At 43.8% G+C, this 144,179-nt stretch overlaps 3 protein-coding genes across 5 annotated transcripts in view; 1 reads left to right on the forward strand and 2 right to left on the reverse strand.

Annotated features, from left to right (window-relative positions):
- The window catches only part of DNAH1 (dynein axonemal heavy chain 1), a 118,921-nt gene extending 112,420 nt beyond the window's left edge, over positions 1–6,501 (forward strand). Inside the window, exons 71-79 of the mRNA XM_083429266.1 lie at positions 154–324; positions 614–793; positions 1,807–1,983; positions 2,409–2,579; positions 3,308–3,438; positions 4,263–4,407; positions 4,733–4,939; positions 5,341–5,575; positions 6,196–6,501. Coding sequence (XP_083285392.1) covers positions 154–324; positions 614–793; positions 1,807–1,983; positions 2,409–2,579; positions 3,308–3,438; positions 4,263–4,407; positions 4,733–4,939; positions 5,341–5,575; positions 6,196–6,317 — 1,539 coding nt within the window. The 3' untranslated portion in view covers positions 6,318–6,501. The remainder of the gene's footprint in view (positions 1–153; positions 325–613; positions 794–1,806; positions 1,984–2,408; positions 2,580–3,307; positions 3,439–4,262; positions 4,408–4,732; positions 4,940–5,340; positions 5,576–6,195) is intronic.
- Positions 6,502–6,662: 161 nt separating this feature from the next.
- On the reverse strand, positions 6,663–23,822 carry BAP1 (BRCA1 associated deubiquitinase 1). Its single transcript, XM_083429416.1, has 17 exons — positions 23,518–23,822; positions 21,612–21,641; positions 21,361–21,415; positions 20,444–20,576; positions 19,088–19,207; positions 18,286–18,347; positions 18,060–18,202; positions 16,873–16,951; positions 16,228–16,351; positions 15,221–15,368; positions 14,406–14,590; positions 13,553–13,689; positions 12,480–12,952; positions 10,969–11,129; positions 10,284–10,376; positions 9,744–9,816; positions 6,663–9,237 (listed from the first exon to the last, which is right to left on the reverse strand). The coding sequence occupies exons 1-17, from the start codon at positions 23,552–23,554 to the stop codon at positions 9,104–9,106; spliced, it is 2,187 nt and encodes a 728-aa protein (XP_083285542.1). The 5' UTR covers positions 23,555–23,822; the 3' UTR covers positions 6,663–9,103.
- A 19,746-nt stretch (positions 23,823–43,568) lies between these two features.
- Positions 43,569–115,475, reverse strand: SEMA3G (semaphorin 3G). 3 transcript variants are annotated; one of them, XR_014508533.1, is made up of 16 exons: positions 114,959–115,461; positions 85,917–86,077; positions 79,612–79,674; positions 70,384–70,503; positions 66,337–66,427; positions 64,523–64,639; positions 63,972–64,114; positions 56,412–56,526; positions 55,484–55,553; positions 54,344–54,488; positions 52,834–53,065; positions 51,819–51,910; positions 51,122–51,163; positions 49,564–49,789; positions 47,649–48,366; positions 43,569–47,576 (listed from the first exon to the last, which is right to left on the reverse strand). XR_014508533.1 is itself a non-coding variant. In XM_083429412.1 (16 exons), the coding sequence occupies exons 1-16, from the start codon at positions 115,074–115,076 to the stop codon at positions 45,051–45,053; spliced, it is 2,331 nt and encodes a 776-aa protein (XP_083285538.1). In that variant the 5' UTR covers positions 115,077–115,475; the 3' UTR covers positions 43,569–45,050. The 3 variants fall into 3 exon arrangements, 2 of the variants coding, with proteins under 2 accessions (XP_083285538.1, XP_083285539.1); XM_083429412.1 differs by having other exon boundaries at positions 43,569–45,506; positions 48,227–48,366; positions 114,959–115,475; XM_083429413.1 differs by having other exon boundaries at positions 43,569–45,506; positions 48,227–48,366; positions 70,384–70,499; positions 114,959–115,457.
- Positions 115,476–144,179: the final 28,704 nt, after the last annotated feature.

Here is a 144,179-nt window from a genome sequence, read left to right on the forward strand (position 1 = left end):
TCCCTCCTATGAGAAATATATTTGCTGGTCTCTTTGTGATGGAGGAACCCTTCTCTAATGGGAGTGAGAAAAGACTCTTCCGTAGAAAGGTGTTTCTAAAAAGTAGAACGGAACTCTTTCAGATTATACATGGCTCATATTTCAATTGCCCAGGTGCACCGGGACTTCAGACTTTGGCTCACCAGTTTGCCTAGTAACAAGTTTCCAGTGTCCATCCTCCAGAACGGATCTAAGATGACCATTGAGCCACCACGGGGAGTAAAGGCTAATCTGCTGAAATCTTACTTAAGCCTGAACAATGACTTCCTGAACTCCTGTACCAAGGTAAGAGGTCCCATTTTCCAAGTTCTCAGACAGCACTTCCTCATTCCTAGCTTTCTCCCGCCAAGGGATTGGTTACCATAAGCTTCTGAATCAGTCCCTGTTCCTCTCCACTGCTACTGTGCCTCTTTGCACAAAGGGTACCACATTACAGTGGTGTGCAGGCAGATTTGGGAGGGGGGCATGCCTTTCTTGCTCATTAGAAGCAACTGTTAATGGAAATGTTGTAGCAGCATCTTATCCTGTGACACTTAGGACCCTTTTCTCAATACATGTCCTCATTATCTTGCAGCTTACGGAGTTCAAATCCTTGCTCCTCTCGCTTTGCCTCTTCCATGGGAATGCACTGGAAAGGAGGAAGTTTGGGCCACTGGGGTTCAACATTCCTTATGAGTTCACAGACGGAGATCTGCGCATCTGCATCAGCCAGCTGAAGATGTTTCTGGATGAATATGAAAACATCCCTTACAAGGTAGGAGAGTGGTGCATGCCAAGGGTGAAATCAGGGGTGTGAGAAAATGTCTGTGAAGGAATAAAATCCTCCAAGGAAGACGGATTATGTAGGTGACCTAATACTTTGGGAGTGGGTCAGATAGTGCTTCTAGCCTCATGGGAAATACAGCTAAACAGCCTGAAGTTCCACGTTTGGCGGAACATATTCACCATTTCTCCTCAGTTCTCTGGAGAAGCAGTAGAATAGCGCTGCAACACAGCAGCTGCAGCAAAATATACTTAAGGCCCCTCTTGCCACATGCTCTGATGCGACAGGATTATCTGTCTCCAAGGAGTGGGCCTGAATATTGTGTACAGTTTCAATTACTCAAAATATTTAAACTGGGTTCATTTGGACTAGTCCAAATAATCTGCCTTTGCACAGCCTTCATCACTACTCAGTGTTTGTCAACAACAACAATAATAATAATATTAAACCGTGCCCATCTAGCCGTGCCTTCCCAGCCACTGTCAAACCTTCCGCACCTTCTTATCCATTGCTACCACGCTTGTTAACTGTAAATCCATTTCTTGCATTCAGCATGGTATACCCTTATTTCCCTGTCTAATATTAACAACAACGATGATGATGTCTTATTTGTATGTCACCCATCTGACTGGGTTGCTCCAGCCACTCTGGGCGGCTTCCAACAAATTAAAACATCAGACACCATGTGTTTGGAGTAGTTGAGGGAAGCCAATCCAAGCTTGTGCTTGTTTTAATGCTGTAGCTGAACCAGCCAGAGAAAAAAGTTCTTGACCTGTGTAAGTAGATGGTGGAGACTTGGATCCCTGTGCATGACAGAAGGCACTTGCACTCATGCACAGCCAGGTGATCTCTTGCATGGGTGCTCTTTCCCTGGAGAGTGTTTCAGTTCTTCAAGGTGGCTTCTGGCATGGAAAAAGAGGGCTGGCAAAGTACCCCAAATTGTTCTCCTCTTGTACCCAAGCCACAGCCTCCTTTGCCATTTCTATGTCCTTGTCCTTTTGTAGGTTTTGAAGTACACAGCAGGTGAGATTAACTATGGAGGCCGGGTGACTGATGACTGGGACAGGCGCTGCATCATGAATATTTTGGAAGATTTCTACAACCCAGATGTTCTCAATCCAGAGTTTTCTTACTCAGAATCTGGTGTCTACAAACAGATTAGTACCACTTATGACCTTAATGTAAGTTGCGTAAACTAGTAGGCAAACACACTGCACTATAGAAAGAATTAAGCCTATACTAGTCTGAGCGTGTTGTTCTGTATGTGCCTGGTTGATTCAAAAGTGAACCACTTTTCTAAGAGTCTGTATCAGATTTGGGAAGATCTCTCACAGATGAGTCTGTTCCTGAAACAAAATGCACGATGCCGTCGCAGGGGTTGTAACAGTTCTTCCAAAATACAAATTTTGGTTGAAACCCTGAGTGACAGGTTAACCAGGCAAACACATAATAATTCATAAGCACAACTTGGTAGGTGAACAATCTTATTAGAATGTGTTCTTTTATACCTGTTGGAACCATTTCTCCCTTTCTTTCAGTAGTTTACTTTTGGTCTGTCTTAAAAAAATTCCTCCTCATTGTTCTGCGTGTTGATTTCCCCCCATAGGGATACATCCAGTACATCAAGAGCCTTCCCCTCAATGACATGCCCGAGATATTTGGATTGCATGACAATGCTAACATCACCTTTGCTCAGAATGAGACTTTTGCACTCCTTGGGGCCATTATTCAACTTCAGCCAAAGACATCAACAGCAGGAGGGCGGAGCAGGGAAGAGGTCTGTAAACCTGCTACCCTAATGGAATATGAACTTAGTGCATACCCCCACCCAGAAATACTCTTTAATAGAAAGAGCTGCCCGTATACCAAGAGGCAGAACAGAAATGGCTCAGAATGCCACAATGGGCACAGTTCAGCTTCCTGGGAATCTTCCCTTTCATTTTAAAACAAAAACATTTCTAAGTCCTTATGGCTGAGAAGATAACCTGGAAAATGTTTGGGCAATGTCTCCTGAAATCTCAGAAAGGAAGCAGAATAAGAGTTCTAGGAGGCAATGACAGCTCTTGGCCATGACTAAAAATCATGCAGAATGTTATGCAAAATAAAGAATATTCAGCAGCACTTAATGTGCACAATTTCTACAGATCACAGAATTCAGCACTTTTGTGTATAGAATTTGAATTGCGAAGGGTCAGAATATTAAAAAAAAAAAAATGAATAGCATTGTCCTCATTACAGAACTACTTTGCTATGTGAAGATCTCTACCTGTCTTACAGTAAACATCTCAAGGGAGCAAAGGCACCTACCTTAAAGGTTAGGTGACCTTATAGCCTGACTGCAGTATAAATTGCATATGTAATGTGAGAGCAGAAACAAATTGCAGAGTAGAAACAATTTCATTTTCATCTTAGACACAAGTCTTCTCTCACCCAGTTTAAATAAGCTACTCTGAAGTTCTCCACCCACAAACTGTTCCTTCCACGTCTTTTCCATCCATTTTCTAGATTGTGGAGGAGACCTCAAAAGATATATTGGAGAAAGTGCCTCAGCCCATTGACTTGCAGAGAGTAATGTTGAGATATCCTGTACTGTATGAGGAGTCCATGAACACTGTTTTGGCACAGGAAGTGATCAGGTACAAGTCTTACTTTAACCCAGCTCTTTGCAGGACTCCTCTGCAGGTGCCTCTCAGAGTTTACAGTTTAGTAAACTGAAACTAGTAGAGGAGCAACTGCTAGGGAGAGCAAGTGGGTACAATAGATCTGCAGGCAGGTAAATGAGGCAGGTGCTGCCTTTCTCCACCTATTTGGGCATTTGAGGACAAAGCCCATTTACATTACCCTCACAGCACATAAATTTGTGTTTCAGCTTAAGGTTGTGAAAACTGAACTACAGTGGTGCCTCGCAAGACGAAATTCATTCGTTCTGCGAGTTTTTTCGTCTTGTGAATTTTTTCGTCTTGCAAAGCACCACTGTGTATTGACGGTTTCCCATAGGAATGCATTGGCGGTTTTTAAAAAAAGGCACAATACGTTTTCGTCTTGCGAATCAAGCCCATAGGGAAATCTGTCTTGCGAAGCAACTCAGAAAATGAAAAACTCTTTCGTCTTGCGAGTTTTTCGTCTTGAGAGGCATTCGTCTTGCGAGGTACCACTGTATTTATAACTTTTCCGACATTGAAATGTGGAAAGAAACCAATACCCCCCTCCCCTGCCCACAATTCTTATTGCAGACATATTAATACCTAGTTACACTGCAAATGAATGTAAACAGCCTTTACAGAGCTGCATATGATATAATGTTGAGAATTTTGTTGAAAACCAGCATGTAAATTAAACATGATATCCCCAAGTTTACACAATAGTACAGTCATATATGCTCACAGAAGTTATTAAAATCACAGCATTGAATTAGTTTGCTTTTTTTTTAAACAAGAATACCTGCTTTGATTTTGCACAGATACAATCGTCTGCTGGAAGTCATTGCAGCGAGTTTAAAAGATCTGCTGAAAGCTCTCAAAGGCCTGGTGGTGATGTCATCCCAGCTGGAACTGATGTCCATCAGTTTATACAACAATATTGTCCCGGAGATGTGGAATAGTAAGGTACTTCTGAGTGCTATGCATAGTTATTGGTAGTTGCAGCAGTGCAGCAGGTTGTTTTGCAAAATGGGAGAATCACCTCTGCACTACTTAGCTGCTATGACTGGTCAGTTTTTTCATAAGGAACGCCAAGCCAGACTGAAACCTCACAGATGTACAGATGAAGCCAAACCTTAAAAAACACTTTTTCTTGCTTACATTATAGAAATTTAGCACCATAGATTACTGGCTGACCAAGTAGAGTTAAATGTTTGCCTCATAGCAGTTCAAAGGACGGGGACTTACAGAAGCTTAACAGCCCCTTCTTCCAACGCCATTCTTCCCACAGGCCTATCCCTCCTTGAAGCCCTTGGCCTCCTGGGTGAACGACCTGCTGCTGCGCATTGACTTCTTGCAGAGGTGGATTGAAAAAGGGATCCCACCTGTGTTCTGGATAAGCGGCTTCTTCTTCCCACAGGCTTTTCTAACAGGGACACTGCAGAACTTTGCCAGAAAGTCTATCATATCCATAGACACCATCTCTTTTGACTTCAAGGTCAGTGGATCATGTATCAAAAGCTCAGCAAGTGATTTTTTTTTACCCTTTTACCTACTGAAAACCCAAGTGTCAGCTTTGCAAGTGAAAGGTACCTGTGGTTCCTAGTCCCCCATTACATTTAAACCACTACAGTAGTGGTTCCCAATTACCACAGAGCACCCCTACTTTTTAAAATTCGGTAGTTTGTTATGTAAATGGTGCTACAGGTATCCCCAACTAGTCACAATCATTCTGCTCAGATACAGACAAACTCCTTTGATATAATCCCACAGGCAGGCTTCTTTTTCTGTTGTTTCAAACTGGCACATTTCTTTTACCTGATTGATTGATTGATTGATTGATTTGATTGATTGATTGATTGATTGATGAAAACTTGCTTTCCCACCCTCTCAATTTAGGTGATGAGTCAGCCTGTGCAGGCACTAACTGAGCGTCCTACTGAAGGATGTTACATCCATGGCTTGTTTCTGGAAGGGGCTCGCTGGGACCCCATGTTCTTTCAGCTTGCAGAGTCACGGCCAAAGGAGCTGTACACAGAAATGGCAGTCCTGTGGCTAGTTCCTGTGCCTAACCGCAAGCCTCCAACCAAAGGCATCTATCTGTGTCCCATCTACAAGACGTTAACTCGTGCAGGTAAGCCTTTCAGGGAAGGTTGGGTGAAGGATGCCAAAACTTGGAAAGGAACAGTATTAGAAATTCTTCTCATGAATCTAGCCTTTCTCAACTTTAGGTCCGCAGATGGTGTAGGACTACAACTCCCATCATCCCTAGCTTAGTAGCGGTCAGGGATGATGGGAGTTGTAGTTCAACAACATATTAAGAAAGGCTACAGTAATCTATCGATAGGGGAGACAGGTGCTTTCTCATGCTGAAAATCAGGTTAGAATTTTAGATATGTCCCTTTGCATCTTTGACTACTTTTAGCAAGATAAAAAGCTTCCCCCATCTCTCAAACAATCTGGGGATTACAAACAACCCCTTGTTACATGGTGTTTGCATAAACCTTTGATAGGGAAGGGGAAGGAGAACAAACAAGGAAGAAAGAGCTCTGCCCTCCAGCCATGATAATTTTTTCCAGCTACTTTTCCATCTCCAGAGATTTCTTTTGCAGAAATCATGCCAGTTTGAAAGACCAAAAAAAAACTACTGTAGCAAATGTCATTTCAGCCATAGGAGAATCAGCCTGTAAGTGGTACAACGATAATATCTTCTTCAGTATACTACAGTCTAACACTGTTCATTTTCTTTGCTAGGGACACTGTCCACAACGGGCCATTCTACTAACTACGTGATTGCTGTAGAGATTCCAAGCAGTAAGCCTCAGAGGCACTGGATTAAACGGGGTGTTGCCTTGATCTGTGCCTTAGATTTCTAAACACTGAAGGAATAGACTTGAGCAGCTTCCTGAAGCTTAGAGGAGAATGAAGGTATGCAGGTGCTCTATGCAACTAGACTTGTTTGATGAAGCCTCCTCTGCTGAAACACAGCTGATCATAAGATTGTGATAATGCTATCATTTCATTAATTTAATCCTATAACATTAATAAAATATCAACTTTGGTTTCGCAGACAACTGTGGCACTCCTAACTGGGATTTCCCTCATCCTGTAGACAAAGAGGACACAAGGGTGCAGTTGCTAAGATGTATAGTGACAAAAGCATTTCTGTTTTTGCAAGTAGAGAGACAAAATTTAAGTTTTAAGGTCTGATCAGAGAAATCTTCCGATGGGTATACATTTTATTTTCTGACCCAGAACTGGTATTTACAGCACTTGAAACTGACAAAACAAAAGACAGTTGATTCTGTCAACATATAAAAAATAATGATTCTACAGTCAGCATCTGTACATATTTTCAGAGAAAGCAAATGCAGTTCTGCTCTCAGCTGCACTACCATCTCAGGAATCACTGGGTGTCCTTTCACTCCTCAGCCTGTGGTCTTCCTTTGCTTTCCACTAATCATTTCTGGTAGTACAAAAGAAGACTCAACTATACATGTTCATGGAATGAGTTTCAGCAAAAGAGAAATTCTTCCAGAAATCCTATGATAGCCTATGACTACCAGCAAGCATAACCTACAGCAAACTTGCAGGTGGGTCCTGGTCTCTCTCCTCAATACGAACGCTGCTGCATTTACCATGTACACTCAAACCTTGTTTGTCGAAAGTAATCCATTCTGGAAGCCTGTTCGGCTTCTGAAATGTTCAACAACCAAGGCATGGCTTCCGATCGATTGCAGGAGCTTCCTGCACTCAAGCAGAAGCCGCGTTCGGCTTCCGAAAAATTTTCGAAAACCAGAGCATTTACTTCCGGGTTTTTGGCGTTCAGGAGCCAAATCATTCAAAAATGAAGCCATTCAGGAACCGAGGTTTGTACTCGATTTTCACAGGACACAAGGGTAAAGCAATGTACATAAGGAGAAGTAGACAAGAAGGTCTCAAGTCGGCTGTGGTGGCAGTAGAGCTGCCATGCTGATTATCCAGCTTGCCAATCTTTTACCGCTAAGCCTGTTGCTGCAGCAGAAGACTGGCAATGAGGTAGAACTGGGGGGGGGGGGGGGGGATTGTACACCCTTGCTGGCAAGTAGCAGTAACAGGGTGACTGAGTATGCAGGTGTAGGGCTGCTGAGCAGTGTCCACAATCCCAGGTACACCTGTGCACTGATGATCCAGCTGTCTCTGCCTTGGCCATCACCCACGCTAAAGGCATAACTCCTCCCTCATTGATCACTGCCACCACTGCTGAGAAAACTACTACTTCTTGCCCTGTCTCACTTTTCACTATAAAAGCATACAAGGAAAACCAATTATCCAACGGTAGCCCTTTCATCAACAGTCTGCTTCCTGTCTGTGCCTCAGAAGTGTTAACAACCCAAAAAAAGGGCCACTTCACATTCACTGGCAGCAGTGAAGGAGCTGCTTTCCTGGGGCTTCTTCCTTTATTTCACCTGCCACATGCATGGAGGAATCACACAGAGAGACCACTGTCATGATTCCTACCCACCTGATTTTTTTGGGTGGTCTAACAGTTCCAGAGAGCAGAGAGAACAGAACAAATACCTATGTTACTTCTAGCATATCATGACACTAATCCACCCATTTCAACTGTTTGTCTCAGCATTGTTTTAACTTCATAAAGGGTGGTTTTATGAAGCTTAATCTGAGCAAAAGCCAAGGGACTTTCAAGGGGCACCTGAGGCTACAGTTTATGAACCCCCAAGATCAGGAAGGGGGAAATAATCTCGTATGATTGATCATTCTGATCCTTTTCTGTGCATGGCTAACAAACAGAAAAATATAACAGAAAGCAGCACACACACTTCAAGGGTATACACCCCTATAAATTGTGAGTCACACTGTGTCCGTACTTTGGGCACCCACCGCCCGTTTCAGAAATTCCTCTCCCTGTTCCTGCAACAACTGAAGAAACCACCCAGAGAAACATTAACAGGACTGATACTGAACTGAAAGACCTTCTGCAAAGGAGGAGCAAAGAAGCCTGACCTTCAAGTGGACAGCATCCCTTCCAATGCACATAATAGATTCCTGGGAAAAGGGTAGATGGCCACCTGTAGTCGACTACAATGATAATATGGCTCAGAAAATATATATATACATTTTAATACAGAAAATAGATAATAGCCTCCCAGGAGAACACAGAGCCATCGGCACTGGCCAGAAACAGTACATAGCCAATTCCTTTTTTGCTGGGAAAACTGAACCCAACGCCACACCAACTCTTGCTGCAATGCCCTTCTAGAAGGTGGCAGGAATTTGGTTTCTCCTTTTCCAATAATCTCCCTACAGAGCTTCTGAAGGATGCCATTGGCTACTGCAAGATATACTGCAGACGGATTTAGGACACTGAGTAGCAAATTCAAGTGCTGTGTTAAGTAGGACCCTCAAGTGGTCCTGGTCCTTGGGGTTTGGAGAAAAGTTACACTGGAATGCCCACATAGTCACCACCATTAGAGGAACATCTACAGCCCATTTGAATGCAGGTGGATTTGCATGTAACATTACACTAACACTGATTATTTGAACAGAGATGTTCAGTGCAAAGCCAGTCTCCTGGGCACTGCCCAGCTGGTAGAGCCTGAAATGTGCACCAGATGACCAAAGTGACAAGCAGTGAACACAACGTACTGTCCAAAGGCCGGTGCTACTGACGCTTGGCTTTATACGGCCGGGAACGTTTCCGCCGGTCAGGCTTCCGCTGCTTGTGGAGACGCCCAATGCTGACCCCTTGCCGCCTACGCACAGAGATGTTCTGTTCAACAAGGCTAGCCAACATTCCTGCAGGAAGAGAGTTTGAAAGGTTAGCTAAAGAGAAACAATTGTTATGCAGTTAGGAATGTTCTTTCCTTTTTTGCCACTTCAAAACACAAATTCTAGGGAAATAGCTTTACTTGCCAAACAAAAGTCTTGGGACCTTAAACCAAAGATTTATTGTAGCATAAAGGTTGTGTGAACTAAAACTTCCATAGCCAGTCCTCTAAAGATTACAATATTCATCTTTAAGGTGAATTTAAGACATACTGTCCTTCAAAGTAAACTACACAAGTCTTCAATTCTGTACCAGAGGGCAGGTTAGATAGTCAGGAGCATTATATGCATCACAGGTTCATGATCAGGATTTATTTAAAAAAGCATGCCCAAACATGGAAACTCTTCAAAGGTCTTCTTTTGTGGATACTGCCTTCAAAGGGAGGAGATTTAGAATCAAAGCTGCAGTTTCCAAAATGCAAGTGAAGACCAAAAGAACAGTCCCTGATGCCAAGACTGCTCAACAGGCATCTTACCTTCTTGTGCCAGCATAGAGATAAAGGTGCATATGAATTCATCATAATTGTGAGTTCTTCTCTGGTCATCAATCTAAAGGGAAGAGTCAGTAAGGTGGAAGAGAATTATCAGTTCAACAGTTATAGTTGAAGCAGTCAAGAGAAAATGTTTGCCAATGTTAACTTTCATGTGGCTGACTGGCAATATATAAGTGAATTAAATCTACTGTATCTTATCCAAAATAAGCTTGGGAAATTATATCCAGTGGCACACCAGTGCCCACAAATGAAGAACGATGGCAAAGCCCCATTTTCTCCAGTTTTTAGTAGATGTATAATAAGTAATAGACAATGAGATTTCCAGCTTCAGGCAAGAGGCACTGTGCAAATATTACTAACCCAGCCAAAAAAGCAGGAGCTTAGCATCATGAATGGACTCCTGGTATGATGTCTTCTGATTTTGCTAGTCTGAAGACTTCTTTTCATATCAGAAACTGTGGTCATGGTGAAGGAAAGTCATCTCATGATTACCCCCCAAGATGAAACACCCTGCTAGAATACCTTGAACTTCTTCCTTTTCTCTACCTCCTCCTTTAAACAGGCTTCATAGTTAGCTATTTCGGCTTCCACGCATTTCAGCAGTGCCAGCAGCTCCTGCCAGAGCCAAAACAGGGACAGTATGAACACACCCCATCCCCAACAGTGTTTCATTGACTTGCAAAGTCAGCAGAAAAAACAACGCACCATCTAGAACAATCTCACATGAAGCACAAAGAACATATCATAGCTTCAGTGCTAGGCCAGGCCATTTTGTAACTCATAGAGTACCCCCCCAGGGGGGGTACTCAGTCCAGAAACCGTATTAAGAGAGGCTGCAACGGGGGGAAGTTGTTCTACCTAACCAGCAGCAAGGAAGAAGGGGAAAAAACCACCAGCAGTAATGTAGGAAATTAACAAGCTGCAAGGTTTAGTGTTACACAGTCTCATAGACCTTGGACTGTCTGAAGCAAGCATCCCCAATTCTTCGGCCCTCCAGATGTTTTGGACTACAATTCCCATCATCCCTGACCACTGGTCCTGTTAGCTAGGGATCATGGGAATTGTAGGCCAAAACATCTGGAGAGCCGCAGGTTGGGGGTGCCTGGTCCGAAGCATAACTGTGAGGAATCGCAGCATCTAAAACTCATACTACCAACGAGCATCAGCTGTCTTGGGGAGGGAGGGAAGCAGGGGTAGAAATGCTTACTTTAGGAGAATACTTTTCCCCACAAGGGATATCACCAGACCGACCAAGTCCAGCCTTCTCCTTGCTGTCATTTGCTTCACTTGAGTCTCTCTCTTCTAGTTTGACAGTGGACTGAAGCTCTTCACTGGATTTGCTAGAAGATGAGGAGTTTTTCCCACCATCTGGTATCAGTGGAGAAGAGAGCAAAAAGGAGGAATGCTGCAGGAGAGTTGGACTAGGTGACCCTTGGTGTCCCTTCCAACGCTACAGTTCTAACACACAGGGTGGATTCATCTTATTAAAACCATTGTATACCACTTTTCATTTCAAAGAAATACCAAAGTAGTTTACAAAATAAAACATAGCTGCATATAAGCACAACATAACAATAAAACATCAGCATCAAACAAAGTAGCCAGAAATGCCAGGAAGTGATATTAACATTCAGGAAAATGCACAAATTGTTTAAGTACTTCTGTAGTGTTTAAATACATGTTTTGAGCACAGGTCATACTCGTATTCCTCCTTCCATAACTATCCCATCCATAGTCCTAGGCCAGACTCCTACTTTTAGTAGTCCAAGGCTGTAGTCACATCAAGTCAACACTGGGTCCTTCTATAGGGATTACTCATAAGCATATGCCTTGCTTCGACACAGTTCACACATGCTTTGGGAGGAGAGAAGTTGTGAAGATTATCTGATAGTATTTTGGCTCTACTTCCAGAATCAGCAATGAGCCAGACTCTTAGTGATGGAAAAAGGAACTCTGGAAAAAGGAAGAGCAGACCTTTGCTGTAATGCTCTCACCAACAAACTGCAGAAGTTAGGGGAACCTCCACAATATATGCCATATTCATAATCATTGCCCACCAAACCGCAGGTTCATCCCTGCACACAAAAAACCTTTTAAAGACACCTAGGGAAAAAAACACAAAAAACCCCCCACCACACCTGGGCCTTTTTCTCTGTAACCTGGCAGGTTTCGAACCTAAGAGTACCTTTATATGCTGTTTTCATAAACATCATCCCTTTAAAAAACAGGAAAAATTAAGTGAGCCTTTTAACTTTTCTAAACAAAACCTGTCCTTGCAGTTTCTCCTTCTGAAGTTTGGCAGGATTCATCTCCTTAGAAGAGTCTATCATGCCTGCAAATTTCATCCAATTCTGCCCAAAATTAACACATACATAGATGGTTCCTCTTGGGGCGGGGGGTGGGTGGGTTTAAACTTTAAATGTGCCTAGCATGAAAATTCATTGTCCTATGTTTCTATAAGATGGAAAACTTCCAAACCAGGATTTGAACCCAGAACTGAAATGGATAGCCTCCAAATCACTCTCGACTGAACTGGTTTCTGAACTGAATCTGGATCAGCACACCCCTACTAAACAGCTTTTTGTTCTATTTTTATGGCTTCGGTATCTAACTGGAAACCACTGGTCATTCTCTCACTGCTCATCATAGAGTCAGAACCGTCTGCTCCAGGAGTAGTTACAGGAGTACAGGGGCTACAGCTCTTCCCCTGAACCTTACCTGTTATAGTAAGTGGGCAGAAAACCCCATCCTCTGTGAGATGCAGTAAGCCTGTGCTGATAATAGGCCCCAAATCCCTCACAGCTCGATTGTAGCGTATACAGTCCACACGTAGAAGGCTATCCTCCTCCCCAAACAGCACCTTGGAGATGTGAGAGGTGACAGGGCTGGAGGGACGAGTGGGGTTGGCTGAGCGGATGGGGGAGCGGAGTGGGGAATTGAAGGCACTCCCAATCTCTGAGGCAGTGTCCGTACTCTCATTGCTGGGTGTAGGAGATGGTTGGGAATGGGCAACAGCAGCAACAGCAGTGCCTCCACTGCTGGTCTTGATTGACAGGGGGATGGAGAGATCCTTCTGTGTTTCCTTGAGCTTCTCAGTTAGGACATTAATAGTGTTGGGCTGCAGCATGGAGAGCTGGCCATCTGCACTCCCCACCAGGGGCTCCTGCTTCACTGGGCCCTTCCGCTTGAATCTGTTCAAGATTGGGGAACAAGAGAGGAAGATCAATTAAAGATCAATTGAGAATGATCGAAGGGCAATAGCAGCACATTTCAGCCATAACAGTTTCTGGTGGAAACAATCAAAACATCACAGTATTCCATACTCACATTCAGTAATATACAATAAAAAAATGCAGAACACCAATACTGTAAAGGATTTGTCTGTTTGTTTGTTTAAACCAGTGTTTCCCAAACTTGTGTCTCCAGCTGTTTTTGGACTACAATTCCTGTCATCCTTGCTCACTGGTCCTACTAGCTAGAGATGATGGGAGTTGTAGTCCAAAAACAGCTAGAGACCCAAGTTTGGGAAACCCTAGTTTATACAGTTTGTATCCCACTTTTCACCAGGTAGGTCTCAAATCAGCTTACATACAACAATAGAATATGCAAAATTTAAAACAAACCTCTGAAATTTAAAATCTCCTTTCACAAGGGAGTAAGGCTTCAAATCAAAGTCAAATATAGCAACTGAAAATGCTGGTTTTGAAAAATAATCACTGACTTGCATTGAAAAGCTCCCACCCTCTGTTCTATGCCTATAGAGGAGCAAAGGGAGAATGAATCACCATTACCTCATGGCAGGATTGGCATTGCAAACTTCCTCCTCCTCCTCCTCCTCATCGTAGTCATCCTCCTCGTCCGAGTACTGCTGGTGCTGCCGTACTGGGACCCGGCTCCGGCCCACTCCTGCTGCAAGGTCCTCTTCCTCCTGCATTGCGTATCAGAACACACCTAAGGAATGCAATCTGAGAGATCTACTGCCCTCAAAAGCCCCTCATTTAAACAACAGTCCTTCGCAAAGAAATATCCCAGGCATCATCCGACCCCTGAGAAACCAGCTTTCTAAGCCTATGTCTTTAGTGCCAAATTTCTCATTAAAATAGCTCAAAAATGGCAAAAAAGAAATGTGATCTTGCCAAAAAAGCTGAACAACAGAAAAAGCTTAACAACCTTTCTGTCTGGGTTTTCACTGTTTGAAATATGGGAACCCTAGATCAGGTCAATGGCCCATCCTGTTCTCACAGTGACCAACTAGATGCTCATGGAAAGCAGGATATGAGCTATCGTGTCCCACTTGCACTTCCCAGCAACTGATATTCAGAGACAGAGACGGCTATTCCGACAGAACACAGTCACGGTGCTTTGTAGCCACTGATCAACATAGGAATGTCCCTACTTCATACCCACTAATGGACAAGCTAAGAACATCAATGGAACTTCAGTGGAACAACCTACAAAGCAACGGCAGCCACCTATGTAGGAAAGCTTTAAAAAACGAAAAAACAAAGGCAAATTCTCATGTTAAAGATTTGTTTCTATTTGGCATGTGAAAGAAAGCTTGACAACAGTCACTGTCGACTGGAGATTCGTAAATCAGAAACTTGAATGAGATACTTGTGTTCAGCATAGCTCCCCTATACTTACTTGCATGGGTGACTTGGCATAGTTGTGGTTATCCAGGAAAGCTGGCAGTCTCTGCACGATAGGGCTAGGGTTGGCCAGTGCCCCATTGATGCTGCTCACAGGTAGCTTATTGCCCAGTTTGGATTTGCTTGGAGGGCTCTGGGTTGATGAAGGCTGATCCTGGCCTCCAGGCTCCTCAGTGCTCTCTGGAAAGAACACCTCTCTTTTATTTTCCCATTTGAGGGCATTTACACTTGCTTACTGAGTAAATGCATACACCTCCAACGAGACATTTTCAGATGCACTGAGCAAGCACTCCTTTCCAGAACACCACACGCTTACCCCAAATCCAACAAAGGCAAACAGAGACACTTAAATCTGATAACAAATGCCTACAATTTGCAACCCTGCTTTTGCACTAAGGGACGGGCTAAAGCAGGCACGGCCAAACTTGGTCCTCCAGATGTTTTGGGACTACAACTCCCATCACCCCTAGCTAACAGGACCAGTGGTCAGGGATGATGGGAATTGTAGTCCCAAAACAGTTGGACGGCCAGGTTTGCCCATCACTGGGCGAAAGTATTATTTATTTATTTTGTTTAAGTAGTAAAATCAGGCTCTCAGTGGCTTTCACTTAGTAAAGGGATTCTTAATAAGCCAAGTTTATTGTATTACATTTCTACCCCACCCTTCCTCCCAAAGGAGCCCAGGGTGGCAAACATCAGAATGATAAAACACACACACACACACAGTTAAAAATATCTAAAACATATCCCACTCTGAGCATGGTTCTTTGTTCTCCGCACTCCACAGCCCCCTTCTACATTTCCCCATACCTGCTTGTGAGCTCTCGGGGACCAGCTGCGCTCGCCCCAGTGGCAAGGCGGTGGGGGGTTTGCTGTTTGCTGACTTTGGCTCTTCAGAAGCCTGGGCATCCAGGAATTTCTGGGTGTGGACCAGCTCTGGTTGCGTCACACGGATTAGCTGGTGAGGAAAAAATATAGATAGAACAAAGCAGTTCACAAAAAGGAAAAACCCACAGACATAGAAGGAAAGCAATGAAGTTCCCACCAACATGTCAGTTCCTAATTAACATGCTTCCTTAATGAAAAGGCCAGCCAGGAGTGGGGAGGAGGAGGATAACCATGTAACCTCTTGCACTATTTATTTCTGCTATTACTGAATTATATGGGGCTGCTGCCACTGCTCGCTCTGATCACCAACCCCTCAACCACCACCCTTTCTCCCCCACCTGACGAAACACCCCACTCCCTCTCCACAGCCCCCCTTCCCTCACAGCTCAATAAACGTTTAATGGAGGGAAGGGCGCTTCAGAAAGTGATTTGCCAAACCACTCTCTGAAGTGCTTCCCAACCTCCTTTAAACACCACTTTGGCAAAGGGGGAGGGAAACAGTGAGAGAAACAGCTCTCTGAGCCTTCCCCACATTAAACATTACTCCTTCCTTAGCAGCTCACCTGGGCTGTGTAGCAACTTACTTGCTCAGCTGCCTGCTGCACTCTTGTACATAATACAAGCCATAATACAGTGTGACACTTACAAACACATAGTACAGAAAGACTTTGGTTCAAGCAATGATTTAGAAACGATTCATTTTGGTTCCCATGCCAGGCTCAGAGGCCAGCCCACAGAGGGCCTTCCCTGAATTCTATACATACAGAAGTCATCTTCCAGTGTTTCTAAATTGAGGGAAAGTGGGTGAAAAATGTATACAATCTGCAGCCCAGCAATGGTTCAAAGACACCAGTCTTGTACACAGACATACAGATAGCCAGATGCAGTCAAGAGAAGAGATTCAATTACTAGGCTCATCCCAAACTTACCTGCTGCAAAGCCTCTAATACAGTTTGCCGGTTCATCTTCAAGATATGCAGCTTGGATTCATACTTCATCCTTCTGTCAGGCACAACTGCCATCAAGTTAAAGCGGATGTCATGATATGGCTCCCTGCAGGAAGACAGCATCAAGTGCTAAGCGCCCCAATTCAAAGTACAGGGTGAGTCTTTTAAAAGAGGCCACGTGGAACATGTGTATTCTCTATCCACAGGGCCTCTTTTAAAGGACTCGCCCTGTATTTGCAGCAGTATATTTCCCTCTGTCACCACAATGCTAACATCACAGTGTATGGCACTGAACGGACAAAACTATTGGAGTGCAGGTGCAACATGTCTTAGGACCAGAAGACAGCCTTCTGGAAAAAGCTGAACCAAAGCAGGATCTACAGAACATGAGATCCCAGGAGAAAGACTTGTCTCTTCTGAAGCACACCCTCCTAAGTTATCACAGGATCCTAACTAAACATGACAGCTATGCAACATCCCAAGTAAGACAGGCACTATGCCTCTGAGTGACTGTCACTTAGACTCATGAGCAGGAGACTGCTAATGCACACATGTCATGCTCGTGGGCTTCTCATAGGCCACCATAAGAACAAGGTCTTCCTTTGCTATGGCAATTTGATCATTTACCCTGCTGTGGCAAGTCCAATTCTCTCCATGATCACTCTTCGAGCTTTGTCTGTCCATTCCTCCTCTTCTGCCCATGGCCCTGAAAAAGCAATAAAAAGGTAAATGTAGAAACAAAGAAAGAAAAGTCCCTGCTAACAGATTAAATGAGCTTGAACTGCATATGCAACAGGGAGTGTAAAGGTGGTTCAGTTAAGGTAAAAAAAATCCACCACAAGACCTATCACGTACAACAACCCTTGGGAACGAGCTCACCTGAGCTTCCCATGTGGCTGGCTAGATTCTGATCCATCCATGCTACCTGCAAAGTCAACTTATAAAATAAATGTAAACTGCCCCCCTTTAAGATGTTTATTTCAGCCTAACCCTGAGACCCAGAACAGGTTATCAAATCTAAAGAAAATAAAAACCCAGAAACACATTCAGATTAAAAAACAAACCGCTCCTTCCCATTGTATCCAGGTGCTTTTTAATGCTGTTCTCTTACTCAACCATTTGCAGAGGTTACCAGAATAAGGCATTTCTGCCCATTCTCTCTCCTCACACCCACAAGATGTAACCCAGAAATCCTTAGATATGATGTTGCTTCCAGTCATGATTCAGTCCCACTCTTTAATGAGTTCCTCAAGGTACATCTATTTCCTAGACCTTTGCTAATTCATAGATTTTACTTTTCCTCCGACCTCTTCCCTTGCCCACTTTCTTTTCTTTTTCCACATGTGCCCGTCTACGTAGATAAGTTTGCAGACAGTTCTGCTATCGTTTATTTTACTTACTGCAACAATTTTATGTATTTCTTTCCTGCCTCACCAGAAGAATTTGCAGAAGAATACAACAAATACAAAATATACCAAAAACATCTGAAAAGAGCAACTGCAAGCAAATGAACAGTAGGACTAAAACTGCAAACACAGCCTCCCTCCTGCAATTCCTGCAGCCAAGCTGGTGCCGAATGTATTGCTCTGTTTTCCTTTGGACCACATCAGCAAGGCCGAGAGGGGTGTTCTTGTCCTCTGGGCAGCCCAGGGCTTCCATATACACACTTCCCAGGCATACAGCTCAGAGATGCACCCTATTGTCTCTCGAGATAGATGGGTGCCAACAACATTTTTGATGGCTCCAAATATCTTGCAGCCAGAACATTTTTAGTTTTTCAGATAAGCTAAGGCACAGTAGTTGGAGTCCCTTACCATGGTCAATGGGATAAACCTTCAGGCCATCCAGCTCAAAGAGCCTCCCCTTAATGGGAACGTAGCTGACAAAGTGAAAAGCCTCCATGGTTCGCACTGCACTGATCCCATTCTGTTTCTCTGGCAAATGCCGGGGCTCTGGCCTACCAAAAAACCAACAGACAAGAAGTCAGAATAGATGTGGTCTATTTTGCAGCAAGCACTTTTGCGTTGTGACCCCACTTACCTAGCATGACTGTTGTGGGCCTTGGCCAGTTCTGGGGCATTTCCAATGGCATAGCCTTTGCTCTGTGGGGAGGAAACAGAGCAAAAAGATAAGATAGCTTTATTTTCACTAGGGCCCTTTAACAGGCAAGGAAGGCCCCTGAAATGCCAATAACCACCGCCCTTCCTGATTGAATTCAGAATGGCATAGCTTGGGCACCACTCCAGCTAGCCAGGAGGACTACTCTCTAAGTAAAATTTACTTAGAAATAATCTGCATGAGTTTTGCAAGACGACTACAACCACTGTTTGATCAGACAATATGGAGATAAGTCATACTGGCTGGGAAAGACGACACTACAAAGAAAGGATGTTTTATAAAAGCACTTGGGGAGATGAGAAGCTTACAGTGATTTCAGATTTTAAAAGGTAGAGGACCCCTGACAGTTAAGTCCAGTCGCAAACGACTCTGGGTTTGCGGCGCTCATCTCGCTTTACTGGCCGAGGGAGCTAACATTTGTCCGCAGACAGTTTTTCCAGGTCACGAGGCCAGCATGACTAAGCAGCTTCTGGCGAAACCAGAGCAGCGCACAGAAACGCCGTTTACCTTCCCGCCGGAGCGGTACCTACTTGCACTTTGACGTGCTTTCAAACTGCTAGCTTGGCAGGTGCTGGGACTGAGCAACGAGAGCTCACCCCATTGCAGGGATTTGAACAGCCGACCTTCCGATTGGCAAGCCCTAGGCTCAGTGGTTTAGACCACAGCACCACCCACATCCCAATTTCAGATTATCCCACCCTAAATGCACCCTGCTGCATCATACCTCTGGACTAAACCCTTTTGTGAACTCCTTCATTCGGCTCAGAGTTGGCCCCAAGTCTACACTGCTGCAGTTCAGGAGGACACTCAACAACGCGTGTGTGGCACAAGAATTGGGGATCAGCTATAAAACATAATAGTTACAAACATTTTGAAAACCAAAGCAATGAAACAGTCATCAACACTATGCATAAATCTACCACTGTAGCTACTGATGCTTACAAGCTAAACATATGGTTTTTAATGAATGGTAATGGTTAAAGGTTGCAGTCAAAACTGGAAGGAATCAAAACGCCATAGAATTCAACTCCCTGATGCAAGGCCCACACACCTCAAAAGATCAACCTACACAAATCAGACCACATTAGTTACAATGACACCCTTATTCAAGAGAAGTTTTGACAGAGAAAGTTACTGAAGTAAGCACACCAAGGTGCTACCAGATAACACCAACTGTATTGACTTGTTTGTCCCCAGTTGTGTTAGATGGTGAGTGAGGAGTGTGCAAGACAGCTAAATCAGAAAGCTGCAATACCTTTGGAATAGTTCAACCCACCAGAAAATAGGAGCCTAGTAAAAGATGTTTCATTTTCAGTATATTCTTCTGAATCATTTCCATCTTCAGCATAAATCATGCTGAAAGTATATATTACAAGCAAATCTGAACATGCTAAGCAGAGAAAGAATGTGAGCTTTATAAAGGAAAACTTGAAGAAGTTATAGAAATTTGACTTACGCTATCAATTCAATTATACGATTTGGTGTGTGTTTTTGTCTGCAAGTTTCGGATTTCAGTGAATACTTTAGGTATCTAGCTAAGAAACCAGCAGATACACAAGGAGGGAAACCTACTGGCCTGGTTCTGTTATCACAACCTTAGTTGATAAACCATGGGGATGTATTGTCTGAACCAGGCCACAGTGAAGGGCAGTTTTATGGAAATGGACAGACTAAATAAAGTAATAAGTTAAGTAACTGAAGGTAAGTAAGAAATTGTGATTATGGCAGGCTCTGGGAATTAATGAATGAATACCAACACAAGGGCTGGAAGGTGAAATTCCCTACTCTGAATATGAGGATGCTCTATTCTGTAACCAAGTTATGAAATAAGACTTGGAGCCTTCCACCATGGAAGACCATAGCCCTGATCTCAAATTGGCTGTGGTCAACTGTGGTCACTCAGTGATGAGGAGTTGACATTCTGGACATACTCAAAAGCAATCTTCTGGAACAGTAATTCACATATTGCAGATTGGATCCTGGGGATTTGCTTTCAGTGCCAAGTATTAGACTGGCTCACATTAAACCCTATCTCTACCCAACTGGGGAGATCCTTCTTTCTTCATCCATGTCAGCTCACCTGATGAGCAAAGAACATATTATTGACAATGTCATCATCAATCACTGATGTCTCATCTACCAGAGTTGAGACCTTCCGTCGCGATCGGCGCTCTTCAATCCATTTGAAAAGGAAGATGAACCCATAGACTGGCCTGAAGAAAAGAATGGAGACAGCAGGGCACCAATGAAGCTGCATCACTTTTGAAGCATTTCTTTCAACAGTTCTCTAGTCATTCACACATGTCAGCCTAAGAGCTTCAGTCATTTAAACAATAACTATAGCTGGTAAAAGCAGTGGGGGTAGTAGACAAAGTCAACCATACCACATTACAAATCCCCATTATTGCATCATTCCTGATACTCCCAAATAGCGATAGCGACCAATTGAAATAGCTAGAATCTAACATAGACCTTGGGTTGTATTCAGCTAACTTTTACTCCAAGTAGACCCATTTGAATAACTGGACCTAAGTTAGTAATGGTCATTAATTTGAGTAGGTTTACTCTGAATGAAAGTTAGTTATCTACATTTAATTGTCTATGCTTTACTCACTATTTTTGTACTACTTGTACTGCTACAGCAGTCTTGTATTTAAACACTAACCTGGTAGCCATAGCTGATCAGGAATGCTGCTATCTTCTAAGAAGGCTAGTAACTTGTATGTGCTTATTTACATGGTTGTGCTGCATTACAGAAGGTTTGGCAGGGGTGGGAAACTAGATCAATTTGGTGGGGCAAATCTTTATCTCCCCCACAGACCACGTTTGAGAGGTGTGAGAGCAAAAGCACAGCCACAAAGCACTGTTTATCCACTGATTGCCAAGCCCTTTGCTAAGCACTTATGGCTGAGCCAGATCTTTACACAATGTGATTATTCACAAACATCAGAAGGATATTTTGCCTTTCTCAAATCAATATAATGATTACTAACTTACCCTTGGCATTTGCTCTGTAAATCATAGATTTCTTCAACCTGCACCCCCTTAACACCTACAAGAAGATATAGCAGGAGTCACCATGTGGGAAGGAGCAGTCAAGGAATATTAGCAAGGTGATATCCAATGTTAGTCATAGAGTAGTCCAAATGAAATAAAAGGAATTAACTCAATTCACCTATTTCAGTGAGGCTACTCTGAATATGACTAACATTCAGTATCATTCATAGACTACCAGTTGCCATACTCACCAAAATCCTCTACTAATAGAGTGAAGAGCCCTACAAAAGAATACAAGACAGAAAATTACTTACTGACCAATTCATGTATTCTTCAGAAAGAAACTTTTAGCATTTATTTCACTATGAATGTTAAACGCAAAATCATGACTAGAAATTATTTAGTCATACTACTGGGCACCTTCATAAAGAATTCAGATGTGTAATATTATTTTTCACTTTTATATCCCACCTTTTCACCAAAGCGTTCACATTGATGTGGATGGATGAGAGAACAAACCTGTGAAGGTTGGTGGGTAACTGGTGCAAGGTCACTTGCAGAGCTTTGCAGCCTGAGTAAGGGTGCAAACCCACTTCTCATCAGCACAGCACGGGTAAAGCACAGGGGCTGAGGGCCAGAGGGCTGGCTAGCTGGGGGACAATTTCCAAAGTCAGATTGGATTATATTCTGAGCCAATCTATTTCTTGTTGGTTTGTTTTTTAAAGTAACTCTGGTTAATTTTTGAGCCAATCTAACACAAGCTAAACAGTGCAATAATTGGGACACATACTTAATTTTTTTCAGCTGTGGTGAAGTATACACTAGCTTGAAAAACAGACAGCATATACATGTTAATAATAAGTCTTTCCCCTGCAGAAGGCCTCAGCTGTTTTCTATAGAAAGTATCTATTGTTACAACAGTGTTGGCTGTTGTATTCTAGCATTCCACATTTCCAGAAAAAATATGCTTCAACCTTACATGGTGCATCCTTCTAATTGGTTGGAATAAGGTACATTTCAAGCCTTACTCTCACTGTTTGTTATTAAGTATTTAGACTTCTTTCACATGAATCTGACAAGTAGAGTTGGATTTGTAGAAAGACAAAGACATGAGTTTTTTTATTTAGAAATGTTTATAAAGCACTTAATATTTTAAAAATCTAAGTCGTGTACCATCAATCAGCCTTTCTCAACCTTGGGCCCCCATATATTGTTGGACTGTAACTCTCATCATCCATAGCTAGCAGGACCAGTGGTCAGAGTTGATGGGAGTTGTAGTCCAACGCCATCTAGTGACCCAAGGTTGAGTACAGCTGGCTTAAAGGTACCAAATATATAATTTAAAAAGAACAAAACCTACAAAACAGTAACGGAAAAGCGCATAAAATCAAATAAAACAGAAATCCAAAGAGTTCAAGCTTGTAAAACAGGGTCCAAACTTATGGGTCAAGGAAAGCCTGGCCAAAAGGATAAGCCTTCATAGGACATGTGAACCACATGATGGCTGCTGCTTCATGTGTGGCAGAGGGAAGGGCATTCCACATTACAGGGGCAGTACAAGGGCACAAAAACGTGCCCTGTCAAAATGATCATAAAAGGGCTCCATTCAGCTGAAGGGCATACACATACGCAGACCAATATGAACCTGGTTTTGGACATCTCCAAATATGCCACCATTTCACATCCAATGTTATGGGACCTAACTTGCCTTGCTGCCCACTTATCTTGGGCAACCACAAGGCAACATATCATCAGGATATAAAGTCGCCTGCCATTGGGTGGCACAGCATAGACATTGCATGCCCCAACTCCTCCTGATGAATCCCCTTAAAAGTTATAGCCGCCCTCTGTGCACTGCCACACATAGGGACAGCCCAATTTTACCGCCAACCTCTCTCTCGCTATCAATGCACTCCACAAGAACAAGCTTTTAGCCACCACCCGCCTTAGCCAGGTATCCTAGCCCACCACCCTCCCGATTCCCAAGTGGAGGGGGGGGGGAGAGAGAAGCAGCACATCTCCCTCCCCCTTCTCCGGGTCCACCCACCGCCCGCCCCCCACCTCTTCATTGCCCCAACCTCCCCCCTCTCCTCCCCGAGGCCTCCCCCTCACGACCCCCCGGCGACCGCGGGGTGGGGGGCTCCCATATTCACTCACCAGGGTCGCTCTCCAGCTCCAGCCAGCCCTTATTCATCTTCCCCCTGGGTCAGGCCCCAGCGCCATGACCGGCCCCAGGCCCTTCACAGACCCACCTGCCCGCCCACCTCCAGCTTCGGCCACCCGCCACCGCCCGCCGTTTGAGAGGCTCCAATTTCACTCCGCCGCCACCTACAACAACAGGACCCCCCACGCTCACGGCGCCGCCTCTTGAACACGTCATCTCGGCGCGACTCGAGACGCACAGCGTCCGCCCCGACGTAGGAAGAGGCAAATGGAGCGCGGCGAAAGATAAGTCGCGACGCAGTAAGAAAAGTCCCGGGCGGAAAGGGTTGGGAGTTTCCGGTTTGGGCGGAGTTTCAAGAGCTTTGAGCCTGCAGATGTGCTGGCGAATTAGATAAATAATTGAGTGGGGGCGGGGGGGGGACCGTTGCTACTGGTTTGATTTTGTTTTATTATATATTTTGTGTTCTCGTTTTGTATTTCTATATTTGTATTTGTGAAGTTGTTCTGTGCTGTGACCTTCGGGCGAAGGGTGAGATACAAATCTAGCAATAGATAAAAAACAAATAAACTTTAAGCTGCCCTGAAGCGGTGAGGATACGACTCTGCGAAGCAGCCCGCCACTACTTTGCATATTTCTGTGTCTGCATTTCTCCCTAGCAGTCGCAACCTTAAGCGGGGAATCGGTTCAGTTTGCAGCGGAAGTCCTCTGCATGCCTAGCCAGAAGCAAGCCTCCATGAGGTTTGAGAGTACAGTGGTACATCGGGTTACATACGCTGCAGGTTACAGACTCCGCAAACCCAGAAATAGTACCTCGGGTTAAGAACTTTGCTTCAGGTGAGAACAGAAATTGTGCTATGGCGGCGGCAGCGGGAGGCCCCATTAGCTAAAGTGGTACCTCAGGTTAAGAACAATTTCAGGTTAAAAACGGACCTCCGGAACGAATTAAGTACTTAACCCAAGGTACCACTGTACTAATCCTCGCCATGGCTATTCGGAAGCTCTGCACCCAGTAGGAATTGCACCCAGGTAATGGGGGTTTAGGTTGCAGACGTGCCAAGAAGGAAGCCCCGCCCTGTGTAAATGTGCATAAAAAGGTAAAGGGACCCCTGACCATTAGGTCCAGTCGTGGCCAACTCTGGGGTTGTGGCGCTCGTCTCGTTTTATTGGCCGAGGGAGCCAGCATACAGCTTCCAGGTCATGTGACCAGCAGGACTAAGCCGCTTCTGGCGAACCAGAGCAGCGCACGGAAACGCCGTTTACCTTCCAGCCGGAGTGGTACCTATTTATCTACTTGCACTTTGACATGCTTTCGAACTGCTAGGTTGGCAGGAGCAGGGACCGAGGAACAGGAGCTCACCCCGTCATGGGGATTCGAACTGCCAACCTTCTGATCAGCAAGTTTAACCCACAGCGCCACCCGCGTCCCTGTAAGCGTGCATAGGATGGCGAAATTAAACTGATGGAAGTGTGCGCAAACCAAGTCACGTCTCAACTGGAGTAATGTGTCCTCGTTGGAATATAGACAAAAAAGAACAGGTTCATGGGGGGGGGGGTAATGAAGACAGTCACCAATACAGAACACAAATCCTATGAGGAAAGGTTGAACTGACTGATTATATTTACCCTGTAGAAGGGAAGGCACAGGTGGAGTATATGATAATGATAGCACTCTTCTCGTTACCTGAATGGCTGTCGTTATAGAACTAGAGGGCAAAAGACTTATTCTCTGCTGCCCTCAAAGGCCAGATCTACTAAGCTTAAAGGGGCACGAGATTAGTTTTGATGGAAACAGCAGTTTGACAGTTGAACCAATTACCTAGAGAAGTGGTGGATTCTTGCTTCAAGGAGAGGCTGGGGGATTTCCCAAGAATAAACTATTTTATTTTCAAGAATCCGTGAATACAGTAATATATTTTTTTTCTTATCCTTGGGCAATGGGAAAGAATTTGATTTTGAAAAGGCTACTTTTTTTAAAAAAAATAAAAACTAGTGATGGGACCATTTCTAGCGCAGGATTGCCTGCATGCATCAAGCAGGGGCGTGGTCTACAAAGCCCCCTCCACCCTTATGGTTATCCTTTTCTCTGGATCAGGGCCCTCACAGACTGCAGAACTCATGGGCCTGCTGCACATCTAACCATTTAAAATATTTAGTCAGCCCTGTGGTACTAAAGATTGTGCAAGTTTATTTGTATTTGCTTCCCCACCCTCTGTCCCATTTATCCAGGAAGACAACCAAGAAGATTTTTGAACTGGAGGGCACCAAGATGATGAAAAAATATGGCAAGAAACTGAGCATCAGTAAGCCACATGATGGCAGTATCCCCAAACATATTATGTCAAATAACCAAGGGCCTTTTTTCAGCCCTTAAACTGTTTTTATTTTGTTTTACTTTGGTGTGTATTTGTGGTTACCTGTCCATCAGTCTGGAAAGGTATCAGCCGTTCCTTTGTACACTGGTACCTCAGGGTAAGTACTTAATTCGTTCTGGAGGTCCGTTCTTAACCTGAAACTGTTCTTAACCTGAAGCACCACTTTAGCTAATGGGGCCTCCTGCTGCTGTACGGTTTCTGTTCTCATCCTGAAGCAAAGTTCTTAACCTGAAGCACTATTTCTGGGTTAGCGGAGTCTGAACCTGAGCGTATGTAACCCGAGGTACCACTGTAATCATATACCAGGGAAGAATTTACCGTATTTTTCGCTCTATAAGACGCACCAGACCACAAGACGCACCTAGTTTTTGGAGCAGGAAAACAAGAAAAAAAATATTCTGAATTTCAGAAGCCAGAACAGCAAGAGGGATCACTGCACAGTGAAAGCAGCAATCCCTCTTGCTGTTCTGGCTTCTGGGATAGCTGCGCAGCCTGCATTCGCTCCATAAGACGCACACACATTTCCCTTTACTTTTTAGGAGGGAAAAAGTGAGTCTTATAGAGCAAAAAATACGGTACTTTTTAAAAAAATGGAAGGGGGAGTTATAAAATCATAGCAGAAAGCCAAAAGCCACACATTACCATTTACTCCATCTTCATTGTGCTCCCACCACTGGTATTCAAAGCTGGGTGCACATGAAGTTAGCTACGATCTACATGTAATCCATAGTTTCTTCAGATTTACTTCTGTTTGATGCATTCCCCCTCAAGACAGCTTCCATTCAATTTGAAAACAAGCCATGATTAATCTGAAGTTTGTGCAGGTCAAACAGCTGTTGCTCATGGGCAGATGACAGCCACGTGCATAGATGTCAGCTTCCTTGAATAGGAGTTTGGGGGAGTTGCAGGTGTAGGAAAATAAAGCAGGTAATGTGCATCAAGTGAAGACACCTTTGTCCCCTGCGTGGCATGTACTGCACGTGCAAATGTGACTTGAACTGCAGTGGGGGGAAATAATCTCGCTGCGTTTTAAGCCACTAATGTGTATATACCCTTAGTGACTAATCCAGTCCACCTGCCTGGAACAATCTATCGCACTTTATGTGAAAATCTGTGCATTTTTAGAATCCCACAAATCCTAAGAGAAGAGCAAATAGCTCCAGTTGACTTTCAAGTGACCTGAGCTACATACATTAGTTTCATAAGAGATGGATCATAAACAGAATTTGCAGGGAGCATAGGTTGGTGAAAAGGGCACCTACATACTTTATGCTGGTCCGCCCATATTCTTATAACCACATAATCAACTATCTTACATATAGTGGTTACTTTTGTGCCATGGCAGCTGCACCTGACAAATGGTTTCTTCTCCACAACATATGCAAGTCAAGCCCAAGTCCACCGACAACAGGGTACCATACATGGAACACTCTCCCCCCCCCCTCCAATCCTTTGATGCAACTTAGGCTGAGGGATGGTGACTGCCCCACAAGCATGCAGTGAGTTTCATGGCTGAGAAGGGTTTTGAACATGGGATTCCCCAGGTCATAGTCTAGTGCTCTAGCCACTAGGCTATGCTGGATCTTACCAGGACTCAACAGAGATGAGAGAAGTGTTAGTTATGGCAGACAGGAGCCTATGGGTTGCATCAAACTAAGTAGGATCAGCATAAGGTACAATCCTGTGCTTCCATATTGTTATCCATCCAGCTTTGTAAACTCAGGGAAGTCTGCATAGCAAATAAATTGCCATGACATAGTTACTGTGCATGAAGCAACATCTCTGATCTCAAATAAAGGACTGCATCTCCAAATAAAAGTATCCCTTTAAACAAAATAAACAATAAATAAATTTAAGCGAGGAACATTTGGTAACCATTAAGCACAGACAATCCATCTATATTAAGGGTGCCTTGTATCTGCTATTGAGTCATCGAGTCTTGACAGCAGACTGTGATTGCAGTTACATCACAATTGTCTTTCTACTCCCCACCCCCGATATTCATTGCAGATTTCTGTGAAAACTTCCTGATGCCACAAGCGCATGTTCCCACACAAGTAAATATTATTTGCGCAACGATTTGGACGGCGTGCTAGGAATTACACACACAGCATTGTGAAATAAATCAGCAGTTGCATAGCATGAGACGGGGAGAAAACGCAGCCTTAATCATCACGTCTTGGCACTGGCAACGTGAGGGGTCTCTCTTGCCAAGCAAGCAGAATCCCCATTGGAGCTAACAGCTGCCAGGGCCGTGCTGAACCAAGTCTTCTCAAAGATGCAGCTGCTTAAGAAAATCCCAGAGGAGTTATTTGGGTTGCCTGAAAAGCCATAAGTGATCAGGCCCTTACAAGTAATGTGTTTGTGGATGTGTTGCACAACAACATGGAAGCCACCATAGTACACAGTGCATACAGCGTACAAAGATTATTTGATGAGATCAGGCATATCCACAAGATTGCTCCATTTCTGCAAAAGTTTGGTGTTATGACAGGAGAAGGAAGGCCTTCTATATACCTCAGGTGTTAAAAGCCCAAGTAAAGAGGTGTTCCTTCAGCATCTGCCAAAAGAAGAAGAGGAGGAGTTTGGATTTGATATCCTGCTTTATCACTACCCTAAGGAGTCTCAAGGGATGCGGGTGGCACTGTGGGTTAAATCACAGAGCCTAGGACTTGCCGATCAGAAGGTCAGCAGTTCGAATCCCTGCGACGGGGTGAGCTCCCGTTGCTCGGTCCCTGCTCCTGCCAAATTGCACGTCAAATTGCAAGTAGATAAATAGGTAGCACTCTGGCGGGAAGGTAAATGGCATTTCCGTGCACTGCTCTGGTTCGCCAGAAGCGGCTTAGTCATGCTGGCCACATGACCCGGAAGCTGTATGCTGGCTCCCTCGGCCAATAAAGCGAGATGAGCGCCGCAACCCCAGAGTCGGTCACGACTGGACCTAACGATCAGGGGTCCCTTTACCTTTAAGGAGTCTCAAAGTGGCTAACAATCTCCTTTCCCTTCCTCCCCCACAACAAACACTCTGTGAGGTGAGTGGGGCTGAGAGACTTCAGAGAAGTGTGACTAGCCCAAGGTCACCCAGCAGCTGCATGTGGAGGAGCAGGGAAGCGAACCTGGTTCACCAGATTATGAGTCCACTGTTCTTAACCACTACATCACACTGGCCCCCATGTATAATGAAGCTACAGTATATAATGAAGATGCCGGATGCACCTCTGTGAGGAGGCAGTGCTGCAACTTATGGGTTGCCACAGAGAATGCCCTCTTCTTATCCACCATTACCCCCAAGCTTCTGAAGGCAGGGAAAGAACCAAGAGGGCTTCCTCTGCCGATCTTAACACTGAAGGAGGTCTGTAGAGAAAGAGGCAGCCTTTCAGGTATTTCCTCACTAGATATCTTTCTCCTCCCATTTTCTCCCCCAAGTAGCACGCCATCTTCTCATGCCATCATTCTACTTCTGTCTCATACCCTCCATGATTTCTCCAATAAAAATAGGGATGTCCCATTCTGAATGTTAGTTCAAAATACATTTGTACAAGCAAGGATGGAAGAAACTGGATTATAAATATGGAATATAACATTAAACAGAACTGTATGTAAAGAAAGGAAAAAGGGAGAGAAGCTCTATTTTGTAAAAGGTTTTTGATGGAAACTTGGAGCTGACTCTTTCCCATCCTTTATTATTTACAAAGTGAACTGAATTACGCTGAGGGAACTTGGGATTTAATTTAATTGGAAGTGTAATTGCTTATATATCTGCAGTTGGAAGGAAGGATGAAAGGAGTCCGTGAACTGCCAAGGAACAGATAGGGTTCTTTGTTGAGTCATCTGCAGTTCCACAGACAGCTCTTCTTCCCAGGCTGAGAGGAAAAATTGTGACAACAGGTAGTATTTACTGAGGCAGTGACTTTGGCAGCTGTTGTTAAAGTTGCAAAACAACGAAGCATGGGACGGAGCGACTGAGAAATTTCTGGATCAACAATGGGATATCACCTCCGCCCAAGGCATGACGGATAACAGCAACAACCGGGGGAAAGAAAGACATAACATCTTACAAGGACAGGAAGAAACACAAGGGACAGAATAATTGCCACACACAAGAAGAACAAGGATATAATCTGAGTTCCTCACTTGTAGTTTTATAAATCATTTAATGTGCCAACACAAATAGAAGTTATTAATATTGCAGTTGTTGTATGAGGGACTATTGTTATGACCAGAAGGTAATTGAAATCAATAAGATTTTGGAACGCAGAAATAAAGAAAATCATCAAATCTGGTACGCGGGGGGCCACTTTATCTAAATTATATAATTCAGTATTTGAACAATCAGTATTAATTGTATTATAAATTGATATTGTTATAATGAGGCTATGATTGGACTGTAATTGAAAACTAATAAAAAAAAATATTAAAAGAAATTAAATAAAATGATCTTATGCACCAGATTTTTCAGGGTATACGCATCTTGAGAATGTATCAGTGTCCCAAAATGGAGCGTGTCAAGATCTGCAGAGAATGGAGGCATTCTCTACTATTTTGTTTTGCACGCTTCAGCTTATAGAACAGGATGCTTTCCAAGACAGTATACTGGACTTAATGAATACCTACAGTTTTATATAGTTCTACATGTGCTGAGGATCCACCTGGAAGAGGTTACATAAATTCCTCCATCTCACAGGGAAACAAGCCAGGAAACTCCTCCTTGATGCAGAGGTGCGAGATAGTGCCTCACGGTGTCTTGGCTAAGGACCATCCCTTCCACTGACTCCTGAGTTTGAGCTTGAGGAAGCAGGGCAAAGGCTGATCAGTCAAAGGTACCAGTCTTTCATTTCCTTTGAGAATTACATTCTCTGCTGCAACCAGAGCAGACCACTAGGTGGACCATTAGATCAACCCAGAGTGTCATGCTGAAAATCCTTTGAACAATTATTTTCTGCACTGCAGGAACTTCACTCCTCTCTCCACACACCACATTGCTGCAATTGCTGTCCAATTCAAATCTTAGTTCAGCAACTGAAGGGGGCAGATTAGGACAGGAGCTGTCACCATAATTAAATATATGTTTATTTAGCTTATGGGAAGGGCTGCCCACTCCCCATTCTGCTCCTATGGCCTGGAAGGGGCCAGCTCTAGATCATCCACAGGCATTCTGAGTGGCCAAATATCTTGCACAGTTGGAAGAGACGAGCCTCCCCGCTCCCCCGGGTGATAGCTCATCAAAACAGTACCATACTTTGTGTTTTCAACAGAAGGGGTTGCCAGTTGACCAGGAGGGAGCATGGCCTGGCTTGCTGACAGTGGACAGTTAAAAATATGACAACCCTGTTTCCTGAAGCTGGCAACTGCACAACTTCTCGTTCCAGAAGCTTCTTCCAGAATATACGCGCCTATTTCAAATGAGCACATGCTGAGTTTACTTGCATTTCTCTTTTATACTGTAAGCCACATAAAAACACCAGACTGTAAGCCATCTAATCCAGGTTCCTGCTTTCATAGTGGCCAACTAGATTTTTGTGGGAAACCCTCAAGCACAAGAGCGCTCTTCCCTCTTGTGGTTTCCAGTGGCATATTGTGTCCAACCATTATTTTACCAGGGGGAACAAGTTGCCCTGCAATGCGGAGAGGATGAGGAGTAAGAAAAAAAGTGCCAAATGACTCAGTATCATAGCCTTTGAATCTTTAAATCAGGACTGCTTCAAGACAGTTTGCTGCCTGTGGTTAAAGAACAACATTTGTCCCTCTCTGCTTCCACATACACCAGTGGTTTCCAACCTTTTTTTGGCCATGCCTCACCTAAGCATCTCTAAAATCCTGATGCCCACCCCCCTGTGACATATAATTCTTATTCTTCAAAAAGTGAACTATTCATGTAAAGGAAGCCTAAAAGGCCATTCACTGTTAATAGCTCATTCTCAAATTGCCCCCCTTAAAAATCAAATTGCCCCCCTGTGGGGAGTGTGCCTCACTTTGGGAACCACGGGCATACACACTGCCTTATGTACGTACCATATATTTAAAGCAGATGGCTCTCCCTCAAAATTCTGGGAATTGTAATTTGTTAACAGTGCTGAGAGTTGTAGTGCTGTGGTGAGCAAAGCACAGCTCCCAGGATTCTTTGGGGAAAGTCGTGTGCTCTGACTAGATAAGCAGCTGAATCGTGATACAAAGCTGGTGATGGAGTAACATCCTCTACCACACCTAGGGGTAGCAGGATACCTTAGGCAGTGATGGACAAACTTGGTCCTCCAGCTGTTTTGGGACTACAACTCCCATCATCCCTAGCTAACAGGACCAGTGGTCAGGGATGATGGGAATTGTAGTCCCAAAATAGCTGGAGGGCCAAGTTTGGCGGTGCCTGTCTTGGGGCAATGGTAGCCAAGCCCTCCATAAGTTGTTGGATTCCCACTGGTCAATGATCAGGGATGAAGGGAGTTGTAGTCAACCAACATCTGGAGGACCACAGGTTAGCTGCCCCTTGTTTAGGGGTGCAGGGTAGGCTGTGTGATCTGCTGTTGCTCTGCCCCAGCTGTCTGTTCTTGAGGTGGCCACCTTACTCTGCCTAATGCTGCTTCAAATCTTGTAGCAACTCTGAAAGCAGGCCCAATCTTCAGTCCATACTGCCCTCGTCTTCCAAGAAAAGTTTCACGTGCTGACCAAACAAAAATCACTGAATCCAAAACTGCAATAAAAAAATCTGACTATAGAGCTTTTTGGGTTTAACAGGGTTTTTTGTATTATACAATCCAGAGTATTCTAGAATAAGCAACAGTTCTTTAACACAGGACAGATGATAAATATTAATAAATCTTACATTCTTTAGCTCCCTTCTTTCCCCATATATGCTGGGTTCTGCCACACATCATTTCCCTACCAGAAGATGTGCGCCTTTGGAAACTGGGGAATTGTCAGCCATGCATCTCAAACATGTGTTTGGCAAACCTCACAGAAGCTGGACCGACAGCCCTATGTCTGAGACATGCATCTAACTATTCCCAAGTTGCTATTCTTTTACTATTAATAATTTGATTGATTATAACAATAAAAGCAGCTTACAGAGAATTCCATCTGACCACGAAAGTTTCAAAAATATGATCTACACATGCATTGTGTGATTTAAAAGCTTTTTTTATTTATCTGACTCATCTTGACTCCATGATGATGGGGCTGGACCAATGCTAACAATAAAACATTTAAAGAGAAAAACTTGACAGTCAAAAAAGGAGGTGGACAGGGAAGCCTGCATAGAGAATGAAGGAGGAATTGACTAGTACATCTCAAGGTAATTTGTAGTATATCAGCAAGGATTTGTTGCTGATGATAGATTAGCAAGTAAAATGGCAAGTTGTTGTTGTTGGTTTTTAAAAAAGTTGACTTTGTGCTAATCAGTTGTCTTAGCCTCAAAATTCCTCATTTAGGATATATTAGTATTATCTGATTGCCTCAGACTAGGTTTTTGTGCAGCTCTGATGGTGACCAGTTGTGAACATTTGTGTCAGAATTCCTGAGCTGTAGTACAGTGGTACCTCGGGTTACAGACGCTTTAGGTTACAGACTCCACTAACCCAGAAAAAGTACCTCGGGTTAAGAACTTTGCCTCAGGATGAGAACAGAAATCGCGCAGCAACAGCAGCGGGCGGTCCCATTAGCTAAAGTAGTACCTCAGGTTAAGAACAGTTTCAGGTTAAGAATGGACCTCCAGAACGAATTAAGTTCTTAACCCAAGGTACCATTGTATATAGATTTGTACTTGTATAGGCAGGTTATGACAGCTATTGAACAGAATGCCTCTTCCCAGACCAATCTGCCCCAGATCTGCAGAAGAGGCTCTTTTGGTGGTTCCATGATCCAATGAGATTTGTATTGCAGGGGTCTAGATTGGCTCTATGCCTACAGACTGACTTTCCCTGGTTAAGTGTGTCTCATCATAGCATAGTTTTCATGGCATGTGAGGACATACCTCTTTGCCCAGTGTTGGGTGTTGTGTATGTGCCACAGAAGTTCAGTCAAGAGGTTAAGCTCACCGCAGATAGCTTTTACTTGGCAAAACAAACATACACAATACACACACCCCTAACACTACTAACAGTTGCTAAAGGTAAGGGTAAAGGTACCCCTGCCTGTACGGGCCAGTCTTGCCAGACTCTAGGGTTGTGTGCTCATCTCACTCTAAAGGCCGGGAGCCAGCGCTGTCCGAAGACACTTCCGGCTCACGTGGCCAGCGAGACAAGCTGCATCTGGCGAGCCAACACAGCACACGGAACGCCGTTTACCTTCCCGCTGGTAAGCGGTCCCTATTTATCTACTTGCACCCGAGGGTGCTTTCGAACTACTAGGTTGGCAGGTGCTGGGACAGAACGCCGGGAGTGCACCCCGCCGCGGGGATTCAAACCACGACCTTTCGATCGGCAAGTCCTAGGGGCTGAGGCTTTAACCCACAGCGCCACCCGCGTCCCTTAACAGTTGCTATAAGAAGTCTTTACTCTCTGAGCCCAGAGAGGGTTCTTTGCTTTCAAAGTCCTTGCTATGCCAAAGTCCACTAGGCAAGTACTTAGTCCTGCAACTGTCAGAGTTCTTCAAGTCCAGAAATCTTGTAAGATGTTCAACTTCCCTCAGATGAGCTTTTCTCAAAGTTTTCCATGTTTCCAGAGATTTCTCCAACAGTCTTCACAAGGGTCCAACACTCCCCAGCAATTAATACAATAAGCTGAGCCCTTTAAGTGCTACATGCTAGTTTGACCAGCAACTCAGATAAGAGTGTTAAAAGATGCCTGCAGCTGCACAGGGAGGGGGGAATCATTTATGCTGACACATGTGGAATTAACCCTTTTGTTGTAGTCTCATTGCTGAGCAACATTGTGCAGAGCTCAGTGGAGTGGGAGGCCAGCCAACCAGAAGAGTCTCTGAGGTGTACTTGCCTGGAGGCAGAGTTGGCATCCAGAGCCAGGTCCAGTCCTAGGGTGGGCGAACAGCAATCCATGTGGTCAGATAGTCCAGGGGTCAGAGAATCTGATGATCTTGGGGTCAGGGGTCAAGACAAGCAGGAAACAAGATCAGGCCAGGAACTACAAGCATTGTTACCAGCATCTGACTGCTGCTGGAAGCTCTGCTTAAGAAGGCTGAAGCCAGATAGTTCTCAGCAGCACCTTCACCTCTGAGTCCTTGAAGGCTGATCAGCTGCAGGTGGAGTCAATCTGCCTTCTCCCCCTTCAGGCTGCTGACCCATGACACTTTCCCCCACTTTCCTTAACATTTTGGTGGGATGGGAGATGAGACTCTAGATTATATTCTTTTAGTTTTATATTGTGTTTAATAGTAGTTGTACCCCTGCTGGCTTCGCTTTCACAGATCAATGCCAGAGGCAGCACCACCAACAGGGCCTTCCCTGCTGCTTATAGGGCCTGAGATGGCTGGTTTGGGGGCAGTCATTCTACATCTGTGCCATCAGATGCACATTAGGTTCATGAGAGAGGCTGCACTCTGCATTCCCTTATTCACCAAGATTAGAACTATGAGGGCACCATGGGGAGGGCTTTCATGGGGGCTTGTCACCCACCCTGAGGAATTTTCTCCCCCAAGAAGCAGAGCCAGCCCCATCAGACTCAGGAATCTCCCTTTGGGAAATCTGCTTTTAAAAAACAAAACAAAACATTGGCAGCCTGAGCTTATTTTTAATTGGATTTTGCTTCTGCTGGTTTACCATGTTGTTTATGCTATCTTTTTCAAAGAGGACTGTTCTAATTTTTATGTATCATTTCGGACATTTTGTAAAGAAGCAACTAAAATGTTTTTTTAAAAAGAAGAAGAAAGAAAGAAACACATCGTGTTTTCCCTTGTGCCTTTTCCCACGGTAAACATTAGCTTAACTCCATTTAATTAAACAGAATGCAAGCAAGCGTCTTGGTGGCATTTTCACTGTATTTGCCCACTCTAATCAGCTGAGAGATTCCACCAAGTTGCTTGGCTGCATTAGCTCTTTACCCCATGGAAATAATTCCTGGCAAAGGATTTTATTGTGTTGACAAAAGGCACACTTTAGCCTCTCATTGCAGATTGAGTAGAGAGGCTGGTATTGACTTCAAAGGGAAGATGGATCAGGACCCTTAAAATTAAGAATGCCACAGTTTATTCTAGGTAATTGCAGTTGTCATTAAGTGGCCACGTACTTCCTAGGGCATTTATCTTTCTCTTGTAAACTGTTTGCTCCATTTTCTGCTGAATGCACTGGGCACTGTTTACATGTTCCATCTTGGCAGCAACTGCCAGCTTCAAATGCCCCACTTCTTTTGTGCTGTTCCTATTATGGGAACATGGACTCAGGAGGGCAGCCTGGGGGAAGACTGTGATATTAGGAGAAGAGGAGACTGCTGAAAAGAGCACTGTTGCAGTGTGGTGTAGTGGTTAAGAGCAGTAGACTCGTAATCTGGTGAACCGGGTTCGCGTCTCTGAAAGCAGACAGTTGAACTAGAAGGGCCTTGGGCCAATCCAGCAGGGCTCTTACGTTCCACAGCTCATTCAGCCCATTACGGTCTACTCTCACTGGAAATGGCTCTCTGAAGTCTTGTGTGGAGGCTCCCTGGTCTTTCAAATGCCAGCTGTTAAATTTTAGAGCACAAAAATCATGGGTTCTACCACTGAGCTCTGGCCCTTACCTTACCTCTGCATAGAGTCACAAAATTATCTTTATCTGTTTTTGTACCTATCTTCTCATCAGATTGTGGAGCTCCTTCCCCAGCGTTGGCACCAGTGTGGCAAGTGGCTAGAGTGCTGGGTTAGTATGTGGCAAACCCAGGTTCAAACTGCCACGAAGTTCACCATGTAGCCTTGCGCAAGTCTTTCCATCTCACAGAGTTGTGTTCTGAAGTTGAAATACAGCGCTGAGCTCTTTGGAGGAAATGACAGAGTACAATGTTTACAAGTAAGTGAAAACTGTGTAACAGGTGTATTTGTACCAAGCAAAATGGTGCCTCTGAGCTCTAAGACCAGAAATGAATCATCCCTCTGGTATGTGCAGTCTGTTGATTTCAGTAGGCTGGAGCAATGTGTCTGATGGAGCCTTTTCTCATTCCGTTTGGGCACTGCACTGTTCCATCCTGACCCGGGCCTCATTAAAGAAAAACTTTATGCTGTTGAACGCAGCCTACATTAACATCCAAAAATCTGACACATAGTTGAAGGGCTGAGAAATCTCCCAGAGGAGCAGACTGGAGGAGGAAGCCTATCCAAGGATCCACAGATTCTGGAGCCAGCAGAGTTTGATGATCTTCATTTGCAGTCGAAATTTCAAAAGTGTTGATGGATTCCAAAGTCAGTTTTCCACTTTTCCTAGTCCCTAGAAAGAGCTCTTTTCATATGTGTGTCAGAATCACAGAGCTGGAAGGGACCACGAGGGTCATTTAGTCTAACCCCCTGCAACACAGGAATCTTTTGCCCAACATGGGGCTCGAACCCACGACCCAGAAATTCTCATGCTCTACTAACCAAGTTAATTTACTTTCTTTTAAAAAATACACAATATTTCCTGTATTAACATTGATTTACCTCCTTAAAAAAGGGGGATGGGGAGTAGGTAGCAAAAACAAAATGAAACACCCAGCTCATTTGATGCACCTACCATCCTAGAATTGTAAAGGAGATTCACCTGTTTTTAAACCAACCTTCCTGCATGAAGACTATATAACTAAATTTACTGAATGCCATTTGCTCATTCATTATTACTGTCTTTTCTAATTCCCTAGATAACCTGCTTTATCATGCAACCTCACTTCTTCATTGTGTGGGTTATATTCTACTAAATTATACTCAGAATAGACCCACTGAAATGAATTCTCTACTCCGAGTACGACTAACAACAGCAACAGCCACATACATTTTGAAAATGTGGGTCTGCGTAGTAAAACAAAAACAAAACAAAAAGCCCTCCTGTTTATCTCCATCATGGAGATAATTGAATCGGAGCCTCCATTCCAAGTTGTGTATCTCTGAACAGCTGTCATTTCCTCCCTCTTGCCTGCACACATGAAAGGATGACTGATAACTGAGGCAGCAGCATCCCTCTCTTCCAGCACAGCAGCCAAATGTGTGGGATTGTTTGATGCTGTTAATGAGATCCTCACATCCTGGAGGGAACAGACACCAGTAAACATGGAACAATTTCTTATTGTGCCATCCTTTGTCTTGGTATGTTAAAGAACGCCCACTCGGAAGTGCTAAGGTCTATAAACACCCCCTGGTCTTATTTAGTCCAAGGCAGGCAGTGGCTTTTGTATGTGTGTTTCACATTCGGCAACAATGCTCTTCCCAGCAGGACTGGTGGTTCACACTATTGTGTGAGGCCTGATCGGCTGCAGGAAGAAGCAAGATCCTTATCAGCCTGAGGGAGTTTACTGAGCAAGTGAGATCATGCTGTCCCCATAAAAACACAGTTGCCTTTTCCAGCCAAAACTGCTGCCGGCTGCAGGAGGATTTGGTTCCTTCTCCAGGCTGTGCCGCAGAAATCCCTTATACATCTCTGCTCCAATCTGCCACACATGAGGCTGAAAGGTCATGTCTGTGCATACAGACATTTCTACCCCAAGGAGCTCATTGTCCCTCCACAATTTATCCTCACAGCCATTCTGTGAGGTACATTATTCTGAGAGTGTGTGACTGATCTAAGGTCACCCAACAAGCTTCGTGCGTGAGGATTAGCAACTTGCAACACCCTACTGAATTGTGGTGTGGCCCCCTTCTCCTCTCTTCTTTGAGCTTCACAGAGAGGTCAGTTGGGGGTCTGAGAGGTGAGTGGCCTTGGAATAAAATCTGCAAGGCCCACCTCCTGACCCTCTCCCCCTGCTCCCAATTTTAGTCAAAGCATGGTTTCATCCAACGCCTTCAAAGAACAGTGGCCGAGAGAGTCTTGTCGCAAAACGTGAAGGGGCCTGGGTCTCTTTTGAGCTCCCTGTAAATCAAACACTGATCCTATGCAGCCCACTCTGTTCTCTGCCACCTGTACTGGGGCAGGGAGTATTGTTTACCAAAAGGGAGAGGAGGATTTCCAATACATGCTGTGGCCCTACATATGACCAAAGCTTGCCCAAATATAATTGGCTGTAGACTACTGAAACCAAACACAGTTTTTCACGGAGGCTTTGAATCCTACGAAGATACTGCACATGCCCTACTATTGCATCTTCATCACAAGAGTTGGCTCATGAATGACTTCAGTATCATCATCCTCACCACCCCTCAGGATGCAGTGATGTGCTTAAATGTACAAAGCAAGGATGCTAATGTCCTCTTAAGGTATAAGTAATCTGAGGCACATGTTACTGAATATGCTGAATATTTATCCATTTAAAACAAAGATTCATCTAGTCCAGTTTTCTTTGTAAAATAAAATCCAACAGCCAGATGGATGGCCTACGAGAGATCAGGGTTCAGTGGTGGGCTAGTCTTATCCTCTAACCATCCCTGCTCTACCACACTTATCTTGCTAGATGCCCCTCCTTTTTGGACTAATCTTGTTCAGTGCACTTAATCATGTATGACTTCTAGGAGCTAGCATTTGAAAAATCTTCCACCTGGAAGAGCCCTTGAAAGTAGAGACAATGAGACCCACAAAATGAGTTGAAATATTGAGTGAGGAAAAGGAAATGGAGATGAATGATGAAAATCATTCCACCCTCTTGGAATCCATGTCTGAAAGGGTTCCAACATCTCTTCCTGTCTCCACCAGGTCCCTGTTAAGGAATCTCCTAATGACATTTTGCCGTCTTTGTGGTTTTGCATAGTGCTAATTGAATATTGAACACAGCTTCATTCTAACCGCAACCTGGCTTCTGGCAATTGCCTTCCAACTTACAAAGAAAAAGAAACTGATATTGGAGTGTTTAGTGCGAACAGAGAGTAATCCTATCATTTAGTGTAGCCCTCAAGGAACTTGCCTTATATTGACTCAGATCTTTGGTCTATCTAGCTCAAGTGTTGTCTACATCAGAGGTGGGGAACCTGTGACTACCCTGAGAATGGCCATGCAGACTGCCCTCCTCCCGGATGCTTGCCTGGCACCAAATTGAACGCCTTTATGGCACAAGGATCTTCTTGTTATTCAATTTGACCTCTCAGCCAGTTTCTGATACCCAAGCTGATCCTAGCGGCTGGTTTTAAATCCTTGTTACTGCTGCTCTTAATCCTTTGGTGGTTGTTTTATTTGGTATATTAACTGTAATTTATCTCAGTGGGTTTTAAAATTTGATGGAACCCACCCTGGAAATCTATTATCTGAAAAGATGGTGCATCTAGTAACACATAGTGGACTAAAAAGAAGTTATTTCTGGCAACCTGGCCCTAAGCCTGTTTCCCCGAAAGTCTCACTAAGTTTAATGGGGCTTACTTTGGGGGAAAGCAAGCTTCAGGCAGCAGATCCTAAATGTACCCACTTAGACATTCCAGTGAAATCAATAGAATTTGACACCAAATAGCTTAGGATTAGGTTTCTGGAAAAACTTGGTGCCCTTTAACACTTAGAAGCACTGAGCAATAATTTAGTCTGGCAAAAAGGTGTGGTAGGATTCAGTACTCTTGTGTGAAGCATCTGAATGATGGGATTTTATCCTGCTTTGTTCACTGAGGTGAATGACCGCACACAAGTTTGAGAAGTCACGGCAAATGGAGAGACCCGAGTCTAGTGCACAGGAAAGGTCTAAATCATGTTCATACACAGGCTGTGAAATCCACTCTCTGCGATCTCCCACTATTTGTTATTTTACCTCATGTCATGCTCACTTTCCACTTTGTAGGCCTTTTGCAAAAATAAACTCCATGTAATTATATTCCAGCAGATGCAGGGAAGAAGTTCATTGTCTGCCGGTCTTCTCCCTTCACACACCCGGCTTCAAAGACCTGCTGGCACATTAGCTCATGGGACTGTAGCTGGAGAAGGCAAAGATCATAAAGGCTGTCTGCTTTCTGAGAGAGTTTTCTTGACAGAGGATGTATCAGATGTCAAGTATATGCTCCACACACAAGGCTTAAAAACTCCCATCTCTCTCCCCCCCCCCCCAATAATAATAGTATTGCCTATAAGTCACTTTAATGTCTTGGGAATCTTTACATGCTTAATAGTTTAGCTTTCCATATCCCCTCAATATGCTCCAATCAAAAGATAATTTGCCTTAAATTTCTCTGAGGCAAAAGGGTGGGGGGAATTGTTTTTTTCCTAACGTCTCACAACAAATCCATAGTTGTGCAAGACATAGGGTCCCATTCATATTAAAAGTGAGGCAAAATATTATTAAACCATCCACTTGAGTGTGTAATTGTTAGTAACTACAGCAATCATGAATAGACGGGTGAATAAATGGACAGAACTCATATGAAGGGGTAATGGAAATTGTTAAATTGTCCAGAACAGTTTGGAAGCCAAAATATGAAGCACATATAGTCCAATACACTCTAATTACTAATAATGTCTGAAAAGTAGTGCATTATTATCTCCCTCCCTTGACAGCTACCTTACAAGAGTCACAGCAGCAGCAAATCAAATATAAACCCGGAAATTGGCCTGCAAAAGTTCCACCTTCATACATATTATTAATCCTCAGACACAGGAAAGGTGTATTTAAAGTGCTTGCAGAAAGCAAGATGCATTTGTTAAAGTTCTTATCCCCAATCACTTTTCACACCACCGGGTTGTATTCATCTTTTACCCAGAGTAGACCCTCGGCCATGGAGAGACAGCTGCCAGTGTTGTTTTGTTTACTCCAACCAATAGCCCACCCTGCTTTGTATGCACTTAGAACTAGTTTGCTGACACACCCCCTCCTGTGGCATTCACAGGGTCCGTACTTGTCCTCAGTGAACCGCACCTCCTCCTGAGACCAAATGCTGTATTTCCAAAGATGAACCACAGTTACTTCCCTCCATTTAATTGGGATCCCAGCAGATACACTGCACTGCATGCCATTTCCACACTGCCCTGAATGGGTCACATGGAGTGAAAGGACTATTTGACCCTAATATTTATCCCTAAACCAGGCTTAGAAAACAGGCCTTTCCTCGTGTCCTGACACAAAAGATGGGGCTCAAGGAAGTATGAGCTTTGCCTCATGACATGCACAGATACAATGACATTCCTGGAAGGAAGATTTTTCTCTTCCTGTGTCCAAGCTAGGAATACCAAAGCCACCCTTTCACCAAGAAGTCTTTGCTGCACAGAAAGTTGAGAGACATCTTTTGAATGGGACTCTGGTGATGCATGAAGTGTTTTAAACACAGAACAAAGCACACACTCAATTTGCAATGGGCAATTAGAGGACATTCGAGGAGGAACTCAATGCCATTCTGTTATCCCATCCTTCTTCATCCCACCATAAATCCTGGGACACGTAAGACACATCAGTGCCAATTCCACTGACTTCAAAACCAAACATTATTAAGAGAGAGAACTCAGCTGCTGCACCGTAACAGTACAAGCTGCATTAGGAAATATTTGTATTACGTTGAAGTATACTTACCATTAACTTTGCCTTTATCACAGATGTTTTCTCTTTTTTATTCATCAGCAACTGCTCCCTAATCCTTCCTAATAATGCTTCCCATGTCTTATTTGCTACTTGTTGTATTATCATCCCATCGCTTGATCCCTAACTTGACCTATCTGAATTTAACAGCCTTCAATGTGGACAAGGGTACTGCAGCTCTGAGGACTTTTAAACTCCAGTCGCAAAGGAGAGGTAGAACTTGGGCTTGGTAGACAGAACTTCTTGCTTCTCCCTGCCTTGATGGGCATCTTTTGGCATGAAAGGTTGATGCAATTGTTCTACCTGCCAAATTCTGGTGGATCCCTTTCATGTAAATGACATCTTTTAAAATCAGCATGCACTATACCAAATATTCATTTGCTGTACCGGAGACTGATGGAAGTGGATTTCAAACTGAGACTGTGTCTACACCAGGATGTTAATGTGCATAGTATATACCAATTGGTGTTTTGCCATTTTTATTGTTTTTGAGAAGCGTGTGTTTATCCAAGTTTTGTATGCTGAAACATCATGACACCAGCAAGTCACAAGGAGAGTGTGCCAGTCCCTGAGCTGATCTATTACGAGTCCAGGTGGGCAGAGATAACACAGTAACTCTGAATGTTTGCCCAGAGACCACTGCACAAACCCTGACTTACACCTCTTCAGGGCAAGAGGTGGGTACTGCTTCCTAGGAAAGTTCATGCAGTCCAGTGTTACAACTGCACACTGTCTGGAGACAGCCAGAGGGGGAGCGGGGACAGATGACATTGGGTGGTATTCAACCAAGTTTTACTGAATACCACCCAATGGTCTTTATCTGCCCATTTATTACCAAACTGACTGTGTCAATAGTGCTTTCTCCAGAAACTGGTCACTGAGAGGACATCTTATTTCAGGAGGCGTCTGTGCACTGCTAACCTTTCTAATCTCTTCACAAAACCATAGATAGTTGAGCTTTATTTTCTGGCCCCTCGACACATGCATTGTTCGATGTGTTTGGAGAAAACAATCAACTTTTGACTGTACAATGAGTGACATTGTAGGAAGAAGTTTTAGTAATAAACTTCAGTCCTGGGCACAGCTTGCTATGAGACCCATTCATTGTGCAGCTGAACACTGAATCACCGAAAACAAAAGAGAAAAGACTTGCCCCCAAGCCTGAGCTTGCTGCATAAGGGTTTAATTTATTTGTTGAACAAACTGGTGGTTTTCATTCAGCTGTTGGCGCTTAATCAGTTTCATCTAGGGGATCAACACAGCCTCAGAGATACAGGAATGAAAGACGGAGAGCACTTAAAGCCAAAGTTCTGACACGAGCTTGAAGAGATGTTGCGTGGCCCAGCGAATGCAGCTAAGAATGCTCAAAAGACACAGGTGGGAAAGATGTAAGTCTGCTCTGGGTGGTATGAGGCAGCCTGCAAAATTCACATATGTACAACTGAGGGCCAAGCTATGTGTTTCATGGCTGCAGCCACATATAAATATTAGCCTGGTGGCTTCTCCTCAGCTCCAACACACTCCTGGAAGGGGACACATAGTGGCAGGAAGGAGGCAGGTGGAAGGATGTGCTTAACTCCTCTCCTGCCACTCACTTCCCGCCCTGACAGCCCCAGCCTTGTAAATGAGTAGTAGCAGGCTAATGTTGTAGTGCAGCTGCAACATAACGTTTTCTTTGGCCTATAAATTCCCATCGAGCCTTTTTTTGCACTATTAGTGTTAACATCAAGATTGCTGGTCAAGCAGAAGAGAGCCACTGGCAAGGTGAATTAGCATTCTGGTCAATGTAGGCTTTGCATTCACAAATGATCACATTAAGCCGCATCAGTTAAAATTCCCCAAAAGTTTTAGACTGCTTCCTGCCTCCGGACAGATGAAGTCCCTAAGATTGACAAACAGAATTTGCCTCACTACCACCAAAGAACAATTACAATCAATATCTCATTGATCACATTCATTCCTTATCCATTTTTGCTGGGGGTAGGTGGGATCCCACTGGAATCCACATTCGCTCTCTTCAGAGAGGCGATTTTTGTCACATGTTGCGTGCAGCTGAATGTGCCTGTCACTTGTCACCTGCAGGAGAGACCTGCCTGCCTCCATCCTGCCCATTCCCAGCAGGAACTCACCACTATTCCCACCCAGACTTCTAAGCAGAGTGCTGTTGGCTTGTCTTCTGGTACTTCTGCTGATGGTTTTCCTTTGCCACGTAGTTGGATCCTCAGCCCTTATGTCTCTGCATTTTGTGGCTCAGTCATATTGAACATTGGGGGCAGCAACTGAATATACACAACAACTGCATGGAGAGAGTAATGTCTTCAGGCCGACCCACACCTTCCCAGGCCTGATACCAACCAACCAACCCCCCAAGGTGCGAGTGAAATACATCAAGACAGGACAGGCAGGAAATGGCTCTGGTGTTTGAGTCCTTGTCTCCAATGCAAGTGATAGAGGGAAGTGATGTGCTTCCAGCAAGGAATGTCTCCAGGCTCAGCTGATCAGCAAGGCGGCCCCTTCCAAAAGGCCAAGTTCCTATCATAAGGACAGTTCCCAGAGGGGCTGATTTTCATTCTCGAGGAGGAAGGTTGGCCCATGCCGACTTTCCTCCTCTCATGTTCTCCTCCTGCCATGTGTTGGCTCCCTTTCCACTTATGTGGCAGCCGCTTGCCTAGGGACCCGGTTCCTCTCTCCGTGCTGCTTGCCCCTCCCCTTTTTGCCACCATCCAGCATGTTCTTGCTCTTGGGGGGCCTGCCTTTGTGCCGCAGCTGGCGGTCTCCGCACCACACGCGCTCACAGTACTCCTCTACCCGGTGCAAGTTGGAATAGCCGATGAGGTGCATGATGTCTTTGAACCACATCCTTTGCCCATGCAGCATGCGGGGATCAGGCACCCGGCACAGCGGGCGAGGCGGCTCCTCCTCCTGCTCCCGCTGAAAGACCTGCTCCAGCTGCTCGCTCTCGATCACCTCCAACATGATTTTGGTGACGGTCTGAGTGAAGCCATGCTCCTGAGCCTTGCAGTAATATGTTCCCGCATCCTGGCGGAAGAGCTTCCGGAAGAGCAGTCCTTGCTCTGTCCTCATGATCCTATCATCTGTTTTCACCTGGAGAAAAAGGGTTAAGGGGAAAGAAATGGGAGCAGGAGGTTAGATTCTGGGTGGTGGTGCCCTGTAGCTTACTAAAGCAGAGGTGCCATCATGGCAGGACTTCAGGGTTTCCTCAGTAGAATGAGCAGGAGGGCACATTTTGAAGTAATAAACAACACTATGGAAAGGAGTCTAAAATTACAGATCTGCACCTCTGCATTCAAGGCATTTCAGGGAATCAAGAGAAAGAGTTGCCAGTATTTTTCTGAAGTTCGTAGTGGCACTGCTGTCATCAAGTAGATCCCTGCAGCAATGGGTGCAAAATTACAGCTCCCCAAAAATTCCATGATTCACAGAGATGCTGTGGAGACATGTTTGAAATTATATAACCAATCCCTGGTGAAGATTCAGAGGAGGTAAGTGTGTGAGGAATTTCCAGTGGTCAGAAATACATCATGCCTCTTCCTCTTAACTAGAAGAGATGGAATAGATTGTGCAGGGTAGTTGTCTCATTCACATGATTTATTCAGGACAATGAATTCAGGGTTTCTTGATGCAGATTTTTTTTAAAATGCGTACACACAATCCCAGATACTGATACAGTGCTGAAGAATGAGACAAGGGTTGGTGGCAGTTGGGGGAGTTGCTGTGAAACCCAGAGGAGGAGAGTCAGTACAATTCCAATGTTTGCTTCCATTGCTCTTTGAGCTAAAGTTCATTTACTTCTGTATTATTATCTCTTGAAACAGCCTATCAAGCTGCAAGCCTCCTTTCATATGGAGCAGGCAGGATTGTCCCTGCCTGGAGTCCTGCCTCCTGCTAAGGAATACAAGTCCCAGCTGTTCTCCTGCCAGTGTCTCAAGCTTGCACAGCATTGCACTTGTCAGATTCCCTCAACACGGGCCGAGATTGGACGTCCAACCGTTTTCTGTAAAGAAACCAACTCTTCTCATCTTATCACTTTCCCCATCCATACAGCCTCCCTGTCTCTGCCTATCCCTTCTTGGCAATTAAGCTGTAACTGTCTCTGGGGGTCTCATTCCTATGCTATAAGCAACCAACACCCTTTCTAGGGAAGCAGCACTTGCCGGAGCTAATTCCTCCACCCAGGAGGACCACCTAAACTACTGGATGGATAAGCTTCATTTGCTTTTTTTTTTTTTTTTAAGTGCATGAAGAATGACATAACAGGCTCAGTCTTGATGTAGCCTTTGTTCTCCTCTGAACATCCTTCACCTGTAAAACCATTCCGGGCAGGCCCTATGACACAAGCGTTGCCTCCGAATGCTTCTGCATTCAAAGTCTACACTGAAAAAAGAGGGTGGAGGCACATAAGAATCCATTTAATGTTTTCCTCCCCCCCCCCCCTTACGATGGAATGATTTGTATTTATTTGTCTTACATACAGAACAAGGAACCAAGCAGGAACGACGCATTCCAATGCTCTGTGTGGTCCTTTAACAAAGCTATGGGGTTTGGAGGGAGGTAGGAGAGAGTCTTGACACCACTTCGCTCTCTTTATGACACCAGAGCTGGCCTTATTAGCAATTGCCAGTCTTGGACTGGAACTTACCAGCTGTGTTTACTGGCCAGCCCAGCCTTCAACTGCCCCTTTTGCTCCAGAGAGTTCCCCTTCAGAAACCTCACACTATTATCACATCTTTCTCAACCCAGCTTCCTGGGAATTAGACTAGCCTGCTAACTCTGGGGAGAGAGAGGCGAGACCTCACACAGTAGGAGCGTGGGCTTCTCTATTTTCAGTTTAATTCAAGAATTCCTAGCGGAGATCCATGCAGCAGGCAAGGCTAAGAAACCAAATGAGGAAAGGTTAAAGAAGTGGGGCGAGGGTCTAGAGGGGGGAAAGCACGTGAGATGACAGGGGCCAGATGGAAGTACAAAGAAAAGGCCCTAAAGAATCTGTTGCTATCTGAGCAGGAGGTGTCTGTATTAACTGGATGTTAATACAGGATGTGACACAAGCCAGCTCCTCATTGGTGGCACTCCAAATGAATATCCGTGGTCATCTGTACTCTGTGGAACTAACCAGGTGTACTTCCTTTCTGCTCCTCCCAGCCTTTGTGTGTGTAACTGAGATCAAATCTGAATAGAGAATGTGTGGCTTCTAAGGGAGATCCAGCTCAAATGTGGACAAGATCCAACTTAGGCATAGACAAAGCCTTTCTACACGTTACCCAGAATGGCTGGAGAGAGGGTGGAATTCTGAACTGCACCACTACAGACTGCAGTGAGGGAGCGTATCTTTGAATGCTTTCTTCCATTAAAACAAAAACAAAACAAAAAAACCACCCACAGGCTGCAAACACCACAGGCAGAAGTTTTGTATATCCCTCTGCCTGATGGACTAGTTTGCACATAGAAGGAACCGTTTGTGGGGGAAGCATTTAAGTGGGGGGCGGGGAGATACATGCCCTACCTGCAGCCTGAAGTGGTACCTATGCAAAATTCTTCCACCTCAGTCTCCCAGCTCATTCTGTGTAATGGGGGTAGAACGGGCTTAGGTATTTACTTGTTTAAATTGTTTATATTTATTACCACATTTTCATGGCAGAAAAAAGTTTTAACCGTTGAATTCACAGTGGTGGTGAACACCCCCACCCCCAAAAAGCAGGAAGAACAAGGTTAGAATTTGAATGCATTTAGCGATATATATTTTTTCTTAAATCCTATTGAAAAGGAAGCAAAAGTATTGAGAAAGTGGAGAACGGGACTGGCCTCACCTCGTCTCTTAACTCTTCTGGAGACCGGTGTACAAACCATTGCACCGCAGCCTGGGGTGACTTTGGGATGCACTCCAAGAAGGTGCTGTTGTGTTCCGTCCCATAGACCACCTTCTCCTCCGTGCTGTCGAAATCATCCACTATGGAAACAGGAGGGTGCCCATATCAGAGACTGCTAGCTGAGCAGAAAGAGCCCATCTCCTTGCAGAGGGCCACGGCCTGCGTGACAGGGCAGAATACTGCAGCTGAACATGGGGAGGGGCTGGGGGCTGGGGGCTAAAGCCTTGCTGATCCAGGGACTTGTTCTGTGGATGTTTGGCACAGAGAGGTCTGTCACATGCAAGCAAAAGCTTGACCTGTACACCTGGGGACACTAAAAGAATTATTTTTTTCTATGCGCATGAAGCCTCCTCTGAGGCACATCTGCGATAACATAATGAAAGCCTCAGCTAATGCTAGCTGCCCAAACTGTTGCTGTTTTCACCACCACCCTGTGTTTTCAAGGGCTGTAGATATGGCTTATGACAATGCCCTCGTTAAGAATCCTTGAGACTGGCAAGCCTGGTGTTTTAAAACTTCCCTGTAAGTGTCTGGAATAGCAGACATCATATCAGGATGCTCTGCCAGCCATGTCCTACACACCCCCACAGCCTCACCTACACACCCCCACAGCCTCACCTTTTTACACTTCTCTTAACTGAATTCCTGGGCTGTACTGCTTTCTTGTAACACTCAAGCAATGCTTGCCTCCGCCCCCACCAGCTTGCTTAGAACACCTGCCTACATTATTAGATTCTAGGCCATGGGAGATTGGGCGGGGGTTGGGGCTGAAGCTACCTGAAGTAGGGGACTGGGAGATTGGCTGGAAGAGAGGCAGTGTGCTGTAGTGGTTAGAGTTTTGGACTAATACCTGGGAGACCCCAGGGCTTAAATCCCACTCAGCCATGAAATTCACTAGGTGACCTTGGGCCAACCACTTGCTCTCAGCCTAACATGGTTTTTGCTGGGATTAAATGAGGAGAAGGTGAACCATGTATGCCACCTTGAGCTCCCTGGAGAAAAAGGTGGGATAGAAATGCAAAATAAATGAAATGAAATGAAATGAGTAAGTATACCTCCTCCCAAATAAATAGACGGTAACTTTGTGAGACTCTCATGGCCTCTGATCTAATGAGCACGCTGTGGCAAAAAAGAGAGCAACACAACAGCAAACATATTGTCGCTGGGCTACCCTACTGAGCTTGCACTGCAACAGAGTGTATTGCGTACACAGCTGCCCCGTTCTCTTCATAACCCACAGCTACTGGTCTGGGTATGTACCTCACATGTTTCCTCACCTGTCAAGTTTTGATCCAGGCACTGGTGCATGGGGTTCCCATTCCGGATGTCCTGCCGACGAAAACGACGCTTGCCTGATGCCTGGTACCTGGTGCAGGTGAGGCCGTCCCAGGCACAGTAAGGGTCCCGTGCTAGGCAGCACTCCGCACAGGCTGTCCCGTACGTCTCACACTCATGCAGTTTCACTTGGGCAACTCCCACTCGGGAGCCTACATACAACATTTGCTGTCAAAACAAAGGAGGCTAGGTGAGTTGGAATTGTACTAAACTGCAGAGTCCGTACTCTCCAACCAACATTTTCAACAGCATTCCTATGAGAGCTAAAGGAGCGAAGCCTTGCAGTGTAGCTTTGATGCACTCCTTTCTCTCCAGAATAAACTCATCTCCTGTACCCAGTAGAACAGCCTTTGCCAACCTGGTACCCTCCAGATATTTTGGACTGCAGGTTGGCAAACAGAAACTTGGGCTGCAATTGGAGGCAATTGCCTGAAGACAATATTGCCCGAAGACAATTCTCCATAAAAGCTACTCTTTTCAAATTTGCTGCTGGGACACTAGAGAATAATTAGGTTAAGATTTGCCTGAACTACCGGTAAATCTAAAGCAACCAGGGGATTGCAAAACAGGCTGACAGTTCTAGATATAATATCCAGGTGGGAGAGCAATACAAGGAATGTTGCAGGTCACAACAGAAGTACGCTGTCAGGTATACAGGGAGTGAAAGGCAGCCTTTCAGGTTACAAGGAGTAAAGAGGGACGAGTGTGTTGCATGCTTGGACTCTAATGCAGCGTGATTTATGGGAAATGGCGAAGGGTAGGAATGCTCTCACCAGTTCTGCTAGCTTTCCTGGGAACTAAATAATAGATGAAGATTAGAGTCCAGGGGGTGGGTCTATTTACAGATCTAAACAAACATTACAGAAGTAGAGGAATTTTATCTATTTGGACAAAACAAAAAAAGTTCAGGTGGTGAAGAAGGTCAAAGAGCAAGCAAAATGTACATGACTGAGGTTCTGCATGGCAGGATTGTACTAAAATAAGGACCTTGCAGTTTATGAATGATTCAAGTGTTTAACAGAGCGGAATGATTTTGCATTGACCCTTGGGTTGCTGTCCTGGTATAGCAGAGTCTAAAACCGAGGTCCATCTTTGTAGTGAAATGTGCTTATTTCTGTTCAGCCTTGTTAATGAGAACCCTATGAGCATCTCCAGAAGTGTCCCACCCACCTCACCTGCCAACACATGATGCCTCCTACACACATAATGTATGGCTGTGAATGAACCTTGCACCTAGGTGTGAATTGAGGGTCAAAACAGACATCAGATGGGGGATCTGTGATTGGATCTCCTGGGATTAAAACAAACAAACCTTTATTATAAAGCTGCTGCAGGGGTCTTTGGTCTTTAATAGATAGGGTTTTATTTTGGTAACAGTGCTGGATTGCCACCACCAGAGCCTGCAGTAGCCAATGGCTTGACTGGCATTTCTAAAGCATTCCTGCACAGTGGCTTCTCCACCACCACACCTGTACTTTAAAGAAGTAATTCATTACTCACTCGCTTGACAGATATTTCCATCTCAGTAATAGGGACTGGTGCCTGAAGGGAGAAAAATAAATGGCTTCTCAGGTAAAACATGCCGCAGAAGTGATCCCTGCCCCAATCCCCCACAACTGCACATTTCTGTCCTGCATTTCCTACAGAGATATAGGGTCATTCAGTTCCCCACTATTCTCACACATAAATAAAGGCACATGGACACACACAAACAGAGAGACAAAGAAATTGTTCAGGATTAGAGCTTTAGTAATGTTGAAATGCCATGTCCTATGTATGACATATGGCGTAAGATAAAAAGGACAGTATGTGTGGAAACTGGGTTATTACAAATATACTTCTGTGACATGAGCACAGAATTAGACAAGTAATATCTGCTAGCACACAAATATGCATCCATGCTGCAAGAATGTGCAAGAGAGGTATATCCAGTGCTATTTTTCTTAGCAAAAGAGGTGCCAGAACTCACCATGAACACCTCCCTTGTTCTCTTAGAATGACAATGGGGCCCACCTGAGAGGTGCTGAAACTGAGTTTCTGTGAGTTCCCACTAAAAAAAGCCCTGGATACATCCAATCTACACGTGAACAAAGAAGAATACTTAGCTAATTACATGTCTGTGTAATACAGTCATGATTAGCATATCTGTTCCGGGATCAGGTTGTACACGTTGCCCTTTTTTTTTTTAAAACCTCACCTTAAATACTTGAAGCTCCTCCAAAATGACTTCTTCAGCTGCTGCAAAGTTGCCTCTCTGAAGGGCTATAACCTTCAGTACAGAGCCAGCATCTAGGAAGCAGGAAAGGGAGAACTGTGAAACAAAGGCAACTACCTCTGTGGCCACCAGGCATTCTGTCAGAGGCAAAAGCGTGCTCCTCTTTGACCACTGATCTCTACCCTGGACAGAAACTTGCAAAGAAAGACAGCTTGTCCTTGGGGACCATGTTATTCCCACAGAAAGCACTTATAAAAGATACAAAGGAAGCTGCTATTGGAAATCGAGAGAGAGCTGGGATTTGACTCCAGTTTACACCACTGACTGCATGTGTGATCATGGATGTCTTCTTCACTTCTCCTGTCCTTGAATCCATTTTGCTTATGAGCTATTTTGTGGGAAGCCTATGCTAGTTTAAGGGAAATTGTTTCTCAGCTGATAGAGGGGTAGCCTCATTGGCTCACTGGGACAAGATGAAAGAGGAGAGCCCCTTCAAAAGTATTTTGCCCTCTTATTCCCCCGCCTTGGTCTTTCAAGGAACTTTTCAACTTCTTGCATCTAGTCAACTAGGTACTTTATCTCACCTAAGAATGGAGTGTATCACAACATGGATACAGAAAGAATGCTTATGGATACAGTGGCCTAGGACAGAACAATAATGGATAAATGATAAACGCAAGTTCCAAAACAGCAATCACCTACAAAGAGTAAATGTGGGTGGGGACTGAGGAAAGAGAGAAGCTGGCAAGCTTCAAGAGTCATTCTGTAAGACAGCAGGAAACTTTGCTGAGGCCCCCGGGGTTTCAGTTCATATACAAAAAGGTTTAATTTGATCCAGGGATCACAAGTACTTAGTTGGTCCCAAACCTGGTTTTCCATACCCAAGCTCAGCCTCAGAGCATGCAAAATTTCAAGGGATTGCCTCTAATATTCACTTCCACATTGACAGATGCCCACCCCCAACATCACCAAGCCCTAACGCTCCACGCAATTGCACCTGTGCCAATGAACATGACATCATACTGCCCATCCTCAGCTTCCACACGGTCTACCACTATCTGCCGCAGGCGGTGCTGCAGGTTGGTCTTCACCAGCACAGGCCGGCGATGCAGAGGGTACACGGATCTGCTCATCAGTGGGTGGGCACGGGCAAAGTGCAGGACCTCATCAGGGTAGTCCTTGGTGGAGGAGTACTGCCGGCTTGGCTGATTGGTGGTTTTGCTGGGGCACTGGAATGGAGGGAAAAGAACAGCATTTCAGCCAAATGGGACTCTGTTCCTGCTGCTTCACCACAGAGCACTGATCACAATGAAAAGTCTCCTATGATTCTTGAATTATAGGAATGATTCTGACTAGGGCAGGGGTGGGGAACCTCAGGACATACCCCTCTATCTGGCCCTTGGCCCAGGCCACACTTCCTCTCTAGCCACACCTTTCACTTGCCTCGAGTGTTTTTGCCTGGCTGGACTGTGTCTTTGAACTCGGAAAACGACTCTAGCTTGCCTGTATGGAAGTTGGGGTGGGGGGGTTGTAGGAACTAGCTTACTGAATAAAGGTCACTCACTGCTCTGTCCACGTTTGACTCTTGTCCCACTCACCACTGGCATGTGGCCCTCAGAAGGTTGCCAAGAAGGAAACACGGCCCTCAGGCTGAGAAAGGTTCTCTAGAGAGTTTTTGACTGCTTAAGTGAATACTATCCCTAAAAGTTCATTTAGTTCAGCATCCAGTACCAGACAGAAGCACCTGGGAAATTCATTTATAAATCAGCACACGTCTCAGTTGACCTCGTTAGGAAGAGTCCACTGTTTGCTTCTGTCTTCAGTACTAGAAATATATCTAACACGAGACACAATGGTTCCGACTGGATAAAGCGGATGAAATGCCACACTGACTGGCAGAAGATCTCCAGGTTTCAGAGAAGGGAATTTCCCAGCACTATTGGAGATGCCAGGGATTGAATGTGGGACCTTCTGCACACAAAGCATGTGCTCTAACCACTGGGATACTGGTCCTTGGCTGCTCTCGGAACTTGCTCTACCTGGACTATGTGCTTATTTTCTGTGATGTCTCTCTGATGCAGAGGACACTTCAGTCACTTACGACAAAGTATTTGTGCTACCCCACAGAAATGTCTGCTTCCCAATCAGAACGTCACCCACTTGCAACTTTTCAACTTGGATTAATGCCCTAACACTGTTCCACAAAAAGAAGTTGATAGTCTTTGTTTTTTTAAAAAACCCCAACCAAATGCCATATTCCACGCATGTCAACAGGGGACTTTTCCTGAAAGGCCATTTGTTTGTTTTGCATGGAGTTGCCAGTTCACCCTAACATCTCCTGCCCCATAAAATACTGCTAGACACAAACAGCCAGGGTCTTAATGGCACTGCCAGATAATATCCGAAATCAGAATTAATTATTAAGTAAAAAAAAACTATGGTTAGGAAGTTCTTTTTCTAAACAAGTGTTTAAGATTGTTTTCATAGTTCAGGTATGAATTACTTACAACTCCTGGCCTCGGGTAAGGCACCTTGCCCTCATAAGCTGCCCACTGATGGTCTGGGCCATCTTTATGAGCAAATGGTCCATTAAAAACCTCCCAGATGTCTGCCATACGATATACGCAGATGGCAAAGCCTTGGAAGACATTGCTGCAATGAGAGACATTTAGCCATAGTAAGAACCTATTTGGGGAAAGAACATTTTTTCCAAACACTGTCTTAATATTTAGTATTGTGTGTATTCAATGCTTGGGTATATTAGGGAGTGAGGTAAAATACAGTCTTACATTTCCAGTTGTAAATGCTTCAAAATCATCCAAGAGGATTATATATAATCAGATATTAGGAATTCCATATCAGAGCGCATGGCCTCCATTCTTCAAATTAACAGTTTAAGTACTGAAAAACTGGCAAGCTATAACTACCGTATTTTTTGCTCTATAAGACTCACTTTTTCCCTCCTAAAAAGTAAGTGGAAATGTGTGTGCGTCTTATGGAGCGAATGCAGGCTGCGCAGCTATCCCAGAAGCCAGAACAGCTGCAGCTGCTATCCCTCTTGTTGTTCTGGCTTCTGAGATTCAGAATATTTTTTTCTTGTTTTCCTCCTCCAAAAACTAGGTGTGTCTTATGGTCTGGTGCGTCTTATAGAGCGAAAAATACGGTAGTCCTTCATTGGAGAAACACAAGACAATTTGTGCTACTGATGATATAGGGGAAGTTATATGCAATCCAGGTTTCAACACTGTGTGCACCTGCTTCATTTCTGATCAGTGCATGTCCCGTAACTTCCTGGTAAAATCCTGTAACTTTTCATACCACAAAAGTTTCTTTTTTTGCCCCCCAATAGTATCAGAGTGCCCCTCCAGATGGCAATAATGCAAAGAACACTGGCAAAGCATCAGAGAACAACTAACAAAGAGGAATGATATGTACACAGTCCGTCATAAATCCACTACTAATGCACTATTATTGCATCAACAACATGTTGGGAGAATAGGCTCACAGAAATAACACCAAACTGGAGAGGCCCTCAGAGAAGATTTGTATGGATGAGAGTTGTTCAGACAAGGTATATAGTGCTAGACATCTCAAGGTTCCCCTCAGAAGCAAAAAACAAACAAACAGCAGAAGCAAAATAATCTCACCTGATGGTGCTAAAGAGTGCATAGATTTCAGGGCTCTTCCCATCTTTGGTCCTCAGGAGAAAGACATCCTCTGTTTAAGAGATGTTTGATTCACAGCATTTAAAGGGCTCTCTCATGCACCTAACTTTGTTCACCGGCTTACCAACATACACATGCCAAGAAACTAAAATCCTGTTTTAGTCAATTGGCTTGCTTAAGGTATGCAAGCAGCTGGGGGCTGATGGATGTTGGTACCAAAGAGACAGCTGAAAAGATCAGTGTGTGTATGTGTGATCCGGCTGTAACACACTTGTAGTCCCCCACATACAATTGACAGGGCTGGCCCTACCACTAGACAGAATGAGGCAGGCAGCTCAGGCAGCAGATTTGGGGCATTACAAAAAGGCAGCAAAGTGTTTACTGTTCATTTTGTTGTTATATTGTTAGTGCTAGAGAGAAGGAAAAGTGCTTGTGTAATATTTTGGCAATCCTGGCAAGCTTTAGGTACTGTCCACCTTGACTAGGTTGGGGAGGGTGCCATTTGCTGCCCTGCCTCAGGCAACAAAACGTCTTGGGCCAGTCCTGATCTTAGTGATTTCCTAACGCAAAAGTATGTTACCTTCATCGCCTATTCATAGGGTGGGGAACCTGTGGCTCTCCAGACGTTGTTAGACTCCAACTCTCATTAGCTCCAGACAACGTGGCCCATGTCTTGGGAGATGGGGCTTCTGGTGGTCTCCCACCCAAAGCATTGCTCACTTTCATATTTCCTTAGCTTGAGCACTGCTGTAGCCATGAGGTGCCCCCTGACTGTTCACTGAGACGGACCCCTCCCCCATTCTCCTCATATTGCCAAACTAAACCCCACTTTTCAAGGCTTGGCTTCCAGCTGACAAACTGAGGAGCTAATCCTATGAAAGGCAACCAATCCTGAGCTCGTTTCTCTTACCCAGTTCATCAAAGTATGTGTCAATGCCATCTGGTCCTGGGACAGAGCACACCAGCCGGGCCTTGTTGAAGGTGCTCCACTTATGGACTAGCACTCGCTGTCCTCCAGCATCATTCTGAAAGGAGAAGAGTAAACAAGGATCCTCAGAAGTGGAGGCAGCTGATGCTTCTGATATGAGGTCTCTTTGCAAATAAACAAACAAGACATGCTGAAGCTGTGCTTTAGGAATCCTTCCAGAGGCATCAAAAGCAAAACTAAAAACTCAGAACCAACAGAAGGACAGATATTGGCTTCTATTCAGATTGCTCTCATTTCTGCTCTGTAGATCTGTCATTTTCAAGCATTCTAACACAAGGGAAACCCTTTTTCCATACAGACCTGGCCTGGGCCCACACATACATAAGCAGCTCAAAATACAGCTGGCCATTCTTTCTCTCAATTCAGATCAAACGTGGTTTGGGCAAAAACACATGAAAATATAGTATTCCATAAGAAATGGCAGGACAGATACAGAACGGATATGGATGATGGCTAACGTCGTGTGTACACCGCTTCCCAAACCAGCAGTGAGAGCACACTGAACACAGAGTAAACAGGTACACAGCCTTGGCTTCCAAGAGACGGGACTGGTCCAAGACATTTTGCTCCCTGAAGCAAAGAACCTGATTCTGCCCCTACTTTCCACAAACAGAAACAAATTGGACTTCAACATCAGTGGTGATGGGGCAACAGGCAGGCTAGCTTAGAGGGCATAGAACAGACTATCTGGGACACCCAGCTCTGTCCTACAGCACCTCATCACTCAGCACTGACTTCCCTCCAGCAGCTACTGCCTGAAAAGACTGTGTTACTGCCTGCAGAGGCCATGCAGACCATGAAATTATTGTGTACTGCAGAGAATTCTGGGGCATATTTTAGGATGTGCTATGAAACCACTCTTGCATGGATAAGTGGACTAGGACTAGCAAACAAAAATTCTGGGCAAGGGAAAGTCAAACCTACACTTCAGTTCCCTTACCGCAAAACATGCAGTGATCAGCAGTTATTTTTTATTCAGTATTGTAGCTTTTTGCATGCTTTAAGTTTGGGAGAAGTCCTGTTTCATATAGAATGAGCCTGCTGAGATGGGCTCTGCAGGTACACAGCAGAAAGGAGGACTGTTTCAGTAGTAAATCCCCAATTGTGAAATACCATCTTCAAAGATACACACAGGCAGTCCTGTGTTATCAGCTTTTTGAACGAAATCTGAACTTTTATTCAAGCACACATTTCTAATATTAAATCACATGGTTCATCAACTATGTTTTCTTTTCTTTCTTTTCTAAAGTGCACGAGGCTTTTTTGCATTTTAATTTTCAGCTTTTGTTTCTGAAACATTTATGTCTGGAAGCTGAACAGTTTTTTGTTCATTATCCCAAGACATATGTTTTATATCTCTCCCTGCCCCTCAAGAATGTGGGTACCACACAAGCAGAGAATTGAATGGAAAATTCCCCTCTCTCTTTTCTTTCTGAAGGGGACTGCTAGGATTTGCATTGCTCTTGATGATGAGGCTGATTTTAGGAACTGCACCTCAGGTTGCATTCTAAGACGCCTGGAATAAATTCTGTGACTGCAGCCTCACGTCATCAGCTTTTGGTAGCAGCGATTTAACCATGTTGCAGAAATGTCCAGTTCAGTCCATGTACCCATCAATAAACATTTCTGTAGCCCTACTTCCTGCAACTACAATTTCAGACACATACCAAAAGAAGCTTTTTTTGGCTTTTACACTCTTGACTCTCATGCTGAAGGATACTGCGTTCCCATCTATTTTTGGTGCTCCTTTATTTCACAGTTATCTGCTGTCATTCCAACTCCTATACTTTTCACACAGAGTAAGTATTTTAGTATGCAGTGTCTTATTGCATTCCTTTCAATATGCCCTGCTGCTTGAGCAATCTTTTTATCTCCACTTGCAATCCTTTCTTTACAGTCTTGAAAAGAGCGCCAAAATTGCAATTCAACTTCACCTCTCCCCCTTCCCCAGTTCTGGGGGTTCTCCCAAGCCAATTCTGGGGGGTGCAAGGGGCATAGAAGGGGAGAAAGCCCCATTTCACATAGAAAACCTTACATAGGGCTGCTGCTGCTGGGACTCATTCAGGGAACCCCACCCAATGCAAACATATTTTAAAAAATGCACAATTATCAGTGCAACAATTGTAAAAATGCACACACTAAAGCTTGATTGAATAACTGTAAGAATCATATTATTAAAGCTGCCCACATGCCCAAGAGAATGAAAACTTTTTAATCCAGTGCTGAAATGATAGTAAAGTCAGAGCCAGGTGTGCCTCCAGGTGGGCGGGGGGAGAGTGTTCCAAATGACAGGAAAGGCCCATTCTCGGATCACTACCTACCCTCCCCACTGATTTTGGAATTGTGGTCTCCAGGCAGGTACATATGGGAAGAGGCAGTCCTTTAGGGACTGGGGTTCTGAGCTGTATAGAGCTTAAAAGGTTGAGCCTGGAAACTAAGCAGCGGTTAGTGCAGTTGGGCCAGAACTCGCTAATCTTAGGATTATAAGAAAAAAATCCCAGAAAGACATTCATTTTCCTTACCCAAAGCCCCGCAAGCTAAACACAGCTGCTAATTGAGCCCTGAATCCCATGGGCACAAAGTGTTAATGCTCTTGAGAGATCCAACCGGTGGTGCAGCTTAAGTAGTTTTCATTGTGCGTATTTTGTGACTGCAACAGACACCAAAGAAGATAAGACAACAAAGTAGTGCATCTCCTTTGACTCATATGGCAAGCCGCCAGCTCTGGAAGTCAGACTATATCCACGTTTCTGCGTCTCAAACAAACAAAGAGTCCCTCTCTGTGTAGGGATTGATTAATCCAATAAATAACTGCTTCATCGCTGTGTCTTAAATGTTTATTTCTAGGATTAGGAGGAGAGCAAGGAATTCACAGCCAACAGAACGTTTCTGTTTGCATGGAAAGCTGCCAGCTCCCCTCTCTATCCTCAGCGTACTGTTTCGTACTAGTTCCAAAGAATTTGAGTTATTACAGGCTGGTGCCTCCACGATAATTTCCAGCTGATTATTTTTTTCTCCCCTATGTCTTTGCAGCAGAGGAGAGTTTACTTTTCAGTGGCAGAAGCAGGAACTGAATCCAGCTCTTAGGCCCTTCATTCCATTAGGGTGTGTCAGGAGTGAGCCGGCAGTAAATCACACTGTTCAAGTTGGAGTTAACTCTTTATTAGCAAGAACACAATCTGCACAGACTTGGCAGAGTGTCCGGCCTAATGAGCACAGCAATTCATCCCTAGTAGAGATTCCTCATGGATCAGTTGCCGAGACTGAAAGACCCCAACTGGTCCCTCCCACCATTCCTCCGCATCCAACCAGTCCCTGACAGGGTAACTCTCAGGCTTCCCAGAAGCCAAAGGCTCAAGGTTGAAATAACTGCAATTGAAATAATTGTAACCTTTTGGAATGTTACATCTGGCTAACATATCCATGCGGAGGTCAGCTCTAGGTGGCTACCAACAATGTTTTTACCCATCAGTATTGCAATGGAGAATCAATAGCCATGAGGCTTGATGATGTGGCACAGTGCAGTCGATTCATCTAGATGTTAATCTGGCAGTGTCCTCCCAACAGTGAATGCAGCAGCTGTGGAATCCCACAAGACAAAAGGAGGGGTAAGAGCAAATGAGCATATTGACGGAGTCCTCATCCAAAAGTACTGGAGCAATCCCAACCAAATGGCACTCTGAGAGAAGGCAAGCAAAGCAGGGGGTAGACCTTCTCTGTTCCATATGGTGTAGTTCTCATCAACATTCCTAGGGTATGATGCTGTTATGATGCATATCCAATGCACGATCAGGGACAGGGGGCCTCTCTCAACAAGCAAGATGCATCCATAACCTCCCCACTTCCTATGGATTCTTCCCTCCGTGATTACCTGTTGTTTATTCCCCAGTTCTTTCCTGCAAGCCAGCTTTCCCCTCTTTTATCTCCACCCCCACTGCCAAAATAGATCCAATTAAGAACAGTTCTCCATAACACAAATGAAATTGGAAAGTCTATCTTTCACTTTATATTTTCCCTTGGATTTAAAAAAGAAAACGTTTTCAAGCTGTTCACATTCAGTATAGCAGAATGTGAAACAGCCTTGAGTAAACAGCCTGGGTCAATGGTCAATTACCAATTATCTGGGTCGTGGAGGATAAGGTTAAAATAGGCTACTTGTCATGTTGGCTATTCTGCCTCTAGATAGGGGTTGCTGGGGATCACGAGTGGGAAAAGGCTACTGTGCTGACTCCTGCCTGTGGCTTCCTGTAAGTCTTTGGTCTGGTGCAACAGGGTTCTTCTTCTCTTCTTATCTCATAAAACAACTTTCCCCCTTTCTGCCATGACTCAGAGAGACGCATTCTGCTCCTAATTCTACTGCCATGGCACCTGCTAAAAACATTCTTGTTTAGACAAGCCTACCCGGAATGAAGCAGGGCCTTCTTGGTTGCAGCATCATGCCTCTGGAGCTAGCTTCTCTAGCGATATCTGACAAATGTGCATCTCATTATTTCATCAGGGGTTTGGGGAGCAATGCAAGGCATCAGAATTCTTTAATTTCCCCCTGCCTCTATTTGGTGGATCTCAGGGTTCTAGTAAAAGACAAAGAAGAGGCATGGAGGCAATAGTGCTTCTGAATACCAGTTGATGGAAGCCATAGGAGGATAGCGTGCTCTTGTGCCCAGGTCCTGCTTGTGGTTTTCCCACAGGCATCTGGTTGGCCATTGGATGCTGGACTAATGGGCCATTGGCCTGACTCAGCAGGGCTCTTCTTATGTTTTCACCCTACAAACCTAAAGTCTTCCCACCCCTGCTGTGAACTTGGAAGTCCACGCAATAAAAAGGCCAAAAACAACCTCAGGAGGACCAAAACAAACAAACAAACAAACAAAGAACAGCCCCTTAAGTGAGCTGCAAGAGAAACAGTCCCAAGCAGGGTTTTTTTCCAGAAAGTGTGTGTGTGTGTGTGTGTGTGTGTGTGTGTGTAAATCCCTTTGCAAATAGATTATCTCCAAACACACTGGGAACCATGGGTTCTGCTTATATTTTGAACTGGGAAATTTCCAGTACAACTCTCCCTCTAGGCATGATCTCAATAGGTGGCCTTGAGTCTTTTTCTTTTTCAGTCTTTCTGTTTCTTCTGCCCCACCCTCAATTTTCAATACTGGGATAACAACGCTGGCCTTAAAATGTGGTACATAATAAAGACCTCATGAAAAGCCCTAAGCAATACTAACAGGAGCCTAATGTTATTTGCAGGGTTGTTGCTTGACAACAAAATGAAACAAAACATGCTATTAAACCACATCTTTAACATCTTGCGTAGTTCAGTCCTGCAAGGAAATCTGCTGCTGATTCTAGTTTAGCACCTTAAAAACCAAGGCTGCTTTAGCAAGGAGCTGCTACGGAACTTAAGTCAATTTTATAGGTTGAAATGTTAAGACAAAATGAAATGAAATGAAGAGCTCCTTCAAGCCTCTGTCCTTTCTGAAAACATTAAGTTAAATAAAGTTAGCATAATTCAAAAGGATACTTAGTGTTAAGCACTCCAGTTTCAGCCCAACCAACAAAAATGTTTCTATACCCATTTGGGCAAGATATGACAATTAAAACAGTTTCAAAGCAATTATTTCTTTCTTATTAATGGCATTTATACGCCACTCCGTAGCCAGAGTTCTCTGGGCAGCTTTACAATAGAAGAACTAAAATATAATCCCTCCACACCATAATAATATATAAACACAGCACAAAGTTAAGCAGCAGGGATAAATAAAAAAAATCAGCTGAAGATTTTCAAAGCAGCATAACTCAGTCTTTAAAACCTCAGAGTTCCAGCTCCATAATGGCTCTCAAGTATAAATTATTTAACTTCAAGCCTTTAAAAATGAGGGCAGAGAGAGAAAGATACCTTCAGGAAAGGGCACAGGCTCTCTCTTCTGACACATGCTCAGCAGAAGTCTCTGCTTCACCCTACAAGAAAGTGCCTTTATGGAAATCTCCAAGAAATGAATGCAACAACTCTTCTATAAAACAGATGGCAATGGGCACAGAGAAATTATTTCTGCTCTCAGTCCATTTCCTTGCTATGCAAGTCTTCAGCTAAATTAAGATACACACAGGATGGTCCATCAGACCCTTTGATGGAATCCTTTGGAGGAAAAAGCAAGTGAGCACAAAGCAGCTGTGGTGCAAAAGGAAGGTTGGAATTGGAAGTGACATGTACAGAAAACGGGGGAGTTTCCATGTGGATGAAAGGCTGAAGAATTCAAAGGCTTTGAAGGAATCCCCCCACCATGCTTTTTCCTCCCCCCCACAACATTATACAGAATTACCAAAAAGAAAAAAATCCATGTTCCCAACCTTGGCTTGAAAAGAAACATTTGCAGCCACAAGAGATTTATGCAGCCCTCTCAAGCCAGGCACTGTCTTGACTGAAGTGCTTAAAAATGCTGTGCGTGCCAAACAGACTTCCTATACTGTAGCTGTTGATCAGGAGCCAAAGGCAGTACGGAAGCAGATCTGATTCCAGGGCTCAGCCCAAACGGGCTCAGCCCTCGTTAATAGATTTGAAAACTTGTAATATTGGGCCCAGAGCTTTGCAGGCAGGGGGCTATTATTATTATTGTTGTTGTTGCTGCAGGGAGATTCTGCACATAGAAGGAAGTGGGCTCCAATCCATTATGAACACCTTGCAGCCCCAAATGGCTGCACTTCAGTGTCCTTCTTAGTTCAGAGTGGCCCTTCTAGTACTAGGGGCATTGTCATGTCACCAAATCTGACTAGTTGATCTGACATCATGATTATGATACAAAAAATGGTGATGAACCTACAGTCAGCTGAAGCTGAAAGCATAAATAATATTGTCGAGGTGTGCATGAATCAGGGAAGGTGTTGGGTCCCCTGAAAGCCCTCATTTTAGGTACCTAAATTTGTCCAAGAAGATCTGTCTCTCTCTGTATTTAAGCCCATCCAAGGCTTATGCAACCCCTTCCACTGGCTTTACATTAGCATCCTATGGCTAGTACAGTAATAGCCTGTTATTTCCAGGGAGTGTGCTGGTTCTGAAATTGAAGGGCCACAAGGGATTGGTAATGGGATTTAGCTACAATCAAGCCACTGGGACATATAAAAACCTGAGATTCTGAACAGGAGAGTTGAGCCAAACTCAAATGCAGCTTTATGTTGTGGCAAAAGAATCAGGGAGCTTCTCTGGTGTTACCAGTGTATGGTCACCCTTTATTTTGATCGTACACTATGAGGGCTGCTCCAGGCTAGTCCACCTAGGATGAACAGTAGACTAGCCTTGTCCTGTGACATGCAGTACATTTCAAGTGACAATGGTGGGAGGACCTGACATGCAGGCACACACATACATGTAAGCACATATGTCCAATAATATAGCTTTGGAGTCAGTAATGCACCAAGCTGTTGGTCTCCATACATTCAGTTCCTCGTGCAATGTTCCTCACACTCTACAGACAAAATAGACCCCCATGAACTCACCACACACACCCTCCCCACACGGCTGAAGATGGCCCGGCCTTTGCTGTCTGACTCTGCTGCTTTCTCAGTGAAGAAAAAGTAGACTTTGTCATTTTCCCGGTCATCATTGTCTGGGATCAGATAAGCAGCAACAAACTTGGGGGCTGTAAGAAAAATATTGTACGGGCACGTTAGAAAGAAATCACCAGAAACCATGTGAAGCATGGCACAGACCTTTATTTTATTTGATATTATTTTTAAACCTTTTTAGGCTTCCTCTTGGCATAGTTTGTTTAGTTGTACTTAACGAGATTTATACTGTGTACAACTCAATAGGAAAAACCTGTGAGCAGTTTACATAAAACCATATAAAACATTCCTAATTAAATACTAATAAGCTCACTTTAATAACAAGTGGTTACCAAAAGAAGCAGCACACAAGGTGTCCTCTTATTAATGGGCATATATTCCAAAGAGGCTTAGTTATACAGACAACTCCCTGTTCTTATTTTCTAAGTACAATTTTATTGTAGCCTTTGGCCTCCACTCCACCTCTCATCCTGTTCTCCTACCATTAAGCAGCCGCTGGTCCATTTCAGTGCGCAGAGGGGAGCGGTGTCCCATAGTTCGGAAGATCACAGAGTCCCTGCCCAAGAAATCTGCTGTTAGTCCTGTATACAAGTCTCCACCTGGGAAAGAAGCCCCACAGAAACAATCAATCCTTGCATTGTTATGCACTAACAGGAAAAACAATACGTAGCATTATAAAGCACACTAGAATATTCAAAAATATATTATATTATATATAATATATTATAACCATCATATAAAGTGCATCAGTATTTGTAGATGGGAGGCAGAGAGAGGCTAGCCTTGCCTAAAATCTCCTAATGAATTAATGGTGAGTGTTGATTTGGGCACTGGTTCTTTCAAAGGTCATAGTCTTGGCAAGTCCCTTATACCAATCTTCACAGCACAGGAATTGCTTGGCTGAAAAGTCACATAAACCTGTTTTATACAACTACATCAAAAAGAGGAGATTTCGGCCTGATTCACACATTATAACACTAAGCCATGGTTGAAAAAGTCATGAGTCAACCACGAGTTGTTCCCCAGACAGACAAAGGAACCATGGCTTGTTTCTTCAAAATTTGGTCAGTTTTCCAGCTACTTGTGCCTTGTGTCCTTTTTCTTGGTGAGCGTCTGAGGTGTCCAAACAAACTATGGTATGGTGTGGAAGGATGCTGAGTTCACACATAATGCTAAGCCATAGTTAAACAACAGACTTCAGATCATTGTTCACTGGCAATAAACAAACAATAATGAAGCCATTAGTGAAAGTACAAACATAACACCAAACTATGGTTTAATAAACCACAGTTTAATAGACCACAGCTTTGAGTTATATACACATCAGCACAGAGATCTTGAAAGAGTTCAGAAAATGCCTTACACAAGCATGCAAGTACGGACACTGACAGATTACCCTCCTTTCACATGCCAAGTTTCCTAGTTGAAATGTTGGTATGTAACACACATGATTGGGGTATACTGCAAGTTCATCGCATGAAATATAGTTGAGAAGCAGGCACACTTTTTATGGGGGGGGGGCATAGTCTCTCACCTATGAAAGGGACCACATATCAACTGCTGTATCCCACCCTGGCACTTTATGGTGAAAGCAGGTAAGAGACTGAAATAATAATAATTTACAAACCATACACTGAACTGAGGAGAAGTATGGATGCCTCCAATGAACATTCAACCCCCCAAACCTATCTTTGGGGAGGGGGTTCTATAAAGGCTTTCCTATAAAGAATTCACTACTGAATTTCATATTAACTTTAGGTTGTAGGTGCAATTTATTGGCCACTTTTAAAACTGGTTTGGACAACCTGAGCTACCTCCAGTTTTCACTTCGGAGAGCAGCTGGCTGCAGTGTGGGTTTATGAAGGTACAGTAGCTTGCTTGTAGCCTTTTCTTTTCTGTCAGAACTGACAAGCAGTAAAATCACATGATCAAAGAGGCTTCCCCATCCTAAAATAGTGGTTAAAGACCATGTCCCCAGCTCTTGAGGTGGCCATGTAAGGGCCTGAGAGAATGGTTGGGCCACCCCTCCACGAACTTCCCTGGGCCGACTTAGACCCATGATCTCTCAGGGAAAGAACAGAAGAGGCAAAGACCAGGCAAGGAGCTCACACTACTAGCTTCCTGGGAAACCACCAAATGCTGAAGGCAAATCTGCTTTTTAATATTTTGTAACCTTGTTTAGTGTTTTAAACTGCCTTGAATGCCTTGGCAGAAAGCAATATATAAACATAAAAATAAGGACATCCAACCCTGCTGCTAGGGTACAAAACTCACACTGATCTAGTTTGGCACCTACCAATGAAAGCACTTGCAAATGCCCTGTTGGGCTCATGAGGACATCTGCCCCGGCCACTTTCTACACTGGAAGGATCCAAGCTGAACACATGCTGGGGAGAGAAGAGCACAAATGACAAATAAGGCATCAAGACAGCTTAAAAGAACCGCAGCTCTCTGAGTGGGTAGTCTGAAATTCAGAGGTGATGAGAGAGTGCTCATGTGGAAGGAATGAAGAGAGCCTGGACAGATGCATCAGAAAACATCTTAGGACGAGCATGGGATGCTAGCATAGAGTGACCAGGATGAAGTTTTCTATCTAACCATAAGAAAAATGGATGCTGACATTATTCAGCGAAAATTAGGGCCTTAACTTCACATGACTCCAGCTGGTCACTTGCAATTACATTGACCCTGTTTTGGATTTTTTAATTAGAGCCCCCATGTGCAGAAAGGAGGAGTTTAATTCTTCCCTCTCCACTGCAATCTCAACAGCAGCAGCAGCAACACACACACTAGTCAAAAGCCCCCATTGGGCCATTTTCTTTGACATTGAAGGGCGAAGCGATTATTTTTTCCTTTCCCATACACCCATTTCAATTAAAAAACCAGGGGTGCACCTCTAAGTAAATAATTAGATCATGGCAGCATGACTGTAAGCAATACAATCAACACCACATGTAGTTATGTTCTCAGTGTGAACATGTTAAATCTGTATATTTCTCAGTACTGATAGCCCTTTAATTTGTTTATTATTGAAATCATTTTGGCTCTGGTGTGTTTTTACAATAAGGAATTGTACTTATTTCAGATTTGGTTACTCAGAAAATTATTAACAGAGGCCTGAGCACTATTCATCTTTCCTGTCTTCTTCTGATAAGTTTAATCAGTCATAGTTTCAGGAAACTGAGAGGCAAGCCCATGATGTTAACAGCTGGGACTTGGAGAGACAGCAACAGAGAAAACTGCCAGAACAAGAGGAACCTTTTGAGTCAGTAAGACTTTCAGAAGAGCTCAGAAGACCATCTCCCCATTTCTCCAGTATGCCAGGAAATGATTTTACAATCCAGACTACAGTTATGTAACCCCTGATGGGAACAGAGGGGCAGGGAGAGAGTGAAGACTCTAGTCTAGAACATTCTTACCCCGGATCCCAGATGAACAAAGAGTTCCTTCCCAAACCAACCTGCTGGGTTGTCTAAAAGATTTTGGTGAAAGGCTTTTGCTCTGTATTGACTTTCAGATGGTAAGAAGTTATGACACTTTTGATCCTGCACCACAGATCATCATAAGAATAAAAGAATTAAAAAGTGGCATATATGAGACAGTGGGCCTAAGGACGCTGGGAATCTGTATTATTCACGCTCCTGCTTTGCAATGCCTGGAACAGCTTGTGCTTTCCTGCCTTCCTGCCAGTTATCCACTTGGCCAGACAAAGCAGCCTCTTCAAGCTGCCTAATTAAATGTCTTCATCATGCAACTGTCCACCCACACCCAAGCATAGGGTTGTTCTCCAGTGCAGTTTGCAGGCCAATATAAGGCCAAGCCTAGGCCTTGTTAAATTTCTGACATGCTGCAGCAGCAGCAGCAGCACAGGACCCCAATTGTATTTTGGTACGCCTCTCAATAACGTGGCTAAATCAGCGTGAGCGTTTAGCAAGGGGGGAGGCACTGCCGGATATGGTTATGGGGTGAGATGTCAGAGGGACAGTCCTATCATCCCTTTTGCTCACGATGAACAGCTGTGCTGAAAGGGTCCTTTCTCTCATGCACTCAATAAAAGCTTCTGCGAGTCAAATCCTCCCAAGCGAGAGGGGTTACAGGGTGAAGCTGAATGACCTTCCTGCTAAGGCCAGCTTGATTTATGAGCAACGGCTCAGAGGGAAATCAAAAGCTTGGAGGGAGGGAAATGCCACCCACATATTTTATAATTAATATATATGTGTGTGTGTGTATAAAATTATATATATATATATATATATATATATATATATATATATATATATATAAAAATCCCAGCAGGAAGCAAGCACTGTCTAAATCCGTAAAGACTGTACAACTTCAGGAATCAGTCCAGAAAAGAACCACAGGGATTGAGCTAGTAAATGAAATCCATGTCTAATGCAGAATGGCCTTCCTTTCTTGGAGTAGGAAGTTTAGCAATATGGTTAGTAGCTCCCAACACCAGACAAATAAAACCGCAGTCCAAAACTGGTGTTCTGGACTCTCCCAGTCATGACATCAGCCAGCCATACTTGTAGTTCTCACATGAGGCAGCCAAGCATTGTTGCACAGGGAGAGAAATAGCTGGTGTTCATGTCTGTCTGCCCACCCCAAGAGACAGGTGGTTTAATGCAAATTATTAAGAACATGCTGCTTCTCTTCTGAGCACAGTCGTTGAGATCTCAATTTCACCTGCCTCTTCCCTGGTTCTTGGCTCTGTTCCCCATTTTAGGCGCTCTCTCTCTCTCTCTCTTTTTTTTACACAGCCATCTTTCTTGTTCCTTCTTCCCTTCAAATAGCTAACAGAATGTGCTTGGAGTGAGCGTCCAAAAAATAAAGGGGGCGTGGATTTCTCTTTAAAAAAACAACCAGAAAGGAGAGGTCGTATGAGATGGGGTCAGATACACAGTAGAGCATCAATCAGCCTGACAGATTAATAGACCCAAAATCCATTTCTTTCCTGGATGCTTACATGGTTGGATAAATTCCACAAGTCCAGCCACATTAACCCATAACAACAAGAAGACTTAAGTGCATCTGATATTACAGTCCAGTTTATTGGGCAACAAGGTCCCCCCCCCCCCCCCCCGTTTAAAGAAATACAAGCACTTAAATCAGCCTTTCTGTTTAATAGGGCAATATAAATGTATGGTTGGGAAAGATTGTTGAGGAAATGCAAAGCTAGAAAGTTCCTGAGCCTAGAGCACACTTCAGTCATTCAAACCTCATGCACTGAGGGAGAAAGAGAGGATTATCCCATGGCCCTGTCCTCATCCCCCTCCCAACAATTTCATTGCTCTCTATGTTATGGGTAGGATTGCACTAAGCAGTTTCCATTGGGGAACTCCCTAGTGCATTTGGGGCAGGTTGTGTGTGGGTTCCTGTGTTCAAAGGGCTGTCAGAAAACCCGTTTGAAGGTATGCTTTCATTGACAGTGCATCTTCAAAGGGGCTCACTGCAAGCTGCTTTAAAGTCCATTTCCAAGCACAGTTTGGATTCAAGTATTTTTTCCTCTGCAAAGAAAATAATTGTCATTTTCAGGCATGGTTTGAATCCAAATTGAATGCAATTACATAAACTGGGGCCTGTAGTGAGCCCTTTGAAGTTGTCCTGCCAGAGGCAATCAGCTGATCATAGGGTCACTTTCAGCGCTAATCAGCGAGTCCCTCTGAGGGTGTCACCTGACGTCATAATGGCATTAGGTGACTGTCAAAAATGTCCCGCAGGGTGGGTGGCTACGTAAAGATCTTGGCTGTAAAAACTTCCCCCATCCCTCAACTCCTGATCTACCTAGTCCAGCATGTATTTTCCCATAAGACCTAGTTTGACACTTGGGGAACCAAATGGTGAGCTAGATCCTGATTCCACAGAGCTCTTCTTATATTCTTCTGCAACAGTCTACCTACGGAAGAGTTAAGTCATCCCATAAGATATGGGCTCAGTGACAGAGTCAATTACCTGTAGCACCTCATAAAACGTACGCTGTATTACAGACACAAATCTACATCTGAGTTACAGTATACCAGGGGTTCTAACACAGAACTCTCATAGTGGCCAGCACACTGGAACAAAGATATAGTCAAAGGTTAAGAGATAAGCAAATAGCTCAAGACTGGCTACGGCAGATATTTCACTTAAAACTTTTACTTACTGTTGTTAGACTACTGAGAGTTGCTTCTGCCCATCTACCAGCAGATCCTGATCTACCTGCCCTGCTCTTAAGTCTTTGGTGATGGGAACCACATGTCTTTGCATTCCTCTACATGCCGGATCTTCCCACATCATATATTTATAGTGTCACAGGGCTAACAGTATCGCAGAGGGGGGAAAGGACATCCTTCTTTACCTCTCCTCGGTGTCCCACGTAGATAAGAGCGCAGATTGGGTGGAAAGCCCCTGTTCCACAGGCCAATAAGTGTGTCCGGTTCAAAGGGTAAAGCACTCTGATGTAGTTGGCACATTCTGTCTGGAAAAGAAACAACGATTGGGATTCATGATGCTTCACGGGCATCACAGAAATCGACTTTTAGCAATGATCAAAGTTGGTTAAAGGTGGGTGGGTGTGATGACAGGATGGACATTGAGATCAGAGCTTAATCAGCAGGAGAGGGAAGAGAAGAGATACAAGGTCTCTCCATCAACGCAGTTGAGAGACCAGTTGGTTCTTAGAGCAACCTGAGCTTTAACCTGAGCTTATTTATTGCTTTCTCCCTTTTTCCCCATGTCTTTTTTAGATGGTAAGTCTGAGAGTAGGACTCTCTTCCTGCTTGCTGGTTTCCCACAAGCATCTAGTCAGACACTGTGAAAACTAGACTAGATGGGCTATTGGCCTGATCCAGCAGACTTCTTCTGTGTGTTTTTGTGATTTGTAAGCTGTTCTGGGTGCTTTTTTGGCTGGAGTGGAATTTTAAAAAAAGTTTAATTAATTAACTAATTAAATAAAAGTGACTATGGCAGAAAAGGAGGCAGTATAGCCAAAACAATTCAGAATGAAAGCAGGTGTCATATTGGACTTGCCAGCATTGTCCTCTGGGTCAAAGTCAGCAACAATGCTGAGCCCTGGGATACGCCAGCTCTTTCCCCACCCTACGCCTAGGGTCCAAATAGCAGGAAGGGATACATGCAGATGTAAACCCTACAGCGTTTTCCAATCCCCTAAGGACCACAATGATGCAAAAAATCTGGTTCCACATGCAAGTGCACAGAACAATGCCAAATACCTTTACAGTCACACGGTCCATTCCTCTCTCCAAGCTCACGTGACCAATCCCCATTGTATTATGTCTAGCTAGGCATCAGGCCTTCCTTGTTATTGTGGAAATGGGCAGTAAATTCCTGCTTTTTAAATTTAAAAATACGTTTGGCACGTATCCCACACTCCCTGCCACTCCACTCTAGCTAATGCAAGCCCTTTCCCTCATCAGACTACACGTGTGACCCCTCTGCCTCCATCCCATTGTATGGTCAACTCAGGCCAGGAAGTGAGGTCTTCATATTGCCTTGTGCCCTGATTTCCTGTATGAGCCAAGATATATGCTACGTAACAGTGTTGTTAGGTTAGCAGAAAACAGGAAGAAACTGTCACAATAGGGCTAGAAACAGCATCTTTATTTAGAAATTCCAAGAAGTAGGCTTGACAATACTTCAACTTTTTTTATAAAAAAACAACAACCACGCAGAACCTCTTTACCCCTACTTCAAACCACGAAATTGTCGAAGAATTGATCTTTAAAAGAAATCCACGAGGCTTCTCCCCCCAGTTTGATTCTGAACTCCTTTGCTGTTGATCTGTATCAAAGTCACTGTAAGTCACTTTAATAGCTATTTACGTTTAAGAATGCTATATACATGATTTATGGATTAAATCATAAAATTACAATTAAAATCCCAAGAGTTATAATAAAGTTGCTGAGAGTCAGATGTCCTCCAAAGGGCAACACGATGCAAAAGAGTTCCTCAAAAAGGACAGGGAATAATTGCCCTCTGCCTGCAAAGACAATAACACTAAGAGGCAGTTTAAAGGAAAGCAGATTCTGTATTAATTAATGGGCCCTAGAACAAACAGTTTGGGAATGACAAATACCACTTCAGTGCTACAGGTTGTTGGCATGCACAAACATTGAGACTCCTTCCAATTCCATGAAATATGGGAGCTTAGATCGTGAGCCAAGGTACTGGGTTCGTTCCAGGAGGCCACTAGCTGCCTCCAGACCATTGATCAGAAACCAAGATGCAGAACAGAACCCCAACCAAGCATTGCCAGTTTACACTCGCTTTGCTAGATAGCTATTTGGCCATGTCTCTGTGTCTGTATGTGATTTTAAAGTTTGGTATGTAATAATTTTGTGTCAATGAGGATAAAACACAGAATGAAGACTGGCACAAACTGTAATTTAACCTGCAAATTCAGTCATCAGTTTGTACAACAGTCTTGGTCATTCCTCTGCTCCAACAACTCCATGGGAATGTGGGCCATTGTCCACAACTTAGTATGAAAGGGTTAGCCAATTTTCTAAAAATAATTTCTTAAATTATAAACTAACATTATATGGCGTTTCACACTTAACACAGAAATGTAACGGCTCTCACTGCCCTTCATCACTCCACCAAGTCTTCCAGACTGCCTCTCACCCAGGAAATCCACCTCCACTTTGCTCTTGAGGCAACAAGGAAGCATGGTTAGGTAATGGACGTCTTACCCAAATGAGAACAAAAAGGAACACAAACATCGGCAAAAGAAATGCCATAAGGAATGCAGAGATAGAGAGAGAGGTATTGGAGGTGCGTATTACTAAAACATTAACACCAACAATAAAAATAATCAAATATATTACAAACAGGAAAGTGGTTAGGGAAGCTGTTTGGCAACAACATAAAAAAAGTCAAAGAGTGTGCTAAAGAAGGATAAGGAGATTGCAGTGAAACTGAATTATTAGCATCCATCTTCACTGTAGAGAACATGGGGCAGATACCCACACCTAAAGTGACATTTTCAGAAAGGGAGTCTGAAAAACTGAGGCTAATAGTAGTGACAAGAGATGATGTTTTAGGCCTGTCTCACAAACTAACAAATCACTGAATCAAGATGTTATTCATCTGAGAGTTCTCAAAAGAACTCAAATATGAAATTGCTTATCACCTACAAAAATATATAACTTGTACCGAAGACTGACCTCTGTACTTGAAGACTGGAAAGTGGTCAAAGTAACACATCGTTTTTAAAAAAGGGGGGTGTCCAGGTCAGATATTTACAACTGCTCTAGATAAATTGGTAGAAAGCATAACTAAATATACAATTATCAGGCATTCAGAAGGATAAATCTAGCTGGAAAACAATCAACATGGCTTTTGCAAAAATAAGTCTTGTCTCAAAACTTGCTTCCTCAAAACCATCAGGACAGCCACATGGCATAAGCAGCAATCCATGTGTGGCCCATAGCTTCCTGAAAATATCCCAAAACTTTTCATAACAGAATGTTAAATAGCTACCTACTCATGATGGATGTATACTGGTATATCCAGAGTCAGAACCACCATGCTTTTGAATACCAGATATTGGGAAACAATAGCAGGAGAGGACTATTGCCCTTGGGCCCTGCTTAGGAGCACCCATAGGCATCTGGCTGGACCCTCTGGGAAACAGAATGCTGGACCAGAACCAGCAAGGCTCTCCTTATGTTCTGTCCCCAAGACGGAACATCAGCAAGGAACCTAATTCCAGCTGCTCTCAAATTCGGACAGAGATATAGGGCAAAATGTAATAGTGGTGGTGGGAGGGACAATGGCAGGAAATGAAGGAGACATACAACCTTGATCTGGACAAAGTAGTCATTTTAAAAGGAAGTTTAGTTAGTTACACAGCAGGATGACAAATGACCATTCACAAGTCTGACCTGGATTAATTGCTCCCTTTTCCGGAGCAGCTAGCATTGGCAGATAAGCACAGAGAAGTCAGGGAGACTGCTGAAGGCACCTCCAGATTCCGATGGCCTCTAAAGATCTATCCATCTCACAACACACAGAAGGAACTACATCTATTGCTGTAGAAAAACAGATGCTTAGTCACTCCCACTCCTATCCTGGCCTTCTTACTCCGCATCACCCCATCAAATAGAACATGCTATATCCTATCTCTGATTATCCATCTTAGCTCCACCAATTTTTTTTTTTATTTTTTTTTTAGGTAATAAATTACAAACCTCAAGGGAACGAAATAATGGGTTGCATAACCCTCTGCTTTTAGTACACGGGTTCAAAGCCAGGCCAAAGTTGGTACCCAGTTAAGACTATACAGGGATTAATAGCAAGTGAAGCACAAGTCTAATTCATGGCAGGGAAGTGTCTCATTCACAAAAGTCAGAATCACAATCAAGGGAAAAAGGTTGAGGTCTGAATGTGTTCAAAAGAAATTTATTATTTCTCAAAACAACCTCCATAAGGTGTTCATGTTTTTCATACATTCTTCCTCACATTGTGAAATTTTGCAATGTCAAGATGATCCTTCCCAATGTTTCATAAACTGTGATTTATTAAAAAGCTGGCAGGTTTAACAACATTAACGTATTCAGATAATGCACCTTTTGTACAAAAATGAGAGTCACAAATTAACCTCTCACATCCTGACTTCTTTCTTGGATTGCCATCTTTTCTAACATATTGGAGGGAAATAGGAACAAGAAAATACTGGAAATGGGGCAGGATAAGAGCCCCCATGTTGTAAATTTTAATAACTTGTGACATGAAAGAATAAGTGATTTTAAAAGAGTTCAAATTTTTAAGCTTAGGGTTGGAAACACTATATTCCAATGGAGTCCTAATATACCTTTTGCCATGTTAAGCTAAACCAAAATAGAGGAGTTTAGCATCAAATTACCAAGGTCCTTAGTCCAGATAAACAACCAGAGTTCACTGCCGATAATCTAATTGCTTTCATACACCCATTTCTCCTCCCCTTATAATAAGAATGTTGGCTCTGAAGCCCTTGTTTCCATTTCTTTTAGCATTTACTACTACTGTTTTTCTAGTGGCATGAGGAGTTCTAATGAGTCTATTTAATTCTGTCAACCATGATTAATCTCTGTTTCCATTTAGCTGAATTACGGGGCTTAGAGAAGCCTTCTGACACTCCTAGTCTCACAAACATACTACAGGAGCAACTGGTTTTTCTCAGGCAAGAGGGAACCAGAGTTAAAAGTAGCACCTGAAAACAAGGAATACTTGTTGTCCCTCTCCTTATCAGTCAACAGACATGCAAAATGTTATGCTCATGATGCAGCCACTTGTGGTAACTAGAATTCACTCAGTTGGTTGGCTTGATTTCTCTACAGTGGTACCTCAGGTTAAGTACTTAATTCATTCTGGAGGTCCGTTCTTAACCTGAAACTGTTATTAACCTGAAGCACCACTTTAGCTAATGGGGCCTCCTGCTGCTGCCGCACCGCCAGAGCACGATTTCTGTTCTCATCCTGAAGCAAAGTTCTTAACCTGAAGCACCATTTCTGTAACCCGAGGTACCACTGTATTCTACAATCCTAGAATCAAAGAATCATAGAGTTGTAAGGGATCCCAAGGGTCATTTAGTCCAAATCCCTGAAAAAAAGGAATCTCAACTAAAGTATCCATGACAGAAGACCATCCAACCTCTGCTTAAAAACCTCCAATGAAAGAGAGTCCACCCCCTTGTAAGGAAGTCCGTTCCACTGCTGAACAGCTCTTAGTGCCAGAAAGTTCTTCCTGATGTTTAGTCAGAATCTGCTTTCTTGTAACTTGAATCCATTGGTTTGGGTCCTACCCTCCAGAGTAGAAGAAACCAAGCTTGCTCAGCCCTTTAGATATCTGAAGATGTCTATCATATCTCCTCTCACTCTCCTCTTTTCCAGGCTAAAAATGTTCAACTTCCTCAACTGTTCCTCATAATGTTTAGTTTCCAGATCCTCTCAGTGTTCAATGGAGCACTGAGGGAGAAGAGCCAACCAGTGGTTATAAATGAGGGCATAATGTCTGGGTATCATGTACCAGCTCACAGAGGCAATAAATAATGAAAAGAAAAGGAACGGGCAGTGTTGTCAACAAAGTCACAAAGTGTTATCGATAGAAGAATCAAAGAAAGGTACAGTACAGAAATCTACAGTTTACAAAACTTGGGGGATTGCTTTGTGGAAGCCACTGTCTGTCTGCCTCAGTTCCCTCCTAGGAAACTTCACAGTGCAGTGATGAGGATGAATTATGAAAATTCAGTATAACCATCAGGCAGAATGGCTGACGGCAATGACGCTTACCTTCTAGTTGGGTGCCTTTGCGGGACGGCGCCAACAAAGGCATTTCACTTCCGTAAGATAATTGGATCTCTGGCAGTAAGTGTATTCCCAAAAGGCATTATAATTAAGGACTACTTCCATTCCTCTGTTCCCTGCAGTGTGGCATGGGTCAGGTTCCCATATTAAGAATACTGTAGTGCCCTTCAGTGTAGCTAAATGCTTCATTTCAGAGGATTCCCTGCTTTGTTTCTGCAAAAGTTACCCACTAAAATAGCAAGGAGCTGGAATTTTAAAAGGCTAGCTACCCGAAAGGCTGCAGCCATTGGTGACAGATTGCAAAATAAACATGTGGAAACCAAAGTGAGTGATGGCCACTCTTGGGAGCAATTACTTTGGGATGGACTGTCAGCAAGGGGTTCAGATCCCCTCTTAGGCCCCTCAAGGTCCCCATTGTCTCCGAGCATGTTTTCTAAGTAACTACTTGCGTGACTGTGAAGTGATATGTAAAGAATAGGCAAAGCTAGAAAGTAAAATGTGCAAGGAGCCCTGCGGGAAAAGCTCCCATTAACATTTTTCCCGGGCTCTGTCCACACAAGTGGCTGCCTAGTCAGACTTAGAGGACTGGGTGGAAATCCTGAACTGTGAGCTCAGTGGGTTGTTGTGGGCCATCCACTGTCAGTTCCCTCCCAGTAATCCTCACAGAGCAGTGGTGAGGGTAAGCTATGCAAGGGAAAGGTGGGGGAGCCTGTGGCTTTCCAGATACTGCTGGACTACAATGTCCAGCATCCCTCACCTGGACCTGTGTTGGCTGGGGTTGATGGGAGTTGTAGTCCAATGATATCTGGAGAACCAAAAGATTTCTCACCCGCAATGTAAGGGAATGGAAAACACTGCAGCTATGAGAAAAGTAATATAAATATACCACATATGTATTTGTTTATGTATAAAACATTTATATCCCATGTTTACTCAAATAAGGTATTCGGGGTGGATTGCAGTCAAAATATCTTAAAACAAAAGAAACACAATCCAGCAGTAAGAAAATAAAACAAAAAAAGCAAGAACAACGAACAGTACCACAATATATGGTTTTTTAAAACACACATACACACACCTTCAAGTGGGGTTGTTTAACCTGGCATCTGAATGTATCCAATGAGGGCAGAAGGAGATGTCCTGGCATCCCCTGATGACTATAATATGTGGGCATCTTCATGCAGGAAATTGTGGTCTTTCAGGTAGTGTAGTCACCATACACGCTACACCTTTAAAGCACATTCAAAGCAGATTCTTTCCCTCGTGGGATTCTGGGTCTCTGTCCCCCTCTCCTCCCCCCACGAACCCCCTTTAATCCCTGAAGCTGGGCTGTGGGGTGGGAGAACACCCAGAACAAGGCATGGGGGAAGACAAGGGAGATTGTTCCATCTGGAAAGCTTCTGCCGACAGATCAGCCTAGAGCGATGCTGAAGTAAGATGCTGGACCAGGTGAGCATTTGGTCTGATTCTGCAGAGTTTTCCTTATGTAATGTCTCTTGAGGGGGAAGCAAACTTAGCCCAACAACACATTGGTCATTTTTACCCAAGTTCATATACATCTGGTACATCAATATGAACTTTCCTTCCCACCCCCACCCCCCACCCCTGAGGATTTTGGAAGCCTGTTTAACCCATCATTCTGGTAATGATGATATCAGCAGGTTGACGTTTTCTTTCTTCTGCTTTTAATAAGAACCGTTATTCCAATCAGCCTTTCCTGTAGTTTGTTAACTTTGGAGATGGGAAACTTGTCATATTATGAGTGAGATATTTGAGTGAGATATCCTTTTGTAATATGCATCAGTGACAAAATCTGTGATATGGGGTTACATTAGACATGCTTTACAAATATTGTGTTCTCTGAATTTTCTAATGCACTTGTATTTTTCTTGATATGATTATGTTTAGTGCTTGAAAATTTGATAATATTTTTTTAAAAAAGACTGTCAGTCTCTTTCACCTTGGATAGTTCAGTGTGTGATACCCCTTGGTGCATCTCAGGTGACCCCACTTATAACTGGTACCCCAACACTGCAGGAAGTTTCCTGCTGCTTGTTTAAGATTCTCCTTTCCCTAAGGTCTTCCACTTTCCCATGCCTGCGAAAACAATTGTGTCTAAAATGTAAGCTAACTGATGCATCTAGAAGTGAGCGGATATGTGAACTTGGCTTTAGCTGGGGAAGACTGGACCAAACAATATATGTATGTCCTAGTATCATAAAAAAAACTTTTTTTTCCCTTTTTGACTTGATAGATGAATATTGAAGTGCAGGTGGGGACCAGTTTTCAGATATATGGTATCAAGACGGGGCTGGGGGTGGAGAGAGATGCCTGGGCAGTTATTCTCAAATTAGAATTGCGCTTTCACACATAAAAACGATTTCAGTTCACAAAACAATGTAGCAAAGAGCCTTGAAGCAAGTTCATTCCTTTATACATGTAGCCACTCACCTTTCTATAACCCCACCCCCCACCCCACCCCATATATTCGAAAGCAATTTACAAGCTGCATGGATGACTCATTCCAACAAAACATATTCATGTGCACTTATCCATGGGAATGCTTCCAAAATCCAACCGGCGGGAGCTGAACATTGAACTGTCCCTCAAGCTACTCACCTTCCCATGTGATGAGCTTTCTTTTCTAACAGCCCGAACAAGTAAATCTGTAAAGATGTGATGCTTATGTATGGACGCATCAAGAACGCAATGCCTGGAGGACTGGTTCCCAATCTATATTCATTAAAACTGGCAAGTTTTCTTACAATTAAAATGTGATAAAGCCTTCATAAAATGTCACATACTTAGTGAGCTTAAAACAACCTAATTCTTAACTTTTCTTTCAAGGTTATGAATACTAATCACCAGCGTCCCATTCTATTACAGTCATGAATATGTATTATGCCTCTAGCCTTCTGTTCTCCAAACTTTTATTAGTGTTATATAATAATTGCCAAGGTGACTTAGTAAGAATCTTGGGAACTGGCATTTGATGGGGTATTAAGAAATCTTAGTCAGCTATCCCTAGACTGACTCAGCAGAACTGCAATTCCCTGGATCCCTTGAGAAGAGCGGATTATCATCAAACCTGTTTCTAGCATGAACAAGCTAGAAGAGGGATAGAGGAGTTGCCCCAAATGGAAGTAGGACTGATTAAGATGATGTCAGCAAGGGATGCAGCCTGCCTTTTCCCAGACGCCGCAGGTTCATTTCAAACATGTCATCAGAGTAGTGCCCAAACTCATAGGAAATTAATCAGGATGCTTTACAGGGTGACTTACCACTGGGTCTTTTCCTTTCCGAAAGCATTCTTCTTTCTGTCCAGGCAGTGGCGGCCAGTAGATCTGCAACATAAGGCAAAAACGTAAGTGCAAGACATTCCAACAACATGGAACTAGGGAGTGAAGTTTCCTCAGGCCGAGAAGAAAATCCTTGCTGCGGGGTCTTCTTCTTTGACAAACAACTAAATTCCTTGTTATGCTTGTACTTTTTGCCAGGAATAAAATTGTCCTGTACTTAAACTTTCCCTGAAGGAATGTTAACCTCTGAGAACCATTGTGGCATAGTGGTTAGAATTTCAGACTAGGAACTGGGAGACCAGAGTTCAAATCCCCCTTGGCCATGAAGCTCTTTCGGTCTGTCACTTAGGGCTCGTCAACACTTCTTCTTGTCCCATGCTCAGAAAGCTCGGCTCCAATCAGTTTTCTGCTTATCCCACACTCTTTAGGCACAGGTCCAAGTGGTTTTCTGTTTGGCCTACTCCTTTCCCCCAGAAAACTCTCGCTTTAGTGCTAAATCAGAGCAAACATCAATTGGGAGAAAACCCAATTGGTTTTTGCTCTGAATCAGTAGTAAATATCAGTTTTCCCTGGGCGAAAGTGATGAGGCAAGCAGGATGAGCCCTTACTCTCAGCCTAACGTACCTCTCAGAATTGTTGTGAGGATAAAATGGGGAGGAGGAAAAAGTGGGATACAAATGTAAATAATAATAATAATAATAATAACCAATTCATTTTCAAGAAGCTTTGATTATCACAGATATTTGGAACCAATACAAGTCACTACCACAGGCAGGAAGCTGCAGTGCTCATTTTCACCTCTGTTGTACTCAACAAATACTCCCCCCAGTATCAAGCAGTTAAAATAAGCTTCCTTTGCAGGAGACAGAGCAAACAAACAAACAAAAACCTAAAATGAATGTTCACTTCCAGACCGTGGCTATTTTCAGGTGAGATTCAATCACATACTGGCAAATGTAAGTTGCACAGTTGGAAGAAGGCATCGTGCAACAAATCTGCTCCCCCAAAATATCAGAACTTTTGTGCTAAGGGAAACGGCAGAGAAATGCATTGGAAAATGTGGGATAACGCTTGCTTTGACTCCACTAACTTCCCTAGCAAGCAAATCAGAATGAATGCTCCTTAAACAGCCATTGTTGCCTAATCTCCCTACAAACCAATCAGGATGAACATTGTTCGAAAGTGCCTTAAGATCACATGGTATTATTATTATTATTATTATTATTATTATTATTATTATTAAATTATCTCCACAATATTATTTACGGCATGCCATGTCTATGTATGCTCAGAAGCACAAGAATAGGAGCAAAGATGGTATATGAAGAAGGGTGGAGGAAGGGAAGACCTACAAGACTGTAGAACAGAGTAACAAGTTTGAAGCAATGATATAAAAAGTTGGGGGGAAATGAAAAGCTGCAGAATCAGGACAAAAACAAGACAGAATGGGGGCTTAGAGAAGAGCAACATGAGAAGACAAGAAATCCATATTTATTGGTTCATACTCATCAAAAGAAAATGTCCTAACAAGAGAAGGGGCGAAATGTTAAAATCACCCAAGATAGTAACTAGAAGAAAACATAAAAGAAAGAAACAAAATAAAGTGCTTCCTTAGAGAAGGAAGCTAAATCTTATTCTTTTGCCTGTAATGGATGCTTCACTCCATTTAATATGGTAATAAAGAATATAAGATGCCAGATTAATATTTCAAAAATAAAGGAGCCTCTGGAGTCATTTTTATCTCAAGCAAAAGGCATCCATTATCCTACAAAGAGTTGCAGTTTCATGAATTAGGAGAGAATTTAGCGAGATCTTTTCAAATAAAGGACATCTGGTTAACCCTAACCTGGCCTTACAACTTGGCTCTTTAACCATAAGCCTAGCAACTGTTTATGCAAGCCATGGACTGATTTATAAAGTTTGTTTTACAGACTAATGTGCTGGCAGAGAATTCTGGAGAGACATTCATTTTCTGTAAGATGTAGAGGAGAAGGGTCTCCTTTGACCTTCCATTTCCCTTTTGTGTGGTCTCACACCCTCAAGGACACAGCGACACACAAACAAAAGTTTGATCTTCTTGCTCTTTCTAAGTAAAAGCTAAAACTTGCAGCTGGCTAAGATGTCAGCTGAACACAGTGGTACTTAAAATCTCCTTTCCAAAATGGCATCAAGAAGCCAAACTGTGTGATTTATTATAATAAATGCACTCTTATCCTATGGAACGTTTCATGGGCCTGCCCCTACATGCTTTACCAACTAGAGACTGGAGTGGGTGGGGTATCACAGAGCAGGAGGATTAATGAAACAAAAGTCTACAAAACATCTAAGAAAAGAACCAAAGTGTTGTCTTCCAGCTGCCATATTTAAAAACTACAATGGTCAGCATTCTTTTAAAAAATATTTATAAAAAGTTAACTCTATTTAGGCACTCAAACAAAAGTCAAACTCTCGTTCCTTAGGACAGTCCTCTGATTTGAGTAAGTCCTCTATTTGAAGGACTGTCTGGTCCAAGCGCAGTTCCAAGGCAAATAACTGTAAGTAGGGGCAACAGGACCTTTGAAGTTGTCCATCAACAGTTAGCATATGGACAGCAGACTGAGCAGACTGAAGTCATGCAGATACAGTCTTCCCCACTACGATGAAATGCATTGTATTTCTATTTACATTACAGTAATTTTTTTAATAATATTGCATATACACTTGGCATATCAAAAGTAATGCAATTCTGTTTTATTTGGGGAGACTGGTCCTCATTCGTGACAATGCATTAAATAGATTGGGGAGTGCTCTTGCTACAGTACATATAGCCCTGCTGTGGCAAGAATGTAAGGGTAGCCGGTGCCCCTTGGATGTTGTTGGATCATAACATCAGCTCCATCATCCATGGCCAATAGTTACAGATGACGGGCACAGTATTGTTTAGTTACCCCAAGTGGTGCCAAGAAGACAGAATGCTTTGTGAAAACCAAATGTTCATAAAAGGGCCTTCACAGATAGGCTCAATGGGAAGTTCTGCCATATTACACCATCTTCTTTCAAGTGGCATTTCAGCTGAACCTATCAGTCTTGGTACATAATGTAGTGAAAAAGATTGTGCTAAGGAGGGGGAGGGAAGAGAGCTGGAGGGTGGCAGGGAGCAATGGTGTGGCTTAATCAACATCATGATCTTATGCTGATTAGCAGGAGGTACAGCCACTAGTCACCTAAAAATCAATCAGGGCATGTGAAAAGTCTCTAGAGCATTAGCACAATGGGAGTTGAAGTAATAAAGTAGCTGGTATTTTTTTTAAATTAAATGGTAGAATAAACATGTATCATGTTTTCCAATGTCAAACGCCAACACTTCCTAAAGAACTAAGCGTGTGTGTGTGAATCAGTTCCTCCCTGACCTTGGGAAGAGAAGGAAATGAGAATCAATTATATACACCTCCCAGTAGCAACTTCCTTGACGCTACCTTACTGGAAAAAGTTGAGAAGGAGGAAAATCATTAAGCAATAGGGCAACATAGCCTGTAGCTGCTCTAGAACGCCAAATGCCAATCTTAATTTTCCAAAATTAAAGATAGGAGGGAGCAGGCATGCTATCTGCACATACAATCAGCAACACTCAGCTACAAAATCCTGGGGTCTGCCATTTCAGTACTTCAGCTCAACCCACCCAAGATAAGATGGCAGTACAAAAAGGGAAATAACTGTTTGGAGCTTGCATGAGTTAATCTCAGAACAAGTACTGGATGTAACATGTGGTTAGTGGAAATATACTTTAATGACCAAAAAAAAAAGAGTGGGGGGACGACTATGTTTTGTATATTTTGGCACTGGTGATAGTAGTGCCAATGATGTTTGGGGCCTGCTTTTGAATATAAGAGCATTAAAAGGTTCCTTTGGGGTCATCCCAAAGGCCCATCTAGTTCTGCTTCGTGTTCTCACAGCAACCAACCCAAATGCCCCTAGGAACCCCACAAGGTGGACAGGAGTACAACAGCACTCTTCCAACTTGTGTTCCTCAGCAGCATGTTGCCATTGACAATGGAGACAGTACAGAGCCATCATGGCTAGTAGCCACTGAAAACTGCTATTTGAGGGAGATAATAATGACAAAACCCACCCACCCTCGCAAAGTACTGATTTTTTAAAAATAAGTGGCTGCACGCCTTTCAGTTGTACAAAAATAGAAAACTTTATCTGACCTCGTAAGTTTCTTCTTGATTGTTTAATGTTTGGAATGTTGCGCTCTCTTAGGACCCTATAGTCTTAGGACCCAGCTAGACTGGTAAAGAAAAAGTGATTTATATGCAGTGTATGTGCGATAGAACATTGTGCCACCAGTTGGTGATGTTGAGTCCCGTTTTTCTCTACCTGTTTTCCCTGCTTAAATTTACAACGCAACGCTTCCAGCCCTAGTTTTGAACCTGTAAAATGATAGTATTAAAGTGACTTGCTTCACAGAATTATTGGAAGGAGGAATAGAGTGATTCCCATATAGCAATTCGCACACACGAAAAGGTACAAGAGACATCCATCGTGTCAAGCATCTCATTTCCTGTCACAGTTTTGCTGGGTTTTGACTCAGCAGTTAATTTAATCATTTACTATATATGACAGTCGGATCCTTCTGCAGACTTATATTAATTGCTCATAACCTGATCATATGTCTAGACTTCTCACACTTCCAATTACATATAATCGCAATATGATCTCTTTTGGACTGGAACATTCCTTACACAGGCTCCCATCCACCCCCAACCTTTGGCTGGTGTCACATTTCTGGCTTCTATTTAATGAAGTTCTCTGCCCTGGGCAATAAGTCTGCTTAAGGCCTGGGCTTTACTGAATGCCTTCTGTTCATCTCAAGTTTCAGCTTCTATGGAAAAACGGCTCCTCTGAGGGATCCTTTAAGTATCCTTATGGAGGCCACTGGAAATTGATTACCCATGAAGGCGCTCCACTTGATGGGAAGAACATTTTAAAGCCATTTAACTGCACCTCTGCATATGCATGCAGAATCTACTCCACCAGCGCAACTGCCGGGGATATACAATGTGAGACTTCTGTGGTGTTTAAACTGACTCCAAGGTGGAAATGTACAACTAAAGATTTTAAGCAGAGGCTTAGGCAAGTGGGCAGAGTTCTGGGACCACAAGAAAACACAGCCAAATCAGTTAGTCAGTACTTGATTGCTGTCAGTTATCCCATTTCTGGATTGTATACAGCGCAGCCAAATCAGAGGTAAAATCATAGAATTGTAGAGTTGGAAGGGAGGGACCATGAGGGTCCAACCCCCTGCAATGCAGGGGTCTTTCACCCAACATGGGGCTTGAACCCATGGCCTAAGATTAAGAGTCTCATATGCTCTACCAACTGAACTATCGCAGGTAGTGCCACCAAAAGCCAGCCAATATCAACGGGCAGAGTCAACTAACCAGTCCCACCAGCAGAAGCCTACGCAAGGACTTCTGGGGGCCTCCTGCTCCCCCCTCCAATTGGCAGGAGAACCCACGGAGCAGCACACTGGAAGAGAAGAGGGCAGATTGTTCCATCAGCCAAGCAGCTATGCTGAATTCCTCCCAAAGTGTGGGCTTTGCTCACTTGTCTTGACTAAAGCGTGTGAATGATGATGGTGATGATGAATTAAATTTGTATAACACCTTTCATAAACTATCCCAACCTTATTCAAAGAGCATGATCCCTATTTGAATCAATTCACTTACTTACTTCCCAAGGCTTGCTTCCCATCACTCAGGTCCTTGGAGTACTAGTATCCCCTACTAAGAAGACCCTCCTATCTCGTGTATAACAAGCATGCACCTAACATACATAAAGTAGTACAGTGCATGAGCTGATGGCCTTCCACTACACCTTGAACTTGCTCAGGAAGCTTCAGATAAAGTATGGCATCTCTCATCCCATGGGGATAAGAATGTTCAGTACAGTAGTACCTTGGTTTACGAACTTAATCCTTTCCAGAGGTCCGTTCTTAAACCAAAGCGTTCTTAAACTAAGGTGTGCTTTCTCAATTTACAAATGGAACAAATTCAACAGGAAGCGGAACATGTTCTGTTTCCAAGGCAAAGTTCACAAACCAAAACACCTACTTCTGGGTTTGCAGCATTCTTAATCCAAGTTGTTCATAAACTAAGCTGTTCTTAAACCAAGGTACCACTGTATTGTAAAGATATACGTACATAAACCACTTTGAGCGCTTTGGAAAAGTGCCCTATAAACTCTGATTCAACATGCATGATTGTAGTAAACATTAAATTTGCATTATATATCGAGAACATTACCTCCTTAGCATCCATGTTGGTTTGATCCAGCCGAAGAGAATAAAGTGTGTCCTTTCCTCCAATGAACAGGCGGTCACGGTATTCATCGAGGTACAAGGAGCGGAAATCTAAAATTCCTCGGTGCCCAAGGAACAGGACTGAGCGGTTAGTGGCCAAAAGATCTAAAAGGCAGGGAATAAATGATAAAGGAAAACTGAAGGTGAGGCAAAGGAAACTGAAAGAAGAGGGTCCATGTTAACTGAACATGTACTCTGTGTGCCTACTTCACTTGAGCAAGCCATTACTTAAGCATGAGGTGCAAATTCAGCAAAAGATAGTTAAGGATTAAGGTTGTAAACACATGACATTTTAAAGTGCACTCAATGCCCTCTTGGTGCTTGTGTTTTTGTGTAACATACAAATCCCGTTGCTTTCAATGTCGCTTAATCATGGCTGATTTTCGCTTTATTTTATCCACTGTGTTCTGCATTTCTGCAAGTGTAGGATTTGGATAATACTGCAATTAGAAACACAGTATTTTTGTTTATTTTGATTCCTTATAGAAAACTTTTTTAAAAACCTGATTTGCATTGTATATTTTATATTCTTCACAAACCACTCTACACTGAAGTGGTATATAAGTGGTATATACATAGTGGTATATACACTGAAGTGGTATATAAGTTTTGTTAAATAAAATGAAATCATCTCAAAATTAGTTTTTAGAAAACTTCCTGAGGTTGAAAAATGCCTAAAGCTCACATGACACTTTTTTTAAAAAAACAGCTCGATAAAAACATTGCAAAACGATCCCTTCCTTTTGCAGCAATGCCCTATCATTTTGTTATATTAGTATTTTTTTGATTTTAAACATATACAAAAAATATATAACTACATCAAAATGCTCTAAAAGGAAAATCAAACAAGCAAGCAGATTGAACACATTGATGTGATGCATCACCTAAAAAGTTTTAACCCAGCCAGCTATTACTAAGTAGCACAATAGGCTTCCATCCTTACAGGTTCATTACAAGCACCCAGCTCATATCACAGAGGGGAGGGAATTAACAGGCTATTCATTTCGCCTCAGAGTCTACCACCCTCACCAGGGCCAGCTCAAGACATTTTGGCACCTGAGGCAAACCACAAAATGGCACCTGCCCGCCCCTTCCCACCCCAACAGGGAAGAAAGGGTGAGTGAATATCTATATCAGGAACAAGGAGGGAGGGGCGATAAAAATATACTTTGAAAATAGGGTGGAAGATCAGCAGTGCCTCCTATTAAATGGGACTTACACCTGAGTAAACCTGCTTAAGATTGCAGCAAATGACCAGCACATTAGTTGCACCAAATGCCATAACTAGATGTCCATTTCAGTTCCATGAACTCCCCAAACCATGAGCCAATGAAGAGGGGTTTTGAGCAAAGATATATCTAAATCCCTCTCTCATTACCAGCATAGTTTCTGCTGTTGACCTACACTGGGTTCTTCTAGAGTTGAATTGCTTTGTTTTCCTTATTTAAAAAGAGAGGTCCATGAAATTGGATGCAGGAGAAAGAGATTTGAACCTCAGCTCAAATTGCTGCCTTACCCTGAATCACAGCAATGTAATTTGGCTTGGGGCAGGGGAGCTCTTAAGACAAAGGCAACCTTTTGGCACATTGACCAAGCTTTCTGTGGCACCGAGGCACTAGTGGTCTGCGCATGAATCCTCTGGACTATTGGAAATTAATCTCATCACTCTGTGAGGGCCATTTCTTTTCTTATACCCGGACGTGGAGTCCCAGGTCACCAAGCAATTTCTGCAGCTAGGAACACCGGATGCTCCATCCAGAATGCTGAAGGAGGCTGTCATTAGCTGGGAGTGAAGACAGGAGGTCTCTTTACTGCTGATAAAAGGCTAAAAGATAAATGCCTTATAAAACAGTCCATCAGTGTGACAGGGATAACTCCCTGACAGTTGCAGAATGGAGTTTTTATCAGCGGCTGCTGAAAGCTGGGGTGGATTTGAGGTCTCAGTGCAAGAAACACTGTGGGGGAAAGGTAGGAAAGCCATGCAATGGGGGAATAGAAGGGGAAGAGATGGGGTGCTGGGGATTGTAGTAAAAAAACTGTGCCGATCAACTAGCAGGGGTTCTGAAAAGGATTTTTAACATCTCTCTGCAAACGGCTTGTGTTCCATCATGCTTGAAAGCAGCTACCATTGTCCCAGTCTCCAAGAAAACAGCAACTAACTGCCTAAATGACTACAGAACTATTGCATTGACATCTGTAGTGATGAAATGCTTTGAGAGATTGGTTCTTCAACATCTTAGGTCAAGCTTCCCACCGGACTTTGATAAACATCAGTTTATCAAAGTGGTAGACCTTCCTTCTACCATTTGTGACTGGATTAAAGACTTTTTGAGGGATCGGACACAGTGAGGATTGGGACTATTAGATCTACCTCCCTGAAGCTTAGCACTGGCACCCCACAGGGATGTGTGCTAAGTCCCTACCTGTACTCATTGTATCTGATCCATCCACAGTAATTATTACATTTGCAGATGATACTACCATAATGGGCCTAATTGCAGGTGGAGATGAAACAGCATACAGGGGAGAGGTTCAAAAAGTATCTACATGGTGCTCAGAGAATAACTTGCACCTAACTATTAGTAAGACAAAGAAGATGGTGTTGGACTTCTGAAGGAAGAGAGGGGAACTTGCCCCATTGTATATGGGGGGGCTGTGTGGAGACAGTCTCCTCCTTTAAATTCCTGGGAGTTCACCTTAGTGAGGACCTCACTTGGAAAATCAACACAACTCAGGTGGCCAGAAAGGCCCAACAGAGACCCCATTTCCTCAGGGTCTTGCGAAAGAATAATGTTAAACAACAATTGATGAACTCCTTTTACCGGTCCACAATAGAAAGTGTCCTTTCATATTATATTACAGAGTGGTATGCTGGCTTGACAGCCATGGGCAGAAAGTTTCTACAGAGAGTGGTAAATACAGCACATGATATCATGGGCTGTCCCTTGAGTCCGATGGATGACATCGCAAGGGATCGTTGCCTTAGGAGAGCGAGAAATCTTCTACCCTTGGGGAGGAGATATAAAAGTATGGTCAGCCATACCAACAGACTAAAGAATTGTTTCTATCCATGGGCTGTTATGCTGTTGAACAGAAAATAACACAGCAAAATTGACTTGTGAGGTGGTGTGTTGTTCAATAAGCACACAGAGTGCAACGAGACTGAGTGTTTGGGGTGGGAGGCTTGTTTAATTTCATTGTGCACAGGTGGTAGAACGACAATAAATGTATTATTATTATTATTATTATTATTATTATTGCTACTACTACTTGGGGTCTTGTGGAAAGAGGAAATGTAGAGACCAATTGCCCAGTTTAAATAACATGCTTAAACAATTGCTTATAGAACACTGTTTCTGCAGCTCCTATATGCTAGGTTTTTTGCTATCTCAATGCCATAATGTATGTATTGAGTTTCTGGGAAACACGTATTTTGATACTGGCAGTTTAGGGAACTTGCAGAACTTAAAATCACAGACATACAGGTTGTGTACACATGACATTTTATTCTGGAATCAATGGAGCCCGAGTGCTTGCTTTTTCTACAAAATCCACACACATTCTGGAACAACTACACATTTTTTGGCCCTGAAAAACACTTCTCAAGAAACTGGTTTCATTCCAAAAATTAAAGCTCATTGTAGATAGATGCAGAATCAATTTGAAAACAGATGAAAAGAGACAAAGGCAGTCCCAGCGATGAAAGGGTGTATCCACACCCATCCAGTGAAGTTGTGGGTGGGCGTACAAAGACTTGCAATCACCACTTCCTTTTTCATTCACCTGGGATATGTGCAGGGAGGGTCAAAACTAGACCAAGTCATTTTGTTGCCTACTGCAGAGCAGCAAATGAATCCCACCCACTCATCCAGCTCAAGACATATCACAAGCACCTTTCATGACTAGCAACAAATAAACCACAGTGAAAGTTAACTAACAAACTGCTTTCCTTTCATTACACCCAACAACAATTGTCAGAAGCGACAACCTCAGTCTGCCTAAGCATAGCACCAACAACGCAGGCAAGATTTGGCCAAGCAAAGTTCATCTGTTGAGCTTACAAAAATGGATTCTCTTGATGGAAAAATAGTAGTTAAAATAGCAAAGGTAAAGTCCTTGCAAATGTAGTACAAAGTGAAATAATGCAGTTGCCAAATTAGGCTGCCAATTTACACTCAGGAGTAAATCCCATTGAACAAAGCGTGACTTACTTCTGAGTATATGCATGCATAGGGTCACACTGTTTACTACTATAGTTTCATATGTAGGTGCTGTTTAATGCAGGGCCAGGACATGAAATTTCATGGGAAAAATCTGCTGTCTCAGGCTGTGACCTCAGAGCTGCCTCCATAAACAACAAGCTACATTTGTCACCAACAAGCAACAACTTCAGCTGAAAGTATAAACAGGCAAACAGAAATCAAGATGGAGCTTGAGGTTGAAGTGTCTCAGAACATAAAAAAGACAATGATACGGAATAAAATTCCACAGCCAACAGCAATCCCAGCAAATTTGTCTCAGACAGAGTGATTAGGCACTCTCTGGGCATCCGTGTGATTGATAATTTAAGTAAAGCTGCATCTCATCTCAACTTCATGTAGAAACCTATTTGGACATTTGGATGGCATATATTGATTTACATGTTTAAATTAAGATGAATGTATTGGCAGTTATTGTATTTTTAATGTAAGCAGATTATGTTTTTTGTTTCTTTTTTCTCACTGATTTTTTTCTTTCCTTGTTAAATATACTATTTTAAAAAACCAATTAAAGGAAAATTTGTGTGTACTAGAACCAAACTGGAGAGGTAAAAAAACTTGAATGAGAATTCAACCCAAATTATTAATTGTTCCCTGGGTTCATTGCTAGTGGTTTAAGCGCTGCGTTTTCTAAATCTGACCTATAACAAAACAATAGTGACCTCACTGCATTAGCACTCCCTCATGTTCTTGCCTGTTGTAATAGGGGAAGAAATTATTTGGGGTGGGTTTTTTTAAAGTTAGGAATAGACACACCCTCAAGCGGAAAGAGGCCAGTGTGTGTGGGAGGAAGGTTCGGAAAGCCACATGGTCTTCCACACAGACAGGAGGGGCCCCCAGCAGGTCAGATGGTCTGTGTCATTCCTGTAACTGATTTGTTCCGCTGTACAACATGATAAAATACGAACCTTGGGAAGGTAAATCTCCAGAGAGATTGGTTGCCTGGCACACGTGCAGGAGTCTATCTTTCACCCATAAAGATAGCAAAACTCCCAAATCCAAGGGTGGCATCAGGTGGTTGTGATTTTGAATCATTCCCCAGATGTTAACATACATGTCAATACAGAAAGGATCCTTGGTGATTCTGCATTCCACTTTGCTCCCGAGACTTCCACCCACTGTTCCTTTGTAGTTCTGTCTAGGCTGAAGCTATAAGAAGTAGCAGCAGCCTACTTCACATGAAGCAAAACCAGATACATGAATACCTCTGACAGGTCAAATTAGCACTGACGGGCAAAATCTGTGCATGAAATAGTGTTAGAATGTTACCTATGGTATTAGGCATTGCTTGTTCAAGCTGCCAAATTTTCTGTGTCCATTGGATTTCCCAGACACAACAAAATACTTTTCATTAGTCTGCATTTGCTAGGGCACACCTGTTTTGCATACACAGCTGCTTTCTCTAATTTAGTAAGTAGCTGTTCTTTGCTATCTCTATCCATCTTCTAAGACTAATATTTCTCAGCAAAAAATTTTAAAAATGCCCTTTTACTGCAAGGCTTCTGAACGAAGCAGAAATATAAATCAGAGCAGCAGAGAAAGGGAGGGAAAGGGAATAGCGTGTGGGAGATGCTGCTGAACAATTATATGCTGGATGGCCAGGAATTATTTTTTTTTATAAAAAAAAACCCTACCAATAAATCCTGACCTGACTATATTCCCCACATTCCAGAATCATTTGTGGATGAGTTAATTTCTCCCTCATCTTCTTGGCTCAGCTCTTAGTAATTCTGCACACCTCCTTGTCCAGTCTGCAAGAAATTTCAGCAAAGGCAAAGCAGCAACTAATCAAATCTAAAGCCAGCCTCCAGAGGATGTTTGCCCAGAGTATGAAGAGTTAATGACCAAAGTGGCTCATCATTCACAGGCAACATTTCAGGAGTGATTTGTACCCCACTGGTGAAAAATGTAAGGCCAAAAGGGAACCTCTGGGCATTTGGGGGAGGGACAAGGGAGATAAAATGCATAAACGACCCAAGGTGACTCACAGTGTGGTTTGAAATGGTTCATTATCAAGAAGCCTTTCAGCAACCATTCAATGGGCATTTGTAAGGTGACATGATGCCATGAGAAGGAAAAATGCCACATATATCGGAAAGCATGGACATTGATCATTTACTCCAGAGAAAGGAAGAGGCTATTTATTGACACAAATGGATTTAAAAGAGATTAGATGATGATTAGCAAATATTTCTACGATGCTTGTAGTAGATAGGAAGCATTACAGTCCTTAGCACATCCAACACTTGAAAACCTCTTCAATATAATCCTCCTTCACTAGTCCATGACCAGCATATGATATAAACTCAAGTTTAAATAGCCCAATATGTGGGTCCAGGCTGAACATTCTGTCTACTAGTAAACCACACTGGCCCTAACAATTATAATGTTTGGCACCATGCAAAGCATGCAAAGAGTACCTACCATTCTTACTACAGCTCACTAATCATTTCCACACACCTCTCCTGTGTTTGATCAAAGTGTCTGTCAACAAATGCACCTGTGCATGCATCCTCACGGGTTTAATATCTGAGAGCCTCCACTACTACATCAGATGTCTAAATTTGAGGCTGGCCATTTATTTAGCCATTAAAGTTTATGGGCCAGCAACTTCTGCTGGGGCTGAATTCTATAGCCGTTTCAACTGAAGGCCATGCGCTAGCTAAAAACCCTGCTTTACACAGAGAGGGAGTTCCTATAAAGCATGCCAGATACTAGACCCTTCTCTGCTTAGCTGCAGCTGTAAACAATAAAACAAACACTTTGGGTGTTTCGCCCTGGCTGTAATCCCCATCGTAATGTGAAGGCATGCAGATAGTGGGCTCAGAACGGAAGCCATTTGCGGAGCTGAAACTGTGAACGCCATCTGTAGTGGCGACCACTTGCTTTCCCACAGTCAAATGGGACTTGCAACTGAGCGGAAGAAGAAATGGAGATGTCATTCCATAGATTGGCTGGAACACAGCCCTCCTGTACTGGTCTCCATAGATGCCAAGGCAGAGCCTACAACTGCAACAGCTGCTCCTGCTTCTTGGTTTGGCTGCCTTCCTGCATAGGTTGTGTTTTTACTGAACACGATTGTTCAGACTAGGGCAGCAAGCAAGAATAGGCCATTCTGCTCCTCCCCAACCTCCAATCCACAGGAATTTCCCCCCTCACTAACGTGCCTGCATGTGGGCCCCTCTCCCTAAACTCCCAGTTGTGTAGTCTCCTCACAGTAAACAGCCCCTCTTCGCCACACATCTGGAATGGGTTTGATAGACTCCACATTATAATTTCCAATAAATGGGAAGTTATTTCATGCTTCACTGCCAAGACTTGTAAGACACACTGCTCCCATCCTCTCCATGTCTGTCAAACCAAGATTAGGATATAACAGGAGAGCAGGCTATTAAAGCAGCAAAGGAAAAAGCAGATGGGTCACAACTCAGTGGGGGTCTCTGCCAACCCAACTATTAAAACCCAAATAATCATTCCCCCCTGCCAAAAAACCACAACATGCTATTGTGGATTAGATATCAGTAGGTGTGTTGCATGCTGCAAATCTCCTTCACACATTATATTCATATTTGCTGGCATCTTGGGAGACAGTGGGGGAACGCACCTTAAGGGCGTGAAGTCAAACCATTGGAGAGTTACAGTGCCTGCTGTGGCTGTAGAATTCAATACAGAAATGCTTTGTTGCAGCTTGGGCAGATGACGGTGTCTGGTTGTGCTGCTGCGGATGCACCACGGTGTTCCTTGTCTGCACTCCTTCTAGCACTTATTCCTCTACTAGTCACTGCTGTGGATACACGACCTGACTGTCTCCAGGTGCTGCAAGGGATTCCTACATGATTCCCACATGGCGGGGCTGATGCTGCCAGCTTTCATGTCCCATATGCAAACATCTTTGTAATGCAGAGTTGGTCTGCCAACAGGCCTGGTGCTCCCTGTAGAGCACATCCTTGGGGATTCTGCCATCTTCCATTCTGTAGACATGACCAAGATGGCGCAGACATTGTTGAGACAGGAATCATAGAATTGTAGAGCTGGAAGGGACCACAAGGGTTATCTAGTCCAACTCCCTGCAATATAGGAATCGTTTGCCCAACATGGAGCTCAAACCCATGATCCTGAGTGCGAACATGTTGGAAACATGGGCTTCGTAGAGCACATCCATATTTGACACTCTCTCTTGCCATGTGATGTCCAAAATCTTCCTGACACAGTGGTTGCAGAAGCCATGGAGCATCGTTCCTGATGGTTGTTAAGTTGCCTACAACTCACTTCCATAAAGCAGTGTGCTCAACATGCAAGCCTGGTAGACCTTCATCTTGTCATTATTAATACTGACAACTGCATTTATATCCCACCTTTCCTCCCCAGACCTCCAAGTGGTTCTCCCCCTCCCAGTTTTATGCTCACAACAATCTTGTGAGTTAAGTCAGCAAAAGGCCGAACCCCCAACATTAGCAGCTTCTTTCTACTGCCCCATAAGTTTTCTTAGCTATCGAAGTCCTTAATCTCCTCCCAAATCCTTCCCTTAAAATCCCTCTCCTTTGCTTTTGATAGAGTTTATTTTAAAAGCCCAATATCCCCCCCACCCCACCCCACATCCCACTTTTGTTTTCTTTAGCTGTGTCATTTATTTCCAGTTGACTCTTTGCTTATTTGCATTAGGCGCTGTAATTATTTCTCAAGAGAATCTGGCTGGGCTCTGACAGAGCCGAAGTCACCTGATCCTGTGAGAGACCAGAGACACAGAAAACCATTTATAACCCAGTTGGGGATCACAACAAGTATCCTGTCAACAGAATGGGATTGCAAGTGGGGAGGGGGAACGCAAACAAGCGACGTGTGAAGGAGAAGCAAAAGCAGCGAAAACAACAATTCCCAGAGATGGGATGATGAGAGAGGACTCTTAAGGGGTTATAAATAAAGTAAAGCGTGTGTTGACATCAAGGAAGAAAAGAAATAAATGTGGCACAGATTGCTTGAAGTGAAAAGCTGCCCGCTTCCTCAGTCTTAAAATGAGTCAACAGCTCCCTCACGCAAAAATGGGGTAGCTACAGTTGTAATGTGGTGTATTTTACTTCTGTGGCACCACCTGAGCTACAGGAACTGGGCAATTTACAAACGTACAGAAGGAAACGTGGGAAAGGAAACAATAGAACCAAGTGGAACAGTCAGTCAGTCAGCAGCCATAACATCATTAGACTTCACCATATCAGCTGAGGAGGAGGACTATTCCCCTGTGTGGAAGAATATAACAACATCAGTAAGCCTCATCCCAGTGGTCATGGGACTGTTGCACCCCTAAGAAGATGGGGACTCATTTATTTTTCCTTGCTGGGAGAAAAGCAGCTGGAAGAGAGTTAATTCTGAGAGGGCCAATGAGGCCAGTATTAAAACACATCTGTCTCTTCCCACCATTACGCTTCTCCTGATTGCAGCCCTTTAGATCTTAGGTTCAAGGTGGTTTAAAAAAAGAAGTCGTCAGAAATGGAAAAGTTACAGAGAACACCATGCAACACTCTCAGGATGATGTGCAAAGAGCCTCCATACAGACGAGGGAGTGCTCCTCACAAAGAAATGGAACTCCATACATGCTGAGAAGCATGTGGCTTGGGGGAAGATAGATCCCTCTCATCCTCTCACCCATAGCTGTACCCTTGGCTTTGGGGTCATGTTCGAAATCTGGCATTCCCTACCCATTTCATTACCTACAGACAGGCGCTAGACTCCTGCATTACACTTTCTGCCTGACTTCTGTCCTCCAGGGAGAGCATTTGGGCTTGCTGCCCCTATTTTTACAACACTGTTGTATGGTATTTTGTTAGAAGGCCCTGGGGGTGGACATCAGCAAATTTAAATGCATGGCAATTGTTCTTATTTCCAGATGTGGTATAGCTGGAAGCTCACTGGGCAGAACAGTCTGTCCTTTGCCGTCATGGCCACTGCCTTTCTGTCTCAGGAGAACTTTATAGTACTGAAATGAATTTCATTGCCAGAATATTCCTTTCAAGTGGTTTATAACATGGTCTTGTGCTCTTTTGTATATTATTTAGTTCTGCCTCACTCCCAAGGGCTCAAAATGGCTCTGCTTGTTATTTATCATAAGAGATTGTCTCTGCACCAGCTTTCGCCAACCAGGTGTCCTCAGATGTTTTGGACTACAACTCCCATCATCCCTAGTCACTAGCCCCTCCTACCATAACTTCTAAAGCTGGTCATCACCTTGCAGCCCTACACCACATGGAACCTCCCCATGTCAGAATACAGAGGGCTGGAATTGAGAAGCTCAGCTCTAAATGGAAAAAACTAAAACTGAGATGACAGGGGTAGAAGGCGTTAGCCATCAAAAAGAGGCCATGTGAAACATTTGTAGCAGCATGATAAAATGCACTGTGTGTATGGCAAAGAGCAAATATTCTTAAATTGGCTATATTTTTGAGAGCAAGAAGCATCAAACACCCAATCAAAATAAACAAATCACTTCAGGCAGAAAAATCACATTATACAAACACACCTAGGCTTACGTTCTACTTCCCCAAATCCATAGAATAAAACAAACGCAAAATAATACAAACAGCATACTAAGGCACCCACCAGGCACTTAAGCACAGCTCGAGAATCAATAAATGTCCTCTACACAGAAGAGACCAAAAGCCCTGTTCATTTGGGCACTTTAACATGAAATTAAGCAAATTAGCCAGTCACGCCCTACAAACAAGCAGCCTATCCCCCTCTCTGAAAATTTCAGTTCCCACTGGCAGGGACAGGAGCCAGGAAAACAAGTGTAACCCTTCTTAATATGCTAGGGACTGATTCCAGTCATTCCCAGCAAAACTTCTTAGATAGCAGCTGCCAGCCTGGCAAGGCCCCTTTCTCCTGCTGTGCATATGGCATCCAGTCTCAGCGTTTGGAGGGTTATTACTGAAGGGCAGTGGACCAGCACTGTGTGTGTTTGTGTGTGAATGTGTGTGTGTGTGTGTGTGTGTGTGTGCGCGCGCGCACACACACACACACACACACACACAAAACATATCTTGCAGCTGTTTTCCAAGTGTGGCAGACACTTCCCTCCTTCCTCATTCCCATGGATTAACACAGAACACACACATGCACAAATGAAGGGCAAAAAATAAGAAACATAAACCAGCCTGGGACCTGGATTTCTATCCAATGCAACCAAAACCCTTATGAATACAATTATCTAATTGTTCCAAGAACTGTGATTTTTTTAAACAGTGCACAGCACTGTGATGAATGTTAAAGCTACTAAAGCTTGCTCTTGTTTTAAGAGAAATCTGAACATAAGAAAATCCTGCTGGATCAGGGCAAAAGCCAATCTAGCCCAGCATCCTGTTCTCACAGTGGCCAACCCAGTTGCCTATGGGGCAAAAGCACACTCCTCAACAACTGACATTCAGAGGTATTCTGCCTCTTACAGTGAAGGTAGAAAAATAACCAATTTGGCTAGCAGCCATTTGACACACTCCATAAATTTGTCTAAACCTATTTTATGTTAGTGGCCATCACTGTCTCCCGTGGCAGCAAGTTCTGATACCTGAGTGTCATTACCTGGGACTCAGGTGAATGTCATGATCCGCTGGGGTCAACACGGCAGGCAGGCATTTCTGAGCATACATTGCTCTCATACACTGCTCTCACATGTCTATTATTTCTGCTTTGAATCAGTTTCTACTGAACAATAGCTTACAATCCGCTATCAGCAGCTAGCAGGACACCAAGGAGAGGTGGTGCCGATTAGAAACGCAGGAGATCTGCCAAGTCCCTTCAGGCTAGCTGGAAAATGAAATACAGAGTACCCCTATACACTGGTACCTCGGGTTACATACGATTCAGGTTACATACGCTTCAGGTTACAGACTCCGCTAACCCAGAAATATTACCTCAGGTTAAGAACTTTGCTTCAGGATGAGAACAGAAATTGTGCTGCGGTGGCAGCAGGAGGCCCCATTAGCTAAAGTGGGGCTTCAGGTTAAGAACAGTTTCAGGTTAAGAACGGACCTCCGGAAAGAAATAAGTACCCGAGATACCACTGTACTGACCTGCTCTCGCCCTCTTTGTCACAGAACATGCTTCTGATACACAATTGATCTCAGCCTAAGTGCTGAGCCTGCATATACATGTTCTCAGTCACAACCACAATGTATCTGTGCAATTGTCCTGCATAAAAGTACATACCTAGCTAAGCAGAGATTTTTCATGCAACTCAACCTGTCTTTTTGCTAACAAGCAGAGCCTCGCTTATCAGCTTCACATACCAGAAAGGTGAAGTGGCCTTGAAAAGACTAGAAGCTCCAAACTGACCACTTCATGTAACAAACTACCAAAAATGCAACATTTTGCATGAGACAGAAAAATACTGAATTCATAAACTTTGTCTAGAACTATCTGTTGCCATGATACAGCTAGTAGAGCATACTTTTTTGTAAACCAATTAGAAGTGAGCATGTGGAGTCCACAAGCTGTCCACGCATTCTATTATCCAAACATGTTGGTGAAAGGGATCGTTCACGAGCTAACCATGTAAAAAGAATCTTATAAAAGCATCTCAAATTTTGTATTCGGGGTCCAGAATTTGGAGCATTCCTCTGGATCAATTATTCTTACTGCAGTCTACAATAAATCTGAACTCTTTCCACAACGCTGCTGTCTTTGTTTGGCTAAAGAGGACCGGTGTATTTCCAGACCCCCTTTGTAGGGTAATACACTTTAAGAAATACTTTCCTTCATCTGTCCTGAATCTTCCAGCATTCAGCTTCATCAGATAAATGCCCGCAAGTTGTAGTGTTATGAGAGAGGGAAATTATGCATGCCATGTATAATTTTATAAACTTCTATGGTGTCCCCTTTCATTCACCTTTTCTCTAAACTAGCAAACCCCAAGTGCTACAACCTTTCCCCATAGGGGAGTTGTGTTCCAGCCCCATGATAATTTTGGTTGCCCTTTTCTGGACCTTTTCCAACTCTTCAATATCTTTTTTTAGGTGAGGCAACCAGAACTGTACACAGTATTTCATATGCAGTTCCAACACAGATTTGTATAACGGCATTAGACAAGGGAGAACGATATCTGTATTGAATCCACATCATAAGTATCCATTGTTGGGGAAGGCCCTTAGATGTACAAGAATAGGGCTAAAATACAAGAGTTGGGCAAACACATGTGTCTTGTCTGCTCTCCACTGTGCAGCTGGCTGTCTTTCTACTCCTATAGACTAATAGGACTCTCAGCAATAATAAGCACCAGAAGAGGCCACTTCAAAAGAAGACATATATTTTTCTATTATTAAACAGAAATAATACTTTCCTGTCTCAGAATAGCACTGGCACAGGCTCTCATGCTTTTGTTGTTTCAGAAAACTTCCTCTCCTTGAATAGGGAGGTTTGTGTTAATCTGGCAAGACTTTCCTCCTGCTCAAGTGTTTTCATATAGAAAGAGATTAATGCAGTAGAAGAATGGATGAGGGTCAGCTGCAACAGTGAGGTTCAGGGATTATGCCCAATCCCTCTCCAGAGTGCAATAACACTCAAAAATTCATTCTCTCGGGGAAAAGAATGATGGCATCATGGAGTGCCATAACACATCTAATACATAATCTTCTGATAAAAGGTACATTTATAGCCAAAGACTTCACTGCAGCCACCATACACCAGAATTTTGAGTCTGGAGAGCTTCTTGAACTTGATTACCTAGGTCACATTCAGAAAGGGTTTGTTGTACAAATTCCTTACTACCAAATCCTACAGCTTCTGGAGCAGTATGGTCGGTCTACCAAGAACATAAGAAGAGCCTGAATGGAGCAGGCTTAAAGGCTCATGCGATCCAGCACCCTAGCCAAACATTTTAGTGCACAGATTCATCTATCAGTAGCTTTAATATCTGCTGTTCATTAGAAGTTACATTTTTCTACCAATATGGATGAATCCGTCTGTAGAAATTCAAGTTCAGGGTGCATCAAGCACAATCCGGTTGTGCCACATTAACTAAGGACAAAAGGAGATACAAGTGGGACCTGTAACAAAATGTTGCAATGTGGAGTGCTTCTGTTTAATGCCCTACTCAGCCAGTCATGTCTTGCTTCAGGATACAGTCGTACCTTGGTTGTCAAATGGAATCTGTTCTGGAAGTCCGTTTGACTTCCAAAAACATTCGACAACCAAGGTGCAGCTTCTGATTGGCTGCAGGAGCTTCCTGCACTCAATCGGAAGCCATGGAAGCCGCCTTAGACGTTTGACTTCCAAAGAATGTTCACAAACCGGCGTTTGGGAGCCAAGACGTTTGACTCACAAGGCGTTCAGGATCCAAGGTTTGACTGTATTCTATTCTCTCACACCAGTTTTCCACCCTATCCTCTCCCATCACTCAACGTTATGACCACTGACCATGATAAGTCTTCATTGGGTTGGGCTTCCCCACTGAATATTGCTGGTACTTCAGCAAACCTTGGGACTCTCCCAAGCCTGCTGCAGTCTCTCTCTTGGACATGAGTTATGCTGTTTCAGGTGACATGAAGTCTGCACACAGAGAATTAGCTTACTATTAGTATATAATATTATGAGGATGTACGTCAAGGCCCAGGCACGTTCACTACAGCCATGGCCACAGCTAGTAAAACATTACCCTTACTAGAAGTGCTAGGCAGTTGGGGGAAAGTTATATTGATTGGGTGACTGTAAAGATGTTGTTGCAAGGCAGCTGTTGTGATTGCCTTCCTCCAATTGGCAAAAACATGCATGTTTAGTACTGGAATTCCTAGATATCAGTAGTGGTTCTGTTTTTTTTCCTTTTAAAAAAAATGGATTGTTTTATTGTATTCATTTTCTCTTGTAATCTGCATTGCTATTTACGATGAAAGGTAGTCTATAAGTGTTTTTAAAAATAAATAAAAGACTGTGAAGCAATTATCACTTGTGTTTCCCTGCTGGTTATCAACAGGGCCTCGTCTGGGTGACTTACTGAACCAAAAGCAACATCAAAGATGTTTAAAGGCTGGACTATAAAGCAGTGTTTGATGACTGAGCTGTAAGAGGCCCACAACTCTTTTGCTTCAGCGTGGAGCCTGAAGTTTCAACACTGTTCTACAAATAATGGAACCACGGAGGGGATAGAGGGAAGTTGGGGGATTGGAGAAATCCCGTATTTCGGTCCTGTACAAACATTATGCAAAATGATACAGTTGTTCAAATTTTTATTTTTTTATTTCTTAATATTTATTGTTATGTTTGTTATAATAAAAACCAATAAAAATATTATTTAAAAAAAAATCAACACTGTTCTACGACAATCAGAGGAATGGTCTCTCTCTTCATCACTCCATTTACCAGCAAGGAAGGAAAGCCTGGGCTTTCTGCCCAGAGTTGCTCCACATATAGGCAGCACAGACTTACACTCGCATTTATCCAGGCCTGTTGCTGCCAGGTCTCAACAGACCTGAGCAACTAAGCAAAGAGCCACTTCTTCTAGTTTCGTGGTGCTGCTGACACATCCCTTCTGCAAAATATCTTCTAAGCTTTTGAGCAGGTTTCATGCTACCCACTTCTCCCTGCTGCATTATTGTGTCACCACGGCACTTTGGGAAAAGACAAGAACCCAGCTCTGATTAAAGTGCCTCCCTTTTCACCTAATAACATGAACATATAGCCTGATCTGCTGCTGGCCTGACAGATGGGTGATTGCCAGAGCAAGGGCCTCCTACAGTCTGGGAAACCATGGCCTAAGCATGAAAACTCATGGGAATCAGTAACTCTAATCAAATGCATTGGGCCATGGCTGCTTATCTAGAAGGCAGGGGCAAGGCACTGGGAGCTCAGTGCAGTGTTGGCTTGCAGTGGAGCCAATCCATTGCTTCCAATGCTGTACCCAAACTGTACCTACACTGCCTTGCCTTTTGGTAAGAAGAACCCTGTTTGAAACCCTAGCCTAGAGATCTGATGCCAGTCAGCTTAGTCCAATAGATGGACTCAGCTGACTAGCAGCTTCCTGGGTTTCTATCTTGGTGTACTATAAGCCTATCTTCTGGGAAAGAGATCAGTAGGAATATTACCATTTCCTCCTCAAGTTCCTTGGAGTCACTGTTCTATCCCCAAATACACACACACACACACACACACAGCCTCTCAACTGTACATGTCCTAAAAGTTTTCCTTCTGCACATGTCAAAGGTTTGAATTCTTCCCCATCTGTCAGAGGGCTTGGTAGCTCCGCTGAAGAGCAGTACAGGAATCTTTTAAATAGATAAAAATATGCTGTCCAGGTATACAGTTGTGCCTCTTAGGGAAATGAGAGCATCATCCTTGGTGGCACAAAATTAAAACCAACAACCAGAAAAGCAGAGTACTTGCAGCCCTTGAAGTTCTGAGTCAAGTTCTTGATTGTGATGTGCAGGTGCTGCTATTAACCCATGATGTACACTGTCACGTCCCATCGAACAAAGAGAGCATTTGGAGTTTGCCCTGCTTGCCCTGTCCTTTTCAGCTGAGTCTACAGAAAGAGCACCCTGAGTCGAAACTTCCAAGTGCAAACTACACAGCACTTTTTCCAGTGAAAGAGCTTTAAAATGTATAAATCCAACCACTAATACAAAAACATGGGAGTCCAATAAAATATTGGCATCCAAGAGAAAGAAACTTGTGGCTCCAAAGGCACATAAAATGGCTGAATCATTAATAGCCCTTAACCAGATATTTTATGAGGCAGGAAATTGAAATTCAAAGCTTTTGGCTAATGTGCTATGGAACAAACAGGACAAGCACAAAAAATAAATAAATCTGTACACAACAGGGGGAAAGTAGCCTTACCTATGACCAGGAGCAATTAATTATACCTTTTTTACATATTATTCTAAATTAAATCAATTCCCCAAAGCCAACAAATATTGAATCAGTTTGGAAGCAACCATGTTGGGTGGGAAGATAATCTGGGTGCAACGCTTCTTTAGATTCATGGTTTTCTCAATAAAACACATGCAGAACCCTTTTACTAGAAGCGCCTTCCAAGTGTGGAGGGGTTGGCAGAAAGCCTCCTCTCTGGTGCGTTCACTGCTGCTCCCTTTGATATATCACCCTGTAGTGAAATGTGAGAATCTAAGAAAGGGTATAGTATTGTGGAAAGCTAACAGCTATTTTTGGCTTGAAAAGGCTTTTTCAAGAATGGAAAAACGGGACCAGAAGAACAACTTATAATAGACAAAGGGACCTGGGATGTGAATGGGTACAAGTTCACCAGTTTTACCATTTGCTACTAGATTCCCAACATAAAACTGCATCCTTGCAGGATGCTTATATAATTTGAAAAGCTAATATTATAACCTATCCCTATCTGTAAAAGTAAAAAATGTATAATGAGTTAGTTGGCAAATTGATAGGTACTCTGTGTGGACTGAAATGAGTTTGGGAATCAGATTTGGGCCAAAATATTGGTGAATTGCAATGGAAGAAGACTGGGTCAACTAAACCAGCCTAATTTATACCTTCCTATATTAGGGGAAATACAATTAAAGTTATACACAGCTGGTATAGGATATGGTTACCAGAGGTCCCCGTTTTCCGGGGACAGTCCCCGGATTTACAAATCTGTCCCCGGACAAAATCCATCCCCAGAGTGTCCCTGGATTTCATTTAACGTCCCCGGATTTATATTTTAAGTGTTGTAGATTTATTAGTAGGGAATGAATGTTGCATGATTGGTTCAACGGCACAAGACACATCATATGGGGACTTCCGGTGAGGCAAAATGGCGGGCACCACGGCAGCAGGCAGCTCCTGAAGCCAGACAGAGCCAACTATGCTACCAGGCTGGCTGCTGAGACTGCCACTGCCATTGCTGAGGGGGAGAGGAGGAGACCATAGAAGCGAAGATATTACTTCTTTTAAAAAAACAAAAACTTTTTTAAAAATAACTTTCTCTCTCTCTCTCTCTCTCTCTCTATTTTTTTTTTTTAAAGAAGTTCCCCCGGATTCTTTGAAAAAAATCTGGTAACCTTAGTATAAGACACTGGTTCAGCTTTCCCATATGACATCTGGGATTGCTCCATTATGTTGGAAGGGATGTGGACACAAAGAGACCGATCACCATCTTTTGTGGGTCTGCCCAGATACCCAGATATTCTGGGTAGTAGTACATTAAGGAATACCTAAAATAATGCATGAATCAATGGATTTCACACCTCACTTGGCATCCATGCTGGTGGCAGCAAGGCTATTGAATGTTCAAACATGAAAGTCCCTGCAAGGCCTAAACTTGGACTTATACTGTAAAAAACATTTGTCTATTGGCCATGCAGAGAACTCATGAAACAGAAACATTGAAAGGAACTTATAAAGCAGGGACATTTTTTGCAGTAAATTAGGCAATTTATCCCTAAATTGGTTGCAAGGTGCTTTCAAATTGCTCTGCTTTCTTTTGAACTACATCAGCAAGGCTAAGAGGGGAGTCTTGTCATCTGGGCAGCCCAGAACCTCCATACACACAATCCAGGTTTGCGCACCAGGGGAAGCCACTTCGGTGCTGCTAACACTGCAATTTGACTTCACACTCGGAGGCACACTCCATTGTTTCTTGAGACAGACACATACCAGCAGCAGCACCAGCAACAATGAATGAAACTGGACTTGAAGACAAGCTGGCAGCAGCTTCTCATGTCATGAATATAAGGGCTTTACTCCTGCTTGACTCCTGCGTGGTCCAGAGTTAACTAACAGAATTGAGTTAACTAATAGACTGTCACCTGTTTAATATATCAATAAAAACCATTTAAAATGAATAAATCCTACATAGAGAAGAAAAATTGTTACTTCCAGAGTCTGGGTGAAATTTTCAAAATCCCTTTTTTAAAATTTCCATGTCTGGCAAAAGCAAATGAATATCCTATTCACCTCTCCTTTTCCACTGCAAAAGCCTCAGCAGCGCCTGCCCCAAACAGCTGTTTCCCTGCGCACTAGATAAGTGTCAATGGGCCTTAAGATTCTTTATCAGAAGACCATTCACAACCAGCCGTGAAACATATTTCAGTCCCCATTTGGGGAGGGGGGAATAGCCATTTTGATTGCCTTGCCAGCACTGGAAGGATTGCACCGGCCTGCACCCACCCCCACCCACCCCAGAAATTCTTGCAGGGTAAAAGTTCAAGAAAAGAATAGTGTGGAATTGTAGGCACTCGAAGCATAATCCTAGATTGCCCTCCTCATTAAATGCTTAAAATGTTGCAAAGCCTGGAATCTACATGGCCTGGGAACTTTTCAAACAAGAGAAAATTGGCTCTGGACAGCAACTGGCAGCGAGTGGCTTTACAGAACAGAACCCAAGAGCAACTTTCTCCATCCTGCTGTCCTCCAGATGCTTTAACTACGGCTCCAAATTGCATTGGCCACACTGTCAGAGGCTGTTGTGAGTTGCAGTTCAAAGAACTGGAAGGCGCAAAGTTGGGGAAAGCTATCCTGAAAACAGTCAGTGAAGATAGCAATGTCTATCTCAGCACCTCCTAAGCACTCAGCATGTCCTTAGTAAGCAATTCAGCAATGGATGCTCTGGCATCAACTTTAAATGTGAAATAAATAAAAATAAAAATGCCTCTGGGAAAACTGCACAAGGAAAGCAGTGACTGAAGTGATAGCTGACCAGGAGGTGCTACACACAGGTGCAAATCACATCACCTGGGGTGACTTAGCTAAATGTGCATCTCAGCTCCTTGGCAGAAAGGCAAGATAAGCATGTAATAATGTGCATATTTTATTAGCAGAGTCCCACTCTAGCAATTATGAGATACACAACAACACTTTCTCTTTGGTGGCTTCCTAAGGTTTTGGTCCATATCCAACTTGTGAAATTTGCTTTTGAAAAGACTCAACCTTCTATTGCATATACAGCAAGGACTGCTTAGCTGGTTTTCGCTTAAAGCAGGAACCCCCTCAAATGGCAGAGTTTTCCCAAACAAGCATGTAGCCTTAGTGTCTCTCATGTGCAAAACAAACATCAAGGAGTTCCCACCCCGCAAAGGTAACTGTTCTTATCAGAGTAAGCTTACTACTTCCTTGTGTGTACCTACACACTGTGAAGGAAACTATGTGATGCAGCTGGTCTCAGGAAGTGGAAAATAACATCCAGAAATACTAAAAAAAAAAAACCTCCAAAGGGCGGGACAGGATTCTGCCTCTTTCCAGTTAATCCTGGCTGTTGACACACTTGCCTCACTTGGCACCTCTCTGGATTGTCACACAGCCAGCTCTTGCTCTTTGAGGATTTTATTATCCCTCCTTACACCATCCAAGCTCAGCCTTCCAATACGGAACTCCTAAGCCAACTCTCTACTTTCTGCCGCTTCTCTTACTCTCAGGCTGCCTCCTGCATTGCAGCTGGTGGCTCTCTTGCATTATTCCCAAGGCACATACCTGATTCTCTCCCTCTATCACTGCTGCGTGATCACAACTTTTGTGCACTGTGTGCTCCCAAAGACAAGAGTAAAATGTAAACATGGAATTGTATTTTGCAGTGGGGATGGGCCACCTCAAATGTGTGACAAAAATGAGTCAGCTCCTTAGATGAAACAATCTATTTGTAAACCGTAAGCCTTTAAAAAGAAATCATTTGTTCAACTTTCTCTGTGCCCTTTCCCAAAGAACACATCACATTTTACTTCACACTAGAACAACCTCGAATAGTGAAAGAAACTTTCAAGCCATACAATCAGAATAGAGGAAAGGTTATTTCTAAAGCTATCTCAAGAACATATATATGCTATGGAGAGGGCTCATGTTGCTTAGCTAAAAGAAATCTGGGCACTGATTACATTTGCAAACCCTGGTCACTCTTCCACAAGATCTGCTGTGTCACTTTCAGGGCTGGGAGTGAGCTGCAAGCCTGACCGTGAGAGTCTTTTACTCAACAAATAAACTAAAGCATGAAAGGATGACCTGTTTAAAAATAAACTACAAGGGAAAGGAAACTGAGAGGGTGAGGGGTGAGCAAGACACCTCGCTGTGTCAAAGGAGGATGACAAGGATGTTTTGGTCCTGCTCCTTTGCAACAAGGAAAAATGGAAAGGTCTTCTTGAATGTGAGATGTGATAAACAGTGGTCCACGCAACACCATCTCCAAACACAGCCACTCAACATCCTCCTGCTCAGTGTGGGGTCTGGCACAGGCCTCCCCACAGCATAGCACTGGAGAGATTCAAGACAGTACTCAGTGCTGCTGTTCCACTTGTGCAACAGACTTCTGCATTGGAACTTTCCATTCCTCCCCTTCCCCCAGCAGTCTCCTGCGCACCCTCAAAATCTGCTCCAGGGGGTTGGGGGAGACCACAGGGGAGATTCTGAGTGTGCATGAGGGACAGTATGTGTGGTACTGGAGACAATGCTGAGCACTCAGGTGCTAGAAGCCTAACACCCTCCAATTCATGCACAGCTTGACTGGATATTCTTGATGTTTATGGTTCCATGAAACATTAGACTTACTTCCAGAAACCAGAGGGCCATCCAGCAATCAGTCAATGAGGGTGTGATAAAGGAAATAAGCTACACAGGTTTCTCTTTTAATACACAGACATGCTTTATCAAAACTCTAGAAGACAGTAGCCTTTGCAATGAAACAGATATACATGTAACCCTTGCAGAGGACTGATCTAAAACCTGTTGTGGTTCCAGAGAGATTTGTGCATGCACCATTTTAACCTTGCTCAACACCAGTCCCGCACTTGAAATGAAAAGAAATGACCTACAGAGATATGCTTCCCACTTTGTACATCTTGCCCCCTCCACATGTCCCTTTCTCCATGGTGAATTACCATGGCTTCAGAATTCTTGTCTCAGCCTTGGGTCTAACTCAAATTGGTAGCTGTTATATTTGAAATTAAGCACGTATGTTTGCACCTTAAAAAGATCAGAAGTGCTCAGATACATTTCAAGAAGATGCCACCAAAACCCAGAGCTTTAACATGTCCTTCACATACAGGTTTGCTTCTTATTCATGTGACACCTTCCACCACCACCACCACCACCAGTAAGCAGCGTGTTCACCTATGCTCATAGCTTGCATTTCTTTGCCTCTTCACCTCCCATCACCTTTGATCATTGTCCATGCTGGCTGGGGCTGATGGGCATTGTAGTCCAAAATGGGTAGAACGTCAGTCAAACAGGAAGGGGTAGAGAGTTATATGACAGAACATGGGCAAGGCTTGTAAGGTGTTTGGGCTAGGGAATTACCTTGGTGGATGGGGGCTTGCTGGGCAGGACAAACCAAATGATTTCCCTCAATGGTAGGAAAAGATTCTAGAAGGGGCTGGGGGCGTTTGACCACCTTCGTAGATCAAATGATTCTAGGAGGCACAAGTTTAAAGTAGGCATTTTAAGTAAGGTTCTTAATTTCTTCTGTAAAGTGATTTTGACTGAAACAAAGTGCTGTGCCTTAGAAGAGTAACCACAAAGCTTTAACCCTCATTGAGTGTGCATAAATAAAAATCCAGTTTTGTTTACAACATGCCTCAGCCTTACTTTGATCCTCTGGTTAAGGGATAAGTGGTCAAAGTTTTTCCTTTCACGTTATTAAGAAACCTTGCTGCTGGATATTAGAAAACACTACAACATAGACCTCTTAAGTGTTACTGACAGGGAGCATCTAAGTTTTAAAGCAGCCAGTCACATTACCTCGCTCCCATTGTCGTAAGCCAAAAATGGCTTATCTCCAGAGTTTGCCACAGTGATTATTGTTAACAATCAGTGAAAGTGCTGAATAGTTACACAGGCATATGTTAATATGTTGAATATTTTCATTTAGCTGTATCTCTATGGTGTTTTCCTAATAAATATAAGTTATTTTAATGAGAATGGATTTTGAAGAGAAGCCTTAAAACATACACTTTTGGTCCTTTAGTGAGCCAAGCCTTGCATTTTAGAGAAAAGCAGTTGGTTAGAACAGGCCACATGCTATTCTATAAAATATCTCTAATGGTTATTACTGTTCCTCTCCCTGAAACAGAAGACTGAATATAGAGGGAAATCATGCTAGATGTCAACATGAAAATATTTTGGTTTGGGCTCCATGAATTATGGTAACTTTTGAATCTACTGTAGCCACACTGAAAGATCCACAATGGCAGCTGCCAACTATACCACTGAAGTAATGTTTGAATTAGTCTTTAGTTGAATACTTGGCTTGAAAAAACAAAAAACAAACGCAGGATATTTGGAAGGGCTGGAACAATTTTGCTCTCTCCAAAGTGGTACATTTCCTTTTTAAAGATCTGCACAGATCTAGATATCAGATGGGCACAATGCCATTTGGACATGGGGTCCACAGTGGAATGAAGGGGGGGGGGAGGGATTCTCCCTATGCCACACCATTCCTGCATTCTGATGTGTATCTTGCGGCTGCCTCCTCTCTGTTTCCTATTCCAGAAGCTAAGGGAGGTGCAGACATGGCCTATTCATACCCTAAAAAGCAACGCTTTTAATTTTATCCAGTTTTTAACAAATGCAGGCCAAGAATCAAGACCAGGATATTTGTGGGTTCTGTTATTTGCTGTGGAATCTCCCCTCCTTGGAATTCTCACAGGCCCTAACAGCCTAGTTTTTTGGTACAAGCCAGCAGTTGTGTTGCTTACCCATTAATAAGCTTGGTGGCACCTTAAACAAAAGACTTGTGTGTGTGATGTGTGTTTGCTGTTAACAGGTAAACATGGCTGCCCCTCTGGAATTCTGTGCCCATTGTTATCTTGAGCTACTCATTCACATTTTTAGGCACTGATCCAAGTGCCTTGATTATCGCTGAAATAATTTGCGGTCCAGTTTTCAGTAATAGCACCTATTATTGTTTCTGCAAGCATTCATAAGCTGCAATGTAAATTATAGGTATTCAGCTATGACAACTGTTGGAGAGGTGTTGAAAGAGGAGCTATATTTAAACATCAAATTTAGGTTGGTTTATTTTTTCAAGCAGTTCAAGATGCGGACTGTTCTCAAACAATCTCTCCTAGCTTGGAGCTGCTTGAACACTTTCAGATTTATATTTTCCTTGTTTTACAACACCCCCTATGGTAGATGGATGCTGCCTGACAAGCGAGTTTAGAAAACCAAAAATTGAAAGCTTGCATTATTTTTTAGCATGATTCATTTTACTTCCCTTCTATGATGAGGCAAACGTCCATGACAACAAAGTACTTAGAGAATAACTCAACTGAGGATTCAGAGTCTTTACCATTTCCAGTCCTGAGGCTCTCAGATCATTAGATACATCAGTCTGGGCTTCAGCCAGTACCGCATCTGCCTCTGGTGAAAATCTGCATGAGTATTCAATCTAAGGCAGCACAAGCCCAACTCTTCTGTTTTGTGTTTCCTGCATTCCCCCAGCTGCTCCTAAAGGCAGACTTTCCTCCATTTCCTTCAGCCTATTTGAGGCTAAGGAGACTTTGCCTGCTGACCACAGTCTCTCATATTGCATGCAGTTGGATCTTGAAGCAATGAATATCCAGTCAGAAAGAGAAATTGCACGTCTAAGTATGTGCAGCTGCCATTTTATCAATACCTCAATGAGATACTATACTCCAAAACTACCCACAAGCATGGGCCTCTATGAATATTCCAATGAGAATCAAATGTGGATCTGACCCCTGGCTTCCATAGGAGCCAGCCAACAAAATAAATGCAGAAAGAAAGAAACCTTCTGGCTAAGACGCAAGTCCAATGTATGTCTCTGATTCTTGCATTGTGTACTTTCTTCCTACCCATCTTCTTACACAAAGGTCTCCATTCTCAAGAAAGACTCATTTGGTTCCCAACCATAATATTGACACTGAGTGACTTTGTGATATGGGCTGTCCAAACTACAGTTCTCAAGTCTTTGGGTTTTCCTCTTTCTTGTGAAAAAATTGCTAAGCTTCTGGTGTCAGAAAACACTAGGAATTCCTGTCCAGGAGCTGCAAAGTTAGCAACCGTCTGTCTTGGGAGGTAATGGAGGAGTGCATCTTTGGAGGTGAAATCCAACTGTTGGAAGGTTACAGCACCTACTGTGGCTGTAGAGACTGGTATGTGAGAGACATGTTTTGTTGTAGCTGGGGCAGATTAAGGCATCTGGTTGTGTTGCTGCACATGCACCATGGTGCTCCTTCTCTCTGCGTTCCTCCCAGCAGTCATTCCTCCTCTGGCCACTGCTATGGATGCACAACCTGTCTTCAGGCACTGTGTTCTTCTGAATGGGATTCCCACACGACAGTGGTAACGTTGCCAGCCTTCATGTCACATTTGTACACATCTTTGTAATGCAACAAAACACATCAGCAGGGCTCCAATACAATTGTTTACAAATTAAAGACATTTAAAACATCTGAGAACAATCACATATCCTCCCAGCTAATAATCTCAGGGTCTCAAGGAACGGTGTATTTCAGCCATCAAATGCCTCAGTAAGCAAGTAGGTTTTTTAAGTTCTCTTGAATGTTAGTAAAGATGCAGACAGATTCACCTCATCGGGGAGGGCAATGCATTCCACAAATGAGTAACCACTACAGAGGAGGACTTGACATAGATCAATTGCCAACTGAGAGGCATCTAGCAGTGGCAGCACCTACAGGGCATCCCACATTGGTTGTAGCGTGCAAGATGATTAACACAGAATGGGACACTATTTTAGGTACTTTTATGGCTGTGTGTGCTTACACTTGAATTGGATCCAGTAGTTCACTGTGGATCTGACAGTAACCAACCTTTTGGGGGATTAGAGATGGCAAGTGAATGGCTAGGTGGGGAGTGTATTTCTAACATGCAATCGACCCTAGTCCATATAGCATTACAGCGTTGCACTGCTGAGGAAACAGAATTGACATTTGCAGAGCAGGCATTCCAAATATGTATGTGCTTTAGCCACTCCTAAGCTTACTAGTTCAAGCTCTGCAGACCTGACAGATTCAACCGGAATCAACCCAGTTGAGAGTGAGAGCAACAGGAAACAACTCAATCTGTATCTTGGAAGTGCTAGCCCTGGTTGAGACAGTTCGGGCAACTTTACAAGCACATGGAACACCTGGGGCATCTTCCCTTGCTCTCATTCATGCTACCTGCTCTGAGATATGATCATTCTGCCCCCAAGCTGGCTAAAGAAAACAGAGCCTTGACAGCTGAAACAAAGCAGGCTATGGTTGTTACAACTTTCTCCTGGGAACACAGAGAGGGTGGGTGGTGGGGGCTCATAGCTCAGCAGCAGAGTCTTGCATAACAAGGACCCTGGCACCTCCAGTTCAGAAGGCTCTCAGAGAGCAGGGCTGTTTCCTGGCTGAGACCTTGAAGAGGCACTGCAAGTTGGTGCAGGCACTGGCTAGATGGAGTAACAGAACCATCAGGCTGTATCCAGCAGTGCCATCCCATTAGCACAGGGTAAGAAACCTTAGCCACATGGGCCAACCTTGGCCACCAAGGGATCCAGTTTGGCCCACCTGTCAAAGCAGCCTGCATTATAATGGCATCATGTGATTGATGGGAGGGTTGCCCCATTCCCTGTCAAAGTTGGCCCATAGGTTCCCCACTGCTGCATAAGCAAAAAGAATTCTACCTGAGCAATAGGACTTCTTCTCATTCTCATCTTCCTGCTCCCCCCTCCAAATATGCTTTGGGGGATTGAGGGAACCCCCAGAACAGGATTTGGAGGAGGCAAAAGAGGGAGGAGGGAGGAGAGAGAGAGAGAGAGAGAGAGAGAGAGAGAGAGAGAAAATGTCCTGCTGTGCAAACAGAAGACATTGCACTAACAGAACAACTAAGCTGGCTACAACCCATAGTTTTTAACCTGCCATGAGCTGCATTTAATGTTCTGTAAGAGTGGTAGGTTGCTACTTGGGGGGACCATATATTATTATTTTCATCTCATTTCATTTAAAAAATATATATACCCAGTCTTTTAAGAGAGCTCCCTTCAACATTACAACATTTAAAAGCAAAACATCTCAATCAGTAAAAGCAATAAAACAACATAAACAACACACCTAAAAAGTTCTTTTAAAAATCACACAGAAGAAAAAAGAACAAAATGAATGGGGGAGAGAGAAAAGCAAGCCACACAATGACATCCGAAAATGTTGCAAACTTCTAATAGATACACTAGTACATAGTCAACTGCTTAATGTGCTTTGGCAAAGTGAACATAAGAAAATCCCTGCTGGATCAGACTAAAGCCCGATCTCAGCCAGCATTCTGCGCCCACAGTGGCCTACCTGGTGCTTATGGGAACCCCACAAGCTGGACATGAGAACAACAGCACTCTCTGCTCCTGCAGTTCGTATTCACCATATTGCCTTCAATACTGGAAGTGATTATAGTAGCCTTTGATAGCGAAAAGGGGCAGAGAGGCCAAATAAAAATCAACAGCAAATTTTACACCTAGGCTTGCTCAGGTGAATTCAGTGGAGTTTCCAATTGTTTAGCTGATCCCTGCAGCTGTGCTTTAGCAATAACTACTTTATGCAGTTATTATCAAGAGATAATGTTCACTGTCATGCTGTAAAAAGCTTCACCTGCTGATTTCTGCACAAGCAGCTGCTGTTAAGGGCGCAAGACCAAAGCTGGCTGGTTTTTCCTTCCTATTCAGTTGGCAGTTCTGCTGGATTTTCATGTACATTTGGCATGCGTTATATGTGCTGCATTTCATAAATGAGTGTTCCTGGAAATGATCTGTTCAAATTTGTGCTACATACATAGCAAGAGATAGCACACAGAGGAGAAAATACGGATGCTGACATGTATGCAACTTTGCCCCCATTTCTCCACGACCACCTATATTACTTCATTCTCACAAGCTTCCTGTTCTTGATCCCTAGGACACTTACACACTTTGACAACCCAGCCAGGCATTGCTTCCCACCCAATGCCAAGAACCCTCACCTGCCATCCCTGTTCTTACACCTTTTCTTACTCAACTCAGGAAATAAGTCATGATCAAAGCTCTTCAATGGATTCTATCATCTGCCACCTCTCTGAAGAATGTGGAACTCAGTCCAAAGAATCTCCATGTGGCAACTGGGAGCCAATAAAGTACCCAGCAAACAAAAAAGTGCACATGGGACCATCCCAGCCTGAACTACTGAGACACACAGAGAGAGCTGTTAGCATGTTCTAGAGGATAAAATGTTGGGTTGGTGTCATGTATGAAAACAAAGAAGTACTTCTAAGCCTCTCCTGTACTTATTGTGGTACAGGTGAAGGACCAACACACAGCAGAAAGATACTGGCCAAGGTTGTGTGTTCACATTCTCATTGTTAACCAACTTAAGCTGGAAACACGTATACACACACATACACACAGCGCTTCCAGACTGCCATTATTTTCAGGTATGATACAACATCTTCTAAGCTCCCCACAAACATTTCAGAATGAATGCTCCTTAAAACCACCCCTGTTGCCCGATTTCCCTGCAAACAAATCACTATGAATGAAACAGGTCTTCTGAAAGCGCCCATATACACAGAAGCTTCAGGTGTGGAGGCAGACTTGGCTTTCTTTGGAAAAACAGGGTTCAAAGCCTAACTCTTCCCTCGACTGCCTGGCCCATGGATGCGACTCGCTCGAGCCGCAGTTTCTCAGCCTCCATCGCTCATCTGTAAAATGGGAACATTAAAGTCCCACCTCCAAAGATTATTTGGAGGCTAAATAAGAAAAGAAGGCGGGCATCAAATATGATTTTTTTTCAAAGGGAGGGGGGATGCTTTCTACTGAGTGAGGTGGTAATCATAAGCTTACCTTTAGATGAGAGGCGGAGTCGAGGCACGCTGCCCTTCGTGGCACCGCAGCTGGCAAAGGGGTTGCAGATGAGCCACCACCAAGTCGCCAGGCCAGCCAACATGTATCCACCTTTCATGGTCCCTCGCTTTGCCTCTCGCAGGGAGGCAGCCGCTTCTTCCCGTCAGTTCAGAGGGATTGCCACCCTGACCCAGCTTCTCCCGTCGCCACAGGGACGCCCCTCAGTGCGCCGCCGCCGGCCTGCTAGAAGTGGCGGCTCCCGCAGCGCGCGCTTTCTCCCTCTACACACTAAACGAGCGCGACGCGCCCTCAGGAGTTCGAGCCGGCCGCGCGTCTCCAGCTAAAGTTTTATACAGGCAGGGCTCCACCCAGCTTCTCAGCAAGGCGATCGCCAGAGACCCAGAGAGCTGAGGCGGGGAAAGGACGCGGGAGGGAGGCGCGGCCCGCCTTCAAGGACTTCCCGCCAGCCGCACGCGCCTGAGGCGACTAAGCTGCCCCACCGAGCGAGCCACCCCTCAGGGTGTGGATGTATTTGTGCATGTGTTACATTTCTCCTCAGTGCTGCCCACTCTCTCCTTCCGCTGAGACGGGGAAGCAACTGCCAAGTTAAATGACTCCCTGCTGTAGCTCCACGCTGACTGACTGTCCATTCTCACGAAAGGGGGATGGAGTTGATCCCTGGAATTGGGTTTGGGGATCTAATCTCCTGTAATATTTCCCTACTACACCCTCCTCTCCATGCCTGCAACGGTTTTTCCATCCCAAAGAATGCACTCCCCACACCCGTTCCCCCATCTGAAAAATAAATATATTGATTCCCCACTCTAGCCAAATGGACACAGTCCAGCAGTGTGTCTCAGGTTCTCCTTGCTGCCAGATGTGTCCATTTGAACTGCCCCCGTTACCTGCTCCTTTTTGTTTCTCGCACTGATCTCATTTTACTCACATCCTGAGCTGGCGCTGGCGCCTGTTCCAGATAAAACGGAGCAGAGAAATGGGATGCCTAAGAGTGGCTTGCTCTTTAAAAAACATATTGATACCCATTTTTGAGCCTGACTGGCCTGGTCACCACAGCACAGCAACAGAATGGAAGAACATGGAGCCACTACCAAGGCTGCCTGACTCATACGTTGACCACAAGTTGGCCTTATTTCCAAGTAAATATGCATCGGCCAATGAAGGCTGGTCCATCTGAGCAGATGGGGCACTGCCCCACCATCTCAGACGGGCCCCACCTGCCTGCAATTTACATGTGTGTAGCATCAAGGAGGAGGATGGGGGCAAAACTGCCTTCTTCCCCATCAGCCCCAATGGGCACCAGTCGCCACTTTGCATAGGATGAAACTGCATGGTGTAAACTACCTTGAACACTGGTAACTGGTTCCAAGTACTGGTAACTGGAAAATGATAGATGTGTATAAAATTGTTCATGGTGGCAGAGTAAGTGAACAGAGACTTTTCCCACCCTGCTTTCATAATGATAGAACCTGGCGTCATTCAGTGAAGCTGAAAGTTGGAAGAGTCAGGACAGACAAAAGGAAGTACTTATTCACACAGCGCATATTTAAACTATGGAAATCACTAACACAAGATGTGCCAATGGCCATCAACTTGGATGGCTTTGAAAGCAGTTTAAATAAGTTCATGGACGATAAGTCTGTCAATGGCTACTAACTTACGGACTTCTCATAGGCAGCTGATTGGCTGCTATGAGAACAGGATACTGGACCAAGATGGGCTCTTCTTATGGTCTTGAGACATTTTGGTTCTGTGAGCACAGGGAGTTATACAAAATGTTTTTGAGCCACAGTGCATCTTTGAAATTATTCATCTAGTTATAACAAAGAGCATTTTCAACTATGTGGCTTTAAGAAAGTTTGATTGAATATGCTTCTAATACTTTTGCTGGCATTAAACTTTAACTGGCCAGAATGCCCACTCAGATTAAAGCATTCTCCGCTCTGCATTACCGGTAGTCACACATTCACATTAATAGCAAGGAAAGTTCAGGGTTCACTTGTGCAAATTGTCTAAGGATTCTTGCATTGTACTTCTTAGTTTCCTGTATATTCATCATACAGCTTGAGGGATATCTGCAACTGCCTGGGTTAGTATAGAATAGGTCTTTTGTGCTGTTAGAAATGTTTTGGTTTGTGTGTGTGTGTGTTTTTCTTTTAGAAGGAAGAATTTTGGAAGGTATGTGCCTTAATGCTGCAATGACATAAGAAACTACACCCCCAGAGATTGTCCGTGTCGCATAACTGCTATAGCCAAAAAAAACCTTGACCCCCTATTGAATCTGGTCACCCCAGAACAAAACTCCCTGCCCACCCGGTTCTTTTATTCCATCTGTCAGAGAACATGGCTGCAATCCTATGCACACTTTCCTAGGGGCAAACCCTGTTTAATACAGTGGGACTTACTTCTGAGTAAACATGCCAATCTGATATAGCAGTGGGACTGGTTAATTTATTGCAATCTACAAAGCCCTTTGCTGCCATTTGGGGGAGGGAGAAAAGAGACAATACTTACCATTGTTTCAAGTTACTATAAATATCATTAGACACCATGTGGTACTAAGATAAAATTTGGACTTGGGCCCCATGTTAACATTCATGGGTCCAACATCTGCACTGCCAGGCTCCAAATAAGAATGAAATTAGAAGGGCTACACCAGAACAATGTTGAGAAAAAAGGCCAGCCAGTTTTAAAGTTGCCTGAGGAAATCCATTGCACTTTCTATTCTGGTGGGACGGGGGAATGGACAAGGGAAGAAAAGTTTTAAATAAGACTTCGGAACTGTTGGAAAAGTTCAGGTCATCGCTTTATAATTGTGGAATATATTAAAAACTTTTTTTGCCAAGACATATTTTCTCTTTGACCCTAGTTCAGTTTCAGCAAGAATACGGAGAACCAGTGTGATGCGGTGGTTAAGAATATTAGTAAGACTGGGGAGATCCAGGTCCATAACCCCACTCAAGTCCAGAGCTCACTGGGTGTCCTGAAGCAGTCATTAGCTCTCAGCTAACTTACCATATAGGGACGCAGGTGGCGATGTGGGTTAAATCACAGAGCCTAGGACTTGCCGATCAGAAGGTCAGCGGTTCGAATCCCTGTGATGGGGTGAGCTCCCGTTGCTGGTAAACGGCATTTCCGTGCACTGCTCTGGTTCGCCAGAAGTGGTTTAGTCATGCTGGCCACATGACCACATACACCAGCTCCCTCGGCCAATAAAGCGAAATGAGCGCCACAACCCCAGAGTCGGTCATGACTGGACCTAATGGTCAGGGGTCCCTTTACCTTTAAACTTCCCATATGGCAGGAGTGGGGAGCCACTGACCCTCCAGCAGGGGTGCTAACTTGAATAAAATAGTGAGGGTGAAGCAGTTAAGCCCTGCCCCACATAATCATATACTTTATGGGGGGGCAAAGGGACCTCCACCCCTAAGAGTTGGTTCCTACGCCCTCCAGCCTGATCCAGTATACCTGAAGGAGCCCAGTATACCTGAAGGAGCATTACCACTCCCATCATTCAGCCTGGACACTGAGAACTAGGCTCTGAGGGCCTTCTGGCGGTTCCCTCACTGCGAGAAGTGAGGTTACAGGGAACCAGGCAGAGGGCCTTCTCAGTAGAGATGCCCGCCTTGTGGAATGCCTCCCATCAGATGTCAAGGCAATAAACAACTATCTGACTTTTAGAAGACATCTGAAAGCAGCCCTGTTTAGTGAAGCTTTTAATGTTTGATATTTTATTGTATTTTTAATATTCTCCAGAGTGGCTGGAGAAACCCAGCCAGATGGGTGGGGTAGAAATAATAAATTATTATTGTTGTTTGTTTGTTTATTATCATTGTCATCGTCATCCAGCTCACTAAGTCTTCCCTGGTAGCTCACTAGTCCACCAAGACAATTTAGTGCCCTACCTAACAAAACAAAACAAAAGTATGTAGATCCAGTTAAACCTCTGATGAGTGGGGAAGAGCCAATGCTCATGTTGTGGTACTAGGCTGGGCACAGAGGCTGACATCTCACCACATAATCCTCCACCAGGTGGGAATATGGACTGCCCTTGTCCCTGTTCATCTCATTAATCATCTGATGAGCAGTGGGACAGACAATGCTTGCTCTGTCTTTGAGTGTGTGCGCGTGTGCACGCACACATGCATTGGAACGTTGGCCCACTTTGGCCACACCCACTTTTGTCTTGGCCCCATCCTCTGATGGCTTGCGCCTCCTGAGGGATTGGCCAAGAGCAAATATGGCCCATAGGCTGAAAGGGGTTAGCCACCTTACAGAGTACCTGTGAGATGAAATGGGCAAGGAAGATCCATCTACATCAACCTGAACTCCCTGCAAGAAGGCTCAGATTTTAACTGCAACTGTGTGTGTGTGTGTGTGTGTGTGTGTGTGTGTGTAATTTTTAAAATGAAAGAAGGGTTGGCCTGTGTCTCAAATGATAACTTGAGATGTTCATGCAAGCACTAGGAGCCAAGCATAAATTCTCTGTTCTGCGTTACATAGATGTTAGGAGACATAGATGCTTTAAAGGAAGGAAAAGGCTTTAAACAGATGTCAGGACCAGGCGAGGGAATACTGGAGGTCCAGCATGCAATCAATTACAGCATGTCATAGAGGAGGGAGTGCTAATTGAATTCAATTAGTTCGGGGCTTGCCCCAGGATCCCCAAGGAAGAGTTTAGGAAGGAGAGAGAGGTAAAGGATTTGTATTCCAGACAGGAGGAGCAATAGAGAGGCATCAAAGCTTGTGGAAAGAGGGAGACCTTAGCCATGTTAACAACTGCACAACTTCAGTGTGTGCCAGTAGCCCTTGGCCTTCTAGAAAAGGAGCAAGCTGTATGCTTTTGCAGTGAACAGTCCGATAATTAACATATTTGTACTTGTCAAATAGACACAAACAGGCTGTCCTGGAGTAAGTGTATGAAAATGAGTCGAAAGAGGAAACTTCCTGTCTGCCAATATAGCTAGTAAATGTTCCCAGTAAAGGCTCTGGCAGATAACTTTTACTTTATATTCCCTGGCCAAGATTAAACAGTAAGTGAATGAGGAAAACAACTGTGTGATCTTGCTGGTACTTAACCAAGATCTGGTGGGATAAATCTTGATGTTTAATTTTATACATCTACAACATCTGTATGCTGCTTTTCTACTGTTCGCTGGCCCTCATGGTGCATACAGCCAATAAAATACAAGTTGGGTTGTTGTTGTTGTTGTTGGGCAGCTGTGTTAGTCTCCTGCAGCAAAAGCAACAAAGAATCTTGTGGCACCTTAATAGCCAGCACATTTATTATAGCATAAAGTTTCATGGATTAGAGTCGACTTCTTAAGATGGATGAAGTGTTGTTCTAAGACTTAGGACCTAAGTTGACAGGTATATATATCCATAGGGTTGTAAGGGGTTGGGGGCAAATTGTAAGCAGCGAGGTCAGCTTACCAAAGCCAGAATGTTTGCATTACCTCCAACACTGCTTTGTGAATAGTCCACTGTAACAATTCTGCATAAATTTAAACTTTAACATAATTGTCCAGGTCTGTAATTTTGGCATTTCATTTCCCTCTGACTCCCCAACCACACACACACATACCTGTCAGCTTAGGATAACACATCATGCATCTGATGAAGTGGACCCTAGTTCACAAAAGTTTGTGCCGTGTGACTCTGATGTTTATCCTTAATTCTGTTCCTTCTGTCTCTGCCTCAAGCACATTTACTCAGTGGTAAGTTCTACTCAAGTCAATGGAGTAAGGTGGGGTGGGGTTTAAGAGTACAATCTAAACCCCTGTCCAACAGCAGTGGAGCTCGATGGGGCAGTGAGGCCATTGCAAAATCCACAGCTCCACCATTCATATTGGAAGGAGGAGAGGAGAATAAAAAACACCTCTATGGTTGTGGAAGCTCTCAGGTTGGTGCATTATGCAGCAACAGCCAAATGGAAATAATGCACTACTGGCACTTCCTTGGGGCAAGAGAAACTATTTATTTTGTCTCAAATGCACATAAAGATGCAGTGGCATCGATGCCGATACTTCTCAGAGAAGAATACTCTTTTTTTAAAAAATATTGTGAACTGGCTTGAGCTCTTTGGATGAAGGGTGGTATATAAATTTAATTTAATAAACAACGACAACAATAAAAGACCAGGCTAACAAAATAAATAAAAAACAAAGACCCTAAAACCTAAAAGAGTTTTCACAGTCCAAAGGGATACCCAAGTACTTCTTTCAAAAGAAGAGAATGTTGTTTTTAACACCAGTTGCCTTTGCTCAAGTCAATACCAATTTACATAGCTAAGGGGCAGTGTGTTGCAGCAGATGATTATGTGCAAATGACATAAAGGGCCAACTCCTTTGAATCTGAACCCTCAGAATCACATGGAACTGTGGAGCCCAAACTTTTTCCTCTACCATAGACTTCTTGAAAAGTGTTTAATTATTTTTCTGCCTGCTGTAGCAACTGTAATTTGCTGTGCTATATGTTGTACATTTTTTAATTCTATTTTGATTTCTTCTTTTATTTCTTACATACTGTATTGTATTAAAATACCATATAAAAAATAAAAGCAGCAATACAATTACAATTCAAATCAATGGAATGGATGTCCCACCTCCTCTCTTCAGCCACAAATCTATGGTCATTTTGCAGGCCACCAGAACAAAGCTTGCTGAACAAAGTTTGGGAACCTCTGACATGGAACATTTTGTAACAGGCTCTTCCTGCTTTTGGACTAGATGTCATACAAGACCACCTCCAACTATATGATCCTAGGCCATTAAAATCTCTACTGTAGCAAGCAGTGTCACGTCTACACCCCAAGATGCTACATCCCCTGCTGATTGACAGATGCTACAGACATACCCTATGCCTGGAACACACCCCATCCCTTAACCCCTCACTCCCAGGCACTTGACTATCCTTTCCAATCTCTCTCTCTCTCTCTCTCTCTTCCAGTGTTTGGTTCCTTTGTCCACCACAGTCTTGCCTATTTTTCTGTATTTTGTGCTAACTGGTGATATTGATCCAAACCTAAACCAGTATTCCCAGGACTGTTGTCAAGTACCATCCTCTTCTGCTTCCATTTTTCTTTTGTGTTAAGCTATTGACATGTTTCCGTGCGCTCTAGTTTCTGCCACACTGTTCCATTGCACCAGAAGCAGTTTAGTAATGCTGGCCACATGACCCAGAAAGCTGTCTGTGGACAAACGCTGGCTCCCTCAGCCTGAAAGCAAAATGAGCACCCCATAGTTGCCTTTGACTGGACTTAACCGCCATGGTGTCCTTTACCTTATAGGGTACATGACACTATAGGTCACTCCAGTCTGGTGTTTGGTTGCGGGTGTCTTCTGCAACATGTTCTTGACACAATAACTGCGCATTAGTGGTGGATTTGTTCAGCTTTGGTTTGCTCTGCTTCCTAATGCTACTAGATTGCTGCTGTCCAGAGAAAACAAAATAATAATAATAAACCGATAGATCTGTGATATAAACAATTACAGGTTTTCAGCAGGGAATTACGGGATATGAACCGATTGGAAATGAAGTAGTGTGACCACCCCAGAACTTCTGGAAGTTCAAACAATATTGAAAGTGGGACCGTGTTTGGCAACTCCAGTATCATCATGTGCAGAAATCATCATGAATGCGCAATAAAAATTACGACGGAAGGGGCCCCAAGTTTTGTGTGGTATCTAGCACACCATTGGTGCTAAGTGAATGCTAACGCATAGTGAGAATTTTAGGGTCACAAATTTAAGATGTTTTGCATACTAAAAATGATCCTCATTCAGAACTCCCCTGTTGTTGTTGTTTAGTTGTTTAGTCGTGTCCGACTCTTCATGACCCCATGGACCAGAGCACGCCAGGCACTCCTGTCTTCCACTGCCTCCCGCAGGTTGGTCAAACTCATGCTGGTAGCTTCGAGAACACTATCCAACCATCTCGTCCTCTGTCGTCCCCTTCTCCTTGTGCCCTCCATCTTTCCCAATATCAGGGTCTTTTCCAAGGAGTCTTCTCTTCTCATGAGGTGGCCAAAGTATTGGAGCCTCAGAACTCCCCTATCAGCCCTAAATTAATCTAAACAATGCTGTCCCCTCACCTCAAGCTTCTTCCTCACATTCTCCCTCTGTTCATTTCGTGCCATCCTGTGGGACTCTGATGATCGCAGAACTGGCCACCGACAGGCCTAAAGAGATCAGTCTCCCCTTTAATCAATCACATAGTATCACTAACACAGAGACAGCCCTGATATCCTGGCTCCCATTCTACTCTCAGCTGGCTCTTCTTACATCCTGCCATTCACCTCCTTTTTTTCACACTTTTCCCCCTAACTTGGGCTCTCCATGAATTGTTTATTTTCCATTCTAGCTTATGTGCATATTCTTGGCCAAGCTCTTAACCCTCATCCCACAAATCCTTTTAATAAAGGCAGCATTAGTTAGCAATAACCAGCTGAATCTGAATCCCTGCCAAGCTCTGCGAATCCCATATAATCCTCCTCCCTCCCTACATTTGCTTTGAGCACCAAACTTCACTGCTCACATAAAGCTGTATATGACCTCATCCAGGTTGCCCAGACCCATGCCACAACATCACCAAGGAGGATCATATTTCTCCTGGGATATAGAAAATATATGACCTTTGTCCCTCTCCCCTTTGGGGCATTTGATGGGTTCCCTTAATTAACCAGGCTCCTGTCATCAGCACCCTGTGCCATCATTCTTTCAAACTAATTTTCTCTTCTAAAGCACTTCTGGGACAGAGGGGGGATAGGAGTTGCTCAAGCAACCAAGCTCCTCTTCACAGAAGCAAAGAAAGAAAAATTAAATGTGTGAGTGTGGCATTGGGAGAGATCTCAAGCCACTTCATTCTAGGCAAATATCAGTCTGATGGTGCTGCAACAAATGATGAGCAGAAACTCAAAACCCGCCTGCCCCCTTTACGTGGGTGGGACAGGAATATGTATCCCTCTCCAGCAGGATTCTCCTAAAAAAAACCTTCACAAAGAGAGCACAATCCAGCAATATCTATTCACCACTAAGTCCCATGGAGAAAATCAGTCAAGCTTCAGTTATCTGTGTGACTGTGTGACTAGGGCTACAATCCTGTGTTCCTTTATGTAGGAGAAAATCCAGTTGAACATAATGGAATTTGCTTGCACGTTGTTTATGTGGTAGTTAGACTTCAGCTGTGCACACACTATACCTTCAATATAGATCTGAAGCACATTCTTTCCCTTGAATAATTCTGGGCACTATAGTTTGTTTGGGGTTTCTGGGAATTGTAACTCTGTGAAGGGGAAACTGCAGTGCTCCAAATTCTTTGATGGAAAATGTGCTTTGCTTTAAAGGTATAGTGTATTATTGAGCATTCATTCTGATTTGTGTAGGGGGTGGCTTTATGACAACGAGCATTCATCCTGATTTGCTTGCAGGGTGTTTTATCCATTCATCACCTGTTCACCTCACATTTCTCTATGCATTTGCCCATCACCTTTCCACCTTTTTTTAAGTGGACACGTGCTAGGGCCACAGATCACTTTAATCTGCTTTAATATCAAACCTAAAGTTCAGGTATGCACTTGAACCCCTCCCACAAAACAGTGGCAGTCTGGAGCGGCCTTCTCAACCTTGGGTCCCCAGATGTTGTTGGACTACAACACCCATCATCCCTAGCTAGCAGAACCAGTGGGTGATGGGTGTTGTAGTCCAACAACATCTGAGGACCCAAGGTTGAGAAAGGCTGGTCTGGAGGTACACTTCCAAGTAAGAATGCATAATTCGTTGAATTATGGCCAGGAATGTCAGTGTGATTCTTTCCACTGGACTAAAAGCATCCACTTAAGTTTCTTGCCTTCACAGGAAGGTAAAAATTTCCCTCCAAGCTCATTTGTCAGTTACTGTATTGAATGGATGGGTTTCTTGGAAAGCACAAGCACTGATAATACGATCCTGGTCTGGGGAAGTCATTCTGAACAAGTTCTCTGGAGTGCAGATAGTAAAATATTTGTCAGGAGGAGTCTGGTGTGCTCTGAATTTGTTGAATGTTGGGGCCTGCATCCAACCATTCCTTTTCAGTCTGCACAATGTGCATAAGCAGATTTTCTCAAGTATGTTGTAAGCCTTCACTGCTCTTTCCTCCCAAGGAAACTGGCCTTAGAAAGGTCTAAATTCTAAGAGCTTGAGGAAGTGGGAGAGGAAAACACTAGTAATTAACCAAAGTGCTCTAGCAGGAATGCAGTATCGTGCTTGGAATGTCTTCTTAAAAAGCTGGTGTGCCTGCCAAAATCTGGTTACTCTCACCACCAAATAACCACAGACTGATTCCCTGGTCTTTAATTCAAGACATTTGAATTTCCAGCTCAGAGAGTCTGGCTTCTAGAAAGACAGAGGTCCTGGTGCCTCTGATTTCAGACATCAACTTTGCCTGTATCCAATTATTCTACTCTACAAAAAATTGTGCTGAATGCTGCAGGACAACAGTAGCTCTGAGGAAACTGTAGAAACAGTGAAAAGATTGGTGGCGGTAGAAGGGATATAAGATGTTTTCTGTTCCACTCTGCATTTGTCACATGCAGCAATGTGTCTATTCTCCTGCAGTTCACCTTACACCAGTGGTTTTCAACCAGTGTGCCGTGGCACCCTAGGGTGACTTAATCGATGGTCAGGGGTGTCGCGGGCAACATTGGCCTCTGTCCCCTTTTCCTTCCCTCCCTCCTCTGATGCCCTCTTGTATTTCTGCACAGCTGTTTGTTGCAGCAGCCCTGGCTACAAGCTCCCCAGGCGAATGGTGCCTCTGGCGCTGGCCACGAGGTGCTTCTCAGGCCCCTGTGGGGCAGTGTGAGGAAGCATCTCTCTTTGGGGCAGGGGGGCAGCTCAGAGAGCAGAGGTGGCAGCTGCGGCTGCCCAGAGGACTCCCAAAATTAGGGGAGGGGAGAGGAGACTGAGGGAACACTCCAGAAGGGAGGGTTTTTGAAAAAGGGTGCGAGACTGCCAGTTCTGCAGGCAAGGGATGACTGGGCTCCTGAGCCCCATGGGAGTGCTGTAGAAAGAATGTCATTTGTCAAGGAAGCCATGGACTGAAAAAGGTTGAAAACGTCTGGTGTTATGTATTCAGTGGTCTGTGTTTGCCTGAGCTTGAGTCTGGACTAAGGATTCTGAGCCCCTGTGTTCTGATTCAATACATGATATCCAATCACAGAACATTTAAGTATTTGAGCCTCTGCCATTGGCCCTTAAAATCTGAGTCATGATTCGCATCTTGGAATTTTGGACAGCCAATCACATTGGGAGTGGCCCAGGCCTTTAGGAATGTATATAAGCAGTTGCTTTGCCCCTGTTGTCCAGTTCTGTTAGTTCAATAAAGGTTCTTGCTGTTATCACTGTGTCTTGCCTTGTGGGAACCCACCTACACTTCACCTCTGCCTTACACTAAAACCTATGTTATTCCCCTTGCTGTCTGCTCAGGCAAAACAATGTAACTTACGTAATTTGCATTATTAACTATGTTCTTCCACCCCATTTTGCATTTATTTCAATGCAAAAGAAGCACAAGGCAAAAGAAGCAAAGGCAGGGTGGGTTGAACATAATCATTTGTGGACTGAAAGCAACAACAGTGAATACTGGTCATATTTGCTGGATTATTTCCATTCTGGACATGGGACAAATAAGCAAGCATGGGCAGTTTCCGCTCCCATTTCTGTTTGCATCTGAATTCTCCAACAACTCTAGGTGGGAGAGTGGTATTACATCCACTAGCACTGCCCCATCTTATTCACACCAAACTTGTGCACGGAGGCCTTTTACCTGGCCCACATCTAGTGTCATATATGATGTCAGTGTGAGAGAAGTCGGTGTGGCTTGGCCTCCTGGGCCAAATGGAGGGTCGTATTAAGCCTATACGTTAGAGGTTCCCCACTGCTGTTCTAGAGAGATGCTTATCCAGCCTTCCCCGAACACAGATTTTTCCTAAGCAGACCTCAGTTGATTGCCAAGTGGAGGAGAATATGGTCAGAGAAACAAGCCAGGAAAGACTTGGGTAAGCAGCTGGCACAATAATTGGCTGTAGCAGTGGAGCAGCCACACCAGGTCAGCCTTCACAAACTCCCTGCAGTGGAATTACTTCATAACTACCCAATGCTAGACCAAGCCAGTTCATTTATAGCAAAGTGAGGCTTGATGCTCTTACACAAAATCATATCTTGTTTTCCGTTTACTATACAGCTGTTAACAGGCAACATGAGGTCAATTGTTGATTGCACTGAGGAACTCACAATGAAGTTTGTTTTCTAGACAATAACTTTTTAATCTGTTTTTAATCTCTTGCTAAAAAAAAGAAAAAGCCAATCTCAGAGACTGCCAATTCAAGACATCCTGAGTCACCTATTTGAAAATCTTGCATGCTACAACTAACATTTATATCTGTTAATAAATAGAATTAGAAATAAATAAAAGGAAACCAACTTTCATACAGTTCCTGACAGGGATTCCTGGTACTTACCCGAGGTTCGTGTTTCCTTTTAGAAATGTGGCACAGTGGAGGCTGTGGTGTCTTTATGATATGTGGCTTATTTGCACATACATACAACCTGAGCCTATGATGGAGGGCTTCACAGCATTAACGCCCCAAAAGGATCTTGTTTCTCCCATAGCCACAGTCTTGGATCAGAGATCCAGCATGAAGCTCTCTCTCTCTCTCTCTCTCTCTGCTGCTTTTCTTCTAGGTCACATCACTCTAAACTCTAAACTCAGGCTTAGCCCTACTAAGCCACATCTCAATGTTAAGGAACCTACGCTTAGCCATGGTGTTTGTCCAAAGCAAAATCACACAGTAGGAATATAAATCACTCTCCACTTAAGACACTCTCTTAGGACCAGCTCTTGTTACAAGAGTACCCTGGCTGCCATTTCAGAGTGGCTCCATTCTATGCTGCTCTTTGGTAATGCAGAAACCATGAGAGAAAGGCAGATTGTGCACAAAGAACCATGTCAACATCAGAAGCCAGCTGTGGTTCTTCCCACCTGTGCCTCCACCTTCTGTGTGACTGCTGTATCCCCACATTCCTGTGCTGGCATAGAAAGGGAAGAGAAGATTTGGCCAAGTGCCCCAGTTGAGTGTGTGTTGTGTGAACCTCTTCAAGTGCATAAGTACTGGAAAGGGATTTTACCAAATCCTATAACTCTATGAATTAAAAAGCACTTAATTTGCCAGACTTTGACCTCAAGGGCACTGTAAGTCAGAGGTCATCCATACAGACCAGCGACTAGAGCTGATTTTACTATGACTGATCTCCTGACGAGAGGCAATCCCTTCTAATCCCTGTCTTTTTGCCTTGTCTCTTCAAAGGAGGCCTGGTTCACAAGCTGCTTTCTTTTACATTTTTCATGCATCCATTTAAGGTGATATGCTAAACAAAGGTCTTTTCTAAGCCCCTTATCCACTCCCTCCTCCAACTTTTATAATATAGCTATGATTGGTCCAGTACAGCAATGTTTCCCAACCTTCTTCCTACTGTGGCCCCCTTCCAACCTTGTTTCCTTCCTGTGGCCCCCACCCCATCCTACCGGCAGAAAGGTAGCTATTTAAATGTTTTGTTTGTAAATAGAACATATTTGTAAATAAAACACATTTTTATAATTTATGCAAATACAATTACGTAAAATGATAGGAGCATAATAAAATATTGTTGAAGCAGAAAAACATAGAATCATAGGGCTGGAAGGGACCCAAGGGTCATCTAGCCCAACCCCCTGCAATGTAGAAAACTCAGCTAAAGCATCCATGACACAAGGCCATCCAACCTCTGCTTAGAAACCTCCAAGGAAGGAGAGCCCACAGCCTCCCGAGGGAGATCCATCTTCCATGTATTATAAAAAAATAAACAACACATACTTGACCCCAGTTATTTTGCCCATTCAGGGAAAAGCTGGAAGGGAATATTTGGAGAACACAACTGGTAGGCAGGGGAAAGGTTAAGCTTCCTCTTCTACTCTTAACCTGTCCCATTTTTCAAACTATCCCCTTCTCAAGCTGCTTTCCAGGAGTGGATGGAAGAGGGCTGTTGGGAGTAAATAATACGTATTTGCATGTAATGTCTAGTTCAGCTTTCGTCCTGTGAGTGATTCATTGGAAGATGGTGCTGGTTCAGCATAAAATAGGAAAGATGATGCCTTTTATTAGACCAGCTTTGGCGGAATAAAGCTGGCAAAATCTAATCAAACCATGTCGGTCTAGTAAAAGAGATCACTTTACCTGCATTAAACTATCATGAAAGCGTGAAGCCCAAACCTGATGAAATTGGTTTTAAATAACAATTCCACCCCCCAAGTGCATATTTTCACTGATTGCCATCCTCTCTCCAGTTTCTGGAGGCTGGTACTTAAATAATAATTTTGAAAATGATGAGTGCTGCAAGGTTCAACAATGGTGATGGTTGCCAATAATAATAATAAATGACTAGGGACCAGCAATTCGAGTTTTCCTGCCCCCACTGTGGGAACAGAAACCAACATTGACATTGTTTAACTCCAATTCATTAAAGCTGTCATCTGAGCAAGCACAACCGTTTCTTGAAACATACGCACCTCAGCTTAACCATGGCTTCCTTTTCTTAATCAGATGGAAGTGGCTTAAGCAGAAACTATTTTAATTCTGTGGGAATGTTCAGGGATGCAGGAGAGGATATATTGTTTGATTATAGCCTTTCCAACTTGTGTTACCTTGTTCCACAATTTAGCAGAGTAATGTTCCCCTTTTTAAACTGACACAGCAGATGCGTTTGCTCAGGCTCGCTAAAGCCTCTAACTGTCCTGGTATTTCCCCCTTATTCCCTCATTAAAGATAAGACACGACACAGTCTTCTATAAAAGTATAAAAAGAGTTTATTCACTCACATTCTGTTCACAATTGGATCCCAGAAGGCAGACTTAGCTTAGAAAAGTAACATACACCTGGAAACTGAAAAGGAGACAGTCCCTTTGTCCTCTCTTGGCGGGAAGCCAAAAGAGCATCTTTGGCTAAGCAGATGTTACTTCTTCGATGAATGTAGTCAGAGAGAGAGAGGTGGCTGACCAGTCCTATGCTTTTGTTACCTGCACAGGTAAGGCCACGCCCACCTCTAGTCACATGCAGAGGAAGTCTGTCCCAGACAAGAGAAACAGGAAATTCCGACTGGCTGGTCCAGATATCCCCTTTTATGTACACTCTAGGGATGTTGTACTTGACTGCTCTTGTGTTTCACATCCCACAAATTCCAGTTCCAGCTAACTGCATCAGCTGTACTATAGTGTAGAACAGTTGTGGGGAACCTTTGGCAAGTCAGATGTTGCTGAACTATAACTCCCATCAGCCCCAGGAAGCAGAGCCAATAGCCAGAGGTGATGGGAGTTGTAGTTCAGCGATACCTGGAAGGCAAATGTTCTCCATACCTGGGTGCAGAAGCGGAAGGAGGAAGAAGTGGCTACTAGACATAAGAATGAGCAAATTCTTACAAATTATGCAAAAAGCCCAAATCAGTATCTTTTATGGTGAATTTTCCCTGGGCTAGTGGCTAATGAAACTTTTTTTTTAAAAGGCAAAACTGGTTCAGAACTAAACCAATGGCAATCTAAAAGCTACAGGCAGGCAGTAGAAGAAGAAAGTACAGAATCTGGTGCCACCTTCAAGGTGAGCCCACTTTCTTTACTCCATTCATTTCCTATATGTGCCATGAAGACCACCTAAAACGCACGGAAACCTTTGGAGAGACTTAGTGGACTAAAGGGTCCAAGGTCCAAGTGATGTACAGGCATACTATTTTGTACTTGTATTTGCCACTGATTCTTGGTTGTGTGCTCTCCTTTAGGATCAGTTGGCAGGCAGCATCCATTGGGTACGTTTATGTGTTAGGCTTCGAAATGAATTAAAAACAGTTTGACTGCATTGGTCATCTCTATCCTGGGAAGCGAGGGGTGAGGGAAGCTGGGTAAAGGTAAGGTAAAGGTACCCCTGCCCGTACGGGCCAGTCTTGACAGACTCTAGGGTTGTGCGCCCATCTCACTCAAGAGGCCGGGGGCCAGCGCTGTCCGGAGACACTTCCGGGTCACGTGGCCAGCGTGACATCGCTGCTCTGGCGAGCCAGTGCAGCACACGGAAACACCGTTTACCTTCCCGCTAGTAAGCGGTCCCTATTTATCTACTTGCACTTAAGGGTGCTTTCGAACTGCTAGGTTGGCAGGCGCTGGGACCGAACGACGGGAGCGCACCCCGCCGCGGGGATTCGAACCGCCGACCTTTCGATCGGCAAGCCCTAGGCACTGAGGCTTTAACCCACAGCGCCACCCGCGTAGAAGCTGGGTAGGAGAGACTAATATTAGCAATGACTTAGCAGGACGCTGTATCAAGTAACCTCGCCCCTCTCTTTTGTGTTTCTATGGGCCAGGCAACTCTTTCAAACCAAGTCCCATCTCCACCAATTTAAGGTCTCAGTAACTTGAACTAAGGGAGCACTGTCAGAATGTATGGGGCCTGTCTTTATTGCTTCCGACAAGAGCAGAGGTGGCTTCCTGTAACAACTCTCTCCTCAGACATTGTGTTGACAGGTTAATTATCACTAAACACCCCCATTATAAGTATAGTTAACAGTCCCCTCTATGAATGGCTAGGCCAGTCTTTGTCAACCTGGTGCCCTCTAGATGTTTTGGACAAGAGCTTTCATCAGCCGCAGCCGGCACAACCATGCTAGGGGAGGCTGATGGGAACCGTAGTCCAAAACATCTGGAGAGCACCAGGTTGGCAAAGCCTGGACTGCTAGAAGAGGCAAAAACAGCATCTTGAATGGAAATTCTGCAGTGAGAAAACTCTGCAGGGCATTTGCTACAGTAATACCACACAGGAGGCAGAGAAATGGCCCATATGCTTCCACTTCATATCCCTAATCCAGTAGAAGCCTATTCCAGAGCATGGGGGTTGCATTTTTCTCCTTCTCTCATGGCAGGGTTTCTGGGCTTTTAATCGCTTTGTGACTACTAGAAATCCAGCACTGGAAACGTTCCCTATCACTTCACCGTTTTGGTGGCAAGGGCTTTCACACACTGGGTTCTTTTATTTCTGAAAGAATTGTTATTTTTAAATATAACAAAAAGATAGGAAGACAGAAAAGAAAGAACTCGCCAGTTGACATTAACATAAAAAAATAGTCCACCAAACCAGATTTAAACATATAGATTCATATAGGCAGACCATACATCCAAGGAGGAATCTAGTTGAGGCTGGCAACTACAAGCCGTGTACTCATAAGGCAGAAATGGTGGTGAGCTCTCCAGACTGCTGAGGAGTGGGTGGTGGGTGTTTGTCCTTCCAACCTTGCAGGATAACTCTCACTCAAACCCACACACACAGACAGGCAGACAGACTGAGTGGCCACCTCAGGCAGCTGATTTGGAGTGTCAGGAAAGGGCAGCAAATTATTGAATGTTTCTCTCCCGGGAAGGAGAGAAGTGTTTATGGGGTCCTCCGCTCAGGTGTTAAAAAAAAACAAAACAAAACAAGTAGCCAGCCTTAGGTATTATGCACATTTTCCTGGGGAGGAGGCACAATTTACTGCTGTGGCTCTGCCCAAAAAAATATCTTATGCCAACCCTGACATCACCTTGTGAGGAAATAACATTGGCGGCCCTCATGAACTTGCTTTCTTTAAACGAAGGCATGCTTCATTTGGCTTCTTGAATGAAACAGTGGCATGTTTTGCTTCATTTGCTTTACTTCAGCAGCCTGCGTGTCATCACAGCGAGAGCTTGAAAGTACACACGCAAAAGTCATGGCAGCGAAGAAGACCTACCTCGTCCTCTTCTTTACCAAGATGGAGGCCATCCTATCTTCCCCTCCCCCACTCAACCAAAGTTGTCCAGATCCATCCATGACAATGAATGGTGAGAATCCAAAATGCCAGTGTAAGCCTTTTATCCCCTGTTGCTTACAGGGCCGTAGTCTAAATAAATAACATTTAAGAGGAAGTGGGGGGGGGAGGTCTTAACCTATGCAGCTGTTTCAAAAACAAAAGTATTAGTTTCTCCGGCTGAAAGGATTCTGAGAAGAATGGAAATGTGTTTATAAAAAGTTAATAGCCATAGAATGATGCAGAAAATTAGAAATAAAACATATTTGCAAAACGCAGGCTAACTAGAATGCTGACCTCGACCAGAGAATACAGGAAAGAATCGAGATAAAACCAAGATAGTTAAACAATCCCAACATCTTTGATTCCTTCTCTCTGGACATTAGTTACATCTACCCAGAGTTCACAGGGAGGCTACTCAGTGCTTAAACAGACAGGGTAGGCAGTTCCCAACAACTTGCTTCCTTCAAAGTGCTGGACTGCATGCAATTGCAAGTTTTGATAAAATATAATTGCACATTTTGCCCCCCACCAGGATTCAAAGTGTCTCACCCACTCAGGCAGCATGCTTTGGTGCTGTCTTGGAAGCAGGGGTTCTCGTCTTTTCCAAACCCAGAAAAAAAACCCCAGAACATTTTAGCATCTATAACAGCAGCTTGGGCTGATTTCGCTGGGATGTCCACGGGATAAGCATTTGATAAGAGCGCAAGTTGAAGCATCGAGGGCTGACCACTTTCGTTGTTCAGTTTAGCACATGGGTAGGCAAACTAAGGCCCGGGGGCCAGATCTGGCCCAATCGCCTTCTAAATCCAGCCTGTGGATGGTCCAAGAATCCCCATGTTTTTACATTTTTACGTGTTTCCGGCTCCCTCGGCCAATAAAGCGAGATGAGCGCCGCAACCCCAGAGTCGGTCAGACTGGACCTAATGGTCAGGGGTCCCTTTACCTTTACCTTTACCTGGACACTGAGGTCCAGCGCCGAGGGACGTCTGGCGGTTCCCTCACTGCGAGAAGCCAAGTTACAGGGAACCAGGCAGAGGGCCTTCTCGGCAGTGGCACCCGCCCTGTGGAATGCCCTCCCATCAGATGTCAAAGAGAACAATAACTACCAGACTTTTAGAAGACATCTGAAGACAGCCCTGTTTAAGGAAGCTTTTAATGTTTGGACTACTGTATTTTAATATTTTGTTGGAAGCCACCCAGTGTGGCTGGGGAAGCCTAGCCAGATGGGTGGGATATAAATAATAAATTAGTAGTAGTAGTAGTAGTGTGTCCTTTTATTTAAAATGCATATCTGGGTTATTTATGGAGCATAGGAATTCCTTCATTATTTTTTTCCAAAATATAGTCCGGTCCCCCACAAGGTCTGAGGGACAGTGGACCGGCCCCCTGCTGAATATGTTTGCTGACCTCTGCTTTGGCAGTTGCCAGCTAACAAGGACAGCCAGATCCGGAGCCTTTATCAGCAGTGAAGCTGTCAGTAACATGGAAATTAGCAACACCTACTAAATTTGCAGATCACACTGCGCCCAATGACACAGAAGCAAGGACTAATAAAAAAAGAAAGATGTGTTTCATTACAATCTCTGGAATGAACAGAGAAGAACTGTGTAAACACCATAATTTTAAAGCACTCCTCCCCTAAGAATCATGAGAACCGTAGGTTCTGGGAATTGTAGCACTGTGAGTAAAGTGCAGTGCACAGGATCCAGGGGGGTGGGTCCGGTGTGCATTAGATGTGTTTTAAATGTATGGTGTGTATGCAGCCAAGGTCCTCCGCATTGTGTATACTGTGCACAATTTGGGCTATGAGGGAATGCAAGGAGGCATTCTCAATGGAGATGCCACAATAGTGGAATGTGCTTCCTCTACTAGTGCTATCATCCTTTCTTACGGGAAACCTGCCTTTCAGTGCTATATAATCAGCAGAAAGGACATTCCAGCATGAAGATGGAGTGAGTGGGAAAAACCTGCAGCCTTCCTTACAGCTGTTAAAGGCACAGATAATGTGAGCAACAACAACAACAAGCTAGATATCTGCTTGCCACACAGGAACCCTTCCAGAAAAAAAAGACAATTCCAATAACATATAAAAGAAATTGTAAGCAGGTCACTTCTCCCATTTCCTCCTCTCTCTTGCTGACATAGAAATTGAGAAAGCAAGTGAGTGAACCCCACTTCTAGATAGGGCCGTAGCTAGAGGATGGTGAGGTAGGCCCCCACCAGGGGCACACACGATGGTGGGGGGAGCATAAATATGAGGGGGAGGTGGGCCCCCACCAGGGGCACACACGATGGTGGGGGGAGCTAAAAATATGTCCATAAATATAAATATTATTTCCTTATAAGAAATGGTTTTTAATAGAGGGTGAATTGAATGGGTGGAAGGGGCTTTGGGGGAGAGGCAGAAAGAAGAGCTAATTTGTCCATGGCTAGGGGGCACAATCTGGGTGGTTCTGCCAGGGGCGCAAGATCACCTAGCTACGGCTCTGCTTGAAGGGCATTGCTGAAGAGCTGGTGTTCCTGCTTATTTTTCTTTCTGGACTGGGGTTCTGCTTCCACAGCTCTCTCTAAGCTGAATCCACTTTTGTGGTTACTGTCAAAGCGCTAAGAGCACGATGGCCCACTCATCAGCTGAAGTCATTCTTTGGGCTCAGGAGAGTCTGATAACTCCCTCCAGCTGAAAGCTTATCACACAAGAATGCCTTTTAGTCTGGAATGTATCACTTTGGAATATCACTAATTCTCCGTAGAAAGAGAAAGTGGAAGAGGGCCATTTTCAGATCAAACACACTTTCCAATTAAAACAAAATTTTTCATTGGAATACCACTACTGACAGGCAGAAAAATTTTAAGCACCTAATTAAATGTAAAAACAACCTTTGAAGGTGAATTATTTGGTAACCATAATGTATCAGACATTGATTTTTTACACACAAAAAAGACCTAGTTTCAAAGCTAGACTACTGTAACACACTCTACATTGGGGTTGCTCTTGATGTTTGAGTTCAGAAAATGAAGCTGGTGTAGAACACTGATCTAATCTGTTCTTGTACAGGGCTACAGGGCACCACCCTGTAACTTTACAAACAAATGGCAAGGTACCTGTACTGGTCCCGAGGGTAAACCGTGAGGCAAGGTCCGAGTCCAGTCCGAGGTCAAGGGTGCAGTAGGGAGGCAGTCCGTCAAATCTGAAGCTGGGACCAAGGCAGGGAGTCAGGTGAGGTCAGGAGATCTGGCAGAGAGGCAGGACAGGATGCAGGCAGGGACAGGCGACCAACAATGTTGCTCCCGCAACTTGGGACTGGTTGGCTTTTATCTGCCCCGAGGCATAGGGCGGCCCCGGTCCACAGGTGACTTGCCTCTCCTGGCCTGGAGGCAAGCACTCCTCCTGCAGGAACTTAGTTCCTTCCGCCTCTCTGCCCTGAGCCTCTGCAGCTCAGGAGAGGCTGGAGGGTTACCGGACCCAGAGGCAACCTCAGCTTTCTCTGACGGGGCTGAGAGTGGAGCACCTGCAGGCAATGGGTCCTCCATCACCTCAGGAGCCAGAGCAGACTCAGCTGGTGCCTGCACCTGAGGATCCAGCACAGGTGAGGACCCTTCAGGCTCAAGCCCCAGCCCCAGTTCAGCTGGTTCTGGAGGCGGGGAATCCTGTGCAGCCTGGGATTCCTCAGGTTCAGCCTCTGAGTCCAAATCCTAGGCTATCACAGTACCAGTGTCAACCTATATCACACACAATACTGTAATAGGACAGCCAAGTCACAACCCACAGATGCTGCATATACTTTTAAAAGTCCTGAAAAACTGAGCAACAATATAGGCGTAGCTTCAGCTGTACCATTCCTCACCTTTTCTCTCTCCTGCTTCCCCACCTGCTGAAGCAAGGGGTCTGTCCTGCTGCTGGCAGGGGACAAGGAAGAAACTGAGAGGGGATTGGGGTAGGAGAAGCTACAGGCAGCTCACGTCCACCTGTATTACCAGGTCATACCCTAGCAACCAACCCTTTAAAGCTGAGCCCTGAAAGCGCAGCCCTGAAATATATAAAGCAGCAATAAAGATGAGACGATGTGCTCATCCACACTTCTGCTTGACCTGTATCTTGATTGTATTGTGTTCTGATTAATTCTCCCAGGTTTGAGAGCTTTTCTCGTTCTTCTGCGGCTGTGCCTTGCAAAAACCTTATCTTACCCACTGAATCAGAAGATCAGAAAGCAAAGGCTCTCTCTGGATTTTCTGCTCATCTGTTAAATATCTGATTCAGTGAGTAAGATCTGCTTTTCGCAATGCACAGCCGCTGAAAAGCTCTCCGACTCAAGGGAATTCATCAGTACACAGTACAATAAAAAATATGGGTCAGGTGAAAGTGTGGATTAGCCCCCTTTCTCATAGAATCATAGAATTGTAGAGCTGGGCAGGGTCCCAGAGGGTTATCTAGTGCAACCCCCTGCATCATCAGCATCACAATCTGACGAACTGAGCCACATGCACAAAGTACAGTTCCCTATAATATGTTTCCAGATAAGCAGATGTGATCTTTGGGAAGGGTTGGACCCTGGCAATGCTATTTAAAAAACCAAACCACATCTAAAATACCCCTTATTCTCCACTGTCCCTGCAACAAAACAAAACACCACCCTCCAGGATCAGCCGAGAGTGTCCCCTTGACTATTCTATTCATGCACCAATTCAAAATACCAGGACATGTAGGGACATATTTATGATTGCTCTCATAGCTATGGAATTCCTGTCCTCTGGAGACTGAGAATTTTCACCGGCCCTTCAAGACTGCCTTGCTTGGCTATTTTTCAATAGTTAGAACACAGCATGATGGAATCGTTTTCGTTTTAAATGATGCTACCTGCCCAAGCCTTAAATTTATTTAAAAAAAAACCTTTCCCAAAAGTTATAAATCCAAATAAATAAATAGTGTGGGAAATTCTGTTTATTAGTCCCCCCTGCCATGTGTCATACTCCATTACCAATGTCTTCTCAGGGGCCTATTCTCTAGAAGCTGTTGGCAGAGAGAAGGAGTCAGTGAAGGTTTTTTTTTACTGCCTTGGCCAAATCCAAGAGCAACGCTCCAAGAGAATGGGTGCCAAATGGTGGGAATCAAGTGAAGTCACTGATGTTGACATCTTTATCCCCAATACAGCTATAGCTCTGGAGCTTAACCTTCCAATGGGCTGGATTAACTTTTCCATGCATGGCTGGTGATGACACAGTGAGTTATCTGGCAACAAGGCCCAGAAGAGCAGAAAACAGAATGCTAGGGTTCTGTAAAGGAAGAAAAAAAAAATAGAATATCATGTTTCTCCATGCCTTTTTATATTAGCAGATTTCATCACAATTCCTGCAGCAAACTTGTTTAAAAGTACCTCAATCTCACCATCATGGCAACATTACAAACAACCTCAAAACTAAAATACAAGTGGAGTTTAGTCATACCATCAAGACCTTTATAAATGACAAGGTCCATGCCTTGCCTGTGCACACACAGTCCTGGCTAGTCTCCTAGGTTGACCTGTTCTAAGGGCAACCTAATAAAGAGCTAAACATAATTTGCTGATGGTTGTACAAATGGGTGTTTGGACAAGAGAAGGCTAAGAGACCAGGAAGTTTGTCTGGAGGTTCCCTAATAGTCAGTGCTGAAATTGCTGGCACACCTTTTGTTAGGAAAACTACAGGTCAATGGCCCAAGAAGGCTAGGAGATATCTGGAGAAGATGATTCATCCCTGTTACTCTTACGAGCTGGTGGGGTTGGGCGGCAAGCTGGTTGTGAATGGAAAGCAATAGAAACAAGTGCATAAGCTGGACCACCAACTTACCAAAATGATTTGGAATGTCCAAATGGGTATTATAGTGCCATCAATAGCATTGTTCAATCCCTTGATGTGTCACCTATTATTTAGCAATGTTGGAAAACAACGCTGGTATGATATATCAGCTACATAAATTCATAACAAATTAGAATATAACAAGCGGGGAGTACAAGACAACCAACACAGTTTGAACAACAAACCTTTGAAGAAATAAACATGCTTGATTTCTAAAGATATACAGAATGCTATTAAAGACAGGCACAGGAAACAGTGATACTTTGGAAAATGTCTGGGTAAAGAGGGGAAAATGGGACCCACTGGTCCCAATTTTTACATGCCTAGGACTTTCCCACATTCCCACATTGGGCATTATTTAGCTGTTAATCCGTTCCCATTCCTTGCATTTTACTTAGACTGAACTGTTCACACCTGCATGTCTTTGAATTTGAATACAAGAAGCACCAATACAAGGAGCACCATTGGCCTTTCCCATTCATACCAGTCAGCATTCTCTTTTGTGTTTGTTCCTGCCTTCCAATTTGTTATGTACCAATAAGGCATGTGTGTTTCAAAAAAATAGGTTTCCCCACCCAAGAAATGTGCAAAAATACACAGTCAGGCAGCTGTAGATTTACTTGTGCGGGTTTTTGGGTTTGCGCATATCTGAGGGCTTAAAGGGCAAAAATATATACGGCTACAGTGCTTCCTTTGGGAGCATGCTGGAAATAGTTACAAGCAGAGCCAGAAAAGAAAGGAAAGTAATGGTAAATTCTCACTTTTCAGATTGCTGCAAATGTAGAAATTTTCAATGTGGTTTGCTTGTACAGTTTTCTGATTTTGTGCAAATCTGATGGATCAAAAGAAATGTTTTTGTTTGTATGTTTGTGTGTATTTCAGAAGCACACTGGAAATAGTTATGAGCACTGGGGGTGGGGATTAAATCATTGAGAAAGCACAGTGGTACCTCGGGTTACAGATGCTTCAGGTTACAGACTCTGCTAACCCAGAAATAGTACCTTGGGTTAAGAACTTTGCTTCAGGATGAGAACAGAAATCGGGTGGCGGCGCAGCGGCAGCGGGAGGCCCCATTAGCTAAAGTGGTACCTCAGGTTAAGAACAGTTTGCGGTTAAGAACGGACCTCCAGAACAAATTAAGTTCTTAACCCGAGGTACCACTGTAGTGGACATGGAAACGGGAGTAGCAAAAAGTGACAACTGAGCTACTCACCCAAAAACACTAGAACAAATAATCTGCAACCCTGAGTGGAACAGTTTGGAGCCTGGTTTTCCCCCAACTTATCGAAGGGTAAACTCTGGGTACTTACCCATCTGGGTAAGTAAACTCAGATATTACAAAACAGAATAAACATCCAGTGACCTCCTTCCAAAGGAAATTAAACCTAGTAAGTAAGCAAGCACTGTGTCCCTGGAACTTCACACCACTGGTATAAATTGGGTGAATGTAGCAATTGCTATACTGTGTTTGTTGCAGGGAGACCTCTGACTGAACTGATGCATTATCCACAGAAAGTCTGCAAACTTTTCAGTCACTCAGGGAGTGATGCTGTTTGCAGCAAAATGTTTGCAGTGATACTGCTGGGAGCCAGCTTCACCTTTTGCAGAGTTCAGCTAAAAAACATCAAAACTTGTTTAGCAAGGGTTGCCATAGGTCTGGAGGAAATTTTGGAAAATTGGCACAATGTCCGGGTTATTGAAGCTCAACAACTCTTTAGTGTCCCGATTTTTTACTTCTTGAAATATGGCAACCCTAGTTTAATCAGAGGCCATGGCAGGTCAAAACCATGATTGTGGTTCTCCAGCCCTCCCACCAAATCTCTCTGTCAAGCTACCAGTTGCACGCGGCATTGGATTTTCTTTCTCCCAGATGCTGTGCCCAACCATCAGACGGCAGTACCGTTATCGAAGTTGGGCAGCGTTGCTTGCTTGACAAGCTAGATGTCTAACTGGCTGAGCCTCAGGAGGGGAAACAGAGACATAATTAAAAGCTTCCAGCCTGCAAGGTCAAAGGGAAAAACAAAAGGCTTCCCTTTCCCTAAAACACTCAAGGCTTCTCTGACCTTTCCCTCTCTCTGGGGGCAAGTTCTCCAGGCCACTGACTTCATGAAAGGCTCATTAATACTAGAGGATCCCCTTCCAAGCTCCCCGCTCTAGGGTTTCAAGACTCCTAATTAAAATAGAAGCCAAAAGCATGAGCTTCACGTCTGGCTTGTGAGATCTTGGATGGACACTGAGTGATGGTGTGTCAGCCTCCCAAGCAGGGAGCAATGCCCCAGTTGAGTCGTCCTTCCAAGAGGCTCCTTTCTCCACACCTAACGCCACCACCTTCCGCTCAAATTTTCTAATATTGCCTTTGTAATCCATCCTGCTCTCACAGCTGCACAGAGCAAGCTAAAACTGCCTCTGATCCTGCTGGCTGGCTGGCTGTTTCAAAAGAGACAGGGGACTGTGATTTGAAGAGAACTTAAAAGAGAGAAATGGTTGGGGATGAGGGATATGTGTGTGTGATTTCTTGTTAGCAGTTGGTTTTCCATTCCTGTTTAGGTTGTCGAATGCTTCAAATGCCTTTGTTCAGCAAGCAACCCCAGACCAAGCACGTATCTAGATTATAAAGTATGTCTCTTCCTGGTGCTGGTTACTCTTTCAGAAACATTAAAACGATCAGAGCCCTGATTTGGCTATAGTTTTATAATTTTTCCAGAGTGCATTAAATTTTCCATAGCTTTCAATATATTTAATTTAGGGGTTTAATGGCTTAAGGATGGCCAAAAAAAAGGAATATGTTTTAAGTCAACCTGATGAGGTATTTTTCTCCAAGCTGGTTTTGTTCATGCTATAATTCAGTATGACTATCAAATGTAAATAGGAGTGGCACCCTCATTCTGACACACAGGTTATATATAGAAGGAGACATGACATTTTAGAGCCAAGTGCTATTCTCTAGGCCTATCTATAGAACAAATGTAGACCAGGTGAACAACCATTTAAATGTAAAGAACTGGATTAAAAAATCAAAATAAATTCACCCCAGGTTAATTTCTTCTAACAAAAGATTATAAGCACTAAAATAAGAATTCCCAGCATTGCTTGTTGTGTTTGTTTGTGGCACTTACATACCCCTCCCCATTTTTCTCTAAGGAGTTCAAGGAGGCAAAGATAGTTCTCCCCCTCCTCATTTAATCCCAGCAACAACCCCGTGAAGTAGGTTAGACTGAGAGACTGTGGGTTGGCTCAAGGTCACCCAGTAAGCTTCATGGCTGAGTGGGGATTTGAACCCTTGTCTCTCAAGTACTAGTCTAACCATTGCACCACACTGTCTTCTGCAACCTGATGTCCTCCAGATGATGTTTGGTAGCTAGGCTATCTGGGACTGATAGCAATGTTTTGGTTGGTTGGTTTTGTTACACACTGGCCCAAGTCAGAAGCTTGTCAAAAGGTCAACCCATTCTCACTGCAGCAGGTATAGGGACTAGTAGGATGAGTAACAAGAGGCCTTTGGGTGCCCATCTGAACACTGGAGCAAGCTGCCGGGGGGGGGGGTCCACATTTTTCCTCCTAAGCTTTTCCACTCCATGGCTCAGCTGGGAGGTGCACAAGCTTTTCATCTGCATCTTGGCTAAGGTCGAGGAGAGGGGGAACTTTCTTGGCTGTCATCCTCCAGGCATAGAACAAATTGCAGCAGTCCAAGAAATGAGTCCATTGCTCCTAGGCTCCTTCCCTCGAGCCTATCAGTGCAAACATATGCAGAATTCCTCTAAGCGCAGCAGCTTCCCAACCAATACACTGAACTCCATCTAGGTGCTCAAAGGCAGGTCACTGAAGAGAATGGAGCCCCATAAATCACACACTAACAGAGTTATCTCTGGTTAGTGTTTCTTAGGCTTGAACTCCAGCTGGAAATGAATCACAGCGAGAGAGCAACATTAGAGCAACATTCACGCACTGCCAATGCTGCGCAGACGGTACCAGCCGGGCCCCAGAGACAAAACGCCTCCCTGCTCTCCCCACTTCCAGCAAGAATGTGACCCTCCTACCCATCCCTCTTCGGCTCTGCCCACTAGTACTCAACCCCATCAAACCTGTACAGCTAAGACTCACTTTGAACATGATTCCAGCCATGTGTCAAAAGCTTGCCCCTGCAGCAGCATCCCACGCACTTGTGCCGCATCTAGTCTGACCTGTGACTGTGCAAGGATGCCTGGCTCAGCAAGGTACGGCCCTGAGCTGGCATGCTCACATTGCACCTGCAAGAACCAGTGGCCCAGTTTAGATGTGACGCTAGGTACTTGATTCTGTACACTAAGGGTGAGGAATTTTTTTGCAGTCCAAGGGCCGAATTCCCCCATGGGGAAGTTTCGGTACAGCTGTGCAGCTGTGTGCAATATATGGGATCTGGAGGTCGTAAAGTAAGCGCAGTTGCAAGGCAAGGCCCCGAACCCTTCTCTTTGTTGGAATAAAGGCACTTGACACCAGTATTTTAGGTTAATGGGCTAAAAAAAGGCCATAACTTTATTGGGTACAGAATGTAAGTGGTACAGTATTGGCTTAGGCCAGGGGTCAACAAACTTTTTAGCAGGGGGCCGGTCCACTGTCCCTCAGACCTTGTGGGGGGCCAGACTATATTGGGGGGGGGGGGAATGAACGAATTCCTATGCCCCACAAATAACCCAGAGATGCATTTTAAATAAAAGGACACATTCTACTCATGTAAAAACATGCTAATTCCCAGACTGTCCACGGGCCGGATTTAGAAGTCAATTGGGCCAGATCTGGCCCCCGGGCCTTAGTTTGCAGGCCCATTGGCTTAGGCATTGGAACTGAACTGACTATATCTGACTCCTGCCTGCCTGCAGGAAGTCTCAGAAGGGTTAGCCACCAGTAGGGGGAGCCCTGTTGATGCACATCAACTAGGAACTCCCCCAGGGTCACCAATAGGGGTCATGCCATTGTTATGCCACACCCACACAGCAGACATTTTGTGGCAGACACCTACAAAACTTTCTCAAAATTCAAAATAGGGCCCCCAAAAGATTGACAACCTCTGCTCTAGACAGTAAATTATAGTGAGGAGTGTTATGAGGTTGTTTAACACCCATCACATTGCCTGTTTGGGGGAGGGGAGTTCTCCACAGCTACGATGACCTTTCATAAGTCTTAACTCCATATTTCCCAGGTATTACAGCAAAAAACAGCATTGAAGGAGTTAATGTTGCGGGGATTTTTTTTTGCTTTCTTTTATTGGTTATCATAGCAAAAGAAATTTCACTAGCTATGGTCCCCTTTGTATGTAATAATGAAATTGGGAACAAACAAGATAATTGTAACAAGATTACATTTTTCCTGATCTAATTTGCATCCATAAACGTTTCAAGGTTGAATCAATTTAAACTTTCTGTTCCTTGCCTTTCTAGCATATGTGAGGTTTGGGCTTTTTCTGCTTCATAAATATGGGTAACTTAAGAGCCAAGATTTTAAAAGCTAAAAGTAGAGACAGATTT

Source organism: Podarcis tiliguerta, assembly GCF_965153285.1.
Source record: "Podarcis tiliguerta genome assembly, chromosome: 2".
NCBI lineage: Eukaryota > Metazoa > Chordata > Lepidosauria > Squamata > Lacertidae > Podarcis > Podarcis tiliguerta.

Excerpts from the sequence above, each read along its gene's own strand:
- BAP1 (XM_083429416.1), bottom strand. The coding sequence starts at position 23,554 with ATGAATAAGGGCTGGCTGGAGCTGGAGAGCGACCCTG. Across the intron at positions 18,203-18,285 it reads GCCCACAACAGTCATGCTAG|GCCAGAGCCCCGGCATTTGC; the intron begins GTAAGTGGGGTC and ends GTTTTTTGGTAG. Across the intron at positions 16,352-16,872 it reads ATTGGACTTGCCACAGCAGG|GGAGCCATATCATGACATCC; the intron begins GTAAATGATCAA and ends GTCTTCCTGCAG.
- SEMA3G (XM_083429412.1), bottom strand. The coding sequence starts at position 115,076 with ATGAAAGGTGGATACATGTTGGCTGGCCTGGCGACTTGGTGGTGGCTC. Across the intron at positions 86,078-114,958 it reads ACTCCGCCTCTCATCTAAAG|ATCTTTTGGCCACTAACCGC; the intron begins GTAAGCTTATGA and ends CCTGCCTTTTAG. Across the intron at positions 54,489-55,483 it reads GCACTCTTTAGCACCATCAG|CAATGTCTTCCAAGGCTTTG; the intron begins GTGAGATTATTT and ends CTCTCATTGCAG.